Genomic DNA, 133,230 nt, shown 5'->3' with positions numbered 1-133,230 from the left:
AATGGTTGTTGAAGTCCTCCATATGCTGGTGGGTATTTTTAGACTTCTTTGGCATTGGCACCGTTCTACCAACTGCACGAGGAGATGCCTCACTATTGTCACTGGCTGTTAAACTCTGCTCTACCAGATCATCAATTGAGCGAAAGCCGCTACCTTCATGATGCATGCGGCTTGCTTTCTCTTCGTCCTCGGAATCCGTGTGACCATGAAGCTGTGATAAGCAACCTTTGATTGCGATTTGGTCCTCAATTGTTTTTGCATCAGTAATCAAACTAGTTGGGGTTGAGTTGCCTAATAGATTTTTTTGTTTGTATCATTGTTAGCAAGATTTCTTTCATTACACCTCGAATTATATGATAATTTACCTGTTGGTGCTTTTGTCGTTCTCAATGTACGATAAGCCGCCTTCAAAGAGTTGCCGCTACGCTCATAGGCAACTTTCGTTCCCTTGGTTCCTGTTTCTAACCTGATGGCCTCGTTTTCTTGTTCGACAATTTTTTTTTGTCCAGCCATATATATTTGGCTTACATGGGACCATTCGTCCGCTCCACTTGGCAAAACTTTCTTTACTATTTTCAGTAAATAGGTTTTTTCATCTTTAGTCATTCTGACAGATCCTGTTACGTTGCCCATTGTTATTTTTATTAAGTTATATGAAAAGAAAGAAAAAAGGCTTTTTTAAAAAGCGAAAATTATGGTTTTTATAACACGTTGTTTAATAAAGCACGCTATTATGTCAGACTTGTTTAAATCAATCATCTTGTTGGGATAATATGGCGTGACTTATGAGATTCAATGTTGTGGAACCCAATTATTGTCACTTTTGTATCGTTAACGAAATATAAGTTAATCTCTCTTTTATCATCCATTTCCTTTTTCTTTATCCCCTTTATATTTTTGATACAAAATGCCCCCTATAACAAAGCGTAAATTAGCATTATTATCGCATATTACTTTGCTTTCTGATGCTGCCTATCAGTACATGAATTTTATTGAATCTCAACGCCGTATTTCTAAACGATTCTACACAACGTCAAAAAGTCTGCATTCACCTAATAAATCGGCTGCGAAAAGGTTGCTTGATGGTCGTCAGGATGATGCCTTTATGTGTCATTTTGGTTTGACGACTGGAGCATTCGACCAATTACACGAAGAATTCCAGAAAGAATATCCAACCGAATGCACGGCTGGACGTAAAAGAGTACTTGACACGGTGATGACACTTGCTTTGCTTCTGATGTGGTTGCATAACACCATGAAGCAGGAAACACTCTGTATAATATTTGTTGTCCCTGCTGCAACACTCAGTAGATTTAAAACTATGGGTATTCAAACCCTCTTAAACGTTTTTGAAAAAAACAAAAAAGACCCTCGTTGGAAAATTGTTTGGCCCACTACAGATGAAATGACAACGTTTAACGATATGGTGCTTACGAACACCACAAATGACTTTGAGAAACAGGTGTTAGAAGGAGTGTTTGGCTTTGTTGACGGTCTTAACCTTAGAATACAACATCCTGAAGACCCATTCGAGCAAAAAGCGTACTATAACGGATGGAAAGATGATTGCTATGCCTCACAAGTTTTAGTATATACCCCGGATGGCTGTATCGCCTATGTGAGGTAGGATTGACATACTTGTTTGATTCTCTAAACAAACAAAACTAAATTGACTCTTTTTCTTATAGATATAACTGTCCTGGTTCTTGGCATGATGCCGAAATAGCAATTCCACTTTACGAAAGGTTTCTTGCTTACAAATGTCCAAGCCCTTTCAAGCTTCTTGCGGATTCTGCTTTCCCTTGTAAGCGAGAGTTTGAAAACAAAGTGCTAAGTGTACCAAGAGAAAACGCAATTGGCATTGAAAGAGCCAACGTGCAGACGCAAAAGAAACATGCTATCATTACCAAGCATAGACAGGCAGTGGAATGGGGTATGAGAGCCATACAAGGGTCTTTTGGAAGACTTCATACCAAGCTTCCTTCGGATAAAATCAAGCGTTATGAAATCCTGACCCTTGTATGGAGACTACACAACTTCCGTGTAAGAACGGTTGGCGTCAACCAAATCAATACTGTTTACTATGCTAATTGGATGGCGAGAGAGCAAGAAATTTTGAATTATAAAAATTAATAAAATTAATAAAATTTATTGAAAGTTAATTCTATTTTATGGTTTTGGAACAAAAAAAAAATTAACTCGGAAAATCAAATTCCCGGAGTTAATTCTATTCTATTTAATTCTATTTTGCATTTTGGAAGTCATCCAATATGTCAGATCAATCCTTCAATAAAACGATAACTTTTTACTTGTCAGAAGGATTTTAATAGATGTGCTTATGTAAAGTTTTGTATAGTGAATCAAAGATGATCTTTATTGATTTATAGTTTTGTGAAATGGTTATATCTAAATTGAAGTTGTACAGAGCTTAGTCTAAAATTATATCTGATATACTACTCTACTTAAATATCTATAACTAAGCTTAGCACTTATATCAGACCCGACATTGGACGTTTGTCGTTGATACAATCCGTATAGTGATTGTGATATTTTATTGGCAGAGGCTATCACCACGGGAAAAAATAAGTGATGAAATTAATAAATAAGTGACTTTGAGTGACTTTGAGTGTTTATTCGGGTGTTTTTCGCCATCACTTTAAATAAAGGTGACAAATAAGTGTTAAAATAAGTGTTAATTTCTACCACTTAGAATGAAGGTGTTAAAAAATGTTAAAATAAGTGTTAAATTTTCGTCACTTTTGGTACAGGTGACTAATAAGTGTTAAAATAAGTGTTAATTGTTATCATTTGAGAGAAAGGTGTTAAAAGGTAATTAAATAGGTGGTGAATTTGGTCACTTTTGTATAAGGTGACAAATAAGTGTTAAAATAAGAGCTTGTTTTCATCACTTGCGTTTGAGGTGTTCAAGGGTGTTCCAACAAGTGTTAACATTTGCAATATCTTTTTATTATTATTTAGTAAGTCTGATATATGAGTCTTACGTTTTGGTTTTAAAACCAAAACGGCGTATTGCTTATACACACATCTTTTTTAAATGACATAGATGGCCAAACAAGGTAGTGCTTATTTTCTTCTATTGGTGAAGGTATTGTTGTTATGGGACTGATGATATTATTGGTGTTAATCAGAACTCTCATATAATCCCTTTCTGCAGCAAGTGGCATGCTGTTGGAACTAGTAGTATAAAATAAAACAGTATTCCCGTCAACAGTTGACTCAATATTGGAACATATTCTAGCCCAAGCAAAAATATCTTTGTTCAACATGTTCGCAGCTGGTAATCGCTTTGCTACAAACATGAACTCCAGCTGAACGACATAGTACTTCTTCTCAGTTCCACCGAAATTACTAATGGGTAAGCGTGCGAGGAACATGCTGGAATTTTTTTTACTTTTGATGCACAAAACTGCTTGGACCCTCGTCCCGTTATTGTGATACTTTGAACAACTCGAATTTTTTCGCATTGAACTTGTAGTTCAACTTGTTCAAGGACGTTGGCACCAAAGCGCCTGAATTTAGCAATACGCCGATGCTCCGAGTTAGCTTTGCCTATAATGATTCCAGTAAGCGATGTTTTGGAGCAAGCTGGTGTTTTTCTGGACAAAAAAGATTGCTCTGCCAAAGTACGAATGATTTGGTATGCATTCTCCGCTGGTTTGGAGAATGACCCTATCTTCTGCTTAACTATACCAATCATGCGTTCCAAAGGTCGACAACTGAACGAGCGCATAGGACCAAGCTCCTCAATCACCTATGGTATATGTGATACGTTTTGCCGTCAAAAAAGTCTTCCATTACAATATCGTCGCTTGTTTGGACCTTCTCTGATCTGTGCAACAATGATCTCATGCTTTTATCAGAGACAAAGTGTGAAGCAATGAAATCGGAATTGTCCAGAAGCTTTTGTTTTTGACGAGCTTCTAACACGCCGTTGTCGTTTAGTTGAAACCTGGGTTCCTCACAGTGAGAATACATTTCTTGATCCTCGGCGATGAACATTTGGCACCCATTCACACACATGTCGTGAACTTCTTCTTTCAGCTGTACCGTTTTACTGATTAGTCTTTTATTTAAATAAGTGGACTTTAATTTTTCTGCCACGTCTAATTTACAGAAGAATTAGTTATCATGTAATGATGTAGTGTATACGCATAAAAAGGCTTACTCTGGTTATGATGAGTATCACTGTAGTTTTTATTGATCCATCTGATGATCTCTTCTTTCTGAAATCTTTTATTCAACTTTTCCATCAATGCATGAAATTGAAAACTTTTTTATCATCCAATGTTTCCAAATTGCAATCACGAATTGCAGATAGCTCCTCAGGATCACCTTTGACTGCCATTTCAGAGTACTTTATTAACTGATTCTTGGCATAATTTGAGTCTTGAATATCAGCATCACTTTCAATATCACTTTCACTATCGGTCATGTATCTACTGTATTCTGTATCTAAAACAGTACTACGTTCGAGAATGATGTCGGAGTCGCTTCCACTATCACTTTCATATACATTTTCTAATTCAGTTGCATCGTCGATATCCATATAAGCAATACCAGAAGCGGGAACCGGATCAAAATTGTCATTGTCAGTCATACCATATTCAAGATCAGGAATATTGGCAGGTTCTTCTACGGGCAAACCATTGACGCATGACTCAGCAGTGCTGTCATTTGTTATATTTAGTCGTCGTCTAATGATATTAACCTTCATTTCGATTTCCAAATCCATATTTTTGTGCTTTCTTTTATGAGATTCTATATCGCGAGTACGAACGTATGGTCTGTTTGGGCAAGTATCGCAACGCATATTTTTCGTTAATAGATAATTAAATGTGAAAGAAGAGGGATTCCAAATATTGCGGCACTCGCGGTTTAAAATAGGGTTTCCCATCATAAATCATGATTTCACGTAACATATTTTTTTAAATAGAGCAAACATAAGCCATCCAAAAGAATAACAATAACAATAACAATGAAATTCCAAAATAGACGTGAGTGTTTTTTTTCTTTCTTCTACTTTAAATAAAATACCAACTAAAAATTTCCATCAATATGTCTAGACAACCTACATGGGTAAATATTCTGCTTGAAAAAATGGAGAAGTTGGAAGGAACTATCATCGCAGAGCAAAATTCAGCTATAAAAAGTTTTAATGAAAGATTGGATCGATTAGAAACCATTTTGGGTAAAATAGCTACTACAAGTCCCCAAAACGTTTTTCCCAATAGCGGTCAAGATCAAATGCAAGTCAATTATGAAGAGATTGACTTGATCAAAAAGCCAGAAACTGTTCATGTTACTGATATCATTAACATACTAAACAATAGCGATAGCGGAATGTTTCTGTTGAATTCTTTTGGCCAGCCCGAAACAGCAGAAGGTATGTATCGTCTGCTAAGCAAGGATATTAACTCCATTTGCAATTCTGTCCTGAGGTCAAGCATGGATGAATATGTACCTTAGAAAACGTTATCTGGTGTTATCAAGAAGGAGTTAATATCAAGAGCCTCCAGGGAAGCTCATCTTTTAAACATTACAGACATTGTCAATTGTTGTAAAGATAATTGGGCCATTTACTTCATGTTACAGAGCTGCTGGTCAAACAAGGCTCCCTCAAAAATGAACAAAAACCGTAAGAGACGGCACTCGGCTTCTAACCAATAATGTAATGTAAGGCTTACTATATAACCATTTTGATAGTATTATTAACATGTCATATTTTCCAATGATAGTGAACGATTGTTGCTGTTGCATAGCTGTATCGACAACAGCACTTTCCCACAAGTTCCAAATAATGTTTTTTTCTTCCAATAAAGTTTTTTATAACTGTAAAAGTGTTCATTGTAAAGTGATCTTTAGGTAGTTTTAAAGTGAAATCTAAAGTGATATAAAGGTGGATCTAAGGTGATATAAAGATGGATCTAAAGTGATATTAAGATGGATCTAAAGTGATATTAAAGTGGATCTAAAGTGATATTAAGGTGGATCTAAGGTGATATTAAGGTGGATCTAAGGTGATATTAAGGTGTGCGCTGTATAGGTGACAATGAGTTGTATTAAAGTGATATTAGGGTGTGTAAAATAGGTGGCTTTAAGTTATATTAAAGTGATATTAAAGTGATTATAACCATTCTTTAAGCGGGGGAAATCACTCAAAAAATTGGCGCAAAACACTTTCTTTAGCTGTTTAAATAAGTGTTAAAATGATCACTCGAATCACACCTATAAACACTTGGATTTTCCCGTGGTGTATGAGTTAGATAGAGCAAGAATATAAATAATGATTTATATTTCATTTTTTAAGTGAGCACCACGTTGTTTTATATAAATATTTGAAAGATATATATGGTAACGAACCAGTAAAGATAAATAGAATAAAAAGATTTGAAATAAAGACACAGAGAAAAGAGACTAGGCTTCGATTTTCTAGGGAGACAGACAGATAATAAGCCAAATTATACATATGTTAGATATAAGTATTGACAGGCAAGATATGGTAAGAGTTTATAAAATAAATATAGATAAAAAGCTGAATGGTTTATTTAAGTATAATATTTTTATGGGTTTATATAGTTGTATGTTGTCGCAAGGATCGGTAACGATACCCTTGAACAAACGGATAATAGTGTCATGAACCGCTTAGGTTTCAGTTGCATACTATCATGCAAAATGACTCAGACCATTATTGAAGCCCAACTAGCCCATTGTCCCTGTTCCACCTGTTCCCTGTTCTCTGTCTTCTATCACACATGTCACTGTCAAACATCACTATTGTATCCTGTCTAAGGTCTCTGTTCCAAATAATGTATCTCCGTTATCCCTTGTCCTTGTAAAACCCATTTAACATCCGTTTCCTTTGTACCTCTGCCTTTGAACTCCCTGGTAAAACATTAATAATATCAGCCCATGTTATCCTCTGCATCTATCCCCGAAATTATCTGTATCTATGCCCGCTACCCCAAAAATGTCCCAAACTCAATATGACTAATAATTTGTCTTTGTAAATCTGATCCCTGAACCCTTGTTTACCCGATCTGTCATTTAATACAAATAGCCGCATGTTTATTTATTCTTATTTCTGTATTCAAGATCTTATCTATTTTTCCAGTTTCTCTGAATAAACCCTTTTTCTACCAACATTCCTTTTTATATATATATTAATACTAATACATATATAATCTCTCTTTGTCTTGTCCTCATCTCAATAATCATTCTGTTCTGCTCTTGTCCCGCCCCGCTCCTGACAAATAGATAACTAATGATATAATGGAAGACTTCCAAAACTTTTTTCCCTTGATTTTAATTTTAATTTAAACTTCGCTTAAAGCATTTTCAGATTAAAATCGTTAAGGCTTCCAAAACGTTTAGACAAAAATTAATTTTAGTTAAACTGCACAAATTGCGAAGGTAACAACGATAGAAGCACTCATTTTTTGTATGGCAAAGTTCCTAATTGTTTTATGCTTAGATAAATCCCGCCGACGAAAGCCATTCTTCTGAGGGTAATGAACAGAATAAGAGCCAAAGAAAAAAATAAAAAATTGAAAAAGTTAAAATTTGACCTTAGTAGAGGGGGGGGCCTCAATAAACTTTTGCTGTAAATCTTTAAATTAAAATCAACTTAAAAAATGGTTACACGAATCCAAAAAAGGATAAAATATTTAAATCCCGGTTAAAAATTAAATTTTGTAGTTTTGGAAGTCTTCGGGTGTTCTCAAGCAAATTATTTAAAATTTTAAAATAAATCCTTTAATTAAACACTGTGAAACTTTTTATCGGTCCAATTTTTGAAAAGATTTTGAAAAAGTTAGACCGGCGGTCGCGGTCCAAAAATTGGACCGATTATTTAAAAAATCGGTCGAATTTTTGGACGGATTTTTTAAATAATCTGTCGAATTTTTTGACCGATACTGACGAGTACAAGCTATAGTTTCAGCATATAGTAACGTAGTAACCTTTTTATTTAAAAGAATGGTATTGGCTAAAAATACGACTAGCGTACACATTTCATGTGTTGCTACCCTTGCACATATTGAAATTTAGGTTTGTATATATTGAAAAAAAAAAGACTTTTATCTAAATAAAAACACGAAGAGTAGTTATAGATATTGCAGAAAAAAAAGGTGTAAGCCCCACGCAGATCTATCCAGACTAACTAACAGAGCAGACTACTATTGTTCAAAACAAAAGGACACGGCCAGGAGTATTTACCTACGAATAATAATGTTAATAACAAGCACACATGTTGTTATGATTATAATACATACCTTAAAAATAAACCAATGGACTTGGCGATGCACTTACCACACCATACGTGTATAACTATGGTTAGAATGTAGTTAATAAAATGGATAACAAACAGATAATAATATTATAATAGTAGCGTTTACCTTAAAGGATGTTGCCTATTTAACAAGTGCTTGAATAGACATGATAAAAATATACCTTTTACAAAAAACTATATATCGTGTTAGTTTTATAGCTGGCTCAAATACAGTATGACTGAACATAATAACGTTTATAGACTTACTATTATTTTTTTATTTAAAGAAAGAAGAAAGAAGAGAGAAAAAAAGAAAAAAAAAGGAAAAAAAAAAGTTTTAAATAGGGCAGGTTAAAACTCAGAGAGAAAATAATTCCCCACCTAAACTACGAGACGATCTTGGAGGGCGCTTATCTGGCTTTTGATTTGTTTCATTGGCTTTCTTTTGTTATTCTTGCTATTTTTGTCACCAACATCCAAAGAGACAGGCACAGAAGTAGAGACAGCAGACGAGCCAGAAGGAGTAGATGAAGCCATGGGGCCAGAGGGGGGTAATAAGAGTGAAGGAGATGGTAAAGAAGGTGAAGGGGGAGGTATGACTGGAAGCGAGGAAGATGTCGGGGGAGAGGTAGATGCAAAAAATTCAGAAGTGAGAGAGGGTACTGATGTGATTGCTGGCATAGATGGAGTAGGTGGCATAGATGGCGTAGATGGAGTAGGTGGCATAGATGGCGTAGATGGAGTAGGTGGCATAGATGGCGTAGATGGAGTAGGTGGCATAGATGGCGTAGATGGAGTAGGTGGCATAGATGGCGTAGATGGAGTAGGTGGCATAGATGGCGTAGATGGAGTAGGTGGAGTAGGTGGCATAGAGGAGGTAGATGTGGTAGATGTGGTAGGTGGCTTAGAGGAAACAGAGAAAGTTGGAACAATTTCATCGTTTGTGATCGAGTAAGCTTCCATCGGGATATCCTCGAAAGCATTGTCATCCGTGGACATGGTACGCGTAAAAGATGAAAGAGAGGGACCAGAGGCATTAATTGAATTAACACGGAGGTTAGCCATACCACCCAACATCGATCCGGAAAGGGGCTCACGAACATCGTCAAAAAGATTGTACTTAATTTTGCGCTAAAAAGCCATAAGGTTAATTTATAGATAATTCTTATAGCTGTTAAATGTTACGTACATCTTTTTTTTTTGTTCGACAATAAAGACTTCATCATCTCACAAGCGATCCAGTTTGCGTCTGCAAGATGCAATGGAACCATTGGCGTATCAACATCAAGATCAAAGATACGACTGGCAGCATCATCCTCGGGTGGAATCCCTGAATCAACAGAGCGTTTGTTCCAATAGTAGACAATGCTTTCAATCATATACATTATCTCTTTTCGTTCATGCTTATTAAGTTTCGACCAATTTACGCCATTAACACCGAATCTGTCTCCGAGGTATGCAGCCAAAAATTCTCAACAAAGATGGTGAGTATTGTGATACGCCTTTTGTGCTTTCCTGTTCTATCAAACAAGATAGACAGTTTATAAGATAAAGAAAAAGGTAATTGTGAGACTGGGTAAATTGAATATCGTTTTACTATTGAATTAGAGGATGGTTTATATAGGAATTGACAAAGTCCTTTCGGTACTTGTCAATTAATAGAGCAGGCTGAGAGAATGATTTATAATGTGAACATATTGCAGTAAGCATGTGTGGACCATGCGTGCATTGTAAGCTGTGATATTATTTATAAGTTGTTTTTATCATTTGTTAATGCAGATGTTGCTTGTAAACCGCGTGTACGTGAGGTGACACAAAATAACTATTTCGAGTTTCTTCGCTAAAGTAACTCACAGAATAGTGCTTGTATACACTACGAGATATTTGTGTATACAACATTTCCCCTCTAAAGCCAACAAAGCTTCATTGTTGTTTTCATAAATGACAGAACCATCGAGACCTTTGAGATATTTCTTTGTTGAATCGACAACGATCTGGACCGTGTAAGAGGTGTCTGGCTTTAAGATGGTTCTCCTGCCCAAATGATTCATGTTGTCATCAAAGCCATATTCAGAACACTTTGCTTTGTAATAATCCATGGATTTTGTGATGGTTTTGCGAAGTTTCATTGCCACGGCTTCCCTTGCTATAAATTTATAAAATGTAAGTCTTGTATTTAATAAATGCGTAACTTTTTTTTAAATCTGAAAACGTTACCATCTTTTTCTTGGGTAGATTTTGGGCCAATATCGGACCTGTTACTTGATCTTGATGCATTCTTGATACGGCTGCAACAATCATAATGTTTACCTTCAGGCAAATGAGTATGTTCTTTCAACAGCTTGGGAACAATAGAACTAACAACCTCTTCAACCATTGGTCTCATTAAATCAACGATTTCTTGAGCGTTAAACCACTGAGAAGGCAAGGAGTTATTTGTGCTCATTTTTAAAAAAATAGATAGGTATCTGTAGAAAAAAAAATCAAAGTAACAAGGCGATTTATATTCTGTCACTCATTTTTAATTCATGTAGTCCTGTCAATCTGCACCAATCACAATCCATGCTTCGCCTGCCAAAATGGATATGATGTCATGTAACACAATGATGTAATTAAAATAACCGTGACCTAATCATTTTGACAGGACTTGTCACTGGATAAGGAAATAGCTTAGCATGTCGTTTTTTAGAAACCAACAATAAACAGGATTGGTTTTGACAAGGACTTGTAACCAAAAAGGAAAAGTTGCGTGTTTCCTGCTGATAATATATGATGTAAGCGATTTTAAAATATACATAAATAGCTCCCCAAAAAAGTGTTACATACTTCCTTTCATCAATTATTTTAATCCAAATTTCTTAAATATCTACATGTCGTTCCCAATTAACAAAGTCCAAAAAGCTAAGGCGAATCGTGTCCCCAGACGTGGCATAGCCGAACTTCTCGTTGGAAGTATGGCTTCTGTTGAGGATATCATAGATATTATAATAAAGTTAATTATCACATCACATTATGGATGGATAATAAATATAAAAGTTAATCATGAATAACGCATTACCCCGCTTGTTCTCATCCTACCGTTGGAGTCTGTACACAGGGCACATCCCTGTGGCGAGTAAATATTTATTCTGCAAAAGCAATACAATCGAATGGGCCTGGACTATAGAATATTAATAGATCCTGAGCACAAATATTACTCTTGTCATTTGATGTTATAACTGTTGATCCCTCTGACTAATATTTATATACTCAGTATGGAAGGGCTAAAATTAAAGACATGTTGATTATTTACTATCACCAGATTATTACATCATGATCCTATAAGGCGCTTACTGTTCTCCCTAGAACTATCGCAGTTCTTTATATAAATATCCATAGTTTTTTCTCATAGACCTTGAATACGTATTTGAATACGTTTTTTAATTATATTTTTTCGTCCATAATAAAGTGGTATCTAAGTTCTAACAGTATCACTTTTGGTTTATTTTTTATTTTGTTCTCCATGCAAAACAGCTTCTTCCCGTAATCCCCCTATTACTCCTGCCATCACTACCGACACTTCTGATACTGCTTCTTCTTCTTTTTCTTTGTCCCTATTCCCAACCCGTGACACCTCTGGTGCTGCTGCTTCTACGGATCCAGCTGATGATACGGATGTTGATGTCGATTTTCACGAAGATGTTAGCATGGTTGATATTGATTCTGACGTTTTGATCTTGCCACGCGAACAAGTGATTCGCCTAGACGAACTAGATCACGAAAAGTTTTTGAACGGTGGATATTCTGATCCGGATTCTGACGACGAAGGTGTGCTTGAAGAACTCCCAGAATTTAACGATTTCGCGACAGATAACTCCACTGATATCGAAGAGAATTTAGAAGGTATGTCATTAGATGGTGAAAATTTATTAGCTTTGGGTACATTATCTAACATTACCTGAAAATAGTTGTATCTGTCCATTACACCAATCAAGAAGGACCCATTATCAAAAATGTTGTTATTACTGACTACCCTTTTACTCAAAATGATCTTGATAGCATACAGTTCAACTACATTTGCATCAACAACAAGATGACGGTGCAGGCCGTATCCAACATCAAGTCATTCGTCGAAATGCTAATAAACAGAAATAAGTAGCGTAAGTAAACCATTTTCCGTGGCCTCAAGTAAGCTTATTTGTTAATCCAATCTACCTCACATTAGAATTATCTCCTAAAAAAAGAGTACCTGCATTGAAGGAGTGTATGGCCATGATTAGAAGGAAAATACCACTGGATTTTGTTCGTACCCATGAAGTTTGCCCCGCTAAAGGCTGTTATCTTTTCGATTCTGTTAAAGATGTCACATTAACGGCTTGTCCTGAATGCGGTGCTGCTAGAAGTGCGAAATCTGTTGTCAAAATGGTAGATATCGGGGATCATTTGAGTAAGATGCTTGCTTGTGATGGATTTCGTTCCGAGGTAGAGCAGTATAGAGATGTAATCGATGCCATGACAGAAGATGATCCATATACCGACTTTTTTTCAGGCGCTGCTTACAAGGAACTCCGTGAAAAAGGTTTATTTGAAAATAAGCAAGACCTTGCCATTGTTCTCTGTGTGGATGGGTTTACTTCTAAAGTTTCAAGACAAAGCATGGTGATGGTTCACGTAATAATTCCAAGCATCGATCCTTCCATTAGGTATTATTTCAAATATATATAGTCCAGGTCCTAAAATTAATACTGATATTGTAATGATTTTCCCTATAGGTATACAGATGAATATACGTTTCAAGTAGCTATCTTCTATGGAGACACCAAAACCAATTTTAGTTCGTACTTACGGCCTATAATCAGCAGTCTCGATACTGAGTACAAACCCGATTGTAGTTAAAAAAATGGTGTTCATGTTGCTACATCCAAAGTTTTTAATCTTGGTGTGATTGCTGATGGCGTTGAGAAAAAGTGACCATGCTCTGAAAAATTCCATTTTGTTTTCACTTGATAATATGATCATTTGACGTGAACAAGCTACTTGTATTCTTTATTGTAAAGAGTTTACTGAAGAAAATGTAGCGATTTGCTCCAAAAAAATAGAGGACATTGGTGATGTAGACATTTGCTATTCAGTTGATCCTACTGATCCAGTTCTGGTGTTGGACATAAGAGTCAACACTTTACCGTTCAAATTTCATCGTGATATATTGAATCAAGAAGAATCAAATTCAAAAATTTCTTCTCAAGAAACACAAGAAAAAGAACGCGTAAAATTGAGTGAGTTTGGGTTGTAACTACATATTAGAAAATCGATTTGTCTAACTTTTGTTTTAACACTTATATGTAGACTCTTTGGCTCAGGTTGTGTAGTTTATAAACGAGGTGTTCGTTCCTTTCAATCCACATAATCATGCTGTCTATACTCCCAAACAAATATCAACAAAAGATGTATTTCGTATTGTATCTGGTTATACAGATTATTTTAATGACAAGAATATCAGAAGCTTGACAACTTGGTGTAGTAAAAAAACAAACTACATTTTTTCAAAGCAGAGGAAATGAGAAGAAAACAGAAAACAGAAAATGACGTTGCAACAAAGCGAGTTCGAATGCTGTACGTTATGAAGGAAGGGTATTTTGGTAATGTTAAGCTACCAGCTTTACAGAAGTAACATTTAAATTAATTTATTTTCTTTTTATAGATAATGCTGTTCTAGCAATAACAAATCAACCTCTATACTACAAAGCATTTATGAAGAGTCTTGAATAAGAAGGCTATGAATTAATAGGTTGCATAAGAAAATTAAAAGGAAAAGAAAACGACGATGTCAAAGTCCGATTGTTAGAAACTATGGCTATTAGGCTTACAGAAAGATATTCAGTCAAGACCTTTTATGCTTCCCCCTTCTCTAACAGCATGGATGAAATCACCTCAAGAGATTTATGCGAGAAGAGTAAGTCCCTTGTAAAACGATTGAATAATGTTTCTGGAAGTGTTCAAGGTATATTTGTATACATTTATCGCCAAAAGAATTATAATTGATATCATTTCCCTTTTTAGATACGATGAATCATATCAAAGCAGCCAATACTAATATTTGTTTGATTGTGATAGACTTTGCGGGTCTATCAAGAGATAGCGAAGATATACGATCCTTTGTCAGGCAATGAAGAAATAGACACTATCTATTGATTTACTCAGAATTACTCTTTTAGATCTCACCCGAAGTTAAAAAAAATATCAGTGGATCGTTTACCAATAAAAAACATGGTCACAACATATAACAAAGAAGATATACTACTTGATCACAAATTCATGAAGAATTTTGATTGCAGAAAGGCTCCAATACAAAGATGTCTATAGATAAATTCATTCTAAAGTTTATTTCTAACGAACATTAAAATCTTATAGAATGCAAATGACTATCACAAAATTGTCTAGTATCTTTTTAAAATTAATAAAAAATAAATCTTCAAGTATTGAAGGCTGTCAATTAGCCTAAGTAATCTTTTTCTTTGCTACATACGAATCTTCGTATTTTTTGTATTTTGAATGCTCTGCGTTTATTCTAACACGAGTCACCAAAAGTGGGTATTTAGGATCATCATCATAACATAATTCTAATTCTTCAAGTTTGTTAATTTTCTTTAAAAGACTACGCACGTTTTCTTCGTTGAATTCTTTACAATAAAATATACAAATTGCTTGTTCACGAGAAATGCTGCACATACTTGATGAACGTTCGTGAAAAACCTAAGCAAGATGAAATAATCAGAGAAAATTCTCAAATAACTTTTTTTTTGAACCGTTTTTTTTTCACTTTTTTTTTCTGAGCATGGTCACTTTTTTTCTGAGCATGGTTACTTTTTTCTGAGCACGGTCACTTTTTACAGAGGATGGTCACTTTTTTCTGAACATGGTTACTAGCATGATCATCTATTTTTAGCTTATCAAAATTTGACAATTACAGGAATACAGGATATTAATGAATCGGCAACGCACTTTTTTTTTCTTTCTTTGGAACGATTAGTTTTTTAAGTAGAGCACCTCAGTCAAATTACAAAAACTGCCCTTAGGAAAAATCAAACCGCCCATTGCATAAATCAAAACTGCCATTTAGAAAAATTAAAACCACTATTTGCGAAAAGTTATCAACCGGACTTTTTTTTAAAAACCCGCCCTTTGGCGTTGGAACGACTGTATTTTATATTCATCGAAAAACAAGGACAAACTAGCGATGGCAACACCGAGTTGACTTTGATAATCGCTGGCAGTATAACTCCCGACCTGATAAAGTCCAATGCCAGAATGAAGAAGCTCGGCAGCTTTTTCGTCGAGACGACACAACTCCTCACAAAGCACTAAAATATGAAGGTTGTCGTGATCGAGGCTATATGCTTAATATATGACTCTATCTACACTTCTTAAATCTTCCATTTGATAATCCTAAATATAATTCTTATTGGTACTTTATATTAAATACTGATCATTTACTTTATGTACAGGCTTGATCTCGTATCATCCTTCATACAAGTATAAGGCATACATTTAAATAATAACATGAATATGAAAACATATGAAGGTTACATCAGCCACGTTGAGGTGTCACAGCTATCTTTAATAAGAACAACATTTTCCCCTGAATGTTGTGCTAGAAGACATACACAGTTTAAGAATGAATGTTATTGTTATTGTTATTGACATCTCATGATGGCCTTTCTATATGGGATCATTACATCCGAGTATTATCTGGATGAATCTACCCACGACCGTCATCAGCCCATCTGTAATCAATGTCTGAAATAATGTGTATATAAAGACCCCCTTTTATTTGTTTAATAAAGCCTTAGTTAATTTTTGCAAGTTTGATAATTTCTTGTTTTTATTTTTATAAATCCACACCGATTTCCACAACCGGTCAACACAAGAAGCACTTACCTGTAGAACAGATCGATTGGACATTAGGTGAAAATTTCGAAGTGGAAAAAAGGACCATCTTAGACGAACAACTATGTAGCGATAGTGACATGGATGACTTCGACTATAACCCTAATAACAAAATTAAGGATACACAATCGAGTATCGAGTGTGGTGATCTGCTATATTGTTGCTACATTAAATAAACCTATATCTATGACATCAATACATTAAGAATGATTAAGGAATCAATTACCCAATATAGATAGTTAGTACTATCATATCACAAGGTTACAAGAACACAGTGACAAAGGCTTACTAAAGATATGGAAGTACAATGTGTCTAAGATGACAGTAATTCCAAGTGTAACATATTTACAAAATAAGCAGTTAAAGGTAAAAGGATACACACTGGGAAAATGATAACAATTTCAAAGATACACTAAAGATAGTGGTACAGCAGATAGTCTTTTTTATATAAATACTTGTTCATTTTATTTCATAATAAAGACAATCTTATAAATAGTCTCAAATTATTCATAAACTGCCTTATAATTTTTACTTACCTCTAAACACAACATCGATGAGTATGGGACGGACACCAGTATGCATAAGATCCACTCAGACATAAGTAGCAAGTCTCAGAACGCTACCCAGGGAACTTTTAAAACGTTTAAGACATTTGTGGGTTCTGTCTCCAATATCCAAGTAGAGTCAGAGCCTTCTCCTAAAGATAATAATAATCTTTAATGGGGAAAAAAATTAATTTTAATTATGCAACACTAAACTGTAACAGTTTAGTGAAAACACAATCTTCAACAGTACAGTCGTCTTATATCCGTTATCTTCGTCTTCAACAACTTGATATTTTATCTTTACAAGAAACCCATGCTTCTCCTTCTACTATTCCTTCCCTTGATATCCAGTTCCAAGCCCAACAAACCTTTTGGACTCACCACTGTGGTATTATATCATTCTCTCCTGATTTTATTTTGACTCAGATTTCCACTGATCATATATTCTCGTCGGATCGTTTTATTTTGTGCAAAGTGCATCACCCCCACAACTTCTACGATCCTTTTTACATTCTCAACATTTACGCACCAGCGGATTCAAACCCGGCTCGTCGAAGTTTTTTTGAATCAGTCTGTGACATGCTATATATTCTAACGGACACTATTAATATCAATCAGCTGATTATTTCAGGTGATTTTAATTATGATGTTTCACGCGATATAACCAGTCGAAAGGTGTCGTATTTGGGTATGATTTATTTGAGAATAAACAAATAAATCGAATAAAATAAAAACATGGAATAAAAACATCCTTTAATATTGAGTAACAGCATACACCTGTATACTGCTACACAACGACTCCTACTATGAGTACATATTTCTATATAAATAGATTGCATGATTGGCTTAAAATCGATATACGAATGACAGTTGGATATAGAACTCTATACCACTGAGTTACTATATCACCGATCGGGAAGAGAAGCTTCTCCGATCAAATCAAGAAATATAAGAAAGAGAAACTTAATATTAATAGTTCTCTCAATGGATTAGCTACCCATAGAGAGAATAGAACAGCTATTTATATAAATGGTTCATTTACTTATATATTGATAAACAAAACTTATACGACTGTAAGTGTATAAGAGAAGTAGTGCATGGAATATTTGGATGCCTATTTTCTACAACTAAATATACAAACATCGATAAGATGTTCTATATTTAGGATCACATATTTACCCATGTCTTAGATAAAAATAATCAACAGAATGGATAAATGATCAGACATATCTACATGTTCTACCACAGCCAATTAAACACAAAAACCTTATGCATCTTTTAACTAGCCACCGTTACACAATATCTTACTGGAATTCTGTATTTTAAACAGAACAATAAGAGTGTCCCAGATCGGTTGATTCAGGGCGACGTTATTTGAAATCAATTCTAACGAGTAGAATTCATTTAATGTAAGGCGGGAAACTGAGTATAGATTTATTACAAGACCAGAAAGGTTGACTCAACACAACTACCAGGGGAAGTTGTTCAATATAAAAAGGATCAATTATTTCATCGCAGCAGAGTTCTTTTAGTCTATTTTTACCTCGAATAAAGATATACTTTTTTCTCATTACTTTTTCTTTGTAATATTTTTGTCAAATACCACAAAAGGGATTGTTTAAAACCTCCGCCCAATGACTTACATACTTTGATTCTCTGTTCTACAACAGTATGATTCATAACAGTATGCATACCCTACCTACTTTCCAACGCCAAATCGGTACAACGTCGACTATTGACTATATATACTTAGGCCTAACACTGAAGAATAACATCAAAGATGCGTTCATTCGGTATATTCAAAGTAAATGGTCAGATCATGCGCTTCTACATCTTCTGTCGTATTTGACGCCTAACTAAATCGAATACAATTACTATTTAATCTGTCTTGAGTTATAATATACTTCATATATTATAACAGACACAGTACCAGTTCTCATAATCTTCTAACTGGAAATCATACCCTACATTGGACCCCGGTTGGCTGATTTACTGCGGTTCCTTCTAGCATCTACGATGAGTAATCAAGTAATCCAATCATCGCACATATTGCTAACACCAAGGCTATAATGTTTCGCCTGATTCGTCCATTTGGACGAATTTTTAGTAAGTGTTTACCCATTTACTCAAAAAAAAACGAATTGGGTAAATTTACCCATTTACTCGTTTGGACGAATTTTTTAGTAAGTGTTTACCCATTTACCCAAAAAAAACGAATTGGGTAAATTTACCCATTTACACGTTTAGACGAATTTATAGTAAGCGTTTACCCATTTACCCAAAAAAAAAAAAAAAAAAACCGGATCAAATGCATAACTAAGGGGGTGTATATTTTAAAATCAGCTCTCCCTTTCAGCCTTCAGCCAAATAAAAAACTTTTGTTTATACATATTGAATCATTTAATACATTCATTCGTTTGAAAAAATTGGTTTGCAGTTTTAAAAGTTGATTATATATTATATTTAAAAAAATGAAAGTAAGATTTATTTATATTTTGATACTTGAGGGAAAATTGCTATGTAGAAGGATTACTACTTAAATGAGCTAAAAAGTAAACGGTACATGGCATAACATGAAGGCATTGATTATTCTGTATAGGAAGCAACGTATAATCTAAAAACAAGGGGGATAACCAAAGTTTTCTAAATGAATATTAGGTTAGTTTATGATAAGAAGACTCAAAATTGATACGTACTAATTCCTTTTCTAAACAGAGTAGCCGCCACAACGGTGAAAGCAGGAAGCGTAAGTCTGAAGAGATAATTAGAGAAAGGAAAAGCCATAAACAAAAAACACTAACTTATAGCACTGGCGTAGTACACTGCAAGCACGGACTTTATACACCTGTCTATGCTGATTTAAAAGAGAGATAAGTAAGGGGAGGGACTTCAGAGATGGAATGGTGAGTTTACCAGAGTGTAATTGCAAAAGAAGTAAGCCCAGACGTTTATTCAGTTACATGGTTACGAGAAACAAGAACGAATAAAAGTAATTTTTTTTTTAAAAAAAAACTGATATATTGAGGTAAAAAGATAAAAAATAGATATTAAAAAAGAAAAAAGAAAAAAGAAAAAAGGAAAAAGGAAAATGAAAAAGAAAAGGAAAAAAAAAAGACTCCGTTTATATGTACTTTTTAGAGGTTGGTGTTACGACGGAGGGATGACTGGAGGCAGATAATTTTTTTTGTATACGCGGCTTCTTGACAACAGGACACTATGACAGATACTCGTCTGCTTCAGGTAAATGGAATGAATGAGTAATTTTAAGTGGATCTCAATTTTTATTCACCCAATCTGGGTAAGTATCCGCCCATAGACGAATGCTCGTCTGCTGCAGGTAAATGGAACGAATAAAGTAATTTTATTTACCCAACGTGAGTAAGTACTCGCTCATAGACGAATACTTGTCTGCTGCAGGTAAATGGAACGAATAAAGTAATTTTTATTTACCCAGTGTGAGTAAGTACTCGCTCGTAGACGAATACTCGTCTGCTGCAGGTAAATGGAACGAATAAAGTAATTTTATTTACCCAACGTGAGTAAGTACTCGCTCATAGACGAATACTTGTCTGCTGCAGGTAAATGAAACGAATAAAGTAATTTTTATTTACCCAATGTGAGTAAGTACTCGCCCATAGACGAATACTCGTCTGCTGCAGGTAAATGGAACGAATAAAGTAATTTTTATTTACCCAATGTGAGTAAGTACTCGCCCATAGACGAATACTCGTCTGCTGCAGGTGAATGGAACGAATAAAAAAGCTTAAATTTTTGTGCAACGTTTATATTTTACTCAAAATGAACGAACAGTTACCCCTGGACGAATATTTACCCTTTTTGAGTAAATGAAGTAATTTTATTTTTTGTGTACCATTGTTTATTTACCCAAAATGAACGGATACTCGCTCACGGACGACTATCCGCTCAGATTTGAACGAATGCTTACCCCCAGACGACTATTCGCCCATTCGTCCGCATTTACTCTGTTTAAGTAAGTTTTTTTAGCCTAGGTGTAAATGGATAAATGATTTCTCTGCTGGAAATTCCGGACATACAACCATAGGCTTACATAACTATAATTTAAAAGCTATGTTTCATGTCGTTACTGATTTTTATTTCAAATCCAACAATTCCCAGTCTCTGGAAATGTTTATTCGATCTACGCAAAAATTATTTGAAGTAATAATTTAATATAAAAGGACCTCTATTTTTATTATGACAAACTCTCCAACTTATAATAAAGGATTAAAGAGTCTCATTTCTTTACTTGTTTATTTTTATCTTTTATTTTCTACCCTTTTATACTCAAATTATCACAGCTTCAACTAAATGTAGGTACCTCAAAAATGGGCCCTGGCTTATGGCGTGGTAACCCAGCCTATGCAACCAACCCGAAGTTCCAAGCTCTACTTGTAGCAAAAGTAGGCTTAAAGAGGATAGTTTTGCAGAAAAAAAGGTAGAAAAAAAACAATAGGATCAATTAGAATTCTTGTCAGAGTTTATTGATGTTAAAGTTAACTAAAGATTTAAGAAGAGGAAAAATAAAGAGTATTTATAATAAATGGAATAGACGAGGCGGAGGATACTACTCTTAACAATACGAGTATGCTATCAATAACAATATCTATATTGGATAATTAGTGCTACGCATAGTCAATAGAGAAATAATAACAATAACATGTCTTAAGTTTGGACATTGGTGTTACGATACCGTGATACTTTAAAATAGTGACCGGCTTTAGCGAATTCCTTTTTTATGCCTGATCATGATTTTAGCTATCATTTATCAGTGATGATGAGATATGAATTTATTATATGTACAATCTATATGTGTGATTTAGCACACTACTTTCAACCAAAATCGAGCAAACATTAACTGACACTAATACGAATAATGCACAACTTTTGTGGGAAAAAATCAAAGATGTCACGAAACAATGTATTAAATCTTTTGGTATTAAACATTTCTCCTGGCGAGCATCATCATTGAAACTTCTCGAGCGTAAACGAAATAGGCTACTGAGATCTAAACCACCGCTAGCCACGCTCCTGTTACTACTACCAAAAATTGATCAGATGATTGAAACTCTACAACAAGAGTTAGTCGACATCTCTGCATTAAAAGCTGGTGTGGTTTGGCGGGAGAAAGGTGAAGAATGTGCCAAATATTTGAAAGCTACACATAAAACTCAAACCGCCCAACAATATATGTCTGGGATAGAAGTTCTTTCGTCTAGTTCAGATAGCCCCCCAACAGTGTCAAACAATACGGACCACATGAAAACGTCAGCCCGACAGTTCTATCAACATCTCTACGATGCGGAACCAGTCAGTGACGACGCCATACAAGATTATTTGGACGATATTCAGTTTTCAACGACGCTTGACCCCAATGATGCTGTAAAACGTATGAAACCGTTTACTATTGATGATTTAATAGAACAAGCTTCACGTTTGACAAAGCAAAGTAGTCCTGGTGCAGATGGACTTAGCTATCCTTATCTTGCGGTACTATTCCAAATTCCCATATTAGAAAGACTAATCACAGATTTATATAATCAAGCTTTGGAGGGTGTATTCCCAACATCTTGGCAAGATATTCGAGTGCGACTGTAACCAAAAAAAGGGGATCTGTGTCTACTAAAGAACTGGCGACCAATCTCATTAATCAATTGTGACGCCAAAATTTTAACACGACTACTCGCTCAAAGGTTAGGTTGTATGATGAACAAGTTTATCAATACCTATCAAACGGGTTTTATACCCGGACAATTTATTGGTGATAATGGTTTAGCACTGTCCATAATCCTAGATCAAGCATGTGGATTCGACTGCCCTGGTGTTGGGATCTTACTTGATCAGGAAAAAGCCTATGATCGGGTTCACCCTCTATACCTGTGTCGAGTTCTTAAACGCTTTGGATTCCCCAGGTCATTCATTACATGCATTCGCCGACTTTTTTTTTAAAATACTGTATATGTCAACATCAATGGATATTTCACTGACGCAGTTTCACAAAAGCGTGGTTTACGTCAAGGCGACCCGTTATCACCTTTACTATTTAATTTAGCTCTTGAACCGTTTGTCCTGTCTATATTACAAGATGATAGTATTACAGGCTTTCAACTGCCTTCAACTATTAATACTGTCAGTACTACTATCAAATGTTTAGCATATGCAGATGACGTTTGTGTGATTGTAAAAGACGCTCTCGAACTAGATGGCCTTGAGTACCGTATGGATAAGTACGCTAGGGTGTCTAATACCAAATTCAACGAAGACAAATCCGAAGCCTTCTCACTCAATGGTAAACATGATAGCAATTGGGAAACGTTCCTAACTTCTAGAGCCATTTGACCTACTGTCAGGAACGTGGCTAGGAATATATTATAGCAATAATATCAGAAGATACCTACTAGTTATACAAAGACAAAGGAAGAGTGGTTTACAAAGTATTTAATAATAGTAAATGATTATACAGGGAAGGGGAAGGATACAAGATAATCGACATGGAACGGGGAAGGCGATGTAAAGGGGGAGTATTTATATCTTTTCAGATAACATGGGTTTGCATTTAAGAATGTCTTGGCTTACTTAATTAGTCTTAGTGTTGGTTTCAGCTTACGTGGCCGAAACCCATGAGTCATGATTACTAATTGCTTGGCGTCGGAGATACTTGCAAACGAGTCATGATTACTAATCTCATGGAAGCGGGGGTTCATTGCGTGGATAGTCTTGGAAGGTCCTGGAAGGTTCTGGACACTGGGGTAGTTGAATCTCAACATGAGATTCCAGAACATTCTAATAGTCGGGGATTCGTGGTCAGGGGTAAAGTGCAAAGTACGTGGTTCATGACACCTACTATCACGAATCTTCACTTTCGATACTGAGATATCTTGGTTTTTATCTGCCATACTCAGCTCAACAACGAAAATCGCTGGAGAGTAAACTACTGACTAGTATTCGACACCAAAGCTACGTTTTTTCTCAACGACAGCTGTCTATACAGGGTCGAGTTACTATCGCAAATATCCTACTACTATCTAAATTATGGTACTGTCTATGTCTTTTCAATCCGACTAAACAATTCTTTAAAGATATTCGATCCACAATCTACCAATTTATATGGCAAAAGAAAAAACCCAGTCTCCATTTGGAAATGCTGTTTTTACCACATGAGGTTGGTGGTCTCAAAGTGCTATATCCAGTCATCCAACACAAAGTCCTACAAAAACGATGGTTGAACTATTTGTTAGCGCCTAACGTGTACCCATCTTTTGTGTCTCCTATCATGCTTGATCACCTCAGCCACTTCCAAAATGCATCGATGTATCCACTGCTCCCATTATATGACTTTAAATTCCGAAAGAGCCCTGTCTTGAACAAGTTTTCCATATGGCATGTCATTTTTGATACGTTTGATTATTTTCAATCTTCAACCAAATTCCAAATGATAAATGTCCCTGTTTCTATTATTTTGGCTCTTCCACTTCGTAAGGTCATTCAGGTCCCAGATAGTTCTCATTGGTCACTCAGACATCGAAATTTTGCAGCGGGCACTTTCTTGGTATTTGATGAGCACCAACAACGACTGCGCATACGAGTCCCAAGTGAATTCTCTCGCTTTCCAAGGCTGTGTCAAACTCTAGCCAATGATATTATATGTACTCGTACTATTAAACTTGAAGCGTTTGTATGGCCACATATTCTTACAGCACCTGCTCCCACATTACCCGAAGAATGGTCCTCTCACGAATTAGTGTCTCAAATGCGACCTCAACCACTCTGGGGACAATTTAACCCTACTGTCTTACGCAGGTACTATCAGCAACATTATAAAACCGTTCACAATTTCCCAATACGGAATATAAAACAATTTTGGAGCTGCCGTATGTACCCACAAGCACGTACCGTTTACTATCGGGCTTTTTCTAAATGCATCCCTACAAAACAACTGATGTATAAACATTTTGCTAACGTCACTTCCCCTCAATGCTCTTTCTGTGGTACTGACGAAGACTCAATTCTACATTTCTTGGTGGAGTGCCCCATAAAGCGACAGCTTTGGCATAGGGTACTGTCCCACTACTACCCATATCTTGAATTTACAGCTTCGATGTTATATGACTCAATCTGAAATCTAAAACATCCATTGTCTGTTCAACACGAAGAATGGTATCTTTCCATACTTTCTACCACCCTCTGGCAAATATGGAACCTTTACTGGCTTCATGGCACCGACAATCCGCGATTTTTTGCTGCTGCCAACCTACCCAAATCAGTGTCCAGAATTATTCTCCAAATCAACAAGATTATCAATCCTCCTTCCAACATAGACTAACTCTATAGCTTATATGCCATCCACGATCATTCGTTTCAACAAGTTCCACCACTCCGCGATGTGTGACTTAAAAATTTGTATTAAATCATGGCTAATTATACGCGCACCATACTTTTTGCTTGAAAAAAAAAATCTCGCGCACCATTTTTTTCTGTCCGGTCTGGTGTATCACAAGACTATCTCACCATAATAACAACTACTCTAATGTAAATACGGAACATACACAGCCGCGGACTCGGTAGCGGAAACCCGCAACATGTTGTGTAATTCCACGACATGTTGCGGAAAGACGCAACATGGTGGATAAAACACGCAACCATCGGCATATAATTTTTTATTAATATTTATTTTTATTTTTCCTTCCTTTCCTCTTTTTAAATTTTTTTCTTTTACAAGCACTGTCATTAGATCAATTGTTGAAAAGAATATAATTATAATAAAACTTGTCTACGCATTACAGAGAAAGATAAGACCAACTTACAAATCAGCTAAAGAACCAGCAGGACAATGATTAACCTTATGAGTATAGTTAATTTAAGGCAAACAAGCTTTATAAGAAGAATATAACTCTTCTTTGACCAATAAGGAGCAAATCCGTAGAAAAATGGATGATGTGCTTCTACAAAAAAGTGTTACAATCAGCTACTGTAGAAGATGTTTTAGCGTGATTCGCACTTTAAATAATTTGCTATAGATTAATAAATTTGTTCATTTAGTTTTCTCCCTTTCTTTCTCTTATAACTTTTTTTAAGGCAGCCCGGAATTCTGCTTCGTGTTGTAAGTGCTGTTATTTAAATAATAGATACCGTAGATTATACAAACTAGGTAAATATGACATATGAAATACAAATTATTATTATGTCATTACACTTTAAAGTACCAAGAATTTGTGTGTATACATTGTCATATGCTGAAGGTAATTATCATTTGAATTTCCAATACGGTTTTTTTAAAGAGTTGTATAGATTTCGAGCCGTCTTTGGACTTGAAAAGCAGGTTTAGGCTGTGAAAATTTTTCAATTAGGCTATATTTTTTTCTTTAGGCTGTAAATTTTTCTTTTAGGCTGCAATTTTTTCTTTTAGGCTGCATTTTTTTTTAGGCTGATAAAATGATTTGGTCTATATACTGCTACATCTCACGGGACTCTCTAATGTTACCTGTATCTATAGGCGGCTGTTTGGCTAGTATGGTGTTAATTGGGCCCGTTAATAGTAAGTGCAGGAAGTATTATGGAGGTAAGTGCACCTTATCAATTTGGAGATGATATGTACAAAAATTATAATAAATAAAGTAAAATACAAAATAAAAATTGAATAAAATAAAACGTTTTCATTTAAACCCTGCTTTTTTATTATATAATGTATTTCTTGATTGCACAACAGTATAAAGGTTCATCAGCATCAATAATAATATAGTTAAAGTGATGTAATAACGTACGTACTACGTTTTGAGTGAAAGGACGCTATATTATGGTAAAAGACGCATCAAGTGGAATTTAGTAGCTACTAGAAGTGGTATAAATACGCAACATGCGGAAGAAACCCGCAACACTAGGTGGTAAAAACACGCAACATGTAGCAAAAACCCGCAACATTAGGTGGTATAATTTTGGAGTTTTACCACATCCGGTGGAAAATGAACCACAATTCCGCAACATTCGGTGGTGTTGCAGCCAATAATAATGTGGCTTGTTGTTACACAGGATAGGATCTTTCCTATAAATACGCTCCCTTTTTTTCATTTCTCAATAAATATTCTTTAGTTTTGTCTTCACCTAAATTTGGGATTTATCTTGTAATTGATACTAGTAGTATTTCCTCCGCTTTTTGTTGCTGTTTGTTGTCTATTGTAAATTATACAATCACATCATCTTCTTACATAAACCCGTCGTAAACTCTTTTATCTTTGACATCTAAGAACTATATTCTCTTCTCATCTCTCACTGTATTATTATCGATTTGCATTTTATTGTCTTATCCATATATTTTATCGTCTAAGATCACTACAGAAATACTCTTAATAAATAATAAAACTAAGTTGACAACTAAAAGTCTGGTGCTCACTATCACAATTGTTATATAATAATAATTGTCCCTTTTTAAATCTAAATCCGTACTAGCGCTATATCAGTGGTATAAAATGGACGTTTTTACCACCAAATGTTGCGGGTTTTTACCACCCAGTCCGCCACTGTGATATAAGAATCACCGATACAACAAATACGAATCACCGACTTAACAAACATGAACATATAATATATATACAAGAGCAAATTAAGCATTTAATAAAGGATTATCTTATATTTGATTGAAATTATTGTCTCTTAGACATCGGATATTAGACGGTCAAATAATAAAATTCCGAGTCGGACCAAAAATGATTTTTGCACATTGAACTTTTTTCTTGCGCACCATGCTTTTTTCGCTGGCGCACCATACATTTTTTCGCTGGCGCACCATAGTTTTTTTCGCTGGCGCACCATACTTTTTTTCCCTGGCGGACTATACTTTTTCGCTGGCGCACCATACTTTTTCGCGCACCATACTTTTTCTCGCGCACCATTCTTGTTTACGGCTCTTCATTCTTTTTCTTTTAACTTTTATTTTTGAAATGAATTCAAACGATTCACAACAATCTTTGAATGAAAGCCAATTGCTCATCAATAGTCTTTTATCTGTTATCAATCCTGTAGACGAAATCAAGGACAGTTTCGAGGATGCCTTTGATAGACAAGTTTATGAACAGTCAAACACTGATGAAAAAGTGACAGTAGAGGAATACGACTGGGAATGTCTCAGTGAACCTGAGATGGAGGACATTAGCGTCAAGGCAACACGACACGTTCCATCTTTTGCTGAGACTGTGTCGGTCAATGAACGTGTTGCCAATGTAAAGGCTATTTTTGAAGCCGAGTTTCCTGTTGGAAAAGCCTTTGCTGGCAAGGAAACTGCAAGACTCGAAATACAGTCTTTCAGTAAGGCTAACAATATTCCTTTTGAGACTTTTAAAAGCGATAAGTCTTACATCAAAATGATCTGTAAGCATTTTGGTAAATATCGTGCTGCCAAAAAGGGAGAAGGTAAGATTGACACAATTGCGATATTTATTGATATAATTATTTAACGTTGTTTTTGAAACCAGATGAAAAGGATGCCGTTGATGATGATGACTTGGAAAACAGCATTCAAAGACCCAACAGGACCACCGGGAGAACAGGCTGTTCAGCCTTCATCTACATTCGTAAGGATGTAAAATTAGCTGGAGAGCCTTGGACTGTTCGATCCAGCTGTTTCGAACACAACCATCCTTTGAGCGAGGATAAGAGGGCTTATCACAGCAACCGAAAGCTCAATGCGGATGATCAAGAGTTCGCCATTTCGCTTATGCGTGGAGGTACAACTCCCAGTGAAACGTTAAAGGTAATGTTTAAAAATGAGATAAAGAGATCCTTTGAGAAATCAATAGTTAGGAAAGCTGTAATCATAATAAAAGTTATTTTGCCAATATTATTCTTTATAAGTTTAAATATGTCCCCAATTTATATCTTAAAATAACATCAATTTCCTGGTAATTAGATGCTTGAAACAAGAGGCGTAAGCAACCTGATTGTAACCGATTTAACAAACATCCAACAACAATTCTGTCGGGACAGCCACATTGACATGTGGAATTTTGTCAAGAATCTTGAATCAAGTGGCCACCAAGTTCGATTTTTGACAGATGCTGATGAGAGAATTTGCAGCGTCTTTTTCATTCACCAACATGGAATCGACGAAGCTAGAAAGCTTTCAGAATGTATAATTGTGGATGCCACCTACAAGACCAACTCACATAAGATGGTCTTGTTGAATTTCGTCGTTGCTGGTACTTTAAGATCAAAAGAAAAGCCAAAGCAGTTGACAACAGTTCCAATTGCAGGATGTTGGATGGATCGGGAGACAAGCGAGCGCTACTGCTGGGCTTTAAACTGTTTCCGTGATATTGTTTGGCCTACTGGAACAAGCACGGATAAATTGCCCAAGTGCTTTGTTACTGACAACGATGAAGCCTTGTTGGGAGCAATCAAGTCCGAGTTTCCCGAGAGTAAACAAATTCTTTGCTGGATTCATATCCAAAGAAATTTTATTCTGAGATTCAAGAAGAATCTTGCCAAGGAAAAGAGACTGGATAGTATGTTAAAACAAGTTACGTTCATTAGTCCTCATAAACTTACCAAATAAACACCTTATAGAGAACAAAATGGAGATGGAGGTCAAATCGTTTATGGCTATCATCAAGCAAATGGCTTTAAAATGCACAACAAAGGATGAATTTTTGCTTGCCAAAAATGAATACGAAACGTTCGTGTCTGCCAAGGGCAAATGTGTACAAGGTGGTGCCCAAACGATGATTAAGTATCTGCATCAGTAGGTTTTTTTGTTTTGTTTTTTTCTCTTAAAAATGCCTCTTTTTATTAACTAGATACAAATATAGTATGATGAAAAAGAAGCAATACTGGGTAGGTTATTATGTTAACAATTTAATGCATATGGGAAACAGAACTTCGAACAGAGTTGAGTCTACCCATGCAAATATCAAAAGAAGCAACAGCACCTCATCTGGTAGCATGGCAGTTGTCACTGAAAAAATAGATCTTTGGATTAAAAAGAGAGTACGTAATGTTTAAACATATTTTTATTTTGTTAACTCTAAAAAAAATTAGGAGGATTATCGAAATGTACAATCAATCAAGGAATCCATGACACAAAGAACAATTTTTTTGGAAGATGATGTAATGGATAAACTTGCTCTGATCAAATTAAATGTTTCAAGCTTTGCTTTTGAAAATATCAAGAATGAATTGATGGAAATGAAGGCTGCTGAAGAAAAGCCTGACCATGTAAGCCATGTGCGCCCTGGAGAAAGCTGTCTCTGCAAGCTCAGAAAAAACTTTCGACTTCCTTGCAGACATGTTCTTGCCGTCTCGTTTGTTGAGAATAAAGTTCCTCTGGACATTGTTCACGAACGATGGAGGATCACATATGTGAAGGGAACTGGTAAGAAATTAATATACAAACTGAATTAGACTGAAATCAAAATTAATACTTTTCATAGTCGCCACAATTACTGAAATTTCCGCTGAGATGAGCAAAAAGTCTAATGAAACATTGCCTATTGATACCAGTGCTATCCAACTTAGGTTGGAAAAGCTTCTATCATTAAGCAATGTCTTAGGTAGTCAGCAAGAATCAGCCGATCTTATCAAAGATATGGATGCTTTGATCCAAAAATATTCGGTAGACCGTCTGGAAACTGTTCTTGCCCCTTCAATTGTTGAAATACAAAAGGGCCGACCTAAAGGGACAAAAAGAAACAAGCTTGGTGTGGAACATGAAGATGAAAAAATCTCGATAGAGCAAAAAAATGCCAAAAAAATGAAGCAGGAAACAATAAAAGTAGAAAAGCAAAAAAAAACCAAAACGACCTTAAGTCTTCGCAAGCCATCAACAGCCGTGATCAAGCAGATCAAGTCAAAGTATTGGTCTATGTTATATTTTTAATTATTTTACAACAATAACTCCTATTTGTTTTTCTAGATACGAGCCTTCCACTGTCATAACTCGTGAAGCAGATTACAGTGGTCTGTTTGGATTGCTAGATAATGCATATGTCAATGATGTACTTGGGTTCGTCAACCCCCATCCTGATGGTAATTGTGGATACCGTGCTGTAAGCCTCGCTGTTTTTGACAATGAAATCGCTTGGATCCAAGTGAAAAAAATGATGTTAGCTACCTTTACAAAGTATGCTAACACTCTTTACAACACATATGGGCTAAACGAAGCGTATACCTCAAAAAAATTGCAATCAACAAGAGCTCCCTGTCTTGATGACTTAAGTCTTTGGTTTGACTGTTACGGATGCCCACAAATTGTTGCTGACACTTTCAAAAGACCAGTAATTTTACATGCTACAACACCAAAAGTCGATAAGTATGAAATCACGTGGAGAGATAATGATGGAAACATCATTTACACCAAAGATTCTATCACTTTTGTACCACTTCTTGGTCTGGATTTGGAAACAATGAATGATCCTATTCAACTTTTGTTTGCCAACAGTCACTTTTACATGATTTTACCTCAAATCGATAACAAAACGAAGAAAGCTTGCAAAGTCAAAAAATGGCCAACATTAAACTTTTCACACCAAAAAGTATTCGACGCGCACCGAGACATTTGTGTCAACGACGTGTCTCACTACTTTCAAAACAACTAGACAGGATAATTTTATAATTTGCTTCCCCAATCCTTAACATTCTTCCAAACTTTATATTTTATCTCATAATAATCAAAACCCAAAAACAAAATAAAATTTAGACTAAAAGCATGAGCTCACACTCAAAACCACATTGATTCTCTTCATCACAAAGTATGGTGCGCCAGCGAAAAAAAATATATTCCGCCAGCGAAAAAAAAAGTATGGTGCGCCAGCGAAAAATTATGGTGCGCCAGCGAAAAACTATGGTGCGCCAGCGAAAAAAACTATGGTGCGCCAGCGAAAAAATGTATGGTGCGCCAGCGAAAAAAGCATGGTGCGCAAGAAAAAGTCCAATGTGCAAAAATCATTTTTGGTCCGACCCGGACTTTTATTATTTGACCGGACAGAAAAAAATGGTGCGCGAGATTTTTTTTTCAAGCAAAAAGTATGGTGCGCGTATAATTAGCCAAATTTATTTACAGAAAAAAAAAAAAAAAAAAAAAATGACACAATCAATTCTTACGGTCCCCGCAAGGCATTTTAGACATTTTACAATCATCATCGTATAACAAGAGACCACGGCCTTTATTTTTTTTTGGAAGCGAGTCGACTGGGATAATTACAAGCGAATGACTGGGAAACAGAGCCATGTCTACTCCATCCACGAAGTACAAATAACGGTGTCTTGAAACATCGAGTTGACGATGCAGAGAAATGTTTTTTATTTTCCAAGATCACCAAGAAACTAATCATTCATAAACATATGTTTACCAGTCCCTCATTCTTTGGTTAGAAAGTTCCAGGACACGAATATCTATTTACACACAAGCATCAAAATGCCCGCGAATTTTCTTATAAAGACTTGTATCGTACGGACAAAATATAAGCAAATCTGCATACGAGGGGACTAAAGCTTTGACAAAAAAAAAAGGGGGAGGGGGAGATCCAGATACACGCGAGTAGCTAACAAATATGGAAATTTAAAAAATGTAGCGGCAACAACTGGAACCGACGACGTGTATTTGAGGGCACAATTAAACGAAAGTGTAGGGTTTGCTCAAAACCAATTTAGAGAAAGTAAAGTTGAAGAACAGGATATATGCCGATCTAAATGATAATCAAGAGGATAGCATAGCCGACTGTGATATTCCAGAATAAAATTGGGAGGGTGTTGTGGGACGCACATGTTACTACTTCCCTCCAATATTTCACTCTGAATAACAATTTCTACACTGAGGTCGATTTTACACCGGGAATGATGATTTAGGTGAACAGTGTAGTACCAACAATAGCAATATAGAATTACAACAGATGGCGAGATTTAGTATATACGTACGTCCGTATTAAGTGTGTACTGGAAGTAAATATATGGAAGGGTAATGGGGTAACATCTTGACGGATCCTTAACTGTAGGAGCAAATACATCTGCATCTCCATGGAATGATATAAGATTCCAGTACCTCTGTGGAAGAACAAGTAACAGAAAAAAATAGTAGCCATGCTACCATCTCATCCTTATTACGGACTACAAATGTTGATGAAATTAAGAAAATGACGAGGATGCGGAAGATAGGATGAAATACGTGACATACCAATGATTTGGAATCCCCCCCTCGCGTTTACAAGATGTATTATCCTATGTCATACACAGTATGACGACTATGCTATAAAAACTAACAAAAATATCGACGAGGTTAAAGCAAATGTAAATAACTGTGACACATTGGGGGGTAGCATATCAGGTAATTTCCCCTTGTAGTCTTAAATTATTTTACAACATCTCCCATCAAAACACAGGTTATCCTTCACAACCATAGTCTTAAATTTTAGCTTTCTTCATCTATATAACTTTTTCGAATGAATTTACTCTTTTTGATTGATTGGTATCAAATTCAAGCATACAAACGCACCTTTTTACCTATTGTATACATGATAATTTTATAATTGAAACTACAAGTTTAAATCGTTGCAATTGGTTAAAGAACATTTTTTTTTTTTGAGATAATCAATCGAATTTTTTTGCCATGCAATTTTTTACATATCAACACGGGATTGAGGAGTCCGAAGAGCTTTCCGACTGTATTGATTTTACTTGCAAGACTAACCAATACAAAATCCTCTTATAGCTGGCATGTTGAGATCCAAAGAAAATCCCATACAATCGACATCATATTTTTTTCTTGTAAGATGCTAAATGAATCGTAAAACAGGTGAAAGAAATTGTAAGGTTTTGTTAATTGATACCAGATGCTGCAAATAGCTAGTTTTTATTTAATTAATCAGAAAAGCGTTGTATTTCCGGAAGAAAAGCACGACAGAAAATATTACTATATTCTTATCCCCCTGACATAAAAATGAATGATCATCGCTACTTTGGAAAAGTATGCGTGAGCACGGAAAATAGTAACATCTGATAAAATATGAAAGAAACAAAATGTGTGGAAAATGAACAATACGAATTATAAATGATGAACGGCCCATATTTGTTACATATAAAATAATTCACATACATGTGTCTTTTGTTTTACAGAATATGCCCTAAATACGATATGTCAATGACTCTTGATCTTCTCAACAACACCGATTCGTATTCCACCCTCCTTTTTTAGTATGTATAGCTTATTATAGAGTGTTGCTTTTGACGATGTAAAAATAAAAAGATATTGAATTAACTCAATTCATTAGCACACAACATAGTTGTAAGCTGTGATTTGTAAGATCGCTCGCTTATAAATTGACCATGTATATTGCCAACAGCGTAATTTTTAAATACGGATAAAAGTTCATCTGTCTGTATAAGAGATAACAATAATTTAGATACAACAAAACATGTTTGAGCATTGACATTTCTTTTTAAAAAAAACTTTGAAAGGGGATGAACACATTTAAACAATCAAGAAGAGACACTATATATATGTTGAGGGGTGGTGTTACGAATAGCAGAAAAAACAAATCCAGTTGCTAATCAACAAAAGCTCATGGACACAGAGTAGAGCGGCATTGGCTTTCGTAAAGCACGATATAATTGACCAGTCAAAGAATCAGGATAGTCCGAAGGTGCCAAAAATTAGGGGAACGAATCGAAGATTAAGGTTTGATCTTGGTTAACGGTTATGCAGCCGTTGAAATCGTGTTGCTGAATTTGGAAAAGATGGTCCGTAACGCTGTTACACCACTTTTTGTAAGTTTTGTAAGTACCTGATTTTTTAAAATTACAGAAATTTTAGAATTATTCTCATTCCATGGATTATATGGGACAAGAATATAGCAAAGATTTTGGGATATACGTTCATTATGTCATTTAAGTAAATGTCAGTGGACACTTTGACAAGCGCCTCATTATGTTTTGTTTGTTTTAATATTCGGGTATCTCCCGAAAATGCTAAGCCAGAAAAAGCTATTTTCGCATCGCTCGCTTACAAAACAAAATACTTTTTCTTTTTTTCTTTTTTCTTCCGGACTCTTTAATATAGCTTCGGATATGAATTATTATGATTACTCTCAGCATAAATACTGCCTTGTTTTTGGTAAATATTAGCATCCGACACTAGTCAATCTACATACTTAGATAAAGTAGGTTTCGATAGGACGCGGTTATTCTACAAATCGTTTGTTAACGACGTGAAAAGAACAGACGATTCTCAATCGAGTTGGTATGTGCAAATTTGATTCTAGATTCGCTTTAAAGTTGTTGATAAAAAAGACGTCCTCAACCAAATAGCGGAATGCGTAGAGCCTCAATAGTTTACAATATCAAGCAAGAATACATAACATGCAAAGGGGATCAAGCTGAGACATTTTGGGAGTCAAATAGAAATCACGATGGACATTGTTATGTTCACAACGTTTTTATGGAACTTCACGATACTTCTCTAAAATACAATGAGAACCCTCAAAGCTATGATTTACATGTCAAAATGGTGAAAATGGCGGCGAAAAGCTATCTAGAAGAAATAGCGCGAGAATGCCAATTTCAATCCAAAAAAAATCTCGAAATCCGAAAATTCGATTATCACTATGCAATGATTCTCCCGACAAGCTGGGATTTTCCCTTGAATTCAAACTACTGTGTAAAAGAGGATATGTTTCGACCCCTTTTTGTAGAAGCCAACATGATTACTACAAGTGATGACCATAATAGGCTACTGTTTTTCACAATGCTTGATTCTAATTTTCGATATCTCCAGTTTTTGATTAGTGGTAATAAATCTCATTCTCTACCTTTGATATCGGATGGTAAACAATACATTATGTGCACGCTGGATTTTTTAAATCATAAGCAGCATATTGATTTGGACCTATTTTCAGCACATAAACCTTTTCCTGCAACTGTCAACAATAACTTCAGCTTGGGATTGTTAATGTCAAGGTCCTTAAGTATCCCTCTCAGTACTCAATCTCCAGATTTAGACATAGACACTTGTCTGCGAGACCGAGGTTTAGTTGTAAGTGATATATGTATAATTAAATTGACAGGGATGTATAGAGGCATGTTAAAGGTATAGAATGATTATTTTATATCAAACAGACTTTTTGACTATATTCTTTTTAGAAAATGCTGAATCCTGGCTATTCATTTTGCAAAAAAGAATTATTTCCGTATAATCCGTTCAAAACTACTGAGAAAGATTTACGTAAATACAATTTGAATGAAGAGGAAATAAGAATTATACAATCAATCACCATAGAAGATGTCCTCAAGTACAAACTCAAATTTTTTGAAGACGCTTTTAAGCCGCATATGGAACAAATGATTGACAAAGCAAATAAGATTCCAAAACCAACAATGATAATTGCACATGTTTCTGGAGATGATACTATTGAATGTCGCTTAGTTCATTGTCTATTTTCGGAATATTTAAGAACAAAGGCAAATGAATTAGGACTTTACGATATTATGCCCTATGACAAGGTGATAGAATCTGATTTATATTTGGAAACTCCGTTAACTGTCTTTGGAGGTGTACTCCAAATTAAAGAGCAAATACAAACATCAAATAAACATAACCCTCCAACAATAATACCTGGAAATCAAAAGTTGGAACGCTTTAAAAATATTGAAGATGCTGGCTGTATGATAAACATAGGTAAAATATAAGCACATTCATAAGTGATAATCACAATTGTTTAAACTGACATGAACTGACGTTTTTTTTTTATTTTTTTTTTTTTTTTTTATTATTAAACGCAGACTTTACTCTTAAGACTGTGGAGTTCTCAATTGAATATGTTGGAAGTGATTGCCGTTTAAGGAGTAAAGCCGAAAACTTTAAATGGCAAGTATACTGATAACACAATAGTTCGATTACAAAATGTCTTAATACGTGACATAGCGACCTGAAACCTATCGAGAGTTTCTTTGTAAATTCAGAGATTTATCGACGACCGTTGCTCTTAGTGCATTCAAAGTAATAATATATATTGATAAGACATTATCATTGAATGAATTCACAATGTTTTCCTCTTTTAATTGAATAGGATATTAGCATTTATCAAATCACGGCAGCAACTTATCAAAAAGATTATAAACAATCAAGGAGATAATCTGTATCAACTATTTTCGTCCGAAACTATATTAGACGAATGCTTTTCAAGACCTAACACTTCCAAGCCCCCAAAAGCTACTCAAGACCATCTTGAATCTACTGCAGATCCATTCTACATCCACTCCTTTTTGATACTGTACCTTATATATCTCAACAAACTGATAACTTTGGAAGTGAACAGAAGATTCGGTGGCAAGTGTAGAAACAAAAATATGGGATATGTTCTGACCGTTCAAAAGAAGTTACTGGGCACCTTATACGGATCAAAAAAGAATCTGAAAGGCCTTTTATTTACAAGTGGTTTCCTTTCCCAGGAGAATGAATGTAGAAAAGTGCGTATATTTGTCCGAGGTGAAGGGTGTCAGCCTGGCATTGAAAATTATCTACAGGATTTGAATTTCAACATCAAGTCTTACTTTGTCACTGCTCAGGTTCACGAAAGCCACATTCAGGTATCTCTACATCAGGTTGTTGGAACATCATCAATTGGAGAACATGCAGCTACTATTATTCTTAAAGATAAATTGATAAATATGGATGATGTAAATGACGTTCTAGATAAGAAAATCTGGCTCCATACCTTACCTATATGTCCAATTAACTACTGCTGTGTGCATGTGGATGAAGAAACTCGGGATTTTCATGATTATTGTTCGCTTCAAAATTATACTTATAACCGTCCGAATATAAGGCAACTAGTGCTGCGTATGGTAAGAGCACAATATCGTTTTCATTTTAATATATGTAACTTAATTACTTTTATTGACAGTTAAAGGCAAACGAAGCAAGTATAGATTTTGACACTTATGAAACGCTGAATATCGGTTACAAATGCTGTTGTAGTATCGATATTTGCCTTAGAGACATAATTGAGTTCGGCTTAAAACCAGTTATCGAAGGCATTGCAACAGTCGTAACAGCCTCGTTATCTAATACGAAATTGTTTGGAAATTTCACAGTTAATTTTTTGTTTGTAATGGGAAATGTATTTAACTTGCGACATGATTCAGCCATATACAAAACTTACGCTCTGCTTCTACATGATGCGATTAATCAAGGTATTGAATCAAAAGGCAGGGACACAACAGGAATTGTCTTGGAAGAATCATTTTTTCGAACATCGCAGACAAAAAGCTGGGAAAACCCGTTCATGAGTGACAGTTTCTATGAAGGCAATGTAAAGCAAGTGTCGAAATATACGTATGGAATACAGATTAAGCAACTGCAGGTGGCGGGGGTCGCTCTCCCCTTTTTAGAGTGGGAGCGTTCTGATGACAGTGATAAGACCATCAAGGCCTTCAAAGATGATATGTTTGTTATTATCCAAAAGGGACAACCCATACCGAAAGATGGTTTTGTAATAAACCTTACTTTGTGTTCTGGCTATAAACCAATTCATTCGCTGGTTGAAGACTCGGTGGCAAACAGATCGAACACTATAGACTTGGGTATTTAATTTTGTATAAGAGATAAAAAATATACCTGATAATAACGCTCTTTTTAGATTTTTTAAAAATAGCAGATACAAAGAACGCTCCATCGGAAGGAAGTTTTTGCATTGGACCATGTTTTTACGACAAAATGTTTACGCTGAGTCTCTTACCGGAAAAATATGTTGCTAGCCGTCACATCATCATTCAAATCAAGAATATCAATCATGATTTTTCTATCCGTTTCTCAGCTAAAATGACGGGTGATAACTTTGATCATAAAATGGAGCATCAATGTACGTTTTTAGAACAACCCTTGACACTCGCGTATATCTAGTGTTCGCAGGGCAGCTCTTTAAGCATGTTTATTTAAATCAAAAGTTCTTTTTGGGCTTAATAAATAAATGAAAATCAAAGATCTTAATAAACGACAAGGGCTGTGTTTTGTTGTTTGTACATAATTTTGTGTTTATTAAATTTACAAGATCAAAATGGGGTAAAAGAAAATAACGCATGTGTGGATATTTTTTTTTAAGCCTTCTTGATACCATATTGAGCCTTATACTCCTTCATCAACTTGAGTTCATTTTCATAAGTACCCTTTTCCTCCATAAATTCCATGATATGATCCATTGAAATGATGGCACGAATCTCAATCTTGTGCTTTTCTTCAATAGCTTGAATGGCACTCTTGCCAGAACCATCGGGAGCAATCTCTGCACGATCAACGGCAACGAGGACACCTGAAAGTTGAGCATGATTGTCCTTGATAATCTCGATAGATTCATTGATGGCAGTACCAGCTGTAATCACATCATCGATAATCACAATTTTTCCATTCAAGGGAGTACCGACAATACTACCACCTTCACCGTGATCCTTCTTTTCCTTACGGTTAAAGGCAAAAGGTGCATCCTTGTCGTAATCGTTGGCGAGAGACAAAGCCGTGGCACAGACAAGAGGGACACCCTTATAGGCGGGACCAAAGAGAACATCGTACTCAAAGCCAGCATCTTGAAGAGCAGCAGCATAAAAAGTACCGATAGCACCCAAAGTCTTACCACTGTTGAACAAACCAGCATTGATGAAATAAGGTGAAGTACGACCAGATTTGAGGTGGAAAGATCCAAACTTTAATACTTCATTCTTGAGTGCAAATTCGATAAATTCACGTTGATAGGCCTTCATTTTTTATTTGTAGTTGAAAAAAGTGAAAAAGAAAAAAGAGCATGAACGGTATTCTTTAGTCGCTTTATAGTTAGTTGGGGCGGGGAAGTTTTTTAAAAAAAAGTAGATTTCATTATCAAATCTCCGCGAAATACGTGTGACTCTTTGAGACTGTTTAAAACTTGATCTTTAATTCATCATGAAGCGACGAGAAAAGTTAAGCTTTTAAGTTAAGGGATCTAGAGCAGTGACATTAGTTTAGCGTTTTTATGTTCACATTTAATCACCCAAACGTATTTTATCATGCCTTATCCAATATCAACCTAGTTGGCTTTGTGGACTTTTTATTCATCTTGGATCAATAGGCAATATACCTGCGAACACAAGCTGAATCTACATACCAGTTGCTGAAAATCAGTAAAGGACCTTGATGTTGATGTTGATCTTTTTTTTTTTTTTGTACTTCAACGCTGAACGTTGTACACAGTTTCATGATATTTTTTGTGCGACAAAAAAAAAAACGATTGGTGCGCCTGCCAAATGAATCCTGTGCCAAAATAATGAAGCGAAAAACGGATCAGAAAGACTCTTCTTATTGGTCATTTAATCATAAATACTAGGATATTTTCTTTAAAAGCTCACTACAATGTTATTCGTCTTGTACTTTAAGTCACTGGTTGATTCTTGTTAGAAGGAGATCAGATCTACCCTTACATTCTGGTATGACCGTTGGAGTTATCATGGAAACACAAAGTATTCTGGCCTTTTTAAAACGGCCAATACATTTGACTTTTTGTGCCTCGATGATAACAGATAAAAAAGAGACAAATTGTAAGCCGAGCCCATCCACCGAGAAAAAATATAGAAATAATTGTGTGGCAATGGTCAAATTAATAATTCACGGAGTCACAACAGTTTAACTATAAAGCCGGTAAGTTTCTATGATATGATGGGAACTTTATATAACTCTCTCTCTCTCTCTCTTTGTGACGATGAAAATAAAAAAATAAAAGACCTCACTATTATCATCATGTTATGAACCTGCTACCCAAAGAAGAAAAAAAGTAAATGATGAAAAAAAAAAAGATTTGTAGTTTAACTGTATAATTAAAAAGATCATCAATTTATTTCATAAAAAGAATGAGAGTTATTGTCTCACTGGATAAAAAGGAAGATATCTCTTTTTTTTTTTGTGTGCTTTGATCTTGATATTTTGCAAACAGACGGCATAATTCGCAAGGTTGCAAAGAACCTTCTTTCTAGAACATCATGGAATGCTTTAGCCTCTGCCTCTCTCCCTACCATAAACATGTTTGCCATAAAATAAATGTAGGCATGTCGAATGAGGACATTACGTATGGTTCCAAAAGCAACCCCATCCACATACGTATCGGCACCGTCAACAATACGTAATGTGGGAACCGGGAACACGAAACGAAAGTAATTACGACATGTGTCCACGGTCGAACGGCGGAGGGTCACTCTTGGTTGATTTGCACTGTTTATGGTAGCCTTGTTGAAGATGCTGGACGTGTTTTCAAAATCATGCAAAACTACACGATCAACCTCCATATAGTTTTTGGACGTTTTGAGTACTGCCCAAATGTCACTGACATAATACTCCACCACTCGTGTTGCCAAATTCTCGTCCAGAGCTTCGGCATTGAGGAACATGTCAACACGTTCCAGAAGCTCGTTTGTCATGTTTTGGTAGTATTCAGTTTCATATCGCAGACCAGCAACCACATCAGCGTAAATTTCGTCGTAGCACAGGCCATCTACATCGCTATGGTTTCGTTTAATCAACGCAAGGTTGGCCCGAACCACCTGTTCATCTGTGGATTGGCGACAATCCCGGAGATTATCTATTCAATGATAATTGTTTAGGTTTTTTTTTTTTAAAAAAAAAAACGTCTTTTTTAATCCTAAACTTACTTGTAATGTTTTTGACTACATCTCTGGGAATGATAATTTCAGGAAATTCAGTTTTAAGGAAAACTTTTCCAAGTATTTGATGTTAGTCTTTTTTTTTTTATTTTTTTTTATGCATGAATGTATAACATTATCTTACCGTTAGAAGAAGACATGATGATTGATTGTTAATAGAAAAAAAAGATTTTGTAAAGAGGAAAAATAAAAATGATGGGGATGTGTGGGTATTTATATCATTGTGGACAAGTTTAATAGCTATTTTTATTCAACAATGAATACGGATATCAAGCAGTCCAGGTGTTGAACAAGGAGTCCAAATATTAACTGGATATACAATGAAATCAGATGAATTCGTGTAACGGGTCTAGACATAGTGTATTTTATACCGATTGATTTTTTTATTTAATTTTTTTTTTGTACTCCATACGATTATTAAAGGTGCTTTAAAGAAAAAGAAAAACTACAAGTAAAGAGGAATAACGACAAGGTTACATTTATTCCTATATACATTTGGATGTTAAGGCAAGGTAAAGGTCGATTGAATTGTCTTTTGCCTGTTTTTGGTTGTTTGACAGGTCTTCCAAGGCAGCAACCCTTTTGAATTACCAGAACAGTTATCGACCTCACTCACACACACCGTATTCTTTTTCTTTTTTTCCAGTAATAATTATTGAGCGGCTTTGACGTGGAAGAGGCAATGAAAGAGAAGTAGGTTTTTGTCGGTAACGATGTACTGGTCAGTTGAAGGTAAATTGAGGAAATGGTGGGCTGTTTGTACTAACCCAAAAAATGTTACTCTATTGGACGTGTTGGCTGATGTAAAGCATATTGAGGTGACACAGCTATCTTTATTGAGAAATATAATTGACTTTAAATATTTGCGCTACAAGGCATACACAGTTTAAAAATGAATGTTACTGTTATTGACATCTCATCATGGCCTCTCTGTACGGGATCATTACATCCAAGTATTATCTGGATGATACTACCCACGATCGTCATAAGCATGTCTGTTATTTCTGTCTGAAGTTATGTGTATATAAAGACCCCTTTTTCTTGTTTAATAAAGCCTTAGTTAATTTTTACAAGTTTGGTTTTTATTTTATACGCAAAAAGATTGAAGTTCGGTTTTTCGGAGTCGAAGAGCTGAAATATCAACGTATCTTCTTGGCCGTGAGTTGACAGGAGATTTGCAAACAGAGAAGTTTCTTCTTTTGTATGAACCGCTGTAATAGCATACAAGGTGCCTTGACAGATAGAAAGGAACTTGTAACGGAATTGCTTTGTTGAGTATCCAGCCTCAAACAGTTTAGCTACGGGTAAAGAAGAAAGTTCCATGATACGATTTAATGTAGTTCGAAGTCTGGGTTGCTGGGTTGTAGCTGGTGTGATCCCAATTTCGTTGGCCAGATTACGTGGAATTTCAACAACACCATATGTTTTCCTTGTTTGGTCGAAGTTTAGGTAGCATCCATATCGTTCGCACATGTAATCTTGGACCGTTGCATGACCAACATCATTTCTTAAAACATTAATAGCTAGAACAGGCCAAGGACTGTAATGTCCTTGATGTTTTTTGCCATACCTGTTCAAGGATCCCACCTAAAAAATTGTTTGGATATCTAATTAGACCACAAGATACTTTTTTGTTTTAAATGATATATCAACATGCAACTTACATTTATGTTGTGATACAATCTATAGTCTGCCAAAATGGAATCTGTTAATCTTACAGAGGCATTGTAGGAAGCAAACCTGCGAACAATATTCATGTGACAAGCCCCTTCCACCGAGCTAGTTCCCCGCGAACACTTATATCTCATCAAGTTGTTCTTGTCAGGTCCCTTTTCTGTATACAGCGGGGGACCATCTACAACATCTGATACATGTCCTTGTTGTACGGTGCTAAGAACATGCAAAGACATTTCGACAGCTGCTTCATTAAAAAGTTTATGGCCGGAATTTTCACACCTCAGAGGACCGTAACTATCAAAAAGAAATTTGAGGGCCGAGTGTAATATATTAGGCGGGGGCACAAATCTCCTAACGCGTTCAAAAATCCACGCTGAATTAATCATCATCCTTATATTCCAATCCGTTCCAATGCTGGACAAATATGTTTCTACTAACGCTTTATCATCTTGATTACAGACATATAGTATGTCCCGAAAGCGTCTCATAAATTCTTTATGCATGCCACGCGATTTGTTGAGTTTAATCATATCCATTAGGTGAAAACCATCCTTTAAGACCCGATGTTTGGTTGATGAGATAATTAGATTCTTGAATGTTGAACTTGGCTCTATTGGCAGATGCTAACTCTACATAGTTTTTTATGGAGAGCAAAGGGGTAACATGGCATGTGATAAGATCGAATAGTTCGTTCTTCATTATAACATCATTGTTGGTGTTAGCAACGTATTTTGCATATTCAGTGTTTTTGAAGGCTTGAACTTTTCTTTCCGTTCCTTCGGTGGTTTTCACTCTTTGTTGGTTGCTAGATCTAAAACCTACTGCAAAGCACTGGTTTCTTGCGTCTTCAACAACAATTGTGAAGCCAATGTATGCTTTTGCTAGAACAAAGAACACGCAATTCCTTTTCATAGACAAGAATTTTTGAACAAGTTTGGCTCTGAAATTTTTCCTTTCCTCCAAAGTAATATGCTGTAAGTTGCTTGCATATGTCAGGACATGTGTAATATGATCCGACTTATGAATTCCTTTCCCAACCACAAATTGTGTCAGTCTGTGGATGTTTAAGGAGCTAATTACGCCCTTGAGTCTAAATGGCTTTACGCGAGGAAACGCTGCGTGTTCCATAATTCTCCTACTGCTTGTAACAATTGATTGCTGATTTTATCGATGTAAAGAAGAAGCTCTTTTGAAAGGTAAAGCTTATTCCTGGCCCCTATGGCCCCCAAAGAAACTCCGCGGAATGTACAGGAAATAACGAAGCGCCACATCATGCTGATCATGGATCAATAACCAAAAATCTTAGTATTATGCGTAACTAGCAACACTTGGGTGTACTAGTAATTATAGATGCATTTCTGAAAAGACATGTTTTTTTCACTATTGTCAAAATACACTTCTTCTTTAATTTACTACAATGTTTGCTATTAGTCTCTGCTGCTTAAAGAGATCATTTTATGGCCATCCATGGTGGAAGTCTAGTTTCCAAAATAGTTAAGACTTGTTAATCGATTGATTGCCGCATCCTGACATAAACCAGTTTTTTTTTATAATAAAAGTAAAGCCACATCACACTATAACAACTTGTTTTAATTATACTAACAAGGATCAAACTTGAAAAACATCAAATACAAAAAGGGTAGCTGTAATTACGCACAAGCCAAGGGGGTATAAGCATACAGAGTCGTTCTAGAATAGAATTGATTTGAATTTTTGTTCAAGCTATGTGGCTAAGATACGCCTTTATTAAAAAAAGGGGAAGGGGACTTATCCCCTTGGCTTTGTTGTTAACACTGTCATTTTTTTTCTTGCAATTATGACACTAACTGATCGGATTTTTTTGACTCCTCTGTTAATATACATGACACTTTGCTACGAAAATGAAAATAATTCGTGAAAACACATGAATACAAGAATAAAAGAAACTTTTTGTCTGATTGGGTAGAATATTTGATATACAATTGTTATGCAATAGTATTTATTTATAGACAGTCATTATAAAAAGGCACATAATGAAAGAGGGGTTATCAGTAATCAAAATTTCTGTTTGCCCTCATATGATTGTGCTATTTTCAAGTGAAAGTATCCCTCACTGTTTTATATTTACAAAAATGGAGAATGAGGCCTTGATAAGACAAATTTATATCACAATAACTGCGAAAGTTAAATTTTGGGGTGCATAAATGTGAAAGGTATTCATAGTAGGGATGAATGGAATATAGAGTACTTTAATGAAAAATTATGAAAATAATAATTAATTATAATGAAAAACTGTGAATATGATGGACAATAATATTAAAAAGATTCGGATGCGATGGGTGGTCCAACATTTGATGTCATAGTAGAAAAGAAACTGTGCAATAAAAAAAAAAAAAAAAATTATGTGTCTATTTATTGCTCTGTAAGATTGTACGGCTGCTACGAAATTTCATGTAAACGGCTCCTTAATATTTACTAAATGATGATAAGACCCCATTTAATACAGTTAGAAGGTTTTGGTTGTGAGAAAAAGATAAAGATCGGTTTTATATTTGTCATTAGATGAAAGACAAGAAGTCTGAGTGAGGATGGGATGAGAAGGGAGAGGAGAAAGGGTATGCACATTCGTTTTCTCTTCACAATTGTGTCTATAATTAAAATAAAATATTATTAGGATTGTTGATCTTTGGGTGGACGAGGTAAATAGAGTCCATAAGCATGGATGTAATCGATCACTGGATTTGGAAGCAGGTATTTGATCGACATGCCTCTTTTCACAAAAAGTCTAAATTATCATCAGTTTGTACTCTCTTTCTCTTTTATAATTGTTCTCTTATACCTGATTTTTGTTGAACTAATATCATTGTGAATCAATTGTTTAATGACAGTAACGTTCATCTATACGAAAAAAGTTCATTAATATCTTTGGATCTGAACATATACACTGGTAACTTACTCTGTGCTGGTACAGAATATCGTGTGATAACAAGAATCCATACACATCTGTCCCTGTTCTTTCTATGATAACACATCCATAATGACCTACGATATGATGTAACTTTTATCTGTTTAGTGCACGCGCAATATATATATACATAATTTTGGATGAAGTTTCACTTACATCGTTGGGAGCCCATACACCGGGATGACCAAAAGATGCAATCAAGTCACCACCTGCCAACAGCATAATTCTAATTTTACGCTTTTGACCGTCTTTTGTCAAGATGCCACCACCAACATTGTTGAGTTCGTGGTCAAAGTGGTCGAGGACGATGGCAGTACGTTGATAGGTTGTTTGACGTGGTTCCCAAGAATCGACCATTAGCCAGTCTGAAGTTGTCTCTACGGCTAACTGACACATTTTGACACGGTCCTCTGCTTTTGCTAACCCTTCCTTCATGTAATGGTCCGAGACGGGAGAATAGTAGCCTGTAAGTAGTTCGAATTCGTTGCGTTCTTTAAAGTGATCTTGGGCCATTTCTAAAAAGAGAATGAAAGAGTGAGTGGTTATCCTTTAACCATAAATAATGTTTCCATACCAAACATCCTTAAATGAAGATAGGTGACTGGAGAAAATGAGCCACATGCTACCAATACGAGAGGAATCTTGCTATCGTCTAATATATAAAGATGAGACAGAGTCTCCAGTAAAGTAAATAATAAACAAGTATACCTTTCATGACAGTAGGTAAAAAATGCCTAGGAAACTCATAGGGTGTGTCAAAAGAGAGTGGTGATAAGTCATAAGGTGTAGTTATCCTTGTAATACTTGACATCTTTGTTTTTTTTTTTCTGTTGGAGTAAAAAAAAAAAAAAGAATTTTTGTTTGTTTACGCTTTCATCTTGATTGTGGTGATCAGCTGAGATAAGTTATTTTTTATTTTCCCGCACAAAAAAAAAAAAAAGATTGGGTACACACACAGATACACACAGATGAGTAAGATAATAAGCAAATAACAGGTATGTAAAGAGAGACAGTGATTTGAAATTAAGGTACAGAAACTCTATTTTTTTTTTTTTTTTTTTCTTTACGCGCACACTCAAAATTGTCAAAAAGAAGGAGAGATTAAAGATGACGTGGGGGGGATTCAAAAAATTTACAACGAAATAAAATTTCTTGGTTCTAGTCTTTTTTTTTTATTCTTTGTTTAATTAATACAACAATGGCACAAGGTAAAAACAAAGAAAGATAAAAGGAGAGATGGCAGTCAGTGTTAAACTAAATGCACGCGTATGACGTTTTATAGTTCCTCGTAACTTTCGTTTATTAGAAGAGTTGGAAAAAGGAGAAAAGGGTTTAGGTGATGGTTCTTGTAGTTATGGTTTAGCTGATGACGATCGTTTAATGCATAAGTGGCATGCCACTATTCTCGGTGCTCCTCACGTATGCTTTTTGTTGTTCAAGGTTATTTTTTTTTCCTAGGCTAACCCTAAACCCTTTATAAAATATAGTCTGTTCATGAAAACCGTATCTATAGTCTCACCATCTTTTGCAGTGACCAATATCCTACTCAACCTCCTGTCCTTCAGTTTGTTTCAAGGATTAACTTGCCCAGTGTCAACCCTCAGAACGGAAAGGTATATATATATAATTTACTTAGTTACCATGCGTGTATATGTTGTTGACCAACCTTACTTAGGTTGATCCCAATCGTTTACCCTGTCTCTCTCACTGGAGAAGCAATTACACACTGGAAACTGTCTTGACCGAATTAAGAAGGTATGTTTGATAAAGAGTAAAAAGGGAGGAATATGACATGTTACTGATACACTGATAATAGAGAGATGGCCACCACAGGTAGAAAGTTACCTCAACCTGCTGAAGGCTCAACTTTTTAAAGAAACAAAAACAAATAAATAAAAATATCGGAGTTGTTTGCGCATTACAGTTTTCCTTTCAAAGTTTGCGTTCTGACTTTCGTGGGACATGAGTGATATCATGGTTACCGCCTAGTTACCGCCTAGTTACCGCCTAGTTACCCGCTCTATGCTAGAAACCTTACCGTCTTGTTTAATGTGCGTCTTTAGGAAAAAAAGGGGATGAGTGACCTGAAGGGAAGGCTTCTTTTTCTTTCACTGATACATCAAGTTCAGTATTATGTAAGCCTCTTATACTGACATAAATCAGCTCTTGTTTGTGTTTTTTATGTACAACACTATTCTCATAAAAGGAAATAGTTGTGTTTTTTTTAAAGAAGATGTATTCCAATTTATGTCTCACTACAGGAAGAAGACAAGGGTTTTACCAAGAATTTGGGACAAAGCCAGGGCTATTAGTCCACATGGTATAGACTCATGAAAATCTGGTTTATTGATATATAATTGATACAAATGGGATAGTAATTGATGAAATAGGGTTGACGATGCTTATAGAGTTTCCTGGTAGATCAATGAACATGAATAAACATATACTGAGGAACATCAACTATCGATGTTCTATTTCACCAAACGGCTAGCTATGGAACAACTGTTACCCGATGTTTTCTCATGGCGGAAATACCGTGATCAGTTCAGTTACCCTCCATGCCATAAATATTTGCGCTGAGTATTTATTTTTATCGCTAATCTATCACAAAAAAGACTATGTGAAGAACGCCAAAAAAAAAAAAAAAAAAAGTCATGGTTTGTTTGGAAAATGACACAAGACTGACGTCCATTTTTGAGTTTTTATGATCTAACAACCTAAAAAGAAACCCCTTTGGCGTTAAAGCAACAGGTGAAGGGCAACTCCGTATGATTGGGCAATGAAATTTGATTGTGATTGGCTATGTCATTGATTGTTAAGAAGCACTTTTTGTACGTGGCTGCCAAATAAGGGAATGCGCTTGGTGTCCCACAAAATAGTTCGGATGACATTCACCGATGAGGAGGTTTTTATGGGTAAATTCGAAATAAGTGTGTTTAAGGAAGTATTTATTTATATATGTAATAATGTATTTAGATAAATATGAACAAAAAAAAAAGAACCGTGCATTCTCTTTTTTTTTTTTTATGTATGTACAGAAAGAGAGAGTTGTTGTTGGTGAAAGGAGACTTAATATTTAACAGTGTCAAGCTTTCTTCCTCCACGGTAATTAATACGCACTTCATGCACAAGAGGACTGGCTGCTAAATCGGCGTCAAATAATGGCATGGCCTGAGTAGAAAAGAATCCAAAAGTAGCAAGCATCAAGATAGTAATTGGGTTCATTTTTAGATAAAAAGAGAGAAAGAGAGAGATAAAAGAATAAAAAAGAAAGAAAAAAAAATTTAATTTTTTTAGAGCTCTTTTTATATAGTACCAAGTGTTTCCTAAAAAGGGAGACAACATGCCCTTATACAGATGACGCTAGGGTTTCATCACTATGCTTTATACACATTAAAGCACATTATACCAGTCGTGACCTCATTCCCGCCTGTTCACCTGTCCCGCACCCCCCGCCCCTAGCTGTGTTCAAGGCCCGGACCACACACACACACGCACACGCACACGCACACTAAATTCACGCCTGCCTGTCCCACACGCGCTCCCACACATAATCACGCACACACACACACACACACACAATCACGAATCTGACACGCCCCTCTCGTTTTTTTATAAATTCTTTTTTTTTTAAAAACTTTATTTTTTCTTCATGAAATGGCAACTTTAGGAGAATCAGCTTATAAATTAGCTAAAGAAGCCAAACGTACATCCGATTTACTCGTTTCACCATACAATGATGATCTTGTGCAAGGAATTTGTCGAGAAATCCGACTTTTACACAACAAGGCCAAAGAGACCGTAAACACAATGCGATCCCGTGGCGGTGGAGATCCCAGCAGCATGTCACAAGCCATGTTATACCATTTAGCAGTCAAACGAAACAAACGAGTATTATTTGCATACCATCGACAACGAGTGAATCAACTTAAGGAGATATACTGGAATGTGGGTCTTCAATCGGAATACCAACGAGAGATCAAAGCTAGTTTGGGCCCGACCGAACAAAAGTTTCTAGAAGAGTATGCTGATATAGTCAATACATATAAGCAGAGCTTTATCGAGATAGATTTAGGTGGAAATGGTGGTGCAGGCTTAGACCCGCCCACGGATCTCTTTATTGAGGTACGCGTAGTCCGTGATGCGGGAGAAATCAGCACAGAATACGGCGTACTTAATCTATCCAAAGGCAACCAACTCTATGTACGAAGAACAGATGCAGAACCTCTTATTAAAGCGGGCTATTTAGTTCACATTGAATAAATAAATATAATATAAGAAAAAAATTGTAATTTATTCGGTCTTTTGTCTGAAAAATTCCTTTTCGTGTTGCTTCTTCTCTTCTCTTGTCTTGTCAGCAAATCCTCCCTTCAATTGACCTGTGGCTTCATATGCGTACATAGTAGCACCAACTGCTGCACAACCAATGGACATCTTTGCAAAAGAATGACCTACAAATGGACATATACGTTTACAATCTGTCCCAAACTAACCCCCTCTATTCCAAAAAATACTTACTCTTAATACCAGCCAACATACCAGCGGCACAACCACCAATACCAGCGTTAATAGCATCATCCTCTCCACGCATATCCTTTGCTGCACATTCACCCAAAGTGAAAATACCACCCATGGCAGCTAAAAAAAAAAAACGTTAAGGGAAAAAAGCTTCAATTAAGAGAAAATGTCAAAAAAAAAGGGGCCTTGTTACTACTTACCAAAGAAAGCAATGGTGCCACCTGTTCTAGTAATAACACCCTTTGCACCGATAGTGTGCTTTTGTGCGGTGTTTTGCATGGCAGAGACAAAAAGACCCATACCACCAGCAATACCGGCAGTTTTACCGGCTTCAGCAATACAATCTTTGGTTGCAGTCATGTTTGATGATAATGTAGGTACGATTAAACAAAAAAAAAAATATTTATTGCAATCAAAAAAAAAAACTATTAGGCGGGGTATCATTCTTCTCTTTCTTAGAGGCCGAGTAAGAAACCCCTAGGCTGGGCAAAACACGCTTGAGCATTGACGTCACCCCGAGGCCGTTTTGTCGGTGTTTAAAAACACTACGCCTTTACAATTCAAGTTCCGCCGTGCGCTTTCAAAGTGTTATTTTTTTTTTTTTTATTGGTTTTTCGAGAAAAAAAAAAAAATATTTTGGTTTCTGACAATAAAGTTACATAAAACTAATAATAATTAGAAGGGGAGAAAGAAAGCATAATTTACCTTGAAAAACAAAGAAAGATAATGACCAACAAGACGTCTTCGAGTAATAGTAGTCAGTTTACGCATGATTTCATTATCGACGATCAAGATGAAGTATATTCACCCGAACCAGTGTATACGAGTGAAGGGTTTGGGGGCATTGCACAAGATTTTCGACAAGACACCAAGTTTGTTTTGGACATTGAGGCGTCGAGTGAACAACCGGGTACGTTTACAGGTGAAGAATGTCCCTTATCCGACCTGGTCAACAACAGTTATGATTACCTAGCGACACAATACCCTCATTGGCGTCGTCTTTTATCCGATGACTATATGCGTAATACAACACTAGATACCACACCTTCCAATAATACAACAAAAAAGTCACCAAAAAAGACTTCGGCTCAACTAGTCATGCTGCATATCGACGACCATGCATGGGCTTCCATCGTCCATTATCTGACAGCTTGTAAATACATGTCCCAGCCAGACATTTACAATGCCTTATATTTAGACTCGGGTAACCCACAAGCCGAATTACCCGCTGCAGACATTAAACTCTTGGACAGATCAAAAGCCCATTGTCTGTCAAAGGAACAAGAAAAGGATTGGTATGACAACAGAAAAGTAGAGGCCTGGAGACGGGCCCTTTTGGCAAAATTCGCACAGAACGACGACTTACAAAGAGCCTTAATTTTAACCGGTTGGGCTAATTTGGTCGATAAACACGGTAGGGTTCAACACTTGTTAATGTGGGTAAGAACCGTTCTCAGAGGTGATCCCAAAGAAAACAATGATGTGATACCAAAAAGCGTTGTCAAGGATGAAAACACAGTTCAAAACAGCAAAAACGTGGATGAGGTAATACCTTTTTTTTTCTTTTATTTTCTTCTTCTTCTTATTCTTAATCTTACTTGTCATATCTGTAGGTTTTGCGCGTGATTGAAGGTTTGTTTGGTAAGGATAAACAACACGTCTTGTCATCTATCCTAGGAGCTCAACAACAGCAACAACAACAACAACAACAGCAACAGCAACAACAACAACAGCAACAACAACAACAAGAGCAACAAAAGAAGGTGATTGAACCTAAAGTAGTAGAGATGAAGGACGCTGTGGGCTATTTAGAACAAATCAAGACAGACGAACCACCACAGACGTATAATAAATTTCTCGAAATCATGACCGATTTCCGATCCGAAAAGTAAGTGATGATGCATGTCTTTGTGTTTATCTAACACGAAATTGTTTATCATTAGGATTAATACCCCTCAAGTGTTGGAACGCGTTACGCAACTGTTCAAAGGAAAACCTTGGTTGATTCGCAACTTTTTGATGTTTTTACCACCTGGACATATCCTGGATTTATCACCAGAAAACAAACTCAATTCAATTTACATTACCTCGCCAACCGGTAAAAAAATCATTATTCATACAGAGGAAGGAACAGTTACTTTTGAAAAATAAATTTTTTTATATTTATTATATGAGTGTGGTTGCATAACGGATCATCATAAAGACACTGTTGTATATATATATATAGAAAAGCTTGTATTAGTATCCCTATTCCTTTTTCTCTCGATCTCTTTTTTCCCCGTTACCTGAGTAAAGTAACAAGACCTGCAGGCATAAACTTGCGTCCTCGGTAAAATCGAGGTCCCATCACGGCTAAAAGAATCCAACTAGTCAAAAACGCCAAAATCTTATTATCGAGGTATGCTCCATATGCTGCTAAAAATCCAAAAATAGCACCGGCTAAAATTGACGCTGTGCTGCCAGCTACTCGTTTTTCCATTTCTTTTTTTAGTGTCGAGCTGCTTGTCATTACTGTATATTTATTACCTTTAAGATAACCAATAGCGCCTCCAGTAAAGACTACAAGACCGTAAAGATACCCAAGAATGTCAGACATGTTTTTTTCGTGTTGGGGCGATTATAAAGATGGGAGGGTGTTTTATTTTTTTGTTAATTTCAAATACCATTTATGCTCCGAGCCACGAGATTGGAGGGTGACGTGCTTCAAGGCGCGGACGGAGCGGTGGTAGTAAATCTTTGGGAATCATGTCTTGACTAAAGCGAAATTTGATATCTTTTGCTATTTTCATTTCACCATAAATTGTCAAATAAATAATTCGTCTATTTCATTATACAGGTTAAATATGATGTCGTCTTTATCATTCATTGTACATATTTCACCGTGCACATGTACAAGCACATTTTCTTACATTGCGCTCAAATTTAAGAATAAAGAAATATGTCGTTATCAGCCAATATATTTAACATACAATATGCATAAAGAAAAAAGAAACTATATATATTTTTTCATTGTTTGTTAAACTCACACCCCTCTGCAAATCATGCTAAATAATTTATTGGCGCATTTTGATTGGCGGAAATTTAATGACAGCAGTCGCACCAAAACTATAGTTTCATTGTTTGTTTTGACACGTTGTATAAAATAAATAGCGCTTTGTTGAATGTATCCCCTTTCGATTAGTTGGCACATGATTTTTATTTTAGATAGCTAACTCCCATTTTGTTTTCTTTGTGCGAAAGTATTTTTTTTTTTTTTTTTTTTTTTGGGAAAACCATGTATGTTGGATGTTGATTTTATACCAAGCTGCAACAGATGTCAAATTAAAGGAGCATTGTGCCTGTGGGTTAACCATTTTCATGAATAAAGTTGCCAAGAACAATCTATTCCACACACAAAATGCATTTTCCATAAAAAAAAGGGTTACTGGGAGGATCTAGAAATCTATAGATAAAATTTGCTAAGCAACGATAATAATTAAAAAAGATGATCCCATTACTGGAGTTCCCCTATATTTATAAAAAAAAAGTGTTCTATGGTTTTGGTTTTATTATGTCCCAATAAAAAAAAACTAAAAAAAAAAAAAAGAAAGAAAAAATCAAATTAACAGTCTAGCATAGTAATATCGTCATAAAAGTAGAAATGATCTTCGGCTTTTAGTGCTGTGATCCGAGTGACAGGATCATACGTCAAAAGTTCCTACAATAGAAGTTAGAAAAAACAGGATGGCAAGGAATGTATACTTTACACTTAGTAAATCATAAGCGGTATCTGGTAATTCTAGATAGGTTTTTGGATACTTTTTTTCGAACACTTTCTTTAGGTTTCTTCCTTTCCACGCTAACAAAGAAATGCAAATCAGTATATAAAGTCAATGTCAAAAGAATTAAATATATCTACGTGGAAACTGCATATTGTAGTCAGGTAGGTGTTCAACACCAGGCCACATTTCTTTTGTAGGTGTGCCCAAATGTTGAAAAATTCTAAAGAGTTGGTCGATTTGTGAATCGCCTACAAAAGAGAGAGAGAGAGTAAGAATTAACCATTGGTTATATAAAGAAAAAAAAAAACGGGAATTATCTGTACCTGGAAATATGGGAGAGAGTGTCATCATTTCGGCCATGATACAACCGACACTCCACATGTCTACAGCAGTGGAATAATGCTCACTACCTAACAAAATTTCCGGAGCTCTGTACCATAGTGTGATGACTTGATGAGTGTAAGGTCGCATAGGCACCCCAAAGGCTCTGGAAAGTCCTAGATCCGCAATGGTTAACACTCCGTGGCGATCAATTAACAAATTTTGTGGCTTCAAATCTCTGTGTAGAATTCGATGTGAATGACAATAGTGTAAGCCCCTTAATAATTGGTGCATGAAACTCTATTTTTTTTTCTTTGAAATAAGATGAAATTGTTTCGCATTGGAGAAGAACGTATGATTTATGATTTACTTTTATATGTCCAGCCGTCAATCCCGGTCTTCTCACATGATCCATATATCGACGTAAATCCATTTCAGAAAAATTAAACACCAAGTAAATTGTAGCATCTTTTTGAATCATATCAATTAACCTAATATAATACGTACATTTAGTAACAAACGTAATACGAAAGATCACCTCTTACTTGACAATGTTATCATGATCTACTTCCTTCAGAATGGCTACTTCTCTTATTGTTGTAGTAGGCACACCTTCCTGCAAATTCAGTCGAATCTTCTTTAATGCTACCAGTTTGTTTGTCTCTTTTTGTCGTGCCTTGAATACAACACCGTATGTGCCTTCGCCAATTTTACTAATTTTTTGATAACCTGCTAGATCATTAGGATCTGCCAATTCATCGTAATCTTCCTCTCTCTTAATTTCTTCCTTGATGTTTTCTTCGAACTCTGCTTCCTTTCTTTGTTGCTGATGTTGAGGGAGAATCTCACGATTCACCCCAATTTCCGGTGCCATTGTTGCCTCTGCCAAAGGTATGGGATGGTGGTGGTTTGCTTCTGTACGCAAATCTGCCGCAATATTGAAAGGTGGTGGTTGCATGGCAGCTACTTTGTACTGTGTCAATTTACTGTTATTGGGTGGAATATTTTCGGCCATGGCTTGTGTAAGTGTATTCCAACGATTGTTTTAATATGTATAAAAATGTTTAATATACACAAAAAAAAAAAAAAAGAGACGGCCTTCAGGTTGTCGTCATCCACACAATAACCGAAAATATTTTTCAGTTTTTTAGAGAGCAGCTAGTCCCCCTTATCGACAATGAAATATGCGTTGTATCAGCATAGTATGTACCCAACAGCATCTACGAAACTTTTGTTATTCGACGTCATGTAGCTCCTTGTGTGAGTAACACTAGCTAATCGTGGAAAGGATAACACCTCTTCATCATGTCATTGCTCTTAGTACAACACAATAGTTCGATCGTAACCATGATTTCACTTTCTTTATAATATACAGATCGCCTCCCGTTCAAGCAAAAGCTAACGTATTACGAATCCTTATAGATCTGTTTTTATAAATGGGCAATGATCGATCTATACTTGTCAATGACTGTTCCTAATTTGTAAAGCGAATGATTTTTTTTTCCCAACTCAAGTCAGCTTGTGTTGATTTCTAGAAAAAAAAAAATTGACAGGTGTTATATCAACTGTACGATCCGCATACAAAACAATAGATCATTAATTCGAGACGACAACCCCGAGAAAAGAGTAAGCATATCTTTTTGCTTTACAACACTTCCCATTGTGCACGTTAAATCTAACAAGGCAATATTCTCGAACTATACAGACTCATTTTCTTGATCTCACGAAACGACCCAGTACCAACTTTTTTAAATTTGTTCTCTGATAAATTTCATGCTTATTTATCGGTCTTTCACTGTAAAAGACAAAGGGGCACAATATTAACTTAATCATTTTTTTTTTTTTTTGGAAATAGATCAATGGGGTTCTATATACCGTTTAATGACGTTTGGGAGTTATTTGTCATGTGGGATCTTACTGCAAGACGATCCATAAGAAGTCCTTTTTGGATCTATCTTCCCGTTGTTGTGTGGATGCGCCCTTAAAAAGCTAGCATCATAAAAAAAGGGTCGGATCATAATTTTCTTGACGGGTCAATGGGGATTTTATTAAAATTGTAATGGGACGTAACCATCTTTCCCGGGTGCCATCATTCGTATTTTCATTTGCTTGTATTTAGACCGTTGGTTTAACTTAGATACATGTAACCCCGGTTCCATTGCCGAAACAAACGATTAGCAACGTATCTAGGTTTAACAACGTGTAACTATGTACCAAAACGTAGTTCATCAAGTAATGTGGTGTTCATCATTTGGACCAAACCTCGCCATCTTTTTATGTTCTACGGGTAGTTAATGAATTGCCGAGGTTATTGATTCTTCATCATGTCTTCATACCTATTCGTCTTATCGGCCCAATTGAAGATTCCTGGCCAAAGATTAGAAAAAAAAAAAAAAAAAAAAAAAAAAAACGGCATAAATCCACGTTTTTTTATAAATTTGTCGACACCTGAAAAGTCATCGCTGTAAAACATTGTCTTGACACCTTAAAACTTATTTAGGATACATGTCTACAAAGGGACTTTACTATCCGAAAGTGTTTTTTTTTGTCTGAAGGTTTTTTGCCTTCCGCCTCTTCAATGGTGGCGTCAGGTTAACAATCCAAACAAACAGACTGAATTGTAACGAAAGTGATGGCTTGAGTTTGCTCCCAGTCTTTTTGAAATTTTATTGAAAATATAAGCGAGTCTTAGCACAACTGTCCTTTTAATCGGCTATGCGGATCTGCCGATCAGAATCTGCATGCTGAATAAGCATAATTGCTGTTTTATTTTTTGTCTTTTTTGCGAAGCAGGTGTACAAATAATTTATAGCCTGGTTGAAATGGGCCATCAGACTACGGAATATGAAGATTCATGCCACTCGTCTGTTTGTTTTGTAATATTTCTGTCATTAACATGATAATAGATAGGGAGGTAGGCTGGGAAGAGAGCAAAAAAGTAAGTGTGTACTTCCATCGAACACGGTTTAGACTTACGGTTTTGAATCTCTGTGCTCCCTTTGCACACGATGTCTGATGACAAACAATTTAGTTAAGGTTCAATAACCGATTGACATATTTAAACACAAACGCTGTCTCTTTTTTTTTTCTTTCTTCTCTTTTATCCTTAAACATATATTATGTCTACGTAAAGTAACAAGTCTCGTTATATTGCTTATAGAAAAGCTGACTTTTTTTTTCGCGCTTATTTAGTCCTCAAACCTATCGCAAACTTCAAGCCATTGCTATCGGTAGTGATTTCAGAAATGTTACCAAAGTGACCGAGCACAGCTTTGATGAGTTGATCAAGAGCCTTGGACCCAAGAACATTCTTGTCAAGAACATTCATCTCGGTATCAATGCTTCTGATGTCAACTACACCAATGCGAAGTACACTCCCGGTATTGTTCCGTAAGTTCTGTCTGGATGTTTACACAAGTACTCTGAATTAATTAACGCCCATTTTTTTATATAGTCCTTTCGATGTTGGATTTGAAGGTATTGGCTCTGTTGTTGCTGTTGGTTCAGAGGTTACCAACCAAAAGGTGGGCAACTTTGTTGTTTATACTCTCTTTGGTTCTTTCTCTGAATACGTTCAAGTCCCTGCTGAGACTGCTATTCCTGTTCCTGTAAGTAAATTGCATTGTTTTTTTGTTTTGCATGCCGTATACCAATTTTAAAAAATAAACCTATAGGCTCCTAACCCCGAGTTTGTCGCTCTTCAAACTGCCGGTATTACTTCTTCTTTGGCCTTGACCTTCTCTGGCCGTATGACCACTAACGAAACCGTCCTTGTTACAGCTGGTAAAATAGAATTGACACGCGGGGTTTATAATATAGGTGACACTAATTATTATTTATTTTTTTTGATTAGCTGCTGGAGGTGCAGGACAAATTGCTGTTCAATTGGCCAAACTTGCTGGTAACCATGTTATTGGTACTTGTTCCAGTGACGAAAAGGTTGCAATGTTGAAGGGTATGGGATGTGACCGTGTGATTAATTACAAGAAGGAAGATTTCGCCCAAGTTTTAAAGAAAGAGTATCCTCGTGGTATGGATATTGTGATTGAATGTGTAGGAGGTGAATTCTTCCAAACCTGTCTCAACAATCTTGCCGTTTGTGGTCGTTTGGTTGTACTCGGTTCTGTTTCTTCTTATACTGGAGAGGGAGGTTTAGCCGGTGATAATGTCAACACCTTGCAACTCTTGGCTGGTTCCAAGACCGTCTGTGGTTTCTATTTGCCTGCTTACTTTCCCCATGTACCTGCTCACATGATGAACATGTACAAGTTGATGGCTGAAGGTACACTCAAGGTGCACGTTGAAGACAAGGGTTATGTTGGTCTTGAACAAATTGCTGATGCTGTTGAGTACCTTCATTCCGGTAAAAGTATGGGTAAGATTGTTGTCACCTTACCCGAAGATAACAAGTCAAAGATCTAAGAACAAAAACTATACCAAATGTATAAATAGACGGAGTGAATTTTCTCATATCCGAAGTATTCAATAAAGCACAAAAAAACCTTAAAGTAATTGTAACTTGTGTGGAACATTTCTTTGACACTTCAAATTCAGACAATGTTTGTTCTGCCTTTTTTGGAAGTAAAAGAAAATCAGTTGTCAGACAATCGAAGGTTGGTAAGTATTTTCACCAGTAAAACCTTTAAGCCAGTGCTCCATCGGAATGACATGAGACAACAGATTTTGAGGTGGCAAGTCTTTTTTTTTGAAGATATCGAGTCAACCTTGATCGTTCGAAACAGAATAAGCAATGAGAAGCTTGTTTCCGGAAGTCATGCCAAAAGGCGTCGAAAATGTTACACGTCAATAATTGATGGGTGCATTTAGCGTTGTCATTTTTATCGCGTTTCAGATATTTAGGGTTCTATTTTAAGCAAGAGCTGCAGATATATAATGATGGTGCTTGTAACATATAGTGTACATATGGGAATCGGTGCGTTAACCTTGTAAGTTTTGTATTTATCAATAGAAGCAACCACTCTCAAAAACTTGCTCTACGCTTTAATTGTTTGTGTATTTTGTTTGAGGCACTATGCCAAAGACCTTTAAACTTGATTCTTTTTTGTTTCGATCTTTTGTATGTTGTGTAACATTCGAGTTATTCAATTATAAAAACGCGTACATGCTTTCAGAAGTATACTTTTGAAGCTGTATTTGGTTTACATTATTGAAGAAGTCTTTTAAGTAAACAGAGATGGACAGAAAGATCATCTACAAATGTTCAGAGATCTTTACAATAGCACCCAGGTACATTAAGAGTAGTTTTGCATGTCTCCCTAACTTGTTTAAAACCAGATAAGTTTGACAAAGAATGTCATATTGAGCTACTTTTAATAAGCCGAGCGACTGCAGTAAAATCGAATTTTTATATCGCACATCATACTCACAGTCTATCAAATTAAATAGATGTAAATAAATAACATCATCGTTCTTATTTAAACCTGGAAACAATCAGTTAAATTGCCGATTTATTGTAAAATGATGTGTTCAGTATTCTTATGAAGAATGATGTTAAAATTAGGCTTTTAGATAATGCAACGAGCTTATATCTATACATTACATCAAGTATTGATAAAATGAAAAGAAAAGAAAATCAAAGGTAGTTATTTAGGTCAAGATACATTATTCAGGGTTAAGGCACTGCGTCTGCTATTGTGTTTGAAAAAATCTCAATTATGAAAGAAGAGGTCATTCGATGATACTGATTATCAAGATGATTATACGTTGGTAAGAAATTCATGCGTCAGTTTTTTGTTCTAAAACAAATAGTAAAACTCATTCTCCTCTCAGATTGCTGGTGTAGAAGAAGAGCTTACTATTGATGATTACACTGCGGGACAAAATTGGTGAATTTGAGAGTTCCAACTCACTTTTGATAAAGAGATATGGCAAGTATCATTTTCTAACACTGAATATAAAGATATTAATATAGTTGCTAATTTTTGTCACTTATGGCAGACATGACAAGTAAGTGTTAAAATGACTGTGATCATCCATCACTAATTTTGAAGGTGGTTAAAGGTTTTGAAACAAGCGGCCTAAAAGGGATCATAATAAGTAAAGTTTTTCCATTTTCGCAAGTCTGACTGTAAACTACCATTATCGATATCTATAACTATATGTTTTTACTACGTGATCCTACATTACAATAACAAATGTACAGCTTGTTCGGAAATGTGGTTATTGAAACATATATTTCATACAGTAATAGATGATCAAAGATATACCTAACTGCTCCGTGGTTTTTATTAGGTCGCAAGAAGCAGGCTTGAATTTATTTTTAAACCAGCGCTGTGATCGATTTAACTTTACTCGAAATACGTCATGTGCTGAAGAAGTAACTTACCTCTCTCTCTCTCTCTCTCTCTCTCTCTCTCTTTTCTTACATAACAAAAAAACATGGTTTCCTTTACAGGATTCCTGCTGATTTACATATCTGGAGGACTAACTTTCCTACCACTGATGCTACTATTTGCTTTTATTTACAACAAAGGAGGCATTCAAACATTACTCCCTCGTCCCACGTCCAAACCTGTAGCTCATGTGTATAAAGATCCGGACACGGTAATCGTGAAAAAAGGATGGGTTCGCATCACTAATCAATACCAACCGAAAATGCCCGACCTTCCACCCAACAATCACGGCAACAATAATGGCATAATCTCTGGCCTTCAATCGTACGTTGGTAAAGAACAACAAAGAAAGGGGTTGGTGTATGCGATTTTAAAGCATGGAAGCTTGTTTTGTTATGAGTCTGAAAAGCAACAAGAGGTTATTATGGTTATTCCTATACAAGATTTTTCAGTGTCATTGTATCCTCCTCTTAAAGAGGATACGCCCGAAGGACTCATCTATAGTCGTACAGTGGTGGTACGCTTGGTCCCAAAGTCCATTTCGCCGCACGATACAGACTCAATCTCCGTATGTACATTGCCCGAAGAAGATATTACAGTCAACCCCAATCGCATCTTATATCTTACATGTGCCCGCAACATTGATAAGGAAGATTGGTATCTCGGTTTGGTGGAGGCACAACACGTCTTGACTGATCCCGAAGAAAAAGAAAACTATGTGATGATGGATAGTACGCATTTTGATCCTGATACGATGGAAGAGCTGATACGTCAAGTGCAATCCTCACCCAGTCATCGTGAAACAGCTTGGATAAATGCTGTCTTTGGTAGATTATTTTTAGGAATGTATAAAACTGATCGTTTGAAGAACTTTGTGGAGAACAAGATTCGTAAAAAAATTGACAAGACAAAACGCCCTACGTTTTTAGACGAGATTACGGTTCGAAAAGTGGATATTGGTGGGACAGTACCATTTATTACTGACCCTAAATTGCTCTCGCTCTCGCCTCAAGGTGAAGTAATTGTGGAAGCTAAAGTAGATTATCATGGTGGTCTTACCATCGAAATAGAAACCGATTTTAACTGGTCATATTCATCCTTAATGAAACCTATTCGTATGCATCTTGTTTTATCTGTCAAGCTCAAGAAATTAGCAGGTCGCATGATGTTTAAATTAAAAGCACCACCAACCAACCGTTACTGGCTTGCCTTTTTTGAAATGCCCGAAATGGAATGGGAAATCACGCCCATTGTAGCTGACAAACAAATCAAATTATCCATTGTCACTAACGCTATTGAATCTCGTATTCGTGAAGTTATGGCCGAGACCTTCGTGTTACCAAATATGGATGATACCCCGTTTTGTCCGTCGGGTGGAAAAGGCGGTATATTTGGTGAGTATATCAAGGTTAAACAAAAGAAAAAAGCAAATACCAAACCCTTTGTCCATGAGGAAAACAGTCATCGTCATTCAAGACAGGATTCAGGCTCTAGTGAGCATTCGAATGTAAGAGACACGCCAACTGTACCTGAAGTCGTCGAAAAGCCTGCTGCCGCTGACGTACTAAAGTTACCCTCCCGTCGAGCTGAATCTGCCACAGAGCTGGCTGTCGGTGTCGATCAAAAGAATGAATTACTGCCTGATCATTCCCCTGTATTAGAAACATCTTATTCGACACCTACTATGCAGGTTGTGCAACCCACACCCTTTCTCGCTGAGCAACATAACCAATCCGCCATATCTCTTGATCAGAAATCAACAGCGGAATCAACACATAGCACAGGTAGCAATAAGTGGCAGACAACGGGTAGTTATATAAGAAAACGTATGCATAAAGGTGTTGATGAAGACCATAGTGATTCAGAAAGTGTAAAATCGACCAACAAAACGAACCAATCTGGCTTTCTTAACAAGATCTCCAATTTTCTACCAGCAGACAGTGTCCCAGCTTCCGATAGTGCATCTGTAAAATCAGCGTCGTCTACCAACTCCAATAAGAGAAACTCGCTTATTCACATGGCAGAAAACTTTTTGACAAAAAAGGCGAATGGACATGATGATACTATCAGTGAAGAGAAGAAGGGTATGTATGCTGAAAGAATCGCGAATATGCGTAAACGAGCAGGAGAAAAGATTGCATCCATCTCAAATATCGGCCCTCCTTTACCACCACCTATTGTTAATAAGTATCCTCCAACCTCCAATAAGCATCTTTTGGATGAAGACATGACGGAATCCGAACAAAACACACTTCCTTCATTGAAACCTCGTCGTGAAAGATCCTCTTCTGTTGCGCATAGCGAGTCAGTATCTTCCACATTATCAAATCCACATTCATTACCACCTCTTCCTCCTCGTCGTAACTCGACACCCATTCCTGTATCTGAAGACTTGGTTGAAAGTAGTGTGCAAGGTATACCCAGAACACATGTGATGGAAGCAGCAATTACTGAAGAGCCTGATACGGGCTTGGATGATCACAAGTCAGTAGAAGAAAAACCTCCATTACCTACCACACCAAGACCTCCTTTTTCAGATTCTAAGCCTCATCCTATACCTGATTTACCACCCCGAAATATCCACTCTCCTCCTCCAGCTATTCCTCCCAGACATTAAAAATAAAATAACATAAGCCTTTTATTTTCATATTATATTTACATAGTGATTGTAGGGGTGAAATTGTGTTGGATTAATTAGCACCCGATAAAGCCAAGTAACCAGGAGGGGCATTTTCATATTCTGTTTGAAACAAGTGTTTCTGTTGCTTTTGCATAAAACGTAAAATATCAGACAAGTAATCATTCAATACATGAACAGCATCAGAATCCATATTTGTATGAGCAATTAAACTAGGCATTTGAACTATACATGTTACAATTAGTATATATTGAATGAATACCATGGATCAAAAACATTTTTACCAAACAATCTCAGGAAATGCTCGGCACCATAAATATCAACGAGATCTTTGTCTGGGTTTTGTCTTCTGATGTCAGCATATTGATGTCTTTCAAAGCGATAAAGAAGCATGGTTCCTAAAGCCTTGTTGAAATATATACGAAGGCCATCAAATACTTCCTCTAATAAATCCTCATTTCTAGTAAATATGAGTTAGTGTCTTTTTAATTGAAGTCTAAGAGGAGGAGACATACAATTCACGGTTGCCCTTTTTCTCCTTTTTAAATCTCTTGTAACGCGCTAATAACTCATTGATTGTGATCTGTCTTGGTAGAGTAACGAGTTGTTGATTTTTTGTGACGCTTTCCCAGTCATCCACCAATTGACCTTTTAATGTTTCGGGTATATCGAGTTTAATCTCTGGCTTGTTCAAATAATCCTCTTCTTTTTCGTTCTTGGCTTCTCGTCGTCTTTTACCCAATGAATTGCTCTCGTTGTCTGAAGAACAGGTAGATTTTGCGCTGGATTGTTTCGTGCGGTAAAGTGACTTGAGTCGAGACTGCATCTTGATATTATCCTCGCACCAACGAAGCACTCTTGTTTCGGGTACCCACTCATCCCAACTAACAACACAAGTCAGATGCTTGCATTCATTTTGACTTGATCTATTACCTTCTTTTCCAGCCTTTGTAATGAACATAGTAATGAGGTCCTGTGAGCTCAGGATCTTCGTCCATCCATTTACTTTCCAGAATCTATACCAAAAAAAAAAAGCATGCATTAGCAACCAAAGTAACCTACTGGCTTAACATTGCACTTACTTTAGCTTCATAGATTAAGGGTCCGTGATAACACAACACCTTTTCATTCTCTTCAAATATTAATTTTTTGACTTCTTCAGACATTTTTCTGCACAGATAAATAAAAAAGAGGGAGGGATTTTTATTTTTTGGAAACCAGCGCGCGACTCTCTTTTAAAAAAAAATTGTTTGTTGTTAAAACCAGCTGCATGGTTGGTTCTTCGCCACGCGTTAAGGCTTAGATTACATCTAGAAAAGTGTGCAAAAACTGTACTTTCGTTATCTGTATTCACTCCTACTAAATTACAAATAAATCGATAAGAAGTTATAACTGTATTCATTCAAGTATATAGTTACTCTTCCCATCTTTCATTGATATGCTCCTACCATCTTGTGTTATTCCACATACAAGCACTTTCACATTTATAAGGCTCTGCTTCTTCATCTTAGTCTATAGAAATATTTATTCCTGGTACTACATAAAAGTTATGCTATTATTTATGTTTTTTACTAAAATGCTATGTCAAGATGTATGCCGCCAATACATCTAGTCATAGGTGAACTTGAAGAAGGGATGTACAAGCCATTAGTTCAGACTCTTGTTGTCACACACTGTAGATTTGTCCTACATGGACCTGCCTCAAGTGTCCCGCAATACAGCTTTGATATTGATCATTTTATCCATCACTTGAAAAAAAGCAAGTTATGCATTTATCATATAACGTTAATAATGATCCGACTTATTTCTGTCTGAAAAAAAAAAACGAAATCCATAGATATATAGTCAGTAAAAGCATCTGCATGGGTCCTTCTAATATCATCTGCAACGAAACAAGGTGAGAGATACACTTTAGAATCTTCGATAAGGGAGACAGAGTACGAGATAGGTTTCAAATGGTTAGTAGTACTTTTGATTACAAAGGCACAATTGTAGACCAGCTTAAACACAGGTGGCAATAGTTTTGGAGCTTCAGTGAGGGATTCTGGCATAATGTATCGTTTATATGCTCCTATTAGGGCAACGGATCCTTTGTTACAAGTCATAACTTGGGCAAAGTTATATATTTCTGCCAAAGAAATATATCTATTAATATGAACAAAAAGCCTTTTTTTCTTTTATATTTTAAAACTTACTATCTGGTGTATGCACCATTTCTTAAAGCGCCATTTTTTGGGTAAGTAAATCTGGGCAACTGGCTAAAAAAATTTCTGGTACAGCGTATGGGTTATTTACCTAAGACAGGATTCTTGCGATGGGCATTCAGGCGCAGCACCACAGTCCGGACTAGGGTGATGGTCGGGAGGTCAACCGCGTACTGTTGCAAGTGAACAACATGCTAGAGAAATTACGGCTATCAAGGTATAAAGGCAATAGGACTGAAGTACAATTATTCTCTAATTTGTTTTCTTTTTTCTATATGTCGGATCTCACTGGGACATTTTGCTCTGATTTTGATTGTTATTTTAAGACTGTCCAGGTAGCATGTCTTTATAAATCTTTTCTCTTGCAGAGGTTGAATTTATATTAATGTTCCTTTTCTTATTGTAGCTGTAGTATAATTAACTAAGTCAAAAGAAGTGTATGGAAAATAATATGTTTTCTTACGACCTTGAACGTCTTTTGTACACCTCACAGCCCGACACTCAAACAAAAAATAAATCATTAAGACCGCTTTTGCTTGATTATTTTGGAGCCAAATGTAGTAAGTCTCTCCAGTTCTGGTGATTAAAATGATTTCAATAGGGCCTGAGCATTTAATCGTTTTTTTTTTAACATGTATCATTAGCCATCATAACTTGAGTTTAATTTTGGAAATATGACAACTACAATAAGTCCAATACCTACACTATAGTTGTATTCTTGGTACACTGACCACCACCCGCTTTTTTTAAAGAGCGACCATTGATATTTACTTCCCCCCGAACAAGAAGCCACCCCTTCACATTTACTTAATATTTTAAAAACAACTACAGCGGGAAAATTAAGAAAAATTACATACAAACTTAGGGAAGTAGCGAAACGACAGGCGCTTTTAGATCCCGATCTTGTACTCGATGAAGATGCTATCGCTTTATTGCAATCTTCTCATCCCACACGCGTTCGCCATAAATACAATTTTCCTTTAATACCTGACGATCGTTATATGACAACATATTTATCTGAAATTTTTGAAATCAAGCAGGGAGCCGGCCCCGGAAGAAAGCGTCAAAAAAAACAAAAGGACATGTTTGATTCTAACGATTGTAATGACTCTAATGAACCGACCCCTGAGGAAATCAAGGAGCAAAAGGCTTCTGTTGAAAGAAAGAGAAAGGTCGATTTGAAATTTCAATGGCACAATGTACTCAAAACATTGTGTACCAGCTATTTGATCTTTTTTGGCAAGCAAGGTGGCTTGCCATCCACCGAGATTGTTTCTCCAGTTGCAATCGATTGCCAATGTGGTAGTAAAAAAGTACTTCTGACAAAGACCGTCAGAATGTACTTTTTCCATGGTAAAGAGCAAAATATTCGACAAAATACTAGTATACTCTAACCCTGAATATAATTTTGACATAGCCATCAAGGATGTATCAGTCAGTTACTGCAGCTGTAAGCCCTTGGCAGAAGCATTAATTTTGATGGGTATGTTTCCTGCTTCGCCCACAGACCCCAAAAATGCCATTCATTTGGGTTTGTTGGGCTATTTTAATGAAGTTCGAAACACCTTGAAGTCTTCTTCTGAGGGTATTACAAAGTTGTATAACAACTTACACGGAAATCCACTGGTAATTAATGTCTTAAAATTAATATTCATATATCTAACCAATATTTTTGGGTAGACATCTTTGTCAGTGAACAATTTCCGTACTGTATTCAATATGTACAACAAGGTCATTTTGTTGACAGAAGAAATGGTCAACGAGCGATCTTTGTTAAAAGATCAGGCGATGTGCTGTCCTGCTTGTCCTAGTGTATGTTTCCGTATTAAAATATAGATAAAATGAAATCATAACCATCTTTTATTTTTAGAGGGACTCCATCCACCCTATGGATCGCATTTTCATTACTATGGATGGGTGCTTTAGTATGAAATGTAAGTCGAAAGCAAGTCCTCTTGATCAACTTAATTTGGTCAACACCCTGGAGAACGCATGGGTGAAGCCTGAATGTGTTGAGCTTTATAAGAAGGAAAAAGCTCCTAAAGACGTAAGGATTGTATATTAGGGCGAATTAATAACTAGAGTTACTGATGGTATTTTTATTAATAGGCTCTCATGAATGAGAACACATTCAGAGCTGCAGGTAATGGCGCCTCATACAAGTCAAAGTTGTATCCCGTAAAAGGAATTTTTACGGCTTCATGCGCGCGCCATGACCTCACCCTAAAGATGGTGGATATGGATAGTGGTGAAGGGTATGTGATAAACATGCCAAAAACATTATGTACTAATCCTAATTTTTTTTTTTTTTTTTTTTTTTTTTGAAGATTCAAATATCCACTATCTGTTCTCCACGAGCTGTTTCAGGAGGACAAGGACAGCATTAAGACGCCAGTAAACTTGATGTATGATATCATTTGTGTCTTGGAGAAGTCGTTGACGGTAACATCTTATTCCATATTGTTGATGCATAAATGCTAATGTATTCTTATGATAGACTCACTTCCCGTACTTGACTGCTAACGGCACTCTTGCACTCCCCGTTTTTCATGCTTATGCGCATGTTATTAGCTGTCAGTCCAGCTTTAATCCTAAAAACATTGAATCGTACGGCAGGACTGACGGCGAGGCATCGGAACGTTTATGGTCTTCACTCAGACCATTCGTCACCATTACACGTCCGATGTCTCAGGCCAACAGAAGGCTGACTCTTACGTTGGCCATCCGCCATCGTAACATGGAAAAAAAATGGGGAATTGGTAAGATGTTGTTTTTGTAAAGGAAATGGTGCATATCACTAACGACGTTATTTTGGTTTATAGCAAGTGTCTTGTACGGGAAGTACAAAAGTACGAAGAAGATCCTGGCGGCAGGATTAGTGAAGTTGAAGGATGTCAACCAGGAGGAGATTTCGTTGGCTTGGGAGAGGCATCTGGCGTTGACTCGAAGCGGTGTTGCAGCCAATCTAAATTGACTTGGTGTTACACAGGATAGGATCTTTCCTATAAATACGCTCCTCAGTTTTATCTTGACTAAAAATCTAGTTTCTTAATAATTTGTAATTGACTCCTTTGTGTTTCCCTCAACTTTCATACTTCTTGTTTATCTTAAGTCTATACTTTTCATATAACATTTAACTCAAAGTTCATATTTCACACTCGACTCGAATCTCTTTATTATTAAAACCGTATATAAGATATCGTTTATAATAACATAATTACTTTTCTTTTTAATCTTGGCAATCAGTTTATATTTATATTACTTACGCCCTCTTAAAATCATCGTTGATTATCTTCTTATCCTAAAAACTTTATATTATAAGATTTCTTAAGTTGACTACTTCCAGTCTGGTGCTCACTTTCATAACTACTTTATTATTAACATCAGCGTTAATAACCTATATCCACCTTATCCTTTAAGAACTATTACCAGTGTCTTAACAACGGCAAGTCGTGCAGCAAAATTTGGAGTGATTTTGCCACCATCATTGGGATCTGTAACAAGAAATAACAACGTCAGACCATGTCGTAACATTACAATGGCTGAATTGACTATGGAGCTTAGATATTCACTGCGAATGATTACATATACGCCAGTGTCAGATTAAATTGTATCTCTTTTCTTAGCATTTTGGGTGAACCTTTAGTTCCTTCTCCAGCTGTAAATACAGAATAAAAACTACACTCTATCTTCTTTTTTTTTACTTGGTTCCTTTCCACTTAATCTGTAAGACTTTTCGATTCTTAGTTAGAAATCCACTTAATCTGTAAGACTTTTCGATTCTTAGTTAGAAACTCATTTGATATTCAAGAGTTTTGGATTCTCAACCATTCAGACATCCTCCTAATTCGATTCCTAAAGCAAAAAATAAATTAAGCACTCTTCTACCACTTAACTTGCGATACCTAATGCTTTCTAGTGTACGTTATGTGGCTCGGATATAACGGCTTTGTAGCTATTAAGCCTATGTTGCACTGAGGCATGTTGTTTTTATGATTTCCACAATAAGAGGAGGTCTGCTATGATTTGATAGAATAGCAAGAAACAAGGCTATGATTGTCTTATGAGCTATACGACTTTAAAGTATCAGCAATGAACGTTAAAAATGGCCATAACTTTCGCAGTAGCAGCGAATGTAATGATAAAGGTACTACCCACTGGTGTAGGAAGTTGACATAAGAAAAATTCCAATAAGATCGTATACTTTCTGAAAATGGTCTTGATTCAATTTCAAGCCTTTTTTAAATGCAGTTCAGGTTAAAACGACTATATCACTTTTATTGTGTTATATTGTTCAAAAGAAGCCATGCTCGGATTGGGATGTTGAGAATTATCTGTAGACGCTTTATGAAGCCCTTCCCAACATAGCAAAGAACTTATTTCAGGGCAATAAATAGTCCTATGGTGATACTTAAGGCTATTATCCAGCTACGATTGACACGAATCTAAAACTGCAAATGTTACTGTCATAATTGGACTCGTCTAGTAGCACCGGCACTGGCTTTAAACGAAACATTATATTTTTATCTTTTTTTTTTTTTGTTTTGTTGTTTTAACATAAATTAAAGCAAAACCATGGGAGGAGCACAAAGTTCTGAACAAGGACAATATGGCTTTCATGTACTAAAGGCAAGTGGAAATCCTTGGTTCATTCACAAGCTTTCTTACGCGTTTTTTTGTAATGTACTATAGGTCAAGGAAAATTCGCCGGCTTATCATGCAGGAATCGAACAATTTTTTGATTACATTGTCAACATCAATGGCATTCCTTTGGTACATATTTTCACCTTTTCCATTGGTTTATAAACTGATGTAGCTCTCTTTAGAATAATGGAGATAGCCAGACATTGGTAACCACTTTGCAAGAGTATGAGGGTAAACCTTTGCCGATAGGCGTGTACTCTAGTAAAGAGCAATCCTTTCGCGGTAATATATAAACAATACACATTTCAAAAAACAAGTCTCCTAAACTTTGCTTAATAGAGGTCACCTTGACACCGAGTAGAGATTGGCATCCTGATGACCCCAATGAAAAGAGCTTAATTGGTAGGAGCTTTATAAAGAAAGTGTAGGCCCTTCTTTATTTTTAAGACTAACGTGCCTGTTTTCTTTACCTGATAGGATGCTCCATTCGATTCTGCTCATTTGAGCGTGCCGGAGAAAACGTGTGGCACGTGCTGGATGTGTCCCCTAACTCACCTGCTGAAATGGCAGGTATCATCCCCTATACTGACTACATTATCGGTAGCCCCCACATGACGCTCAGAAACGAAGATGATTTCTATACGCTTGTTGAAGAATATCTTGGTAAACCATTGAGAATTTATCTGTATAATTCAGAGTGGGATAGCTGCAGAGAGGTAAAATAATTCTTTTTTTTTAAAAAAAAATGGGCAAGATATTAGGAAGAAGAGTTCTAAGATGTTTATATCACATGTAGTGTATCATTGTTCCTAATCATGAATGGGGAGGAAATGGATCATTAGGCTGTGATGTGGGATATGGGTTACTACATAGGATTCCCAGAAGAAAGAAGGAAAATGAGACAGTAACGGATGAATCTGCTAATAACTATAGTGATACTATTTTCAATGCACCCGAGTATCCCGAAAATGAACTGGAAGAAGCAAAGCAAACTCTCCTCCCTCCTTCTCCTACCCTCACTCAGCAAGATGATCAGCCTAACACACATCAAGACTAAATATTTGTACTATAATAATAAAAAGAAAAAAAAATTCCATGTAGACCAATCGCATTGCTTGTTTACAACGAGGCGGTTTTAGAAATTAAATTTATCCACCGGGTCGTTAATTCTTCCTTCTCTCTCTCTCTCTCTTTTATATTAACAACAAAATGAATAGACTGGGAATAGAATACGAGGATGATGAAAAAGCTGCATACACAACACAATTTTGGATTGGCATTGGAGTGTCAGTGGTTACCAACTTGGTGCAGGCTTTTGCCATGGCTTTCCAACGTAAATCGCACCTTTTGAATGACAAGATCTTTCCCATTGAAGCAAGAAAGCATTCACTAAAGAGACCCATGTGGGTCATTAGCTTTGCTACGTTTCTAACGGCTAATATCATTGGGTCTATTTTTTCCATTGGATATCTTCCTATAGTCATCTTGGCACCTATCGGAGCTATGGGCCTTGTATTTAATGCAATTGCCGCTAAAATCGTTTTGGGTGACCCATTCTTAAAGAAGACAGTAATCGGTAACAAAGAACCCTTTTATGCAATCGGTACCCCCCTTTTTTTTCTGATACTAAACGCTTGAAAAATAGGCACATTTCTAATTGTTGTGGGTGCTTTACTGGTTGGATTATTTGGTGTCATTCCTGAACCGGACCATGACATTGATGACTTGATCAGGTTATACAAGAAGCCAGCTTTTATTGCCTATTTCAGTATTCTGGAGTTTGTGATTGTGAGCGGATTATTTATTACGCATTACTGTGAACGGTTATATTACATGATGGAATCGACAGCAATTCAACCTACGAATATGGGTAAATTGGTTGGTAGATGGGTGAGCATGGAGGACTTTAAGAAATACATCGGAATCAGTTTTGGCGTACTGTCCGGTAACATCAGTAGTCAATCGATTTTATTTGCAAAGAGTGGATTAGAATTAATCATTTTATCCGTCGTGTTCGATAAAAACCAATTGCAATATGCTCTGACTTGGATATTATTGGCCATGATGATTCTGACTGCCATTTTACAGGTTAGTTTTTTTATAATCTGCGCAGCTTACATGGACGGTAACACATGACATACTTTTTCTTCTTCTTTTTTAGTTGTATTACCTGAATAAGGGGTTACAATTGTGTGATACTGTAATCATGATACCGTTGTCGTCATGTACCTTTAATGTATCATGTTTGTTCAACGGTCTTGTTTATTATGACCAATGGGATAGATTAAGATGGTGGCAACTTTCTTTCGTCATGCTTGGTGTAGCCATCACTATCTGTGGCGTTTTGATGATTTCTTGGCGTTCCTCCTCCGTCAACAAATTAGTAGAGGACGAAGTAAATATTGTAAATAACGTTATTGCTGATTCAGAAACTACTCGATTGCTAGGTGATCGTAAAAAGCCATCATTTTATACTTGATTTCTCTCTGTAAACATCTGTCACATATATTAATAATTCATTGTAAATAATCCTCACACTTTTTTTTTAATTCACACAAATATAAACATTTGCCCTAATCTGGCTTTTCCTAAATTTTAAAGTTTCATTTATGACGTTTATTATTCTACAATAAGGTGCTTGGTACATACATGTTTGTTTATTTGACTGCCACTTATCTTTGATTAAAAATCTGTTGCTATTTATATTATTGCCAATTACCATGTCTCTATATGCCATCAACATGTTATATGCCCAAGCTGTTTATCAATTAAATACGCCATTTGAATGCAAGACAATTATCCACATCATCTTCCTCATTGATAATGATACGCAACAGAGTCATCATACATAGTCGATGGTTTCCCACGACAGCAGTGGTTTTTTATCTATACGTGCAACTCAAGTAAAGTCTAGTCGTGGTTATTTTAGCATGATCCACAGTTAAACTTACCAGAACATGTATGCACTTTCTAGAAATAGAGTTATTGAAACTCAATTGACTTTCTACTTGGAAACCGGTTAGCCACCTTAAAAGAGGGGTAGGTTAAACACCTTTCGTTGAAATCTGTTTTATCTTTCGGACCAATTTAATGTATTTGAATCTAAAACTATAAAAACTCTTCGAGGGAACGCGGTAACATTTTGTTTCTACAAGCAGTAAAAGAAGGCCATTCCGTTGATAAAGTTCTTGCTGGATTCTTGACGCAATTTAATTAGAAGCAGTCTGTCAAATAACGCGAGTAAAAAACTGAGACAGATAATAACTAATTTAAACTTTATCAAACCTGACTATATACTTCAGCTACTTTTTTTTTCCTGGTGAATGCTATATATAATAAGTAGTTACTGTTATATCCAACTTCCCAAAGCTCCATATGAATGTCAGGCTATCACTTTATATTCTTATAATTTACCTGGGACTATTCTCGAAGAAAAGTAGAAACGCAACAGACCGTTACATGTCGAATACGATGCCGGAAACAAAATATGTGTGGCTTCTTGGCTTAAGATGAGAAAAGAAATATGATTCTTGATTCCAGCAAAATTATTTGAATTTAAAGAATGTATACAAATATAATAAAATAGATCCCTTTCGAAAAATACTACACATCTCCACTGTTATGACAATGTCAACTATTAGATTAAGTGCGTCAACCAGTTAAGTTTGTTGACGATTAAGTATTACATTTTATAAAGAAAAAGAAAGGGCGTTGGATTAACATTCAACACACAAATATTTACAACAGATATTCATAAGTAAATCTGGCCCCATTAAATCTTTTCCTTATTTAATTCAGTTACGTTTGGTAGATCAGATTGTAAGAGCAAACTCAAATCGTTTTGAAGAGGCTTTGTCAATGCCAGGGTCAGAGTATGATTCGAAGTGACACGGTTACGTTTGAATTGCTATCCTATGTAGAAAATCGCATTAAGGTATAGGACGGACAAAGATGGGTTAGTAAAAACATCCTTGTCTCATATGTTATCTACCCAAGAGCAAAGAAAATAAATATATAAAAAAGTCTGACAAATTGAAAGTAAACAATTGTTGTATACTCATCGTTGTTTGACTTTAAAACGATGTGGCGAAATAAGCCGTTATTACAGTAAGGAGAAATTGGACGCTGGTACATGATTGTTTGTATTCAAAGTGTAAATATAGAGGATATGGGGAATGTGCATGTTTGAATTTCCAACATGCGATAAGTAAGTGAGAGTGATAACACCCACAAATTACAAAACCAGTTTTTAAACTGATGATATGCACGGTCAACAACTCGAAAGGAGCTATAGTAAAAACTGCATGTCGTACTTATATAAGTTTGACCTGTTTTACTACGAATGTTAAATTATGCACCTTAAGCCATAGAAGTAAAGTAGGAAGGCGTGAGTATTACCCGGAAACCATGCCGAGGTTTCCGCCATGCAAAATTAATTTAATGTGTGTGTCACCCCACATTACAAAAAAGTGCCCTGAGAAATACAGTTGGTTGAATGATTATCTTTAAATTATATAGGCGAGACAATTGACAAAGAAGATTAAAGTATTGATTCTTTCTTGACACACAATAGATTTTCATGCACTCATTTTTTTTGGAAAGATAATCAAATAATAATAATCACATTTTTAGTGAGCCAATGAAAAACGCCATTTTCTTTCTTTTTTTTTTTTTTTTTTCTCCTTTAAGATAGAATCAGCTGCAAGAAGAATATATTTTCCCTTCCTTCTTTTTAGTTTTTTTCTCATCTCTGTACATGACAAAAGCCAAATTACGAGATTCACCAGAAGCGAAACGCTGGCTTATTGTCGGAGCCTATCAAGCTGGGGCAACTGAAAAACATGTTGCTCGCATATCAGGACTTTCGAAAACCGCTGTACGTAACATCATTTTAAATTATCAGCGTACTGGAACACCTTGTATGCCAAAAAAGATACCCAACAAGAGTAAGTTATATATACATATATTTATATATTATGCCTACAGATTTCCATAATGTTTGATAAATGTGTGTCTAGTCAAGCAGAAACTGATTGTTGAATATGACGATAATGGAGAGATAATCGATTCAGATGATGATAACGAAGAAGAAACAGTGCCACCAATACAGCAGAAAAACGAGAGATGTTTAATGAACAGAAGAACGATTATGAAGAAGAATACGATTGCATCCACAAGAAACTTAATAAAGCGATCAAATAACACTAGTATTGTCACGACAAAGGATATAATAAATTATGCAATGGACCAAATGCGAATAACGGATAATAATCATTTGAATATTAGCACACAAAAGCTTGCTGAAAAAAACGGAGAGGTTTGTTTTTTTTTTTTTAAAAAAAAGGCTCGTTTTTTCTTTTTAAGTAAGGCTAAAATAAGCAACACAAATAGTCCCCAAGTACACCAGTACCTTCATGGCATAGTTTAAGTAGTCCACCTCAACAACATTATCAATCATCTTCATCTTCTTGTTCTTCTTTATCGCCACCATCAAGTAGTAGTAAAAAACGTTTAGCACCTCTTTCAAAATTTGATCAGACGATACGTGGATATGAATTATGGACTCATGATGATGACATGCTTTTATTGAATCACGTCCTTCATCACTTACACGGTGGTGGTTGGAATGAACTTGAAGTGAGATTTGATGGAAGACACTCTGCTCGTCTTTGTTATGATAGGTGGAGACATCTAAAGTCCCTGTTATTGAAAGGAATTACTGACAAACCAAACACACCATGGTAACTCTTTATTGTTTTATTTAATAAAAATACAAATAGTCCTTTTTTATTATCATCATTATTTTATTGCATGATTTGTCGAACATGTTTAACAAAAGTAGGTGCAATCTTGGGAATCAGTACAAGGGTAGGAGGTACAATAGTAGACTCATGAGCAACGAGACTGCTACTACTTCCGCCACTAGTAGATTCTTCCTCCTCGCTTTCATAATCTACTTCAGCAATATCATTAAATACACCCATCACCTCCTTGTTATCAGGCAAAAAGTTAAAGATCTCTTCCGAATCAGCCACATCGTTTGTAGACATCAGCTTTTGTCGCTTACGTTCCAAATGTCTTTGTTTTCGGCTATAGTGATATGCACACAAAGCATCAATTTCTTGTTTCAATGCAGGAATTTCTGCACTGGTGATACCCGCTTCTGATGTAATCTGTTCAACATCAATGCGAGTAGGTATACCATGGGAGACAAAACCAAACAAGTTATCAACATAACCCAACAAATTATCAAACAACTTGCTTTGATCTTGAGCATGCACATTATGAACAAATTGATAGAACTCGGATTCATGGCGTTGGACAAGGTCAATGAAAGGTTGTGCAGTATTAGTAGCATCCTCTACATCTAATTTATCAATAATGGCAATCAAGTCATTGATGAAACCAGCAACATGACCAATACTATCACCAATATTAGCAGCCTTATAAACTTGAGCTAAAGGTTCATAAAAGATGGCAAACAAATCCTTGATGATTTCACCTGTGACGCCTTGGAAGACCAAGGACATTAATGACTCTTGCTCCTGTTTACGAGCATACAAGATCCATAACTTGTGCAGGTTTTCAACAAGCGTACGTGCTTCTACTTTACCAGGTTGGTTGGCAAATGCGACGCGCATAATTTGTTGAGGGGTCAAGACAGGTTGAATTGTAGGATTTTTTAACAGTTCCAAGGTCTCTTGAATAGGTGTAGTCTTACCCATGCTAACACCAGCAGGAATATCAGATTGAACAGCATTGGCAACCTTTTCACAAAGTGGCGGGTCATTAATCTTGAGTTGAAGTTCTTCAATATCTTTTTGCATGTCTTTGCTTTGTTCACTCATATTGGACAACATAATTCTAATGATGAGAGGTTAATAAGGGAGCATAAGTAGAAAAAAAAATATTTTTACACACCTTTGGAAAAGACTTTTTCCGCCAAAAGGTTGGGCCAAAAATAAATCCAAAACACCCTTGACCATAGAAAATGGGTTGGATAATTTGAGAATCTGAGCAATGGTACGGTAAGGCATAAGAGAATGAGTACGTTTCAAATTAGCAACATTTTCAACAGATCTATCCGAAGTGACGAACTGTGTATGAAGCACAAATGCGAAACTGTGTTTATATTTTTTTTTTAGTAAACTACATCTAATTATCTATTTATAGACTTACTTAATTCTACCCCATTCAAACGCCTTTCTTAACTCGACGGGTAACTTATCAATTGTTTCAGTGGTCTTGATAACCTCGAAAATTTCAACCAATCCATTAGGCTTCATAATTTGGGTCTTTAACATGTCCAATAAACCATCCAATTCAACAATCTTTTGATCAACTTGTTCACGGAATCTCTTTTCTTCGTCAATACGGTTTTGATCCATTTTCTGGCGCAAGTCCGCATCCTTTTGTTCAAGCAATGACAATTGCATTGGTTCATTCAACAAAAAGTCTCTAAAGATGTCACTGTTTGCAACCACAGGCTCCGCACATAATCTACGAAGGAAAGATCTCAACATGATACGGTCCTTTTCACGATGTAAATGTTGACTTTCTTTGGCTGCATAGGAAGAATCACGCGCCTTTCCGGGAACAGCGGGGATTTCTAAGGTAGGAAATGCCACTTTGAGATCATCTCGGAGTTGACGAAATTGTCCATGACGTCTTGCAACATACACAGTAGGAGCAGGCTCCTCTCCCTCGGCTACAACCAGGTTTGTCTCGACAATAAACTCAGAATGGACATGTTGACGAATGGTACGTACTTCACTGACATCACGTACAGTCACGACATTCAGACGCAAACCATTGAGTCCGATCCATTCCAAATAAGTTTCTTCGCTCTCGAGATGAGTCAAATTTAACTTGGTAACCAAACTTTCCTCGGCTGGGTCTTGCTTGGCCAAATCCAGAACATCAATAGATTCTTCTTTACCTTGAACAGTCTTGATACTGGCAGAAAGAGAAATAATCAATAGCTTTTCTATCTTGTAGAGCAAAACACGTCTTTGAGAATCTCTGGTGGATTTAGGTGTATAATTATCCAGCTTTAATTTACTATACTCGTCCAGAAAAGCTTGTAACTTTGTCCAAAAGTTGTTTTCATTGCCGTTCTTTAAAAGAGGAAACTCCAAGATAAAGTGTTGGGTAAGATACTGCAAAAATGGGTATTCACTACTGGTCTCGGGTGTGGGATGGATAAGACTGGACAATTGAGTGGATTTTTTAATTTGATCGACTTCTTTATCAAGTTGTTGAGAAATAAGCTCTCGCTTGAAATAATGAAGTTGGTGAGGGGTTAACTCCATTTTGTATAGATATGTAAGTTTAATTTTAGAAACAAGAAAAAGAAAGGGATAATAACAAATTTGTTTATGAATATGTATAACGGAGTTTCTACTGAGCTTGGCAAAATGAACACAGCAATGACGCGCGTAATAATTTTTTTTTTGTGTAGCCGTTTATGCGTCTTTTAACCAAGTGGATTTCAACATGTGACTAGCAGATGCTCGTTTTGTCATGTCCATTTCAAGCATCGGTAACAGAAAGTGACTTGCGGCATCAGCGTCTTCTGGTGGCACAAGGAAGGTGTCGTGCAGTACATCCCTTAATCGACGATAACGTAATTTTTTGATGTGTTTGAGTTTACCTGAGCGATCAAAGAAATCGCGCGAATATTCACCACCTGAAATTAAGAGTTTTGGCACTGTGCGCATTAATTCTAATATTTGTGCGAGGTGATCTATTAATAACGAGAAAGGGTATTAATATAGTTGAATATGAACCGTATATCTCTAATAATTACCATCATCCTTATTATATTTTGATCCAGCCCTAGGATCAAATAGGAATTCTCCTGTCAATAATTCAAAGATCTACAATAAAATTAAGATCTTTTTTTTCCCTTCTATAATCAATCATGTACAGTCTATTGTTACCATGCATGCAACACTCCACATATCTGCCTCATTCGTCCATTTAGCTCCCACAATCACTTCTGGACTACGATATTGTCTTGTTTGAATAACATGTGTATATTCTCCATCCATCCAACAGGCGTTACCCAAATCAGCAATCTTAATTACAATAGTATCAAGGTCTTCCTCAGATCCAATAGAGGTGATATCCAAAATAGAAGAAGGTATCACCTTGGCTTCTTTTGGTGTAGACCAATTTGTTGAAATCTTTAGGTTTCCCAGTTTATCCTCTACTTCCTCTACATCGTCTAATGTCTTCTTCTTCATCTTTTTCTTGAGTCGTTTCTTTTTGGATTTCGACATACTCTCAACATCCATTCCTTCATGCCAAGAAGTTGTTGAAGATCTTCTTCTTTCTATATTAGGAGTGGTCGGTGTCATTGAATTAGGAGAAGGTAATTGATGCTCTCTTTCCTTGATTTCCTTTAAAATATCTGCTGTATCCGTTTTCAAATATGCTTCGATATTTGGAATCCAAACGAGAACATTTTCTGGTTTCAAATCCGTATGAACAATGCCACATTCTCGATGCAAATAATCCAATCCTTCCAGCACCTGTTTTGCGATACGTTTCACAATATTTTGTGGAATCCCTTTGTAATTATACCGCTTCATCAAGGTTAATAGACTTTCACCCAGCACTTCAAACGTCATGCATGCATGCTTTCCGTTGGGCCCTTGATGCCAAAAATGGTTTAGTAACTGTGCTACATGCTGCCATCCTTTGGATTCCGCATTCGTCTTTTTCACACATTCAAGTAGCTTGATTTCTTCCAAGGCACTGTCCGTGTATCGATTTGCTGCTTTGACAATCTTTAATGCAACATGAGAATCGTTTCTATTTAGGAATTAGGACATGTCCAGGAGTTGTCAAGGCATCGAGCATGTACTTACAAGGTATCCAATGCAAGCCAGACTGTAGAGAAGTGTCCCCATCCCAACTTTCGCAAGACAATGTATCTACCATTGTCAAAGCGATCGCCAATGTTCACGGGATGATATCCTCCCTTTTTGTAATCTTCTAAATCCTCTTCTACATCTGAGTGAATAGACTCTAAGTCGGAATAATCGCTCGCTGAATCGTCTTCTTTCGGCATCAGTGATAAAAAAGAAGAAGAGAAAGAGACAAAGACGGGTTTAAAAAAAATTAAAAAGCTTGGTCAGAAAAACAATGGGAGATTTTTATCAAGTCACGCTTCCAATGTAAAACAGCACACGATAACAATGTGAGAGTTGCACCATAGTTGTATGATTTTCTGTCAAAAAAAAAAAAAAGGAGTCATTGACCACACAAGGATATGAATTATGGTCCAACTCCAAGCATATATTCCATAATAAGCACATGATTTGCTAACCTTATAAATAATGCACTGTTTTCTTTTTGTCATTTCTTTTCTTTTATCATCAAACACTTTTTTCTTTCTAAATTAAATAACTAAATATGGGCGCCTCTCATTCAACTGATAAAGACGACAAAAAATATTGCCTTGTAGATTACGGCACTTGGACACCACTTGGCTTGTACGAAGAGAATGACGAATGTGATTTAAAGCTCGTACGAGAATTAATTTCAGCAAAAAGATTAGCTCCTTTCTACAAAGGTAATCACTTTTATTAAAGTTAGCTTAATATTTTTGGTTGATAAACTCTTTTATGAAAAACAGGATTATCCAGTCCTACACAGCAATGCTTTCACAATGAGATCATCACAAAGGATACCCGAAAACTTGTAAAGCCAAAAGATTACACTGCATTTATAAAGAAACATGAAAAAACGGTTTTTGATAACATTTACTTTAATTCTGTTGAATGTCCACTATGTTTTCTGGTAACTTGAACAGGTCCAACTTTATTTTTTTGAGTTGGGAAAATTAATCGCCTTATGTTTTTCCCGCATAGTTTTATCCCGGTAATATCAATTACGCTCGCTGCTGCGATCAACCTATCTGCACCGAATGTTTTGTGCAGCTTAAAAAAGCGCCTGCTGATTCTACCAAGCAGATGGCTTGTCCTTACTGCATGACACTGGACTTTGGGATTATCTATCAGAAACCTGAAGCCGTAACTGAAAAGGTATTTTGTACACACAAAAAGTTTAAGCGGAGAAATCAATATTTCATTTACCCGCCTACTCACCTACTTTAGAATATCCAAATCATTTCAACAACATCGGGCCATTGTCAAAAGAAACTGACAAAAAGAAAGACAATTGAATCGGATAATCCTGATGTAGTACTTATTGGTATGGCAACCCCTCTTTTTTTTTTCTTCTTTATGCGCTCAACTATATATTAAAACCGGCTTGTTTTTTTTTCTTGTGCACAATATCATTTAGATCATGTGAGAAAGCAAGATATGAATGAAAAAGATTTATTGATTAGAGCTAATTCATTACATACTTGGTTTCAATCAAGGTCTGTCTCGCCGTCACTTGACAGGCACCTGAGCTCACTTCGAGTAGAAACCATGAGTTTACAAGATATCATGGTCATTGATTCTATCCGTCAATCTCTCATTGATAAGGAACAATCTCGCTTAAATATATAATAAAAAGGGTAATTGTATTATCCCACAACTATACATTTATATCAGTAAACAATTGCAGGAAATTAAATTACACAGAATTATTTTAGATTTCCCAGGATCTTTTTAAGATTACACTTTTAGCTAATGAAAGCGTATACAATATATTTCTTATAATAATGTGATAATAATGTGATAATGAGCGTAATTTATCTTAGGAAAATCAAAAAATCTGATGGCTGTAATGTGTAATTCGATACGAATTAAATTTTTAATATTCACTGCCATCAATGCCATTTTCTCGCTATGAAAAATGAGGCAAACCTGAGGAGTTCAACAAATATAATACATAAAGACAAAAGTTGGCTCATACCGAGAGTTCGATAGTACTGTCTGGAAAGCACTACCTTATTAAAAGAGAAACCGTGCTTACAGGATGAGGGTTGATAGGCGTACAACTTACAACATCGAATGCAATGCTTTTCAGTAGGCTTTTATGTGTATTTATGTATTTATTCTTTTATTCTATGTTAGATCACTCCAACCAAACCACTTTGTCTCAATCAAGTTGATAAATTAGCCACCGTTTTGAGTGTATCAGTGGTAAATAAAATTCGAAAATTTACGATCAACGAGACTGGGTTGCTGTTGTACACAATAGTGTTGCTTATGAAGAAGAATAGTTTTACCGTTGTGATATATTCAATAAAGAAAAAAGAGTATGCACACATACAATTTTATGGTAGCTCCTACGTGCGATCAGAGGCTCATGACCACCAGAATAATTGGGCATGAAACATCCGTAAATAAAGTAACCATACAAAGATAACCCGAGAAATATCAATGACGATCAATAAATGACCAATTATTGTAATGTTTTGTTTTCAGAAAAACAAAAGGATCATTGGCATAGATGCTGTACCACACGATTTTATTTACATTTTGCAATGCACGTCTTTTGTGATCAGATCCTTGACAGCAGGTATAATTACAAGATGGCCCAATACAAGCACACTTAGAATGGCAATGACGATCTTGTACACTTGATAAAACAAGAATCCTGCATATAAATTCTCTAACACTGGAGGAAGAAAAAATAGGTTACTAAAAAAAAATCGAATAACAATGAAGCAATACATACCAAGATCGTATATAACTGGCGAAGACTCTCGTCCTTTGATGTGAGACACACCAGTGTATACTGCAGAGACATCGAGAATATACGATAAAGTATTATCCTTTGTTTTACATGCTTTAATAATGTCCAATTTAAAATCAGCAGGCGTCTAAAATAAAAGTTTAGGCAACAGAGGGAGATAAAGATAAATGGAATCTTACAATAGCTGGATAAGATATTCTAATTTCATAGTTAGATCCATCCTTTAAGTCATCAAGCTGGAATTGTTGTGATGAACCTCGATTCATAGCTGATTGAGGTATTAGACTTTGTCGAGTTTGGGTATAAGGTGGCGTCAACGAAACCCGGTGGATTTCGCCATCGCAAAGGCCTTGCGTATTGTCTAATCTCGCTTCCAATATTAACTTTTCTGTATTAGCAAGACTCGTTCCAACACATGCTGCGATCAAGATTAAACAAAAAAAAAACTTCATTTAGAACTGAAGTAAATTTAAAACAAACAACTATTAAAGTAGCATAATCCCAACATTACGACTACGCGCACCCTGGCTGTCCCTAAGATCTGACTTTTAAATAAAAAAAATCCATACGTCATAACTTTTTTTTTTATTGGAAGGTTGGGTTGGACTGAGAAAATGAGGTACCAAAATAGACAGACTGGTTTAGAGCTTCAGTTTGAACCTTACGCAACTTTGTTTTATGGGGACGTTGAACTGGCATAGAGGGTGGGTTGATGCTGTACATTGAGGAGCCTTCACCAACATCTGTCGCGACCTTTAAAAAATATAAAAAGAAAATCAGTAAACTCAGTTAATGAATTGAAAATAAAAGAGTGTCAGTGGTAAAGTATAAATACCTGATTAACAATTTTATAAGTAGCACGTCGTTTGTTATTCTAAAAAATGTAGTTAATATCAATACACCTAGTTTTTGTTTTGTTTCGTTTTTTATTGTACTTACAGGTGGATTTAGAGTGACATTGTTGACACCAGCAATATTAACTTCTTCGTCCCGACTTATGTTGTTGACAGTTATTGCTGCGGGTCCCTCATCCTGTATCTCTTGAGTTCCTCTACCGACTCCTAAACACCTTAGCTGCAATAATTTCTAAAAGTAAAACAAAGGTTAATTGTCTTTTTGAGAAAGAATCGTATTTAGTTTTTACTGACGTCCACTTGTACTAAAGCTTTCAGAACGTATCTGTTTAAGCTTGTCTGTGTCTTTCCTGTTATTTGTAGATCATTTTTGATCCGCAGTAAAAGTTCATATAAGCTCGTTTCAACTGCACTCTCCTCTTGATTATAACAAATTATAGCCTCAGCGATGTCCCAGTCCTTGGCAGCAGTTCGGGAAAAGTAATTAATAGACATCTTTTTGGAATAGAGAAAAGCAAATAATTTGAAATTTTTTGAGAGATGGCGCACATAAATAAGCCGAGATGACATCACTCCCAGTTGACGCGCAATTTTGACAAGACTGCGACAGTTTTGGGGGCACTAGTGGTAGTTGTTGATCGTTCTTCACTGATGGTTGGTGAATTGTTCGTAGTAAATGGGAGCTCTTCTGCGTCCGTTAATCGATCGTTATCGTCCTCTGAAACGTCCATCATGGATCCATTATCCGATAATACCGTAATAGAGTTGGATGGGCGAAGAACCCGAGCCTCCTCGGTAATTGAGTTGACAGCGGTATTACTGGGTTCGTTACCAGTTGCTGTAACGTTGTCGTCAGTATTAATGGTTGGCACGAGATTTGTTAAAATTTTATCAATGCTGGGTACAAAAGGTTGTTCCTCGTTACGAACTCGTTTCTTTGAGGATGCAATTGAGTTACCATGAGAGCGGGGACAGTGGCGAGCAAGGTGTCCGCGTCTATCGCATAGATAACATGTCTTGCTAATGGTTGGGATTTCTTGACAGTCCTTACGGGTATGACCCATTTGTTTACAATATACGCAATGTGACTCCATTTTAGCCCATTTTCCAAGACAAAAGGACTGATTGCCCAAATCAATTTTATACGTCAGTTTATCCCAGGCTCTAGGGTTAGTCGGGTCGATTGATCTATCCAAAAAGATAGCACCATTGCCACAGAAAGCTGTGTTGGATTCGTCGTCTAGGTAAATGGTAACGTCTCTCACATTACCATATCGAGAGAAATTATCGACCAAAGTGGCGTGAAGGTCGGCTACTGGCAGAAAAGGTAATTTGGAAAGGTGGACCTTCAAAATGATGTTATCCTGAGGGACAGCAGGAGTGGCATAAAATTTTCTATCTTGCCCTACAAGAATAGGAGTGGTAACGGCATCGTCTACAGCTGATTGGTCATTCAAAATGACTTCGATAATTTTGCACTGACTGTCATCTGTGGCATGGGTACCGAGACAGGTACCAAAGGGGAAACGCACATTACGTGCTTTTTGAAATGCAGGTAAGAGATTCAAAAATTCTTTGTCAATAAAGTAAAACACGGCATGTTTATAACTACTGTTACGATGAATAGCTGGTTTTTGATCTTTAAGGTCAGTAATGGGTTTGAAGATGGTGTCTCCAAGAGAGTCGGTAATTCGATATTTCGAATTGGGATTGTTTCGGTATGCTCGAGGTGGTAAGGCTTGTGCAGCCACATCTCGAAAAGAGCGTGTTAGTGTCTTTAGAGGGCCATGATTATGGTTCTCAAGAGATGTTGAGGGTACCGTCATGTTTTTAAAGCGAAAGAAAGACGAGTTGACGCGCGATTTACTTATGTACCCGAATTTTTGAGCGGTTTTTAAAAGTAGTGGGCTGCTTTGCTTTTGATTTTTAGGCAGAGGGAAGGGGCGCGTTTAATATTAACTTTTTTTTTGTTATCTTTGTATAGTAAAATTAGAATTGGAAGGAATGTTCTATACGAGAGAGAAACCAGTGATTGAAGCTGTTTAATTCTTCCAGCTCAGTTTTGGTCAAAGTATATTGCTGGCGTTTAAGTTTATGAATGTTAGAAAGCAGAGTGTCAAAATCTGTTGAAGAATTGCTTGGAGCGGTGAGAGGAGCTTGTTCAGTTGGAGTAAGAAGAGCTGAGCTATCAGGCGAGTTCTGGGGAATGGTTGAGAAAGTGGGGTCGAAAGAAACTATTCGATTTAAGGTTAGTAAAAAAAAAATGAAGCCGTAAAGAATTAAATAGTATTTATGTTTACCTTCAAATACAGACAACCAAGACATATTACACTTCAACAAATACATGTGTTTGCATGCGATATTGCTAAAGCGGAAGTCAGGGCAGCTGCAAATAATTATTTGTAGATTGTCCAACACAACATCTTATTTACATCAGAAGTCGAGAAAGAAGAAACAACATAACCACTTCTACCAGCAGAATCAATTCTCGCAGTTTCGATGCCATACAGTGTTCTTTACTGCATTCCAATAGTATTTAATTTGGCTTAAGATATCAGATTCTTTTTTTTTTATTATAGAATATCTCTTTATATATCCATAAAAATATGACACTTCAAAAAAAAAACAAGAGGGAAACAGGCTATAGATTTTTGATGGGTAAAGCAACCATGGAGCTTCTAAACCGGTTTTTGAAGCTGATGACTACATTTATTCCCGCGTTAGATCAAACGCCATCTAATTTTTAGGTCTTTTGGATGAGCCTTTGGTCCCCAAATAAACTTAAATGTCCAATAAAAACTTTACATATGCCACTTACTCTCGGTCAACCTCTCACTTAATTTGTAAGAGTTTTCGATTCTCTTTATTTCAAGCCGAAAATCACCCACTTAATCTGTAAGATATTTCGATTTTCAGTCAAATTTACAGTCTCATGTTTACTTTAACCTACAATTATATGATACCATTGGTAAGAACCTGGAAGCTTAAGACAGAGAGTTTTTTTCTTCTTCTACAAACAAAAATTAAATATAAATTAAAACCTAAAACCTGAAATTGATCCCGATAGTAATACATCCACAAACAACTCTTTTAGAGCCATGTAAAACATACACATCAAATTAAATTCATAACCCTGGTTCCCATCATCATAAGGTAAAGAAATTATTATTATCAACTTGTCGTCGAAACCCCATATTATACAAAAATGACGTCTCTAACAACATTTGATTTGATATATTATTATTTTTTAACTTATAAAAGGGCTTTTTCGACTTTTTCTTTCTTTATTTCTTTGTTCACCAAAAGAAAGGAATAAAGAGGACGGAAGTATCGTAAAAATAAGCAAGTATAAATGATACTTAATCTATTTTATTTAATTTTGTAGACAAAATACATGTCAAAATGTGGTTGTTTACTTTTGAGCTGATCGTGCTGACCTTTGCACCCTAAAATAAATCAGTGATCAAAAATTGAAAAATATCGCAAACAAATTAGAGCGGAAATAACGATCTTTTTTTTAAAAATATCGCGATTGGCGATATCGATCAAATTTTCTAAAATATCGCGATTGGCAATATCGACCAAATTTTCTAAAATATCGCGATTGACAATATCGATCCTTAAATCAAAAACAAAATATCGTTGAATGGGGTAAAAAAAATGGGGTAACACCGCAAAATTTTTTTCCGGTAGAAGTATAATTTGGACCGCGAAAAAATTAGACCAGAGGTCGAGGTACATAATTTTGTACCTGAACCAGCGGTCGCGGTAATTATTTTGTACCTGGACCAGAGGTCGCGGTCCATTTTTGCATAAAAACCGACCGCTACTTCCAGTTTCTGGCGAATGAAAACATCATAACCTTATTATTTAATGAGTTCACCCTCTGTCACAGTTGAACACCCCCATAAACCCAAGTTGCGTAGGGTTTGAACTGAAGCTTTAATCCAGTTTTTCCACTTCGGCAAGAACAGAAAAAAAAACTTACCGGACATTCTAACCTTACGATGATTTGTTCCTTAAAGAAGTGTGGACTTTTAAGCTTGACAAGACACATGATGGTCACAAGGAGGCTTTCTTTAATATAGTTCAGTATACCCTCACAGCCTTCCATCTTGTTTACAAGTTACCTTCGAAGGCTGCAGAGGGGATGGACGAGTCCCGTTCTTCTCTGCGAAACATCTCCTGGATTTTCTGAAGAATCAGCAAATTGAGCCCTTTCATCAAAGACGTCAATATATCACATCACGAAAGGGCACACTTCGTTGAGAACATCATACCTTCATTGTTAGCACTTGGAAAAGCACTAGATTTTATTGAGTTTAAATGGTAAAAAAAAAAAAAAAAAAAAAAAAAAAAAAGCATACAAAGAGAAAAATGTACTAAACTATGCTTCTTTTTAGGCGTGAGTCAGAGTTCTTATCATCAAAAGTGCTCAACCTCAAAGATAGTGACTATGATCTTCGCTCAATACCAGGGAAATATATTGATGCCCCGGGAACCTTGACCACTCATAACAACATGGAATTAATCATTGTAGAGGCATCAAGGTAATACATTTATTGCATTATCTAAAATAAACAAGTTCTTACCCATTTATTTAGTGGACAATTCAAGGAAAATGTCGCACATTCAATTGAAGACACACTCAAGATACTAGAATGTGGAATTGCATCGTTACGAAAAGAGGCCGCTCATTACAACGACGCCTCGTTGTCAACATTCAAGAGTCTTAAGGTTTATGGGGTACAAGTCATCAAATCCCAAGTCACTCTATCAGCAATTTCCTTGGATGATGAGTCACATTGGAAATGCATTGAATTAAGGAGTGCCAAATTGCCAACAGGTTGGAGTGATAGAATCGGTCTGATTCAATATCTAGAACTTCTAGCGACCCTATACGTATGTTTATAAGAAATGTGTGTTAAAATGTTTTTTGTGGGACTCACCTATTTTATTGTTTTTTTCAGGATTCCTGTTTCGAAAATCAAATGATACAAAAGCAACTCATCAAGGAAAACATCAGTTTGATTTCTTTTGGCGGCCCCTCTGCTGGATCAGTCATTAGAGACAATTAACACCCCTCCTTCTCGTATTTGTTTTCTCTTCTTCCTTGTACATATCACTAAGTGGCACTGAATAAATACCCTGCATCTAGCATTTATATAAAAAATTAAGATTAAACAAATTTAACTTTACGGACACACGTCCACTGTATCATGTTAAAAAAGTGTTTTGATTGAGGTTCACAGTGTGTTCCAAATTAAGTTCCAATTTTGTTGTAGTTACTTAGAGGGGAAAAAAAGGGAAATTATTATTTATTACAAAAAAGGAGATAAAGCACAGCTCTGAGAGCATTTATCAAATTCTCTAACTATGTCTCACCAACATCAGAAATTTACCTCTCCATAGTGGTGGGGTCTTGAGAACACCCTTTTAAACAGGTATCTCTAAAAGATTTAATTTGAGTGTGACACAAAAAATCCATACAAAAGTAGCACATATTAAATAAATCCACCGATGGCATTGTCAAAATATTTAAAGCCAGAGGCACTCTATCTGCCTTAAGTTACCACATGTGTTGACAGATACAAGGGATAAAATGCTAAAATGATTAGTCCCTCAATTCTTCAAAAAATTAAATAAGAAGGGATTCTTAGACAATCCAAAAGCTAGAAAAATTGTAGATTTTCATGAGTAAGCTATCGTGTTCATGTAAACATCATTATTTAATCTACTATGATAAACATGCAAAATTTCAGAAACTTTTATATCATGACATATCGTTATGAGTGTCCGAAACAGAAACATGGTACCGTGTTAGCTATGACAGAAAAGTGATTGAACAGCTACCATATAGACTTCAACTTGATTTTCCCGCACACCTGACCCATACATTTGGAATTTCTAAAGATTTTGGTAAGCTGTTGAGAGCTAGTGCTCAAACTCTTTTCGACCTAGCAAGAACAGTCGTGTATCTACTTTAAAAACATTTTTTAAAGAAATGAAAGATGCAGGGTATTTATTTAGTGTCACTTGGTGACATGTAAAATGAAGAAAATATATATAAAAAAAAATACGAGAAGGAGGGGTGTTAATTGTCTTTAATGACTGATCCTACAGAAGGGCCGCCAAAAGAAATCAAACCGATGTTTTCCTTCATTAATTGCTTTTGTATTATTTGATTTTCAAAACAAGCATCCTGAAAAAAAAACAATAAAATAAGTGAGTCCCACAAAAAAACTTTTAACACACATTTCTTATAAACATACGTAAAGGGTCGCTAGAAGTTCTAGATATTGAATTAGACCGATTCGATCACTCCAACCTGTTGGCAATTGGGCACTCCTTATTTCAATGCATTTCCAATGTGACTCATCATCCAAGGAAATTGCTGATAGAGTGAATTGGGATTTGATGACTTGTACCCCATAAACCTTAAGACTCTTGAATGTTGACAACGAGGCGTCGTTGTAATGAGCGGCCTCTTTTCGTAACGATGCAATTCCACATTCTAGTATCTTGAGTGTGTCTTCAATTGAATGTGCGACATTTTCCTTGAATTGTCCACTAAATAAATGGGTAAGAACTTGTATATTTTAGATAATGCAATAAATGTGTTACCTTGACGCTTCTACAATGATCAATTCCATGTTGTTGTGAGTGGTTAAGGTTCCTAGGGCATCAATATATTTCCCTGGTATCGAGCGAAGATCATAATCACTATCTTTGAGGTTGAGCACTTTTCATGATAAGAACTCTGACTCACACTTAAAAAGAAGCATAGTTTAGTACATTTTACTCTTTGTATGCTTTTTTTTTTTTTTTTTTTTTTTTTTTGCAAACCTCAGGACAACCAGGACATGATGTGGAAACTTCCCCTATAACCTGCTGTTCAGACAACTCAATCATCTTGTTGTACATAAGGATGCTGTTGGAGCATCCTCCAGCCGAGAGACTACTCTATATGAGGGTTTAGAAAATGTAGCACACAACTGTTTATAATCGTACCTTCTCGGTTCCTACAGCCCAGTCCTTATAGAACTCTGCAATCTTCCCAGCAGAGCCAGCAAAGATGTTTCTAAGCTTAATGAAAAGATCACAGAGACTGAAATGCACTGCTCCTGATGGTTTGATAGGCGACAAAGGAAACATTCCTACCTCTACCAAAGCAATAGGCAATGTCTTGCACAAGGAGCAGTACGCAAATACTTCGTTTTCTTTGATTCCTTTAACCAACTTTGCATAAGTATGACGAATATTGAATGAAGACTTCACTTACCCGAAACAAAAAAGAAATTGATCTTCACCATTTTGATAAAGTCATGAGAACACTCACAAGAATTACTAAAGCCGGGACCAGCACCCATCTTGTTGGGCATGCCGCCATTACTACTCAAAAAAGCCAGGTAATTTTTTGGCAAGTACTTCATCAAGTCTTTCCAAGCAGCAAAAAGCTTTCCTTTTTTCAACCGATACTCGTTCTGCTTAGCGGCAGCTTCTTCTTTGTCTGCAGCGTCCACCAGCTCTTGTCGCATACTATTCAGCATTGCGACGTGTTCATGGGTCAAACCCACTTCTGATCTATTTTTCTTTCCTGTGGGTATTTTAACTATAGAGGGTTTACGTTTGGTACGTGTAGGTGCTTTACGTTTAATAAGTGCCATTTTAAGTGTACTGTAAAAAAAATGAGAGAAAGAGCTCAAACCTCAAAGTGTGCCCGGGAAGCAACAGAAATATGTTTGTGACGACTTAATTTTTCGTGTGAAAAAACGGTTTGTTTGACACGGAAAAATAAAAGATAAAAAAACAGGAAGAGTAAGATTGATATTGCTTGTAGGCTTTTTTATTCTTATTAAAAGTGCATCCCTTTTCCATCTCTGAAAGAAAGGGGGGTATTAATAGTTACTTAAAGCGTGGGTAAAATTATGGGCTAGTTTGTGTTCACTTGGTATTATTGGCTGTATTCACTATCAGTGTAGCCGATCTATTATTCGAAACGGGTCTCTTAGGGACAGCCATTTTTCTTAGGACAGCCAGGGTGCGCGTAGTCGTAATGTTGAGATTATGATACTTTTATAGACATCAAGAGGTCAATATAACTGAACAACTTGGAATATATACACATTGTTACTGGCAAGTTTCAGTAAAAGTAATAGAAGAAAATAAAAATAGAGGTTTAAGATAAAAGTTCTTAAAAAGTGAGCACCAGACTATATAGTTGTCAACTGAAAAAAAAAAGATAAAATATATTTATATAATAGGGTAATTTATACGACGAAATCAGATGAAAGTGGTATTCGAAGGAGTATAGTTAAATACGTAATGGAATAGCTACAATGCTGATTTTACAGAAGGAAATTACAAGCAATTATAATAAATACAAAATCACAAAGACTTAAAGTATTAAGACTTATTCAGATTAAGGTAAAGAACAAACTAATGATTTTATTAAATAATTTTATGGTCCTTTTATAAGAAAAGGACCAAAAAGCAGTCAAAAAAATAAAAAAAAACTTAGGTCAGAACGACAAAAAGTGCCGTGTAACAACATTTATTACAACCAACATAGTTTAAACCAGTATATGTGTTTTACAGCCTACTTTCAGCTTCTGGTTTGGTCTTTACCTTAATATTTCTGCGTAAGATCATGATCAAAGGAGCTCAAAGGCGAAAGAGTGATGATAGAATAGTCAAAATAAGTATAAATCGTTTAATATACATTTATTCGTAATTGTTACATTGTTTTTGATTGCATATCCTTGTTCCCAGGTCTACAGAACATCCAAATCACAGATCTTACGTTGTGACTACGTGCACTTTGGCTGTCCCTAAGGAAAATTTGGCTGTCCCTAAGAAAAGCGTGTTCGAAATGGGATCTTCTATTGGAATATCTAGTAACCCTAATGAGTTGGAACTTCGATATCTGGATGCGTTAAAACACCATGAAAGTAGCATCACCATGGCAATGCGATATAAGAACACTGTCAATCAAGAATTCTCTCGCTTCAGCGACATAAGGAAAGGTATGCTGACTATATCTATCACAGCCTGTTTAATAATTAACGACCTTCGATCTTTTATGGATCAGATGATTTCATCTTTGGGGGAGGGGGTTCTCAAAGCAGACCACTCATTCAAAATTATTGATCGTATGTATGGGGAAAAATGAATGGCATTACTGTGTCTGGTGTACTGTAGACTATGTGCAACGAGTACAAAGAATTTAGGGCTCAGGTGCTGGTACCTACAAACGCTGACAGTCATCTCAAGCCGGTATATGATAGTTCGATTCAAAGCTACAGTGTTGTTGTCCTTATTTTTTTTTTGTTTTTTTTTTATAGTGACGCTGATATTATCCAATAAGTTCAGCACAATAAAATATTATATCATTTGTGGCGTTATTCAGGTATCCAGTTATGTTGTCGGCCTCGTTTTTTTTTTTTTTTTTTTTTTTTTTTTTTTTTTGATAAAAGACAGTTTCAGGGATTGAAGTTGGTAGTGTCATATTATCTTGAACCAGCTCAACAATTTAACGAACAATAAAGTTGCAAAACCCCCATAAATGATTGATACTTGTACTCTTTGCTTGTACTTGAATTACTCTTTCCGTTGAATTCATCAACTTGTCAAATTTAACAACTGTTCTCGTTCTTGATATGTTTGTAATACGGTCTAAATGACCATTTGCAATGATCATTTCCACAAATTCATTAACAAACAAAAAAATCTACAAAAAATCCCATCTTTTTATATAAACGGGTTCAGTCGCCTCAATGAATAAAAAAAAAACTAACATTGTTAAACTGGTGATACGTCTGTCGCTTAAAACTAAATTATTGGCAAATGCAAACCGTGAATTGCTTATTTGGTTTAAAAAGTAGCAGCTATTGTAGTTTGATGACGACAAATTATTCACATGTAACATTTTTTTGGCCTGTAAAAGTGGGTTGTTATATCCTGTAATCACAAAACATTCAATGATGCCATTTGTTTTGCACGGAAAAACCCTTAACCTTTTTTTTAGACCCATATTTACGAATTTAGAAGGCTCACACTATCTTCAGTACTTGAATCGTTGCACATTTTGAACCTACAGCAATCAATCGCTCGTTGTAAACTTATGCATCTGACGTTACAAAAGCTAGGGATTTATCTTTATTTTTAATACCAAAGTGTTCTTCAATAACTTAGCATTGCTTTGACATCTCGTAAATTGTAAAATATAGCTTCCCTTATAAACAAGCGAGCATTCAGGGTCTGAACATATATGAGTCTACATGGTGGTAATTAAAATGTGTATTTACCTTTTCTTTTCTTTTAAGGTGTTCGCCAGGGAGACGAAATAAATCCTGGATTAGCCCCGAGTAAAACCTCGGCGAGAAAGTACAAGTATTAGTCCCAGATCAAGTAAAAATGGTATTTCTATTAAGATGTCATTTTATCCACAAAAGGAAGCATTACTATTCCCGGTAAATTTTCCACAGCCCAGGCCTATAGGCAAAATTTCGAATTTCTTATTGACACTAAATGATTGATTTTTAAGTTAATCTAAGATTGATTCTAAATATGCGCAATAAGAAAATCAAAACGCAGCATTGATTTGAGATAAAAATCCCCAAAGCTCTTTATAATCAGCAGCATTTGAATCAATCGTTCAAGTTATTTTTTCTTTGTCCGATATCCAATTAAAATTTGCATAAACATATGTACGTCTTTATCGTGTCCAGCCTTGATACTCCAGCCATTTTCTTAAAACAAATTCATGGAATACCAAGCTTATGAGTTTATGTAAACAAATTAAACTTAGGCAAATATTTTTTATTCATTCAAATGGAGCACTCAGTGACAAAAATTTGTGACCTTTATTTAACTACACCGCACTAAGGGAAGGGTCGAGGTTTCAATTTATAGCAGCAGGCGAAGGAGAACTGCGTCTCTTTTTTTTAAAACACGTAAAAAAAAAATGTCATCAAGAGCTCTGAGAAGACTTCGAAAGGATCAAGTTCCTGATATTGTCAACAAGGCTGAAAGCGAACAGGAGGAAGAGGAAGAAGAAGAAGAAGAAGAGTATGTTCAAAAGAAGCCCTTTAACCCTTTTGATTTGGTAAATTCCCTTGTCTTTTTTTTAAAAGCACTGTCCTCATATTTCCTTTTTAGTTGATTGGTGACGATGATCAAGAGGAAGAAGAGGATGAGGATGAGGAAGAAGAAATTATTCCTGAACCTGTTGTTGTAAAACCTGTTGTGGAAAAGGTGGGTGTGCAAAACTAAAAAAAAATACAGTGGCTGCATGCTCATGGTTACCTGTTTAGACATCTTCCAAGAAGAATAAGAAAATAAGAAGAAGAATAACAACAATAAGACTAGTTCTCCCTCCAAAAAGAAGGATACCGAGGATATCAGCATGAGGGAATTAGACAAAGTCCTGAAAGAGATAAACAAAAAGTAGGGCTTCATTTCACAGACACACACAAAAAAAAAGAGGCAACTAAAGAGTAGATACTTTTTATAGGACGCCTAAAGCCAATAAGGATAACAAGGATGCCAACACCGAAGAGCGTCGACAATTATTATCTGTCAACTACCGATTTTTGGACGCAGAGGCAGAAATGAAACGATTATTTGGATCTCACGTTGTAAATAGTGAAAACCGTGCCACACAAGGTCGTGTATTGAAAAAATCAAAGTTTGCCTCTCCTAAGAGTGATTGGGCGCCTTACAAACGAGATGGATTATCTATGGAAAGTGTAGAGACAAAAGATGGCATTACGTATTATGCATTTCGTCATTCCGAACAGTATCAGGATACACAACTAGAGTTTTTGAATGCAATTGCTACACACAACCCCGAAGCCTTGTTGTTTTTGACAAGAAAACATCCTTACCATGTTGACAGTTTGCTTCAGCTTTCTGAAATCGCAAAGCAAAGTGGAGATTGGACAGCTGCAGGTGATTTTATCGAAAGAGCATTGTATGCCTGTGAAAGAGCTCTTCATCCTCAATTCTCTCTCAGTACCGGTACTGCCAGATTATCTTATAAAAGATCCGAAAACAGATCATTCTTTTTAGCAATCTTCCGTCAAATTCAATTCTTGACACGTCGTGGATGTTGGAAAACTGCATCTGAATTCAACAAATTACTGTTTAGTCTGGATCCTGTTTCTGACCCATTGGGTGCTCTTTTATCATTAGATTATCATGCCCTTTCTGCCAAGGATTATGATTATGTTGTTAAGATGCATAAGGAATGGAAGACAGACGGTAAACTGTATCCTGTGGATCTAGCCAATATGCCCAATTTTGCTTATTCTGCTGCTTACGCTAAATTCAAAATTGCGGAAAAGGCCAAATCTACACAAGAAGAGAGTGGAAAGATGATTCAAGAAGCCATCAAAAAATATCCTCTTGTTTACTGTCGCTTACTCGAAAAATTAGGTGAACCTGAAGTACCACAAAGTCATACCTTGACTCAATTTATTCCCAATGCATATATGGATATCATGCAATTATCTTATATTGAGCGCACCCACGAAATGTGGAAGGAACCTGAAGTGCTCGAATGGCTCAAGATAAACGGTGATCTTTGCTTGGATTATACGGTATCACATCCTAACGTAATTCAACAAAAGTTATTGTGTGAACAAAAGAACGAGATTCCTCTCAGTGTGTGTCGTTACATTGTCTTGATTGATATTCAAAAGCTGATGTCTTACTTGCCATCCAGTGTGACAAGTCAGAGTTATCAAATGTATGATCCTTTACCTCCCGTTGATTCTGAGACAATGTATGATATCAATGAACGTATGCGTACCCGTGGTCCAGGAGGGGCTGGTATTCCTGATGGGTTAAGAAATATGTTACAAGGTATCTTGGGACGTAATGTACCATTGCCTGATATGACACGGGAAGATATACAACGCATGATTAGCGAGCTGGAAAGAGCTCGTGAAGAGAGACGGGATCAAGTTCCTGGTGCTTTCCCCGGTGCTGAAGATGATTATGCGGGGGATTATGATGATGTGCAAGGTGATTACCCTGATCTCTTACAACATGAAGAGGAAGAGGAAGAGGAAGAAGAGGACAACCACGAACTCAATCATATTGAAAATGAAATGTAAGCATGGAATTTTATTTTTTCGAAGTATGTTATTCACTTTTGAAAATAGGTTACAAAACTCCGGAATGACTGCAGAAGAAATGATGGAGATTATGCACGCTGTTGGTGACGAAGATTTAGAAGTCCAACGAGCATTAGCTGAAGCTTTCGAAAGAAACCACCATAATTAATAAACCCTTAATGTATTTTTATAAAAATTGAATGGAACGGTAACCAGATACATGTGTACATACATCTTTTTTTGGCTCGCGCAGATAAAGTCGTAGATTATACTTCTTTAAAGTAAAACCTTCGAATGCTACAGTATGAACATTCCAAGGGTTGGTCAGTTGTTGTGTTAAACTCACTGAAACGGAACTGTTTATCTTTTTGTATTGAGTGCGTTTTATTATAATATATAAGAAATTACACATTAAACTACATTGTGGTATTGCAAACTTCGATTCCTCTGTGTGTAAGCATTTTTAGGTATGAAAACTTAAATTACCCTTCGTTCGATTCGGTTCCATTGTTTCTTCCTCTAGAGGAAGTACTAGAGGCAGATGATGGAGGGGGATTTCTAATGTATCCGATACCCAGAAAAGATGATGGCATGGTCGAATTACCAGCAGCACTACCCGCTTGAGGTTGCATGACATGTTCTTGATCCGAGTTGGACGATAAACCAAGAGCATTGGCAGACCCCTCTAATGATGCTACAACGGCCGAACTTGACGGTGCACTAGAAGAAGAGGCGATGGCAGTGGGTTCTCTTTGTTCATGTCCATTTTGTGATGTTTCGTCTGTATTTTCTGTTTTTAAAACGGTTGTATTAAAACTACCACAATGGCCACATTTATGATAGAAGAAATGATATTTGGCTGGTGTCTTTTTCTCGCAATCGTTGCAGAAAATATGAGAAATATATTTTTCATATTCTGCAGGCATGGGTTGACGCTCCAAATCCTTATCGAGACGGTTGAAATATTCAGACATGTCGCCTAATGACTTGAGACAAGTGGGACACTGATAAGACGTTTGGATATAATCGGTATAGCAATGTTTATGGATACAATGACCACATGGCTAACACACGAGTTAAAAAAACTTAATCTTTTATAGCGCGTATAAACAAATAATAGACTTACCATAAAAATAACAGTGGCCGTACTGGTAAACATATACTCTCCACAAATAGGACAATCACTCTCCAAATTTCTCTCGATACATTTATGTTCCTTCATCGAAATATGCAAACAGATATTACATTTTTTACAGTGGAAGAAATCTCCACCGAGTCCTTTACCTTGTCTACAAATCCCACAATCATCACAATGATAGATCGATTTCTTTGGGTCGTCGTCCCAGAATTTACACTTGTCACAGTAATAACGAGCAAGTTCTTCACCGCATTCTTGACATGATTTTCCAGCAGGTTGTAAAGTTAAACAAAGCATACACAGCATGTTTTTCGTTTCATTTCTTGCAGAGAAAAATAGATTAAAAATACGAACGGAGTATGTTGTTAGTTGCAGCTTACCTGACAACGGTATGATCTTCAGCGTCATCATGACAGAAACGACAAGTAATGATCTTTTGACAACAGTTGGCTTGCAATTTACATTTACGTTGATAATGTTTACAGCCAAGAATATTTTCTTTCTCATTCTACAATGTCTGGGAATTTAGCATAGCAAAGAAAAAAGTTTTTTTTTTTTTTATTTGACCCTTACGTTAAAAGATTTAGTATGGCCATTGTCTACAGGATCTTTACTGGTAATGTTAGCTGGTTGAGGCAGTGTAGTACCATGAGACATAAGATACTATTCTTGAGTTTAGTCATCGCTCTTCTTGATACTTTTTTCCGCACAAACCTGTATTTGTTTTGCTTTTTCTCTTGGAGTCAAGTCAACGTTTTGTTGAATGAATTTAATCTTTCTTCGAAGTTCAGTCTCATCAATTGTCTTTTGTTCAGTTACTCTTGACTGAGCAGGCGCAGTTGACACCGCAGCAGCTGTAGGCTGTTCCTCGGCGTCTTGCCATTCGTCCTCGTCGTCGTCACGAACACGAACCTCAGTCTCGTAATCAACCTCACTGTCTGAAGGCTGATTATTCAATTGGGGTAAACTCATTTTTTATAAAAGAAGTAAAGAGATGTTTTTTTAGACAAAACAGCATATATTTTTATTTTAATTATTTGAATGCTGAGATGTGATACATCGACTCCCTATTTTATTATAGTGTGTACTTTTTAAGACTTTTTTTTTTTTTTTTCGTTTTCATTAATATTAAAAAATAGAAGGAAGGCTAGCAATCAAGACCTTTCTTCCAACCAACAACCACGGGCTTCAACGAAACAATACAACTACATAGTCTGCTCAGAACTCCCCCTTATCCTTTTCGTGAGGATAATAGGCTTACCCATCCAAACTTTCAGAGAAAAGCAAACAACAAGCAAGACATACAAAGTAGGCACATCTTAACTTATCATCCACCCCTCACCTACCGGAATAAACAAGCAAACTTTCTTATACGTACACTAGAGAGCAAGAAAGCGAACCTCACAAGTCACATAGCCATACCATTTCACCTATGATTCCGGCCAAGGAAAATCAGTCAAGGCCATGCCTTTAGGTTTCCAAAAATTGAGTATAAAATGATTTTGCAAAAGGTTTTACCCAACTGCCTATATTATCCTTACTCATTAATTTGAGGCAAAGTTTCAAAGGGACTGCGAATCTTGCTCTTTTTTATAAATTTATTATTACAACTAGTACAACTTGTGGTTAATTTTTTTTTAGGAATATTTTTTGACAACTTTTTTATATTCTCATGTTAGTGTAAATATTACCCATTTGCGCTTTTAAAATATATCAGCATTGTTTTATACTTGATTAGAGATCAAACTTGCGTCCTTCGTCTCATTTAGTAGTAACAATTGGCTAGTATCACATACTGGATTTCCCAGTGTTTTTGGGACCGATTTTTTTTTTTTTTTTTTTTTTTTGGTACTGATATATGATTTTGAAAGTTATTGGGACAAAAGTAGAGCTATTTTTGGGACCAGTAGTTTAAAATCCTTCTTTCTCTCTTTCCCTTTTTTTTTTTTATATTGCGTTCATATGGATAGTTCTACGTCTGTAAGTTTTTTTTTTAACAAGTTTAAATGTATCGTTTTATTTATTTATTTTCACAGGTGAATGCGCCAACAAGCGATAATAATTATAAAAAGTGTCGTGTCCGTTCCCAGTGCTAACTGCTTTGAAAACGGTAGAATTTGAAAAAAAGTGAAAAGTGTCGTGTCCGTTCCCAGTGATAATTGCTTTGAAAAATTATGACTATAAAGTCTTCCGTCAATGGAGTTGGATGGAGACCTTTTTATGTTTCTATTTTAAAGAAACTTGTACAAAATGTTCATATTATTGTCACCCATACATATTCTTTTACAAGATATATATTTATTCAAGAGCTTAATCTTAATTTAGAAGAGTATGCCGTTCAAGGTTTTTACAAGGAAGTGTTCATATCGCTTTTAGACGCCAAAGTTCGAAATAATGATAAATTGTCAATTAAAGTATCTAAAGAATACAGAGATATGATCAACAAGTACAAGACATCCTATTTCAGAGACGCGTCATTTACACCAATCCAATTAGCCAATGCGCAGCAAATAGCATCGTACGAAGCTACAAAAATACAAACTGCTTATAATAATGCAATAGCTCTACAATTTGTAAATAAGCTGAGGATGGTTATCAATAGACTGATTGGACTAAAACACCGTATCTCACAACTGACTAGCGATTTGAAGAAGCAAGGCTATTCCGAAGAAGAAATTAAAGCAAAGGTTAAAAGTAACATTGTGGAGCCTGCCACTCAGCTGAAACTTGCTATATCATCAAGAAATATCAACACCGTCCCAAAAGAATTTCTAGATCAAAAGACTATGCAACATGTTATGGATATTTTTTCTGCTTACCCGGAAACATACAAGTTTAAAAAGGATTCGATTTATTATGATGCAGTAGTAAATCCCGAAAAACACTTGGTTGCTTATTGTAAGCTAGCAGAAATATGCGAGTCCAACGAATTCAAATCATTCCAAAGCTTTCCTTTAAGAAATACATTTATTCCATCGTATATGACTATTGATACTATGATATTGAATAATCACATATTGCAGGATTCTAAAAGGAGTTAATTGGACAAAACTTACATCTGCGGAAAGGTCTTAAATTTATCTTCAAAACCTCTTAAAGGTCAAGACCCGAACAACTTCATACAGTTCAGAGGAACTATAATGACGGATGGCATAGGCGTTTCCATAGTAAAGAAAAATTTCGACACATCTAAAGTTTGCACGGGTAACATCAAGACTCGTTTAGTAGATGAAGAGTTTAAATACATCGCACAAATACCAAAAGATGAATTACTTGCAACAACGCAGAAATGTGTATTTATTGATCCTGGTCGTCGTGATCTTTTATATTGTATGCATGCCTGGAGGTGGTGATTTTTGGTGGTGAATCAATGCTCAGAGGTGGTGATTCGTGGTGGTTACACAGCCGCGGACTCGGTAGCGGAAACCCGCAACATGTTGCGTAATTCCACGACATGTTGCGGAAAGACGCAACATGGTGGATAAAACACGCAACCATCGGCATATAATTTTTTATTTATATTTATTTTTATTTTTCCTTCCTTTCCTCTTTTTAAATTTTTTTCTTTTACAAGCACTGTCATTAGATCAATTGTTGAAAAGAATTTAATTACAATAAAACTTGTCTACGCATTACAGAGAAAGATACGACCAACTTACAAATTAGCTAAAGAACCAGCAGGATAATGATTAACCTTATGAGTATAGTTAATTTAAGGCAAACAAGCTTTATAAGAAGAATATAACTCTTCTTTAACCAATAAGGAGCAAATCCGTAGAAAAATGGATGATGTGCTTCTACAAAAAAGTGTTACAATCAGCTACTGTAGAAGATGTTTTAGCGTGATTCGCACTTTAAATAATTTGCTATAGATTAATAAATTTGTTCATTTAGTTTTCTCCCTTTCTTTCTCTTATAACTTTTTTTAAGGCAGCCCGGAATTCTGCTTCGTGTTGTAAGTGCTGTTATTTAAGTAATAGATACCGTAGAATATACAAACTAGGTAAATATGACATATGAAATACAAATTATTATTATGTCATTACACTTTAAAGTACCAAGAATTTGTGTGTATACATTGTCATATGCTGAAGGTAATTATCATTTGAATTTCCAATACGGTTTTTCTAAAGAGTTGTATAGATTTCGAGCCGTCTTTGGACTTGAAAAGCAGGTTTAGGCTGTGAAAATTTTTCAATTAGGCTATATTTTTTTCTTTAGGCTGTAAATTTTTCTTTTAGGCTGCTTTTTTTTTTAGGCTGATAAAATGATTTGGTCTATATACTGCTACATCTCGCGGGACTCTCGAATGTTACCTGTATCTATAGGCGGCTGTTTGGCTAGTATGGTGTTAATTGGGCCCGTTAATAGTAAGTGCAAGAAGTATTATGGAGGTAAGTGTACCTTATCAATTTGGAGATGATATGTACAAAAATTATAATAAATAAAGTAAAATACAAAATAAAAATTGAATAAAATAAAACGTTTTCATTTAAACCCTGCTTTTTTATTATATAATGTATTTCTTGATTGCAAAACAGTATAAAGGTTCATCAGCATCAATGATAATATAGTTAAAGTGATGTAATAACGTACGTACTACGTTTTGAGTGAAAGGACGCTATATTATGGTAAAAAGACGCATCAAGTGGAATTTAGTAGCTACTAGAAGTGGTATAAATACGCAACATGCGGAAGAAACCCGCAACACTAGGTGGTAAAAACACGCAACATGTAGCAAAAACCCGCAACATTAGGTGGTATAATTTTGGAGTTTTACCACATCCGGTGGTAAATGAACCACAATTCCGCAACATTCGGTGGTATAAAATGGACGTTTTTACCACCAAATGTTGCGGGTTTTTACCACATGTTGCGGGTTTTTACCACCCAGTCCGCCACTGTGTTAGCCAATGCTCAGAGGTGGTGATTCTTGGTGGGGACCAATGCTTGGTAGCGGTGTTGCGTGGATGTGATAAGAATCAGTAATTGGAACTGGTGGTGACCAGGTAAGACTGTTTGTTGAAACAAGTTTTGTTCTAGGCTCGGTGACGGCTTCCACAATTTTAATAAAAAGACCTTTACGCATTCGGAATCGACGACGAAACTCCTTTTCACCGTAAACTGGTCTCTCGGCAAAGTAATCGTTCATAAGAAGCTGATAGCCTGCTTCACTATCTCTATCAATGACTCTACGTCCCTTGACAGAGCCACCTGTCTTTGACTTCCTCTTCATTTCTGCTTCATCCACAAATACACAATTGCTCATATAATCCATGTCAGTGTCCTGCCATTAATCAATAACAAACAAATCTACCGTTTTACAAGAAATCAAAAGGCTAAAGAGACTAAATCAACAAAGTTTAAAAAACTGCGCCAACAGCTCAAATCTAATGATATTCAAAAATGCGAAAACAGACTTATCGAATGTTCTCCATTGACAGTAAAAAAGGAAGGTTTTATTGAATACTTAAAAATAAGAGCCCAAGTTACTTCTAAAATGTAAGCATATTATTCCAATGAAGATGTTGAGAAGGACCAGAGGCTGCCAATATGATTCCGTTTAGAAAGTTAAAATTATCATCATATATCAACCAAGTTCAGTCAAATAAACGATTATCAAAGAACCTTAGGAAAAAGTTTGGAGACGACTGCATACTCATTTTAGGATATTGGTCTGCTGCTCATGTAACATTTCAAGAACCAATTCGCGGAAAAGTACTGAGGCAAATGTTAAGAACTGAAGGGTTCAATGTGTATCTTTTGGATTAATTCAAGACTTCCAGTGTGTGTCCTTCTTGTGATCGTAAACTAGAGAACTTTAAAGAATGTATAAATCCTAGACCATATCGACGTTCCAAGAATCCTACCGTAAAATGTCATGAACTATTAAGGTAACTTTTAGATATTATCATATCAATGAAAAGTTTAAATAACTTGTCTTTTAGATGCTCAAACAAACAATGTCTAAATCAATTGGCACTTACTGAGGAGACAAAATATCGATTATGGAATAGGGATCTAGTTGCTGTACTAAATTTTAGAAATATTGTATTTAGCTTAAGGGCAACGTCACAAAAGCCAGCATGTTTCTCTAGAACCAAAAAAGTCTCTTTGAAAAGAAAAAACCCCGATCCCATCGGTCTGGAAAAAAAACTCCTCGTCTTGAATAATAACTTTCCTCCAAAGTTATCGCTTTTCAAAACCTAGATACAGGTAAAACCTTAAACTGTCTGTGTATGAATCATATCCCTAACTAACTTTTCCATTAATCTTCATACTTCGTTCCATCAACTTTCAAACTTTGTTCCATCAACTATCAAACTTCGTTCCATTAATTTTCACATTTATTCCCAAAAATAAAGGGAAACCCTGTAAGTCTTGATAAGGCAATACAAAAGAAGAAGAATTGAATTAGCGATAATTCATCCGTGCGTCTGACAAAAAATACTTTATCCACAACTTTATTCTGTATCCACAAACAAATGTAACCGTTTTGTTGACTAGAACAATAGAAAAACAAGTATACACAAAGAGATATTTTTTTCTTTGTAATGATTGATCAAATACAGTGATGTAGAAACAATGAATTTGCTTTTTTTTTTTTTTTTTAGTTTGGATGTGCGTCTTGTGCATATTCCCAATGCATGAGAACTTAATACTTAACAACGCTTTTTTGTGAATAAGGTCACATCAGAGCACAATTATTTAATCAATTGTGTTAAACTCTCATCTATAGTATATATAAAATGTAGTACTGTAATTGTGCCTACTTTGGTGTATTCCGTGAAATGATTAACATTGTCCTGTGTAACAACGTTTGGTCGGAAGTGCAATGATGATTGTCTATGGACATCGAGAATGCATTGGATACTTACATGAATTTACGTTTGAAGAAGAATAAGTATATATTACAGAGCCTTTTGTAACATTCATCCCTAATGAGCAACCAATTAACAAAAAAAAATCTGACTGTTTCACAGTCGTTACCCTTTGTGTGTGCATGATTCCCCAAAACAGCACAAACGTTCATTTTATCTCAGAGAAGGGAACTAACCAGTTTTATAAAAAAAAAGAAAAATTGTCTCAAAACTAAAAAAAATAAAATAAAAAGGCTCCGGGACTTTCCTTTTCTTCTTGGTTAAAATTTTTTTTTACAAGAGATGGCACAACCTATTAGTTCTCATTCGCAAACAACGTCTCAAAGCCCACCACCGCCTATTCCGACCATAGCCGTAGACGGTATCCAGCCGAGCACAAGACAACGAGCATTTTCATTTTCGAACCTAGTAAAACGAACAAGAAGAGCTTATTCAGTTTCATCCGCTTATCCGGTCAAAGTTCACCCTTCTTTAGCTCTACCTACACCCAAATCATCAGCAGACTTATGCTTATCCGCCGATGGACTCGAAATCCAAAAGATGAAGGTGCCTTCCTTGACACCTGCACAGCGAAGAAATTCAATTGCGGCAGCTCAAAGAAAGTACGAGGATTTCGAACAGAAAATTGAAGCTGCACCTTTGTTTGTACTAGTGTCAACCTATCTCAATTATTTCATCTTGATTTTATTTGGTCATGTGCGTGATATTATGGGAAAATTGTTTAAAAGAAAAGAATACGCTCATTTGCGTATGAGTGAAGGCTATGCTCCCCTTGTATCCGATTTCGATTCCTTTTATACCAGACGAATGTACTTGCGTATTAGGTAAGCCTCCCCCCTTTATTACCAAAAATCTACAACGGCAAAAGTATATAACCGCTATTATAGAGATTGTTGGAACAGACCTACAACAGGTGTACCGGGCAGAAAAATTACTATTCTGGAAAGAGAGTCCAAAGATTTCAACTTGTCATTCAGGTAAATTATTTTGAATCCGAAAGAAGTACAGAACTTGACATAGATGGGGTATTTAGATTGACTGGAAAGAAAATGGAAGCCACTAATTTTTCATCGTATAATTACTTGGGATTTGCTCAAAATGAAGGTTTTTGTGCCGATCAAGTTGAGGACTGTGTGAAAGAATATGGCATGAGTAGCGGTAGTACTCGTTTAGAAGCAGGTACACTTGATATCCATCAACATCTCGAGAAAAAGGTGGCGAATTTTGTAGGTAAAGAGGATGCAATCATTGTCTCCATGGGTTTCGCAACAAATTCAACCACCATTCCATCACTGGTTGGCAAGGTAACTTGAAAAACGAATTGAAAAATCCGGGTAAAAATTGATTTAACTTAATTTTTAGGGCTGTTTGGTAATTAGTGATGAATTAAATCACAGCTCTATTATTTTCGGTGTGCGTTTATCAGGAGCATCTGTTCGAGTATTCAAGCACAACAATATGATTGATCTTCGAAATCTATTACGTGAAGTTATTTCTCAAGGTCAGCCTAGAACACATCGTCCTTGGAAAAAAATCGTGATTATTGTGGAAGGATTATATTCTATGGAAGGCTCCATTGTGAATTTACCAGAGTTGATTAAATTGAAGCAGGAATTCAAGGTAAGAAAAGAAAAGAAAAGAAAAAGGTTTTGTTATCCATTATCTATGGTTTAACTCCATTTCGCAGTTTTATCTCTACGTGGATGAGGCACATTCCATTGGTGCCCTCGGTGAAAATGGCGGTGGTGTGTGTGATTTCTATGGTATCAGTCCAAAGCATGTGGATATCATGATGGGTACCTTTACAAAGTCATTTGGTGCCGCTGGTGGTTATATTGCTGGCGATAAAGCCGTCATTGATCATTTACGAGTCAAGAATCATGCATTCTCTTATGCAGAAACCATGTCTCCACCCGTCATTCAACAAGTCAGTTCCAGTATGGGCATCATCATGTAAGTATTTCCCTCTGGGTTTCGGTCTGTGAATTCTAAGTCAAATTTTATTGTTTTAAAAAGGGGTGAGGATGGCACCAATGATGGCGTGAATCGTATTCATAATTTAGCAGAGAATGCTCGTTACTTTTCTAATGAACTGAGAAAGTTGGGATTTATCGTATACGGTGATGAAGGAAGTCCTGTGATTCCCTTGTTATTATTTAACCCTGCCAAAGTTTCGTAAGTATAAGAAAAAAAAGAACAAATGATGATTTTAATTGACAAGATGTTATTTGTAGCGCATTTTCAAGAGAAATGTTAAAACGAGGTATTGCAGTTGTTGTGGTGGGATACCCAGCTACGCCCATTATCAGTTCAAGAGCCCGATTCTGTCTATCATCAGCACATACGCGTGAGGATCTTGATAAGGCTATTCGAGATATTAGTGAGGTAGGCGATCTTCTCTTGATCAAATTCAAATCAACTTGATTTTGTACATATTCATATAAACTTGCGGCATATCAATTGGGGGTCGAAAAATAAATAAAAAATATATTTTTGCCTCTCTCTCTTTCTCTTCCATCTTTTTGTTACATGTCACCATGTTGCTGGTCGTAATTACTCTTTTATTGCTATTTCTTACACGCTTTTATTATGTCATACCCAAGCGCAATATATCTTTACCGAAAAATAAGAGAACAAAAGCCTGTAAGACTTGTATTGTTTTAGGCTCAGGTATTATAAACAGGAACACGAAAAAAAAAAAAATCGTTGTTGATCGAATTTATCTTAGGTGGACACACTGCAGAAATGTTACAGCTCGTAAAATCATTGGATTCAGTGAAATACACACCTCGAAGTTACATTGTTGCAGATACAGATATTTTAAGCAAAGAAAAAGCAACTTCATACGAACAGGAATTAAACAAGGTAATACAAGAAAAAAAAAAGACTACTTTTTTTTTATTTCCATCTAAGAATTGAAAAAACAGGGTAAATTTGAAATCTATAATATACCAAGAGCCAGAGAAGTCGGTCAATCTTGGTCAAGCGTGCCATTGACATTGCTGTCGGCACTTTTGACATCCAGCCGGATCTTGTTAAATATTTGGCCAGATTTGGTAAAAATACAAAAACAAGCCAATACACAAAGATGAAACAATGTTGTTCAATATGCACTTTATTAGATTATATGTAACGGTCCTGGTAGTTGCATTCCTATTTGCATGCTGGCCTATATTCCAAGGGTAAGAACAATAAAAAAGCAGTAATCATCCTTATGTTGACCTTTATTTAAATAGATACTGGGAATCAAAAAGATCGAAATAGTTTATGTCGAATCATTTGCTCGCGTGGAGACTCTGTCATTAACTGGAAAATTGTTGTATCCTTTTGCAGACAGATTTCTTGTCCAATGGTCAGAATTGAGTAACATATTGGACAAGGCTGAATACAAAGGTATACTGGTTTGATGCACGTGGGGAGAATCAGTCTTTCGTCATTGGATACTTCATTACAACTACGACTCTCTTTTTTAATTAGCGTCATATCTACTTTTTTTTTTTTGTGGTTCTCGAGAAACCAAGAAAAAATGAAACTAATGTCTTGATATACAGTTTTATTAAGAAGGAGGGAGAATTGGAATAATTAAGATAAAGCAAACACAAGCAAATAAAAAAAAAAGGTGGGCGGGAAAGCAAGATGAAACTTTACAGTGTTGTATAAATGGAATTGATGTGTTTCGGTATGAAAGTTTGAATAATCTGTGATAGATTCTTTTTTTTTCTTCTAATGCTTACTACCCATTCGTACTAATAAGAAAGACAGCTTCCGTTAGAACAAACCCCCCATCAAATAAATAAAAAATACTTACAATAAAAGTTGACACACACAGCAGCTAATAAAAAGATACACAGGACGGTAGGGCCAACGCGATCATCATACGCAGCGGCTTCTCTGTTTCTGATCTTTGTGGCTCTCCAGTGGAATGTATATAAAGCATAAAGCATAACACCCATAGCAATAACTGTGAATAAAACGGCAGACATACGACCAATACGATCACCAAAGTTTAAAAGACCCATTGCTAATCCACCGAGAACAACCGTGAAATTTAACCAAGATAAAAAGGTACGTTCGTTGGCGAAGAACACTTTAGGTTCAACACGAACAGGGAGTGCGATACGTTTACCTACACTAGGCTCTAAAGTATTGGCGGACATGATTATAAGGATATGCTTTTTTTTGTAGAAAGGAAAAGAGAAAAGAAAGAAAGTACATCTTTTTTTTTTTTTTTCGTTATAAACAAATAAATTCTTTCTCAGCTGTTTAGTCTCACACAAATTCGAGGTCCCATTTTACAAATCTGCCCGTCCTTTTTGTACTAAGATAGATTTTTCTCGCTACACATTACTATCATTAATCAAAATCCAACTATCAATCGCGTCACGAACCATATTAAAAGTTAAATTTGACTCTACTTTCTGCCTAAATTAAAGTTTAGGTATTTTCTTTATCTGCACTGACGAGCGACAACATCTATTTATAGACGTAGCTGCCTCCAACAACCACTCGACATTCTACCCCCATAGACTTTGGCGCGAATAAAGCAGAGCAATGGATGACATAATACAAATCAACCATAGTTTTTCTGTTTGAAGATGGAACATTGAGTGTTAAAGAGGGTGATACATCTTGTGTATCATTGTTTTTTGATCTGTCAAATCATACCCCTTATGAAAGTGAGTAAAGATGCATATCGGGAACAGAATACAACGCTTGTTTCATCAGTAAATATTATGGAACAAAAGCGATAATCATGTCACCTTCTGAGAATGCGTACATACAATGACTCCGTTCACTTGGGTTTAATTTTTATAGAGATTGAAGAGCATCAATTTTAAACAACTGTGTAACTTCGGGTCTGATCATTTAAGTAGAATGCAAACTCTTTCTCCGAGAGGCCATAATAATTATATATTTTAGTCAGCGATCTTCATGGTTTGTGCATTATGAGTTCCTGTTATTCCTTTTTTGTTATTTATGTCCGATCAAAATATTTACAGGCTTTGTATGTAGAAAGCCGCAAACAAAATATTTCAAACCATTCCAAATATCATAAGTGGTCCCATTCAAATGCGTATTTTCATTATTATTATTTTTTTATTCAATTACAATATAAAAATAAGTAGTAGTCATCATGTATTGAGTTGGTTGGTTGATTGTGTTTTTTTTGCTTGAAAGAATTTACTTTCTAGACTTCATCTTACGAAGGTAGAATTCAAGTTCCTTACCCTCGAGAATGTAACCATCACAACGACCGGATTGACCAGGACGAGAAGCAATAACGGCATAAAGACGACCAGCGTTGAATTGAGAATCTAAGAGAGGATCGATAGCAGCAGTGGCAGCACGAGCATCAATCTTCTTTTGAACAGCACTTGACTTCTTTTCAGCAGTCTTTTCGGCATCCTCAGCCTTCTTCTTACCAAGAGCAATAGCATAGTGGGATTCATACCATTGACGGAAAGGAGTAGCATCGATTTGGATAACAGCACCCTTAACAAGAGTGTTGGTACGGACCAACTCATTGTTAGAAGCGTTGTAGATGACGGTCAAAAGACGGGTCTTGCGGGAAATACCCTCAGAACCCCAAGAGAAGTTACCACCTTCCAAACGGAGGGCACGACGCTTGAAGTTACCACCACGAACACGGACTAAATGAATACGCTTACCACCGAGCTTGGTATTGGCAGATTGACGACCTAACTCGAACCTATATTGTTTTAAAAATTTCGTTTTGAGTTCTCTTATTCGACCAAAAGATTATTTTTTTCTCAAATAATGTCAAGAATGTAAAATTTGGGAGAGAATGTCAATTCCGTGCAATGAATCCTCCAAGCGTAAAAAGAGGTGTTTGTGATGTCCATCGTCGGTGTCCATGTCGATTTATCCCCAAATTTATACAAAGTTGAACATTAAAAGAGTTTATCGCGGCTTACTTTCTCTTCTTTCTGTATTGATCACGTCTGGCACCGGTAGCGCTATATAAAAAATAACATTGAGTCCATGTCCAAATTTCGCCCCAGAGTAAAATGTCAAAATAAACTTACGAACGCTTATGCCTGGAATCACGACTAATACCTAATTACCCATACGGATTAGCTCTTTCGTTGGATGGATGGATGCAATTTCTGTATTTGGCTTACCCATTGTGTATGATGATTTAAAAGGAACGCTAGATGGGATGCGAGGATGATGGGAGATCTTTACTTTGTGGAAAGTTCGGGCTCAGATTTACACTCAACATGTCCCATTGTCAACATCTTACTCTATATTCTCAAATGTTGGGCCTTTATACATGATATAATATACATATATGAATCATAATTGACACAATCATAAACTCTGATCTGTTTATTGATTTAAATTACATACTTCAACCCTAGTATACACTATTCAATGACGATTGTGTTTATTATCAAGGCTCTAAATAGTGCAGGAACCGTGTAACAGTGACTTTCTTGGAACACAGCTTCCCCGCACTAAAAAACAACCTCCCAAATCACTTGATTTTTGAATAAAGCTCGTGCAGGGCATCTCTGATACCTTAAAGGCGAAGGTTGATCTTTATTATAAACAGTACAAGCGGATACTATAGTCGTCGATATTTGCTGTTTTCTTTATGGTACTGACCGTACCTTTTGCTAAAGGGAACTCGCAGAGAATCGTAGTTGGCCCTAGATGAGCTATCTCTAGGACCTAAAAGAAAATGTATTGCTTATCAAGATCTTATTTAAATGTGTGGTATGGTTTCTTAGATACATCTTGAACTATATAATATTAATAAATCGTCCGTTTCTTTCTAAATGGATAAAACACCTTACATTCACTTGATAGTATGGATTGATAATTTTAATGCCAGTAACCGAGACATGTCAATTACATCATGTCTCCTGGAAACACTAACTAACGTCTGCATCTTTCAAATTACACGGGAAGTAAGGGCTGATACATCATGCATGGAGCCTCCCTCCTTTGACTTTTAATCCAAGAAATTAAATGTGTGACAATAGCAATAAAAAATAAGGGGCATTGATTAATTATTGTTCATAGCATCTGTATGCAGTGCACTGTAAACGTTATCTCTTTCATGACTTTTTCTTTAAAATCATGAAGTTTTTATTTATTATATAAGTTGAGGGGGGCGATAAGAAGTGAAGTTGGAAGGAAATTACATTAGTTTAATTTGGTGGTGATCTCGCCTTCCTTTACTTTGTCTGTGAATTTATCCAACATGGCTTTGACTTTTTCGTAAACCATGAAAGTTACTGCTTGTCCAGGTGCAACACGCAGCAAACGAGGTGTTAAACCCTTGTAGAAGGCCAAAAATCCTTCTTTTCTCATAATATCAGTAGTAACTGTCTTGAAACGTTCGAAACCACTACCAGGAGCAGAAGATTTTTGGATACGGGTCTTAATGGTATCAATAGGGGCATTGGAAAGAGGTCCTAAAAATAATAATTTAATGTTAACTTTTATCAATGATAATAACATGATGCTTACCCATGGCGCCAGAGACACCACCTAAAATGAGATGTTGATACGAAGGCAACTCGGACACATTTTGGACTTTTTGAGCGTATTTCTTGAACTCTTGATAAGCCGTAAAATTGGCAGCTTGGTTTGTGGCTATGAGGTATATAATTAGTATTGCAACAAAATCAGATGATCTGTGATCTACCTTGTCTCAAAGCTGTTAAACTAACGCCTTTATATAAGGCTCTAACGCCTTCTTCTTTTACAATGGTATAAGCAGCATGAGGTGCATTACGATACTTGGGGATATCCAAAGGATCGGCCATAGAATGTCTTTGTGCCTACATGACCTTCTATTTAGAACAAACACGCACAAAAAAAACAAAAAACATACCTGCAAACGAATTTTTATCAAGTCCATGGGACTTACAACCAAAACGGCTTCTGTGGTACCTGCAGCAAGACCAGCAAGAAATACTGAACCAGTACTTACATGCCCAGTTTCATCAGCCATCCAAGACTTGTAAAGCTCAAATGAGGAGAACCGGATAGCCATTTTGGGCACAATACCAGAAACAACGGCTCCCAAACCTTTGTATAAAGCCCAAAATGACTCGTTCTTTACAATCTTTGCACCCACACCAATAAAACCGAGGCGTTGGCCCTATCTTAAAATTAGGAGGATATCTTTTGGTGATGCAACAAAAGTAATATACTCACATTGGCGTTTCTAGAACCAGTCTTGGACAGTTGCATTCTGACTTTAATTGTGTCTAAAGGATGACAAGTACATGCTTCCATAAAACCAGCAGCACCACCGGCTACCAAGTGAGTGAGCAAAGGAGTCTTTTTGTTATTGTTATTACGAGACATGGATATATAGAAGAAAAGGAATGGGTGAAAAGGAAAATATGATTTACGAAAAAGTTTTATACGAAAAACATAAGGAAAGGGGGTGCATGATCTCCTTATTTATCGGATCGCCAAGAATCAATGCAGGGTTGTTTGGGAAGAGTCTTCATACATTTCTTTTTTTTTTCTAACAAGCTGCACCAGCAGATATTTTGTCCGGCAAATCAATAAATTCCCGGACTCCAAAAACTTAGGCCATGTCTTTTTATTCTTTTGAACCTTCACAGTAGGCCCTCTTTCACCACTTTAAATGATTTCTTAAGAAAACTTTGGGCCACCAGATTTCAGAGTGATGTAATACGGATAACTTTAGCTAAGCATGTCTCACAAAATATGCCCTTCCACTAAAGATGCTATACCTCTTGTAGCGTATCTAGAAACCGCACGTCATCTACGTTACAAGGATTGAAATATACCATGTCTGCAATGACTCGTTGTTAAAACTTGGATCTTATGAGTAATGCGACAGTGACACTGTATCAAAATAGAGGTTGAAGTAATTAATAAACCCGATGATACAAAAATAACAATCACTTAAAGTTGGATTGTACACGAATCAGTTATAATAACTACGTATTATTTAAATAATGAGTGATGGTAAAGTTTGCGCCTTTTATAATAAGGGTTTATTATTCTTAGTTGATCCTTTAAACAAAATTAGAAATATTTAAAAGCAAATAAATGAATGAAACGATTCAGAATAGAGATCCTGTGAATTTTTCAACTCGAGAGCTTGATGTGAATATTTAAAGATATATATACTGCTTCCGTGCTTAACTAAGCACTTCTTCTGTGCTTGTCACGTTGTATTTCCAGATATTGTGCAGAAGGATTTTGACTAAAAGCGGAATGTGTTTCAGCCGCTAGACGAGAGCTCCAGGGAGTAGCCAGTGACATAAAGTTAGCGCCGATGATACCTGTTGCAACCTTTGTAGACCATACCACTTTGCCCGTTTTAGCGATCAAACAATAAACCCATTTTGCAGCACCGATATACGCAAGCTGGTGAGGCCTTCCTTCCTCCATACTAGGTGGCTCTACAACCACTACAGGTATTTTATATCTTCCCCCCGGACAGTTGAATGTCCATAACGTTTCGCCCGATGAAATATCAATACCCATAGCTTTTCCCTGTGAGCATGCTAAAACGACTGGTTTTTCTGGCGCACTACTTTCGCCATATTGTGGTGGCGATCCATGTTCACTTGTGGCAGAAAGTTCTGGATTTCGTCTGGGTTTTAATACCCGGCTAGGTGTTGAGACAACAGACACCTCTTCGTACCCAAATCCCTAGAATGAATGTTATTTACATTGCTAACAGACTCATAGAATACTTACAGGCATATTGTTGGACCAGATCATGGAACCGTTCATCAGGTCAAAACAAGCTGTTTTACCAAAGGCACCCGCAATGATTTTGTCACTATCTGTGACGAATAGAGATATGACCCCACCACCTGCTTTGAAGGGTGACTTCCAAAGTCCACTCCCATCTGTTTTATGGATCGCATAAATATTGCCATAAGATGCGCAGATCAGAATATCATTTTTGGTAAACGCTCGTTCAGTAGAAAAACTTAAACTACAGTCTGATTGATCTTCCGTATCTTTTTCGTTGCCTGTAAAAAATCCCATTATTATTTTGGTAATTAAAGAACAAAGAGAATGTTGAAGAAAGGTTTTAAAATAAAATTGGATTAAATGATCCTGCTGAGCAGTTTTTGTGTCGCATTCCTTTTAGAGCAAATTGGCTTAGGTTTTTCCATCAACATATATGCTTGTGTTACGTCATTCCGGTTGAACCTTGTTGAGACAGATATGGAACAACGTGCAAGCTTAAATAAACAAGAGTTAGATACGGAAGCAAATATATGTGATGAAAAGCATACTTTGTTTAAAATAAAAAAAAAAAAAACTTCTTTTGGATTTAGCAATCCAAAGCACACAGAAGGTTGGTATTTTAACAATCACAAAAGACACAAGAAATAAATTTTTGACCGCTAAATAATTCAATGTGTGCCTGTGCAATTACGTAATCGTCTTCAATTCAAAATCACCATGTTCAAGAATGATTACGGAGAAAGAGTGCCCAGCTAGACTTATGGATTGATGCAGTTACGATTTCTTCCAGTTGGATGGTATTTCCGGTAGCAAAAACAAATCATGATATCGTCATTGAATTAGGCTGGTGGGTCAGAAAATAAAAAGGTATCCCCGCACTTTTTTTCTTTTTCTTTTTTGCGTTTCCTTCATTTAAACCTTTTCTCGTCATGTTGTTATCGAGACTTGGAGCAAACACTTGCGTAAAAAGAGAGTTCCTGAAACGAACATCAGTAACCTTGCTACCCCGACAATCGACACGAGTCTTCAACATCAGAACTTTTAAATCAACAGTAAAACTTTACGAAGAAGAATTAAGCAATGCTGTAAAAGTATGTAAGGAAGGGAAAATCGAAGAATACTTTTTTTTACCGAGAATAACACATGCCTATAGCCCGCCATTGTAGAAAAACCTGTAGCTCCAGCTGCAAGTGAGCAAACAGCTCAGTTATACCTTAACAACGTCTTTCCATTAAAAATGGGATCCTTCGATATCCGTCAATACTTTTTCAGAAACTCCAAACAGTTCTTGGAAAGAAAGGCACATCAGGCAATACCTTCTGACGATTTGCCTTATAACTTTGCAATCAAGGAGATTCTCGCTCGGTAAGCTATGACCTGTACCAATTGATCTTCCTCTGTTGCTGATCCTTTTATTATTTTCGTGTAGTACAAAGGATGGTGGTGCAATTGTCACATTTTCATTTAAAAGTACAGATGCTTCTAAATACAAAGTAGCAAGAGATCTTGTCGAAAGAGTAAACGATTACATCGCCAAACAAAATATCGTTGCCAAATTCAATTTTAGAACAGTGCGAGCATTTTTGGTAAGAGGTGCGCCATTTATGGAGGATATGATTGCACGATACCCTACACAGAGATTACGTATCGAATTTCAAGGCGAGCCTGTCAATATCGAGAGATTGTATAAACAACTTAGACCATATGGGCGAGTATTTGATATTTCGATTTATCCTAATCCTCATATCGCCAAGGATCCAGCAAGATATGCCATTGTTCAATTTACACGTATCCGTTATGCCACGAGTGCACGCAATTGTTTACACGGACATTATATTGATGGTACAAGGTTAAATGTTTTGTATGAAAGGCAGTTACGTACAAATGTTGTAAAAGAATGGTTGGTAAGCCATCCTCGTATTACCGTACCCCTCTTTGCTGCTATATTTGCAGGTATAACCTACATCGTATTTGATCCCATCCGTGTCTTTTTTATCACCTCCAAGGTCACAAAACGTTTCAATCTTGAAGAATATGCATTGTATCGCTGGTTGCGTAGTGAGACTTGGGCTCGTTTGATTCCTGGTGGTTCTGGTTCACATATTGAAGGCTCGTCTATTTGGGCTCATGATGTTGAAAAGACCGATAAATTGAAATCTTGGCTCGCTGAGACTCCAGAAACTTTTGTTCTGGTGACTGGTCACAAAGGTAGTGGTAAATCAGCTTTAGTAAAATCTGCCATCGAGGATAGAAAGTAAGGAAATGAAGGAGTAAGAAAAGAAGTGAACCCTAAAGTTTAAAAATAGGAACAAAATCTTTATTGATTGTGAGGACCTGGCCAATTCAAGAAATAAATCGGAAATGACCAAGAATTTAGCTAAAGAAGTGGGTTATTTCCCTGTATTCACGTGGGCTGCTTCGATGAGTGGATTGATTGATACAGTCGTGGCTGCCACAACTGGCCAAAAGACTGGACTTTCCTCTTCCCCTGATTCACAAATGAAAAACATTTTAGAAACTGTCGCTATTGCTTTAAGAGATGTCGAACCTGCCGAAAAAGAACGTAAACGTGCTGAAGAAGAAGCTGATCACGAAAGTTTCTGGGAACGCGTACAGAGTTTATTCGTTGGTCACAAGGAGCATTTGGTAGAGAAGACGGATGAAAAGGATGAAATTAAGTTGGACGAAAAAAGTATTCCTATTGTTGTGATTGATAATTACATGTGCAGAGAAACATCCAAAAATGCATTATTATGGGAAGAGTTGGCCGAATGGGCTGCCTTGTTGATTGAGAATGGTATTGCTCATGTGGTAATCGTTACATCAAATGCTAGTGTGATGAAGACGCTTGGAAAGGCTCTTCCCGGTAAGAGTTTCTCAAATATTGCTCTCTCAGATGCGCCTCCAGAAATGGCTATGACTTTTATCAACAAACAACTCGGCAATGAAGTACAAGATCCTTATCTCCCAGATGTCGTTGCTGCTTTGGGTGGACGTTTGACTGAATTAGAACTCTTGGTTCAAAAGATGAAGATGAAAATGGATGCGCAAAGTAAGAGAAACAGGGTCATGTATCATTTATTTATTTTCTTAACTCTATTCTGTTAGCTGCATTTGAGGATATTGTTACACGAAATTTGATCGATATCCGTAAATATGGATTCGGAGAATCATGGGACGAAGATAAAAAGTTGGAGTGGACACCAATTCAATTCTGGACGATTGTTAAACTTTTAACAAACAAAATAAGCGTATGTATTTATTTCTTTATTTGTTTATTGGAGACCCAAAATAGTGATACCTTTTTCCATAGATCAATTATGATGAATTAAGATGGAGTCCGGTATTTTTGGGTGCAGAAGCACCATTGAGGGCTATGGAGAGAGCAGAATTGATTACCATTGTTCAAAAAGAAGGTAAGGCAATCAAAATTAATGAATTGCTGCAGTGGTTAAACATGATATTATAGGTCGTGCTGATTCTATCAGACCCGGTAAACCTGTTTTTTATACTGTTTTCAACCGACTCGTCTCAGATACGGTTTTTGCTGCATCAATGGAAGTAGAATCCAACATGACACTTAAGAAACAATCCGAAACAGAAATGGCAAAATTAGAAAATACTATCGAGAAATTAACAAATATCAATGCCACCAATCGACCTCCTAAAGAGATCGAGACTCGAATTCGTTATTTATTAACCAAAGTAGCCAAGATCCAAAAATTAATTGAAGATTACGACCAAAAGATCACCGTGGCGAAGGAAGTTATTTCCACATCTTGGGTACCAGAAGAGGACGAATAAAAAATAACCTCTCTGAATAAAAATACACTTTATTTTATTTGTAGCATTACATCATATATTTACTGCCTGGTCTTTTTTAATTTTTTGTTGAGATTTTATTTTATTTTCCTTGTTGCTATTCTTTTCCTCTATTTTTTTTTTTTTTTATTATTATTATTACTAAAAAAATTACCTTATTTCGATGCAATCATTATCAAGTCGATGGAAACAATTTCATCCGTTTAATCGTAGCCAAGATAATCCACCCATAGCAGCAGTCAAGAACGCCAATGACATTGATTCGTCTCCATTGAAGTCGGTAATTAAAACCAACTCACGAACCTCTACCAAAATTGATATGATGACAGATCAACAAAGTGAGGAATCTGTCAAAATAGACTTGCCTCATACCGCAGACTTAAAAAATATTGATACTGTACCCATGGATATATTTCTGCAGGAAGAGGCACGAGGTAGTAGCAGTAGCTCTCTCCTTAATATGGTACAAGAATTTATACAGTCAACCGATTCCCTTAACGAAATGGAAGAAAAAGCGGCACCATCTCTCGAAAAATTACCTACTAATCTTTTGTTACCTTCAATATTGGCATTACATCGCTCTTTCATTGGGGGTGGCCCATCCATTGCTGGATCCACAGTCACTTGTGGAAGTGAGTTTCATGATAAATGGAGTATTCCGGACTCCATTGAACAAGTCAAAACTTTGTGTGAGACGGAGCGTTTAGAAGGTACTCCTCAATCTCAATTGGCTCTTTGCTTACACCTTATGGAAAGTGCATGGCAAGCTGACCCCGAAAACAACACAATAATATCTCCTGAACCTGCCAAGAATCAAAATTTATTTTCTACTTTATTACCCCATCACACTCAACAACCAGGTACCTTAGGCGAAGCCATGGTTATGGAAGCAAGACAAATGTTGAAACAATTGGCAAATTCTAGTCAAAATCTTGGTCAAGGCGGAGAAGCAGAAGCACAATTTCTTTTGGCATGCTGCTATGGTATGGGTGCATTAGGATGGCCCGTCAATCACTACCGTGCATTCCAGTGGTATAACCAAGCATCTAAACAAAACCATCCAGAAGCCACTTATAGAACAGCTGTTTGTTACGAACTAGGTATTGGAACAGAAAAAGATGGTGGTCGTGCTATTGCTTATTATAGAAAAGCTACTCATTTATCCCATGTGCCCAGTATGTACAAGTTGGGCGTGATTTTGATGCGCGGATATTGCGGAAATCCGGTATCAAAACGTGAAGCTGTGGTTTGGCTACAAAGAGCTGCATCTACTGCGATGGCTCCCTTTGTACCCGGTGATGATGTTACAACAATTGGAGGTACAGATGGAGTTGCATTACCTCACGCTTTGCATGCTTTAGCTATGGTTCAACTTACAAAAGAGTGTGACGAGACAAGCATGATTCCTGATCCCATGTATGCAATTAAGCTATTGCACAATGCTTCAAGGCTAGGTTATGCTCCCAGTCAATCTAAGCTAGGTGAATGCTATGAATGTGGGCATTTTTGTGCTGAAGATGAACCTCAGTCTATTTATTGGTATACTCTAGCTGCCGAGCAGGACTATCCAGAGGCATGCTTAGCTCTTTCAGGTTGGTATCTCACAGGATCACTCAAGACAAATACATTGAAACAATCGGATAACCAGGCGTATCTTTGGGCAAGAAAGGCCGCTTCATTAGCCAAACAAGTCTATAGGTTCAAGTCTTTGAGTGCAAAGGCATACTATACTTTGGGATTGTACCATGAAAATGGAATTGGTGTGCCCAAATCAATCGACACTGCAGTCAAATGGTACAAAAAAGCCGCACATTATGGCCATGTCGAGGCTATAAAATTGATACGATCGCAACACAGTGCCGTGATTTAGTGATACTTTAATTTTTCTTTAATTTTATAATAAAATGTAATATATATTCTTTAAAGCCTTATAAATATTCAAATCATATCTTTGACATGCATATGATAGATCGATAATAATGAGATTCAAGTCGAATGTGAAAATATGAAGAACTTTAAGTAGTTGTTGTATAAGAAATTATAAACTTAAGATAAACAAGAAGTATAAAAGCTGAGGAAACACAGAGGCGTTAATTACAAATTGTTTAAGTACTAGATGTTAAGATAAAAATAAGAGAGCTATTTGTGTGCCAGAAAGCGAACTCATGTTAACTGACGGCTAAAAAAAACGCTCCCATAAAACAAATCAAACTGTGGTCATTGATGTAAAAATAATTTTATGTAGTTCAAGTGAGGTAAACATTGGAAATAAATCAACCAGACACAGTGCGTACCATATTTTTTATACACCTTCAATTATTTTATCTGAATGTGTGAATTAATTAAAGTTTTGACTTAATAATTAGCTATTACTTGTTTATAAATTTTGCTTTAAAAGAATGCGTCCATGTATATACTAAAAACTGGTGTATGCATTGTTTATTTGCATCTTTTAAACTGCTAAATTAATGATAAATAAAGTACCATATTCAAGTATAGTTAAATAGTTTGTCAAAGTGATAAGTTTTCTTTCTCATAACATTTAGTCAATTAATGAGTTATTTATCATTGATGAATGACAAAAAGAAGAAAAAAGTTAGTCAAATATAAGGCAAAAGACTTGTAAAAGCGTGGAATGATAAAACTGAAGTACATGTCAAAATTGAATTGAAGAAAAGACAAGGGATTTGTAGGGTTTATAACACCTAAATTATATGGTGATATTTAGACATAAAGATATGAAACATTGAAAACAAAAACACACGTATTTATTACAAGTCTTATAACTGATTCCCACAATCATTCTTACTTTTATTATGCATAACGTCTGACTATTGCTTTTTTTGCAGGAACTTCAATGGTTTTGTGATTTGTATGAGTGCAGCTTTCGCTTGCTGTATGCGGCAAAAAGCACTTTGTTTGTTTTTCGACTGTATCAAAGTATTTAATGACTTGAAAAGAATTGGGGGCCTTTTCAGTTGTGCTTTTTTCAGAGGAAGGGTTGAATTTCCCCATGTACTCTTCCAGTAGCTTATCGGAATCCATAAACATATATTGATCCTTTCTCTCTGATAAATACTTAACCCTTGCATCTACTTGATTCACCAAGTCACTTAACCCATAATAGTTGGCTTCAATCTTTATTTTTTTTAAGGTGTTCTCCTCTTTAACGAAGATTTTACCAAGTCTAAGGTATTGCAAAACATGTCGAAATATGTCTCCGTTACGATCGATAAAGATTTCATCGCTGTTTTTTCCAACATATGTTCTTTTATGCATAGTATCAGCTAATAACGCCTCAAAGTATCTTGACTGCACCAACGTTTTCTGTTTAGTGTAGAATGGTTTTCCCCCTACATTTATCTTGACGATTGGATTTTCCGTTGGAGTTCCACCCATTACGGCTTAAGCGAAGTTTTGAATAACAAGGAGAAGACCAAAATAAAAAATAAAATAAAAAAACCTTGTATTGACTCTTTTATCCGCTAATTATACTCAATTGGTTACATAATTAGCTGATATATTTTTGGTTAGCTGATATAATTCTGGCTACATGTTGTTATTGCGGGGCCTAGAAAGGTCCATTTTTGCCAGAATAAGCTAGACATACTATACCTATAGTAAATAAAACCCATCAACTCCTAGCATTTATGATCAAAGAGTATTCATAATAAATGTAACGGTATACTACATAAGCTTTCCTTTATACTTTCTTTTTAACTTAGTTATTAAGCCTTAAAATACTACTGGTTGAAAGCATGTAACGGTAACACCAGCGTGGCTGATACAGTATTGATTTCTTAATAGCTTGATGAATAAACAACATCCCCTTCAGTCCGTTAGCCATAATTTTATAAGAGGTCTGCTAGAACAAATTAAATTTGGAGGATTAGAAGGATAAAAGAGAATTTAGGCAACTTATTTGACAGATGTGTAACATATCCTTAGTCTGTGTACCTTGCTGGATTTAAAAGCAAAAAGACTTAAAATGGAGGCTTTATGCAATACTTTTTTATTTATTTACTCTTCTTCCGAATGGGAAAAACAAACGAACAGATAAATAAGACTTTAAACACCAATGAACGAATCATCCGACTAAACGTTGGCGGAATGTCTTTCTGCACAACTTATGGAACCTTAAAATTATCTCCTTATTTTAAAGAACTACTTGATGATGGCACTAAAAAAATCGATGTGATGGAGAACGGCGAACTTTTTATTGACAGAGACGGGGATTTGTTTAATGATATCTTGGAATATTTAAGAAGCTATGACATTTGTTCGGATAATTTGGAGGAGCTGCAGAATGAAGCCGAGTTTTATAAACTGAAAATTATGATCGAAAACATTAAGCAAATTTTACATGAGAAGAAGCACTCCAAACAGAAACAATATGAACTGATCACGGTTGAAGAGTTACAAAAATTATCTTCTTTGCCACCAGATGATTTAGAGGTTACCGTTCATTCATTTAGTGACAGCTATGAACTGATTTCGACGTTGAAGTGCAAAGATCTGCAATGGATATGTGGTCAACACGGAACTCCTTACTCAACATGTCAAAGCAGTAGATCTTATCATAACAGAGGCTGTGGCCTCAATCAGGTTGATGGGAGTAAAGAAGTTACTATGTTGTTGATATCAAAAAAACCACATCCCGGCCCGTGAGTTGCATTATCATGCTTATCTGTTAGCATCATATATAGCCACATATAAAAACCAATGTTGATGTTAAATAGCTAAAAGATAAATAAACATTATTGCAGCGTTTAAAAATTCAGTGTATTGATAGAATTTAGATACGAGAAAATTGAAGCAGAAAGCCATTAACCAACTCGAATGAGTGGACTACATAATTGAATGTTTTCACTTTCACCTCTTTCGTTTTCTCTATCTGTAAGGTTACTTTCGTATGATATCTGGTGTCTTGGGTCTGCATAATACTTGTGCATTATCCATCATTATTTTTATGTGATCGGTTATGAGCCGTGTACGATAAATTACGAACCAATGCACAAGTTGATTTTTTAAAAAGGTTGTTATTTATTTTAAAGCATAGGACGATATCAATGAATGGAAATACTAATTATTGAGCTCTCTCTGGGTTTGTATCCAATTTTTTGGCAACGAGTAGTTTGCTGACTTGATATGTGCCATCTAACTGTACATGCTGGTGACAGTCTCGGCGGTCCTTCTTCTGGCATTCGCTTATAAACTCATTATGTCGGGTACACTTTAATTTTAGCTCTGCATAATCTACAACAGAGATAAGCTCGTAATCTTTATAAAGCGGGTCTATACCAACGTTCTCGTTTTTAGATGACAAGGAGGAAAGCTGTTTCAACTCCTCTAACGTTATAAGCATGTATTCTTTTTTGACAGAGTATGACCGTTGGACCAGCATGTTATCGATACATTCGATCATTTCTTTTAACATATAGAATTCTGCTTCATTTCTAAGCTCCTCCAAGTCATTATCAGATACTTCAAAGCAACGTAAGTACTCCAGAATATGATTAAACAAATATCCATCTCTGTCGATTAGAATTTCGCCATTTTCCAATTTATCGAGGCCAGCAGTACCGTTATCTAACAGCTGTCTAAAATAAGGCGACATTTTTAAAGTTCCATAAGTAGTGTGATACGTTATACCACCAACGTTTAGCTTGATTAAAGTACTATCTTCTGGTAAAATATCGCGACTCATATCTTTTTCAATTAAATATACATAAATCGCGGAAGGGTAAAAGAAGTAGTGAACGTAAATTTGCTCATAAAAGCTATTTTGTGATGATAGTTAATTTACATAAAAGAATAAACAGTATCAAGTCATCATTACAAATCTGAGATGAATTAATATGATTAACTACTGTTTCAAGTAAATATCTTGTTTATATAAACAGGTATATTTTCGGTGTTTATCTAATACATATTTAATATGAGTTGATAAATGAAGTTCTTTATTTTTTCAAAGAAGAAAGAAGTTACATTGAACATTTTATCACTAAATATATCTCCGTACAATTACTCTTTTCATATGCAAATCATTTGTCTTTTTGTTTTCATGTAGACAAGTACTATCGTTTCCTCCACCATCTCCGGAATGATCCAAGTAGCATCTTGTTCGTCTTTCGACTGTATCGAACGACCGGACAACCTGTAATTTTGTTGAATTTTGATCATGTTTGGCTCCTGATAGTTTGGCGTTTCCCAAATGCTGTTCTATCAACCTTTCCGAATCGGTAAATATATACGTATCTTTATTCTGTGACAAATCATGCAAGCGTGTATTAACATCATTTACCAAATTTTTTAGTCCATAGTATTTGGCTTCCAATTTAATCTTTTTCAATACATTTTCTTTTTTGCTAAAAAGGATCCCAGTTCTTAAGTATTGTAGCACATGTCTAAACATGTCACCATCACGGTCGACAAAAATTTCGTCACCATTTTTTCCGGATAAGACATATTTTTGCATCTGCCCATTAAGTAAAGTTTCAAAAAATATTGATGATGCTAAAGTCTTATGTTTCGTGGAATACTTTTTTCCTCCAATATTTAACTTGATTATAGAATTGCTATTTTCTTCTTCTCCCATTCTGTTAAGAAATATGTGTCAAAGATAAAAGACTGGGAAAAGGAAAAGGAAAAGGAAAAGGAAAAGGAAAAGGATGGGTTAAAATGTGTTGTAAATCATCACCAAAAATATAACAGGATATAAAAGATCTTGTTTGATTAATAGAACCAGAAAAATACCTGTTTTATCACTCAAAAAGTTAATATGAAACTGCAGTTACGCACCCTATCATTTAAACAGTGTCTTTTGATATACTAGATGGATGTGAGAAAAAAATTAAGTCCTGCTATATGTTTTTGTCTTCAAAACGTTTTTTTATTCTGGTCAAGAATGGAGCTTACTAAAGCAGATAATAATTTGACGTTTGAAATAAAGTCAAGAGTGACATTTAGCAGGCTTATACAAGTATTTTTAGACTTGTTCGTGATCTATCAGTGTTTCAGTAGTGGCATGTACCGATAGTGAAGCATCTTTTATGAAAAACAAAAATCGATTATCCTATAAATTTTAGAAAACGTTGAGATGATATGGCACGTCAATGGACGTAAACGTTTTTTTTTAACCCACGTGTAGATTACACAAAAAAAAAGAAAAAAAAAAAAAAAGCACGTAAAAAATGATTACAGTATTTCACCCACCAAAAAAAAAAGAAAGAAAGACGTAGATGTAGACATTGCTTAGGTGCCGAATGACATGGCGGTGCTATATTAGCCTAAACCCTGAACTACTACGTGCACTATGATCTAAAGCTAAGTTAAGTTGAGTGAAGCTGTTCTCTCATCCGCTTTATTTTGTATATATCTGATGACAACCGTAACGTCAAAACTCAATATTCAATAAGTAATATGTCTGGGTATATATATAATTGGAACTTAGCAAGAGTTGGCGTGCCACTATAGTTTGTGTTTGTTTATTAGGTAAGATTTTAGAACAGCGTTATTGTTGCATCAAGACACAATTTCAGAGTACAACTTCAACCGCTTTCATTTTACTAAAGCGCTTCTTACTTTTATTTCAACTTGGCGGTTACTGCCAAATTTTATTTTTAATATTATGCGGTTAAAAATACATCTTACAGCCGCACCACATATTTATCAAGTATGCATTTAGAATATGCCCTTCTATATCATCTGTAAAAGTATACATCTATATAATGTGTTCGTATTATAGCCAAATATCAACACAAAGATTCGGAATATGAAAGCTTACTCAAATGTGGTAATTTAGTATATGTGGTCTTAATGCAGTATATCCACTCTTGTTATATATGTTGGTGCGTCATTAACAGAGTGATTGATAAACAGTAAGACAAGCTTTAATATTTTATTGGATGATTTTAACATTTTAATACGATCAAATTTATATCTAACAATCGCAGTTTATTGTTCAGTCCCTGGTTTCTTTTCTTGATACAAGCATTTTTTTCACTTGTCTGATTTCAGCAGGCTGGGTTCGAAGATCACAGTCGTGATGATTTTCTCGCTGGCATTCAGATAAAAGCTTATTGTGGAGAACGCAACCCCATTGTAATTCTCTGTAACTCACAGCTGCGATGAGGTCGTAATTTTGATATAAAGGCCGAATTGCTACATCTTCTTGATATTCTGACAAGTTTGATAAAGCACTAATTTCATCAAAGTCCATAAGCATATATTCCTTCTTGTTGGCATCTTCCTTTTCAGCCAGCATAATTTCAATAACATCTACCAATTCTTTTGACTGATAAAATAATGCTTCATTGCAAAGCTCCTCCAAATCGTCAGTAAATACTTCATTGTACCGCAAAAAGTACAAAATATCATTGAAAAGACCTCCATCTCTATCAATAAAAACTACATCCTGTTGCAGAGCATCATTCCAAGAACCCATACCAAGACATTTTTTAAAATAAGGTAAACGCATTAATGTTTGAAATGTAGTCCGATGTTTAGTACCACCGACGTTTAATTTGATTATTACATCAACATTGTCTTTTTCCATTCTATTTTATTTTGTGAAAATGAAAGAAAGGGCAATAAGAAACATAGAATTCCAGTTTAACTTTTTGAATGCGATAATTTAAGATATATAAACAATTATATATATCATGAATATATTAATCAGCCGGTTTTTTACAACTAAATACCAACTTCTGTAGAAAAAAAACCCGTTGTTTCCTTGACTGTAAAAAACCTGATAGATTGTCGTACGAAAGATGCATTTTAGTCAGCGCAAATAAAAAAGTCTAAAAAGGAGTGGTGTTATATTGTGAAGAAAGTTGTAATTGTATACAACCAGTTTTTACATGCAGCAATTAGTGTTCGAACTTTTCGAGCTTGCACCGATCTTGCGCCAGTTCGAACGAAGCTCGAACCGAGTTTTTGTACTCGAGCTTGCGCCACTTTTTTTCGGGTTCGAGCGAGCTTCGAAGTTAAGGTCCTTGAAAGACTAGTGATGGCATTTCCCCTTGATTTTAATCTTTTCTTCCCTTAAACATTTTTTTTTTATTTATGCTCTAATAACTCCAACTAAAATACTTTAGAATTTTATTTAATTGTACAACCAACAAACACATTTAGCATAAAAAATGATATAGTGTTGCACGCTAAACCCAACTAAGCCAAATTTTTACAGCAACCATAGTAACATGATGTAGAGTGCATCTGCTTTTCAGTAGTTCCTAACGTGTTTTGTGACATTTTTGAGCATTCATCTCCGACTGGTACAAGTAATATAAAAGGAAATTTATTCATAGCCAGATTTTTTTTATGTGGGGGGGGATTTTTTTTTTTTTTTTGAAGAAAATTTTTCAGTGGAAGTAATATTGGGCCTCCGGCTGCGATTTCATAGGCCGGCTCTAAACAGCTTCAGATCAATATTTCAAGCCTTTCAATACATAAATTATTTTTAAAAAGGGTCACGCATCTTAAGAGTATACTTTAATATATATATTCTAAATTACAAGTAATTCCACTTATTACATAAAAAAGGTTTAAACTTTTTTACCCTTTTTCAAGGTTGATGATATTGAGCCTCCGGCTGCGATTTCATAGGCTGTCTCTAAACAACTTCAAATCAATATTTCAAGCCTTTCAATAGATATACTAATTTTAAAAAGGGTCACGCATCTTAAGAATATACTTCATAATATATATTCTAAATTACAAGTGGTTCTACTTAGTACATAAAAAATGTTTAAACTTTTTTACCCTTTTTCAGGGTTGATGACATTGAGCCTCCGGCTATGATTTCATAGGCCGTCTCTTAGCAACTTCAGATCAATATTTCGAACCTTTCACTAGATATATTAATTTTAAAAAGGGTCACGCATCTTAAGAATAAAGTTCATAATATATATTCTAAATTACAAATAATTCTACTTAGTACATAAAAAAGGTTTAAACTTTTTATCTTCTTTTCAGTGTAAGTAATATTGAGCCTCCGGCTGCGATTTCATAGGCCGGCTTTGAGCAACTTCAGATCAATATTTCAAGCCTTTCAATACATATATTAATTTTAAAAAGGGTCACGTATCTTAAGAATAAAGTTCATAATATGTATTCTAAATTACAAGTGGTTCTACTTAGTACATAAAAAATGTTTAAACTTTTTTACCCTTTTTCAGGGTTGGTGATATTGAGCCTCCGGCTGTGATTTCATAGGCCGTCTCTAAAACAACTTCAGATCAATATTTCAAGCCTTTCAATTGATAAATTAATTTTAAAAAGGGTCACGCATCTTAAGAATATACTTTATAATATATATTCAAAATTACAAGTGGTTCTACTTAGTACATAAAAAAGGTTTAAACTTTTTTATCCTTTTTCAGGGTTTGTGATATTAAACCTCCGGCTGCGACTTCATAGGCTGTCTCTAAACAACTTCAAATCAATATTTCCAACCTTTCAATAGATAAATTATTTTTAAAAAGGGTCACGCATCTTAAGAATATTTGTTTTAATGTATATTTTAAAATTCAAGTAGTTCTACTAAGTACACAAAAAAGGTTGAAGTTATTTCAAGCCATTGCTAACAATTATATAGTCTGTGCGCGGTTTTTTAAATCGTGAGCACAAACAGTGGGTTATTTCAAAATCCGACCACGGCTAATGATATTAGCGGCAGGTTATTATTGGCTCTAAAACCTTTTTGTACAGGTTGTGACATTTTTTCCCCGCCCCCACCTAAAAAAAAAATGTTGAATCCAGAATCTGTTATGTTTTTTAATTTAATATATGTAGATTCTCATTCTAATCAACATAAAAAACAATCCTAACCTTTCAGATGGGATATTAATTATAAAGAAAATGTGTTTTACCCATCTAAAAATTTGTCTCTGCTTAAATTTTTTTTAGGTACCACCTAAAAGCAGATGCACTCTAGCAAAATTAATTTAAACTTTCATGTTCACAAATCCAACTGTATTATATTTATAGATGCAGTAATAGTTTGATTTAAGTATCCGAATTTGGTGTTAACGCTGTTGAAAACAAAAGGTTTTTTTTTCTTTTTCCAACTTCGATTTCAATAAATAACAATTTTATTATCATAACGTTTTGTAATTAACATCACTTTGACGTGCACTTTGTGTAATAAAAAGGGCGAGCGAGCTCGAGCTATCGTATTTGCAACCGAGCCGAGATTAAGAAACCTCGAGCGAGCTCGAGCTGCAAAAAAACGCATTCGAGCGAGCTTCGACTGGAACACGATCGAAGCCCACTCGAGAGTTTCGATCTTCATTCCGAACACTAGACATAATGTAATTCTAACGAAAAATTCAGGATAGTGCTTACAAGGACCTTGGATGATGGTGGAGACACGCAGATATTATACTGGGTAAGATTATACAGGGATTTCGTTGGAAAGCAGGATAGTCTGAGTATATGTTTTGGGGAGGTTTCACAAGAATTAAAATCAAGGCATAACCTGAGACATACTAAAATGGGTTCATGACATTGTCGCTTGATCTTATGCTATCGTCTTCCTTCACGTCTACTGAATGTCAAACGAGCACGACTACCACAGCCAGTCTCAGCAGGTCATGGATTTATAGTCAGTTGCAGTACGCTCACCACTGATTATCTCTTCACGTAAAATTCGACATTGTCAGTCAAACGGAAAATGTGACGGATGGAAGATGCACATGCGTTGGTACATGATGATTACATTTACTTGTACCTAACTCCCCAGAAATCGATAAGTTATAGCTTGCATGATCTTGGTAATATCATTGGCTCGTATTATGAAATGTCAGCTTTTGAAGTATTGAACCCAGTGCTGAAGTTGCGTTCTTCATGCGTTTCATCATCATCATCACCATCTTTATCATTCTAAATAATCTCTGGAACTAGGATTTCATATTCTCTTTTATAGTGAGCATCATTTGCAGCGTGTCTGGCTTGTTCAAGTACTGCAGTGGTTTTAATAGGGACGTCAAATGAAATTAATGAAATTGTAAATAAATGCCATATTATTCAAACTATAAAATAATATGATTACTCTCTTTCTTTTCTAATAACAGGTATAAAAACCAATCAGTATACGTTTGAGAGCATCTGTGTCATGTCTTCCCTTGTATGAAATCAGATTCAATGATGGTATTAAATCACATTCTCCAAAGAAATTAGAATCATTCAGTTGAGTAATTTGATCCCATTCAGACCCGATCTATAACCTTGGATGGGTCAAAGGACCAAGGTTTATCATTATCATACTCATTTCGTATAAGAATAGGAGAAAATACACGGGAAAACTGTATTACTTCCACCGTCGGAATTTTTGGACTGATCAAAATCTTTTTCTTTTGTTAGCCCATTCGAAGATTTGGGCCTTCACAGTATTTTATTTTTGGTATATATTACCACCTCAGGTATGCAAACGTGCCATGGATTTTTACATTCGTACATTAGCATAAAGGCTCATGCAAATTGTAACATTTTTAAAATTGTAACCCGAACAATGGCCGTAGCACAGTCATTTTTAAATATAAACGAAATACTCTTTTTATCCCATAAAGCAGTCGCTTTTTGTATGGATGAAGAACTCAATCTTCACTAGAACTGGACATCTTTTTTGAATTTTTTCTTTCATTTTCAGCCGCCACAATAACAGTTATCTTTGCCCAGGCAGCTCAACCTAATAGATGTATGAGTTTTTTATATATCGGAATCTCCTTAATATAGTTCTTCATAAATGCGTTAGCCATTTTTCCCGTTTTTTTTTACAGCGTAATATGAATTTTTGAATCGATAGGCTTGGCAAAACCTGACTTACATCGACAATGTACGATAGGATAATGTATGCACGTAATATATTTGTGATTAAATTACGTCGATTCGTACCTAGGCATAAATGAGAAAGTAAACGGATGGATGCTAAATTCCAATCGATGCGTGCTTAAAATCATGGGATGCATGAACGTTATAGTGGCACAGATATTTACTTGCAAATCCTAATGGCGGATATTCTTGGTTACAACTATGGAGTATTTATTACTTTTTATCGCCAGAATTTTTCGGGTCATGATTCAAAATTATGTCAACTTAAATAGGACAATATCATGATCTTACTCGCCTTGTTTAATATCTGCATAAACTAACCATGACATTAAAACTCTTGCAAAACAAAGTCCTAGAAAAAAGTAGCAGTATAATACCTGGTTTGCTACCAACGTACGTCTTAGACCATGTACAAATAATCGTATCAGTAAATTTTGCCGGCCACCGAACTCATCGTAAAAGATATCCTTAACCTTTCTCTCAATGTTACACCAGCTTCCTTTCTAACTTCGGATCTTTTAAACTTTTTGCCAATCATCCATTACTTTTACTAGTAATCAAGTTTTCCCGCCCGTGTCAAACCATATATACTCTCCAAGCCACCATATTATTCAATGTCAACTAAATCCTGCCTGTTACTGCCAGTCAAATCTCAATTACTCATACCTGGCAAGAATCTGCTCATGATACCTCTTTCGTAAAATCCTTTGATAATTTATTACTTAACCCCATCGTAGTTCTCCCACGTATAAGAAATAGTAGAAATAGATGCAACTGATTTATTAGAAAAAGGTTATTATGGATCTTAGTCCTAACCCTTTAACCATCTTTTTAATAAACGACCTTTATTTAAACCAATTTTGTCCTCCCTGTTGCCAAGGGGTTTCTGTGTCTTTTTTACGGTCCCTCCGTAACTGTTGTAGGTCCACGTTCATCGATCATTTGCCAATGTATTTAGCTGGTATTCTCTTTCCAACTGAAGGAGGATATGTTTATTTATTTTTGTTAACTGATGTTTGTACTATATATTTTTCGATTAGACCCTGAAAGAATAAGCAATCACATACAGTGACAAAGTCGGTGATGAATATGTTTGATGATTAAGGAATGACTTGCTGCATTCAGAGTGATTGTGGCCGTGAAATTAAAAATGCTCTTATGCATAGGATCTGTAATAACCTTTGAATTGATAGACGATACAATACCCAATGTCATCCACAAGGAAGCGCAAGTGCCGAAGCTAGTGAAAAATGGCTGTAGCAATGTTCGGCAAAATAGGTGAAGCCAATGGTAGAAATCGAGGTCATTATAAGCCTATCGTGGTGCCCTACATGAATAAATAAATAAAGAACAAAAAACTTAGTTCTCTAAATTCACTTATGTACGTTCGTAGAGTTGATCTACCTGGTCACTGTGCTTATACTGTAACATATCCACGTCCAAAAGACTTGATATCAGTCAAAACGTTAGAAAAACGTATTGTCTACATGGAACACATTGTTTTTCCCCCATTCCTTGTAAAAACTAAAAATATTAATGAGAAAAGTAGCAAACGATATAAAAATAAACACTTACTTTTCGATATCCCTGTTGGTACTTGCAAAATAGGTCGATAGAAGAGTAGGGCAAGTGGCCAAAAAACCACTATACAACAGCCCATACAGAGTGGCAAGAAAGAATCATGGACAATCGTAAGATTTG

At 35.9% G+C, this 133,230-nt stretch overlaps 42 protein-coding genes across 42 annotated transcripts; 21 read left to right on the top strand and 21 right to left on the bottom strand.

Moving 5' to 3' along the window:
* Positions 1–13,301: 13,301 nt before the first annotated feature.
* EV154DRAFT_522123 (uncharacterized protein) lies at positions 13,302–13,635 on the top strand (the record flags this gene model as incomplete). Its single annotated transcript, XM_051602962.1, has 2 exons — positions 13,302–13,464; positions 13,613–13,635. Coding segments are annotated over 2 exons (186 nt in total), but the record flags the coding sequence as incomplete, so codon positions are not given.
* Positions 13,636–14,041: 406 nt separating this feature from the next.
* EV154DRAFT_427886 (uncharacterized protein) lies at positions 14,042–14,629 on the top strand (the record flags this gene model as incomplete). The annotated part of the gene is made up of 3 exons (XM_051596382.1): positions 14,042–14,267; positions 14,327–14,424; positions 14,468–14,629. Coding segments are annotated over 3 exons (486 nt in total), but the record flags the coding sequence as incomplete, so codon positions are not given.
* An 11,966-nt stretch (positions 14,630–26,595) lies between these two features.
* Positions 26,596–27,351, bottom strand: EV154DRAFT_485368 (uncharacterized protein; the record flags this gene model as incomplete). The annotated part of the gene is made up of 2 exons (XM_051598749.1): positions 26,596–26,815; positions 27,254–27,351. The coding sequence occupies 2 exons, from the start codon at positions 27,349–27,351 to the stop codon at positions 26,596–26,598; spliced, it is 318 nt and encodes a 105-aa protein (XP_051453603.1).
* A 7,421-nt stretch (positions 27,352–34,772) lies between these two features.
* On the top strand, positions 34,773–38,828 carry EV154DRAFT_522106 (uncharacterized protein). The gene is made up of 9 exons (XM_051602961.1): positions 34,773–34,867; positions 34,918–34,993; positions 35,062–35,839; positions 35,893–36,427; positions 36,532–36,616; positions 36,674–36,748; positions 36,819–37,596; positions 37,656–38,334; positions 38,391–38,828. Exons 1-9 carry the CDS (start codon positions 34,822–34,824, stop codon positions 38,651–38,653), a joined length of 3,315 nt encoding a protein of 1,104 aa, XP_051453602.1. The 5' UTR covers positions 34,773–34,821; the 3' UTR covers positions 38,654–38,828.
* A 19-nt stretch (positions 38,829–38,847) lies between these two features.
* On the bottom strand, positions 38,848–41,574 carry EV154DRAFT_574587 (phosphoribosyltransferase-like protein; the record flags this gene model as incomplete). Its single annotated transcript, XM_051606431.1, has 4 exons — positions 41,555–41,574; positions 41,419–41,481; positions 40,786–41,348; positions 38,848–39,498 (listed from the first exon to the last, which is right to left on the bottom strand). Exons 1-4 carry the CDS (start codon positions 41,568–41,570, stop codon positions 38,848–38,850), a joined length of 1,293 nt encoding a protein of 430 aa, XP_051453601.1. The 5' UTR covers positions 41,571–41,574.
* Positions 41,575–43,902: 2,328 nt separating this feature from the next.
* EV154DRAFT_403484 (uncharacterized protein) lies at positions 43,903–44,196 on the bottom strand (the record flags this gene model as incomplete). The annotated part of the gene is made up of 1 exon (XM_051595323.1): positions 43,903–44,196. A coding segment is annotated over one exon (294 nt), but the record flags the coding sequence as incomplete, so codon positions are not given.
* Positions 44,197–45,413: 1,217 nt separating this feature from the next.
* Positions 45,414–46,862, bottom strand: EV154DRAFT_574581 (uncharacterized protein; the record flags this gene model as incomplete). The annotated part of the gene is made up of 6 exons (XM_051606430.1): positions 45,414–45,871; positions 45,926–45,984; positions 46,043–46,144; positions 46,208–46,566; positions 46,626–46,703; positions 46,760–46,862. 6 exons carry the CDS (start codon positions 46,860–46,862, stop codon positions 45,757–45,759), a joined length of 816 nt encoding a protein of 271 aa, XP_051453599.1. The 3' UTR covers positions 45,414–45,756.
* A 162-nt stretch (positions 46,863–47,024) lies between these two features.
* On the top strand, positions 47,025–48,146 carry EV154DRAFT_26707 (ubiquitin-conjugating enzyme/RWD-like protein). Its single transcript, XM_051594682.1, has 6 exons — positions 47,025–47,079; positions 47,144–47,259; positions 47,334–47,470; positions 47,539–47,664; positions 47,727–47,806; positions 47,868–48,146. Exons 2-6 carry the CDS (start codon positions 47,250–47,252, stop codon positions 47,923–47,925), a joined length of 411 nt encoding a protein of 136 aa, XP_051453598.1. The 5' UTR covers positions 47,025–47,079; positions 47,144–47,249; the 3' UTR covers positions 47,926–48,146.
* A 1,464-nt stretch (positions 48,147–49,610) lies between these two features.
* Positions 49,611–50,306, top strand: EV154DRAFT_449825 (subunit of the GINS complex; the record flags this gene model as incomplete). Its single annotated transcript, XM_051597192.1, has 1 exon — positions 49,611–50,306. A coding segment is annotated over exon 1 (597 nt), but the record flags the coding sequence as incomplete, so codon positions are not given.
* EV154DRAFT_522094 (uncharacterized protein) lies at positions 50,307–51,019 on the bottom strand. The gene is made up of 3 exons (XM_051602960.1): positions 50,770–51,019; positions 50,570–50,689; positions 50,307–50,502 (listed from the first exon to the last, which is right to left on the bottom strand). Exons 1-3 carry the CDS (start codon positions 51,011–51,013, stop codon positions 50,345–50,347), a joined length of 522 nt encoding a protein of 173 aa, XP_051453596.1. The 5' UTR covers positions 51,014–51,019; the 3' UTR covers positions 50,307–50,344.
* A 1,301-nt stretch (positions 51,020–52,320) lies between these two features.
* EV154DRAFT_399946 (uncharacterized protein) lies at positions 52,321–52,693 on the top strand (the record flags this gene model as incomplete). The annotated part of the gene is made up of 2 exons (XM_051595261.1): positions 52,321–52,457; positions 52,513–52,693. Coding segments are annotated over 2 exons (318 nt in total), but the record flags the coding sequence as incomplete, so codon positions are not given.
* A 42-nt stretch (positions 52,694–52,735) lies between these two features.
* Positions 52,736–53,331, bottom strand: EV154DRAFT_554854 (transmembrane protein 14C-like protein; the record flags this gene model as incomplete). Its single annotated transcript, XM_051605236.1, has 3 exons — positions 53,096–53,331; positions 52,855–53,032; positions 52,736–52,775 (listed from the first exon to the last, which is right to left on the bottom strand). The coding sequence occupies exons 1-3, from the start codon at positions 53,163–53,165 to the stop codon at positions 52,736–52,738; spliced, it is 288 nt and encodes a 95-aa protein (XP_051453594.1). The 5' UTR covers positions 53,166–53,331.
* A 764-nt stretch (positions 53,332–54,095) lies between these two features.
* Positions 54,096–55,718, bottom strand: EV154DRAFT_522088 (kinase-like domain-containing protein). Its single transcript, XM_051602959.1, has 6 exons — positions 55,197–55,718; positions 55,022–55,142; positions 54,654–54,951; positions 54,468–54,578; positions 54,316–54,407; positions 54,096–54,266 (listed from the first exon to the last, which is right to left on the bottom strand). Exons 1-6 carry the CDS (start codon positions 55,664–55,666, stop codon positions 54,171–54,173), a joined length of 1,188 nt encoding a protein of 395 aa, XP_051453593.1. The 5' UTR covers positions 55,667–55,718; the 3' UTR covers positions 54,096–54,170.
* Positions 55,719–57,763: 2,045 nt separating this feature from the next.
* On the top strand, positions 57,764–59,181 carry EV154DRAFT_470843 (alcohol dehydrogenase zinc-binding domain-containing protein). Its single transcript, XM_051597861.1, has 5 exons — positions 57,764–57,778; positions 57,844–58,041; positions 58,106–58,259; positions 58,326–58,434; positions 58,505–59,181. Exons 1-5 carry the CDS (start codon positions 57,771–57,773, stop codon positions 59,071–59,073), a joined length of 1,038 nt encoding a protein of 345 aa, XP_051453592.1. The 5' UTR covers positions 57,764–57,770; the 3' UTR covers positions 59,074–59,181.
* A 1,759-nt stretch (positions 59,182–60,940) lies between these two features.
* Positions 60,941–63,645, top strand: EV154DRAFT_522084 (putative integral membrane protein conserved region-domain-containing protein). The gene has a single exon (XM_051602958.1). The coding sequence runs from the start codon at positions 61,051–61,053 to the stop codon at positions 63,619–63,621; it is 2,571 nt and encodes an 856-aa protein (XP_051453591.1). The 5' UTR covers positions 60,941–61,050; the 3' UTR covers positions 63,622–63,645.
* EV154DRAFT_522082 (MRG-domain-containing protein) lies at positions 63,625–64,861 on the bottom strand. Its single transcript, XM_051602957.1, has 5 exons — positions 64,725–64,861; positions 64,576–64,658; positions 64,158–64,526; positions 63,927–64,102; positions 63,625–63,867 (listed from the first exon to the last, which is right to left on the bottom strand). Exons 1-5 carry the CDS (start codon positions 64,806–64,808, stop codon positions 63,695–63,697), a joined length of 885 nt encoding a protein of 294 aa, XP_051453590.1. The 5' UTR covers positions 64,809–64,861; the 3' UTR covers positions 63,625–63,694.
* A 1,176-nt stretch (positions 64,862–66,037) lies between these two features.
* EV154DRAFT_605820 (uncharacterized protein) lies at positions 66,038–68,864 on the top strand (the record flags this gene model as incomplete). Its single annotated transcript, XM_051607495.1, has 9 exons — positions 66,038–66,063; positions 66,712–67,199; positions 67,264–67,472; positions 67,527–67,658; positions 67,717–67,893; positions 67,956–68,101; positions 68,174–68,288; positions 68,344–68,605; positions 68,669–68,864. 9 exons carry the CDS (start codon positions 66,038–66,040, stop codon positions 68,818–68,820), a joined length of 1,707 nt encoding a protein of 568 aa, XP_051453589.1. The 3' UTR covers positions 68,821–68,864.
* A 1,478-nt stretch (positions 68,865–70,342) lies between these two features.
* Positions 70,343–71,637, top strand: EV154DRAFT_522079 (GRASP55/65 PDZ-like domain-containing protein). Its single transcript, XM_051602956.1, has 6 exons — positions 70,343–70,475; positions 70,539–70,619; positions 70,673–70,772; positions 70,830–70,892; positions 70,968–71,206; positions 71,287–71,637. Exons 1-6 carry the CDS (start codon positions 70,422–70,424, stop codon positions 71,545–71,547), a joined length of 798 nt encoding a protein of 265 aa, XP_051453588.1. The 5' UTR covers positions 70,343–70,421; the 3' UTR covers positions 71,548–71,637.
* A 41-nt stretch (positions 71,638–71,678) lies between these two features.
* EV154DRAFT_522077 (uncharacterized protein) lies at positions 71,679–73,073 on the top strand. Its single transcript, XM_051602955.1, has 3 exons — positions 71,679–72,066; positions 72,136–72,578; positions 72,652–73,073. The coding sequence occupies exons 1-3, from the start codon at positions 71,700–71,702 to the stop codon at positions 72,967–72,969; spliced, it is 1,128 nt and encodes a 375-aa protein (XP_051453587.1). The 5' UTR covers positions 71,679–71,699; the 3' UTR covers positions 72,970–73,073.
* Positions 73,074–75,161: 2,088 nt separating this feature from the next.
* Positions 75,162–76,293, top strand: EV154DRAFT_522076 (uncharacterized protein). Its single transcript, XM_051602954.1, has 3 exons — positions 75,162–75,436; positions 75,509–75,807; positions 75,882–76,293. Exons 1-3 carry the CDS (start codon positions 75,247–75,249, stop codon positions 76,233–76,235), a joined length of 843 nt encoding a protein of 280 aa, XP_051453586.1. The 5' UTR covers positions 75,162–75,246; the 3' UTR covers positions 76,236–76,293.
* On the bottom strand, positions 76,294–78,815 carry EV154DRAFT_522072 (uncharacterized protein; the record flags this gene model as incomplete). The annotated part of the gene is made up of 3 exons (XM_051602953.1): positions 77,670–78,815; positions 77,412–77,612; positions 76,294–77,354 (listed from the first exon to the last, which is right to left on the bottom strand). Exons 1-3 carry the CDS (start codon positions 78,800–78,802, stop codon positions 76,295–76,297), a joined length of 2,394 nt encoding a protein of 797 aa, XP_051453585.1. The 5' UTR covers positions 78,803–78,815.
* EV154DRAFT_449796 (kinase-like domain-containing protein) lies at positions 78,816–80,881 on the bottom strand. The gene is made up of 4 exons (XM_051597191.1): positions 80,366–80,881; positions 79,433–80,309; positions 79,300–79,369; positions 78,816–79,236 (listed from the first exon to the last, which is right to left on the bottom strand). Exons 1-4 carry the CDS (start codon positions 80,566–80,568, stop codon positions 78,956–78,958), a joined length of 1,431 nt encoding a protein of 476 aa, XP_051453584.1. The 5' UTR covers positions 80,569–80,881; the 3' UTR covers positions 78,816–78,955.
* EV154DRAFT_26521 (uncharacterized protein) lies at positions 80,732–82,121 on the top strand. Its single transcript, XM_051594675.1, has 5 exons — positions 80,732–81,072; positions 81,136–81,299; positions 81,371–81,544; positions 81,617–82,026; positions 82,105–82,121. Exons 1-4 carry the CDS (start codon positions 80,913–80,915, stop codon positions 81,764–81,766), a joined length of 648 nt encoding a protein of 215 aa, XP_051453583.1. The 5' UTR covers positions 80,732–80,912; the 3' UTR covers positions 81,767–82,026; positions 82,105–82,121.
* Positions 82,122–82,504: 383 nt separating this feature from the next.
* EV154DRAFT_470822 (uncharacterized protein) lies at positions 82,505–83,708 on the bottom strand. Its single transcript, XM_051597860.1, has 3 exons — positions 83,333–83,708; positions 83,136–83,280; positions 82,505–83,075 (listed from the first exon to the last, which is right to left on the bottom strand). The coding sequence occupies exons 1-3, from the start codon at positions 83,603–83,605 to the stop codon at positions 82,930–82,932; spliced, it is 564 nt and encodes a 187-aa protein (XP_051453582.1). The 5' UTR covers positions 83,606–83,708; the 3' UTR covers positions 82,505–82,929.
* A 1,204-nt stretch (positions 83,709–84,912) lies between these two features.
* EV154DRAFT_397001 (uncharacterized protein) lies at positions 84,913–85,395 on the bottom strand (the record flags this gene model as incomplete). The annotated part of the gene is made up of 1 exon (XM_051595204.1): positions 84,913–85,395. A coding segment is annotated over one exon (483 nt), but the record flags the coding sequence as incomplete, so codon positions are not given.
* A 2,843-nt stretch (positions 85,396–88,238) lies between these two features.
* EV154DRAFT_427889 (uncharacterized protein) lies at positions 88,239–88,921 on the top strand (the record flags this gene model as incomplete). Its single annotated transcript, XM_051596383.1, has 3 exons — positions 88,239–88,336; positions 88,411–88,557; positions 88,612–88,921. Coding segments are annotated over 3 exons (555 nt in total), but the record flags the coding sequence as incomplete, so codon positions are not given.
* Positions 88,922–90,267: 1,346 nt separating this feature from the next.
* On the bottom strand, positions 90,268–90,753 carry EV154DRAFT_427863 (uncharacterized protein; the record flags this gene model as incomplete). The annotated part of the gene is made up of 2 exons (XM_051596379.1): positions 90,268–90,577; positions 90,632–90,753. Coding segments are annotated over 2 exons (432 nt in total), but the record flags the coding sequence as incomplete, so codon positions are not given.
* A 4,220-nt stretch (positions 90,754–94,973) lies between these two features.
* Positions 94,974–97,297, top strand: EV154DRAFT_567860 (transcriptional repressor TCF25-domain-containing protein; the record flags this gene model as incomplete). Its single annotated transcript, XM_051606045.1, has 5 exons — positions 94,974–95,114; positions 95,168–95,263; positions 95,352–95,455; positions 95,523–97,124; positions 97,177–97,297. The coding sequence occupies 5 exons, from the start codon at positions 94,974–94,976 to the stop codon at positions 97,295–97,297; spliced, it is 2,064 nt and encodes a 687-aa protein (XP_051453578.1).
* Positions 97,298–97,485: 188 nt separating this feature from the next.
* On the bottom strand, positions 97,486–99,398 carry EV154DRAFT_26437 (zinc-ribbon-domain-containing protein). Its single transcript, XM_051594672.1, has 4 exons — positions 98,840–99,398; positions 98,647–98,774; positions 98,255–98,588; positions 97,486–98,192 (listed from the first exon to the last, which is right to left on the bottom strand). The coding sequence occupies exons 1-4, from the start codon at positions 98,921–98,923 to the stop codon at positions 97,611–97,613; spliced, it is 1,128 nt and encodes a 375-aa protein (XP_051453577.1). The 5' UTR covers positions 98,924–99,398; the 3' UTR covers positions 97,486–97,610.
* A 1,303-nt stretch (positions 99,399–100,701) lies between these two features.
* On the top strand, positions 100,702–101,307 carry EV154DRAFT_427847 (uncharacterized protein; the record flags this gene model as incomplete). Its single annotated transcript, XM_051596378.1, has 1 exon — positions 100,702–101,307. The coding sequence occupies one exon, from the start codon at positions 100,702–100,704 to the stop codon at positions 101,305–101,307; it is 606 nt and encodes a 201-aa protein (XP_051453576.1).
* A 4,076-nt stretch (positions 101,308–105,383) lies between these two features.
* On the top strand, positions 105,384–107,654 carry EV154DRAFT_522046 (pyridoxal phosphate-dependent transferase). The gene is made up of 7 exons (XM_051602952.1): positions 105,384–105,971; positions 106,035–106,124; positions 106,181–106,451; positions 106,510–106,767; positions 106,835–107,100; positions 107,164–107,322; positions 107,382–107,654. The coding sequence occupies exons 1-7, from the start codon at positions 105,430–105,432 to the stop codon at positions 107,569–107,571; spliced, it is 1,776 nt and encodes a 591-aa protein (XP_051453575.1). The 5' UTR covers positions 105,384–105,429; the 3' UTR covers positions 107,572–107,654.
* A 238-nt stretch (positions 107,655–107,892) lies between these two features.
* Positions 107,893–108,554, top strand: EV154DRAFT_427879 (oligosaccharide biosynthesis protein Alg14 like-domain-containing protein; the record flags this gene model as incomplete). Its single annotated transcript, XM_051596381.1, has 3 exons — positions 107,893–108,012; positions 108,075–108,203; positions 108,384–108,554. 3 exons carry the CDS (start codon positions 107,893–107,895, stop codon positions 108,552–108,554), a joined length of 420 nt encoding a protein of 139 aa, XP_051453574.1.
* Positions 108,555–108,870: 316 nt separating this feature from the next.
* On the bottom strand, positions 108,871–109,304 carry EV154DRAFT_539835 (vacuolar transporter chaperone 1; the record flags this gene model as incomplete). The annotated part of the gene is made up of 2 exons (XM_051604377.1): positions 108,871–108,893; positions 108,956–109,304. 2 exons carry the CDS (start codon positions 109,302–109,304, stop codon positions 108,871–108,873), a joined length of 372 nt encoding a protein of 123 aa, XP_051453573.1.
* Positions 109,305–110,218: 914 nt separating this feature from the next.
* Positions 110,219–111,294, bottom strand: EV154DRAFT_522041 (40S ribosomal protein S8; the record flags this gene model as incomplete). The annotated part of the gene is made up of 4 exons (XM_051602951.1): positions 110,219–110,857; positions 111,084–111,125; positions 111,195–111,225; positions 111,291–111,294. The coding sequence occupies 4 exons, from the start codon at positions 111,292–111,294 to the stop codon at positions 110,329–110,331; spliced, it is 606 nt and encodes a 201-aa protein (XP_051453572.1). The 3' UTR covers positions 110,219–110,328.
* Positions 111,295–112,221: 927 nt separating this feature from the next.
* Positions 112,222–113,510, bottom strand: EV154DRAFT_449775 (mitochondrial carrier domain-containing protein). The gene is made up of 5 exons (XM_051597190.1): positions 113,341–113,510; positions 113,015–113,284; positions 112,826–112,961; positions 112,648–112,773; positions 112,222–112,592 (listed from the first exon to the last, which is right to left on the bottom strand). Exons 1-5 carry the CDS (start codon positions 113,491–113,493, stop codon positions 112,321–112,323), a joined length of 957 nt encoding a protein of 318 aa, XP_051453571.1. The 5' UTR covers positions 113,494–113,510; the 3' UTR covers positions 112,222–112,320.
* A 610-nt stretch (positions 113,511–114,120) lies between these two features.
* Positions 114,121–115,298, bottom strand: EV154DRAFT_522038 (uncharacterized protein). Its single transcript, XM_051602950.1, has 2 exons — positions 114,871–115,298; positions 114,121–114,822 (listed from the first exon to the last, which is right to left on the bottom strand). Exons 1-2 carry the CDS (start codon positions 115,165–115,167, stop codon positions 114,310–114,312), a joined length of 810 nt encoding a protein of 269 aa, XP_051453570.1. The 5' UTR covers positions 115,168–115,298; the 3' UTR covers positions 114,121–114,309.
* A 643-nt stretch (positions 115,299–115,941) lies between these two features.
* Positions 115,942–118,730, top strand: EV154DRAFT_522036 (RNA12 protein-domain-containing protein). Its single transcript, XM_051602949.1, has 6 exons — positions 115,942–116,238; positions 116,303–117,127; positions 117,180–117,925; positions 117,982–118,124; positions 118,187–118,289; positions 118,343–118,730. Exons 1-6 carry the CDS (start codon positions 116,111–116,113, stop codon positions 118,675–118,677), a joined length of 2,280 nt encoding a protein of 759 aa, XP_051453569.1. The 5' UTR covers positions 115,942–116,110; the 3' UTR covers positions 118,678–118,730.
* A 467-nt stretch (positions 118,731–119,197) lies between these two features.
* EV154DRAFT_427876 (uncharacterized protein) lies at positions 119,198–120,565 on the top strand (the record flags this gene model as incomplete). Its single annotated transcript, XM_051596380.1, has 1 exon — positions 119,198–120,565. One exon carries the CDS (start codon positions 119,198–119,200, stop codon positions 120,563–120,565), a length of 1,368 nt encoding a protein of 455 aa, XP_051453568.1.
* An 893-nt stretch (positions 120,566–121,458) lies between these two features.
* EV154DRAFT_522034 (BTB/POZ protein) lies at positions 121,459–122,203 on the bottom strand. Its single transcript, XM_051602948.1, has one exon. The coding sequence runs from the start codon at positions 122,092–122,094 to the stop codon at positions 121,510–121,512; it is 585 nt and encodes a 194-aa protein (XP_051453567.1). The 5' UTR covers positions 122,095–122,203; the 3' UTR covers positions 121,459–121,509.
* A 525-nt stretch (positions 122,204–122,728) lies between these two features.
* Positions 122,729–123,475, top strand: EV154DRAFT_522033 (uncharacterized protein; the record flags this gene model as incomplete). The annotated part of the gene is made up of 1 exon (XM_051602947.1): positions 122,729–123,475. A coding segment is annotated over one exon (635 nt), but the record flags the coding sequence as incomplete, so codon positions are not given.
* Positions 123,476–123,781: 306 nt separating this feature from the next.
* EV154DRAFT_574537 (BTB/POZ protein) lies at positions 123,782–125,293 on the bottom strand (the record flags this gene model as incomplete). The annotated part of the gene is made up of 2 exons (XM_051606429.1): positions 123,782–124,475; positions 124,701–125,293. 2 exons carry the CDS (start codon positions 125,291–125,293, stop codon positions 123,782–123,784), a joined length of 1,287 nt encoding a protein of 428 aa, XP_051453565.1.
* A 798-nt stretch (positions 125,294–126,091) lies between these two features.
* Positions 126,092–127,252, bottom strand: EV154DRAFT_554830 (uncharacterized protein; the record flags this gene model as incomplete). Its single annotated transcript, XM_051605235.1, has 3 exons — positions 126,092–126,165; positions 126,349–126,418; positions 126,701–127,252. 3 exons carry the CDS (start codon positions 127,250–127,252, stop codon positions 126,092–126,094), a joined length of 696 nt encoding a protein of 231 aa, XP_051453564.1.
* Positions 127,253–133,230: the final 5,978 nt, after the last annotated feature.

Source organism: Mucor mucedo (genome assembly GCF_025094135.1).
Source record: "Mucor mucedo strain NRRL 3635 chromosome Unknown EV154scaffold_113, whole genome shotgun sequence".
Classification (NCBI taxonomy): Eukaryota; Fungi; Mucoromycota; class Mucoromycetes; order Mucorales; family Mucoraceae; genus Mucor; species Mucor mucedo.
The sequence above is the reverse complement of the archived record's forward strand: the minus strand, read 5'-3'. Positions and strand labels throughout refer to the sequence as shown.

What these genes read in the sequence shown, in the direction of transcription:
- EV154DRAFT_522082 (XM_051602957.1), bottom strand. Translation starts at nt 64,808, where the DNA reads ATGTCTGAAGAAGTCAAAAAATTAATATTTGAAGAGAATGAAAAGGTG. An exon ending in CCTTAATCTATGAAGCTAAA is followed by an intron (nt 64,659 to 64,724) that starts GTAAGTGCAATG and finishes TTTTTGGTATAG; the next exon opens with ATTCTGGAAAGTAAATGGAT. An exon ending in GCATTTCCTGAGATTGTTTG is followed by an intron (nt 63,868 to 63,926) that starts GTAAAAATGTTT and finishes TAACATGTATAG; the next exon opens with TTCAAATGCCTAGTTTAATT.
- EV154DRAFT_522079 (XM_051602956.1), top strand. Translation starts at nt 70,422, where the DNA reads ATGGGAGGAGCACAAAGTTCTGAACAAGGACAATATGGCTTTCATGTA. An exon ending in ACATCAATGGCATTCCTTTG is followed by an intron (nt 70,620 to 70,672) that starts GTACATATTTTC and finishes AGCTCTCTTTAG; the next exon opens with AATAATGGAGATAGCCAGAC. An exon ending in TAAAGAGCAATCCTTTCGCG is followed by an intron (nt 70,773 to 70,829) that starts GTAATATATAAA and finishes TTTGCTTAATAG; the next exon opens with AGGTCACCTTGACACCGAGT.
- EV154DRAFT_26707 (XM_051594682.1), top strand. An exon ending in CTATTCTCGGTGCTCCTCAC is followed by an intron (nt 47,471 to 47,538) that starts GTATGCTTTTTG and finishes TATAAAATATAG; the next exon opens with TCTGTTCATGAAAACCGTAT. An exon ending in TCAACCCTCAGAACGGAAAG is followed by an intron (nt 47,665 to 47,726) that starts GTATATATATAT and finishes AACCTTACTTAG; the next exon opens with GTTGATCCCAATCGTTTACC.
- EV154DRAFT_522038 (XM_051602950.1), bottom strand. Translation starts at nt 115,167, where the DNA reads ATGGGATTTTTTACAGGCAACGAAAAAGATACGGAAGATCAATCAGAC. An exon ending in TCTGGTCCAACAATATGCCT is followed by an intron (nt 114,823 to 114,870) that starts GTAAGTATTCTA and finishes CATTCATTCTAG; the next exon opens with GGATTTGGGTACGAAGAGGT.
- EV154DRAFT_449796 (XM_051597191.1), bottom strand. Translation starts at nt 80,568, where the DNA reads ATGCCGAAAGAAGACGATTCAGCGAGCGATTATTCCGACTTAGAGTCT. An exon ending in TGGCTTGCATTGGATACCTT is followed by an intron (nt 80,310 to 80,365) that starts GTAAGTACATGC and finishes ATTCCTAAATAG; the next exon opens with AAACGATTCTCATGTTGCAT. An exon ending in AAAATATAATAAGGATGATG is followed by an intron (nt 79,237 to 79,299) that starts GTAATTATTAGA and finishes CGTTATTAATAG; the next exon opens with ATCACCTCGCACAAATATTA.
- EV154DRAFT_522036 (XM_051602949.1), top strand. Translation starts at nt 116,111, where the DNA reads ATGGGATCCTTCGATATCCGTCAATACTTTTTCAGAAACTCCAAACAG. An exon ending in TCTGCCATCGAGGATAGAAA is followed by an intron (nt 117,128 to 117,179) that starts GTAAGGAAATGA and finishes GTTTAAAAATAG; the next exon opens with GAACAAAATCTTTATTGATT. An exon ending in GATGAAAATGGATGCGCAAA is followed by an intron (nt 117,926 to 117,981) that starts GTAAGAGAAACA and finishes CTATTCTGTTAG; the next exon opens with CTGCATTTGAGGATATTGTT.
- EV154DRAFT_522076 (XM_051602954.1), top strand. Translation starts at nt 75,247, where the DNA reads ATGACAAAAGCCAAATTACGAGATTCACCAGAAGCGAAACGCTGGCTT. An exon ending in AAAAAAGATACCCAACAAGA is followed by an intron (nt 75,437 to 75,508) that starts GTAAGTTATATA and finishes ATGTGTGTCTAG; the next exon opens with TCAAGCAGAAACTGATTGTT. An exon ending in TTGCTGAAAAAAACGGAGAG is followed by an intron (nt 75,808 to 75,881) that starts GTTTGTTTTTTT and finishes CAACACAAATAG; the next exon opens with TCCCCAAGTACACCAGTACC.
- EV154DRAFT_522084 (XM_051602958.1), top strand. Translation starts at nt 61,051, where the DNA reads ATGGTTTCCTTTACAGGATTCCTGCTGATTTACATATCTGGAGGACTA.
- EV154DRAFT_522094 (XM_051602960.1), bottom strand. Translation starts at nt 51,013, where the DNA reads ATGATACCCCGCCTAATAGTTTTTTTTTTTGATTGCAATAAATATTTT. An exon ending in TGGCACCATTGCTTTCTTTG is followed by an intron (nt 50,690 to 50,769) that starts GTAAGTAGTAAC and finishes TTTTTTTTTTAG; the next exon opens with CTGCCATGGGTGGTATTTTC. An exon ending in TATGTTGGCTGGTATTAAGA is followed by an intron (nt 50,503 to 50,569) that starts GTAAGTATTTTT and finishes GTCCATTTGTAG; the next exon opens with GTCATTCTTTTGCAAAGATG.
- EV154DRAFT_26437 (XM_051594672.1), bottom strand. Translation starts at nt 98,923, where the DNA reads ATGTCTCATGGTACTACACTGCCTCAACCAGCTAACATTACCAGTAAA. An exon ending in GCCATACTAAATCTTTTAAC is followed by an intron (nt 98,775 to 98,839) that starts GTAAGGGTCAAA and finishes CAGACATTGTAG; the next exon opens with AATGAGAAAGAAAATATTCT. An exon ending in GAAGATCATACCGTTGTCAG is followed by an intron (nt 98,589 to 98,646) that starts GTAAGCTGCAAC and finishes TTTCTCTGCAAG; the next exon opens with AAATGAAACGAAAAACATGC.
- EV154DRAFT_26521 (XM_051594675.1), top strand. Translation starts at nt 80,913, where the DNA reads ATGGGCGCCTCTCATTCAACTGATAAAGACGACAAAAAATATTGCCTT. An exon ending in AATGTCCACTATGTTTTCTG is followed by an intron (nt 81,300 to 81,370) that starts GTAACTTGAACA and finishes TTTCCCGCATAG; the next exon opens with TTTTATCCCGGTAATATCAA. An exon ending in CTGAAGCCGTAACTGAAAAG is followed by an intron (nt 81,545 to 81,616) that starts GTATTTTGTACA and finishes CACCTACTTTAG; the next exon opens with AATATCCAAATCATTTCAAC.
- EV154DRAFT_522077 (XM_051602955.1), top strand. Translation starts at nt 71,700, where the DNA reads ATGAATAGACTGGGAATAGAATACGAGGATGATGAAAAAGCTGCATAC. An exon ending in CTTAAAGAAGACAGTAATCG is followed by an intron (nt 72,067 to 72,135) that starts GTAACAAAGAAC and finishes CTTGAAAAATAG; the next exon opens with GCACATTTCTAATTGTTGTG. An exon ending in TTCTGACTGCCATTTTACAG is followed by an intron (nt 72,579 to 72,651) that starts GTTAGTTTTTTT and finishes CTTCTTTTTTAG; the next exon opens with TTGTATTACCTGAATAAGGG.
- EV154DRAFT_522088 (XM_051602959.1), bottom strand. Translation starts at nt 55,666, where the DNA reads ATGGCCGAAAATATTCCACCCAATAACAGTAAATTGACACAGTACAAA. An exon ending in GATCATGATAACATTGTCAA is followed by an intron (nt 55,143 to 55,196) that starts GTAAGAGGTGAT and finishes GTATTATATTAG; the next exon opens with GTTAATTGATATGATTCAAA. An exon ending in CTACAATATGCAGTTTCCAC is followed by an intron (nt 54,408 to 54,467) that starts GTAGATATATTT and finishes TTTCTTTGTTAG; the next exon opens with CGTGGAAAGGAAGAAACCTA.
- EV154DRAFT_470822 (XM_051597860.1), bottom strand. Translation starts at nt 83,605, where the DNA reads ATGAAGTTTTTTTTTTGTTTAATCTTGATCGCAGCATGTGTTGGAACG. An exon ending in GAATATCTTATCCAGCTATT is followed by an intron (nt 83,281 to 83,332) that starts GTAAGATTCCAT and finishes CTTTTATTTTAG; the next exon opens with ACGCCTGCTGATTTTAAATT. An exon ending in GCCAGTTATATACGATCTTG is followed by an intron (nt 83,076 to 83,135) that starts GTATGTATTGCT and finishes TTCTTCCTCCAG; the next exon opens with TGTTAGAGAATTTATATGCA.
- EV154DRAFT_522034 (XM_051602948.1), bottom strand. Translation starts at nt 122,094, where the DNA reads ATGGGTGGAACTCCAACGGAAAATCCAATCGTCAAGATAAATGTAGGG.
- EV154DRAFT_470843 (XM_051597861.1), top strand. An exon ending in TACACTCCCGGTATTGTTCC is followed by an intron (nt 58,042 to 58,105) that starts GTAAGTTCTGTC and finishes TTTTTTATATAG; the next exon opens with TCCTTTCGATGTTGGATTTG. An exon ending in AACCGTCCTTGTTACAGCTG is followed by an intron (nt 58,435 to 58,504) that starts GTAAAATAGAAT and finishes TTTTTTGATTAG; the next exon opens with CTGCTGGAGGTGCAGGACAA.
- EV154DRAFT_449775 (XM_051597190.1), bottom strand. Translation starts at nt 113,493, where the DNA reads ATGTCTCGTAATAACAATAACAAAAAGACTCCTTTGCTCACTCACTTG. An exon ending in TGATAAAAATTCGTTTGCAG is followed by an intron (nt 112,962 to 113,014) that starts GTATGTTTTTTG and finishes AAGGTCATGTAG; the next exon opens with GCACAAAGACATTCTATGGC. An exon ending in TTTAACAGCTTTGAGACAAG is followed by an intron (nt 112,774 to 112,825) that starts GTAGATCACAGA and finishes TATACCTCATAG; the next exon opens with CCACAAACCAAGCTGCCAAT.
- EV154DRAFT_522046 (XM_051602952.1), top strand. Translation starts at nt 105,430, where the DNA reads ATGGCACAACCTATTAGTTCTCATTCGCAAACAACGTCTCAAAGCCCA. An exon ending in GATTTCAACTTGTCATTCAG is followed by an intron (nt 106,125 to 106,180) that starts GTAAATTATTTT and finishes TGGGGTATTTAG; the next exon opens with ATTGACTGGAAAGAAAATGG. An exon ending in AATTGAAGCAGGAATTCAAG is followed by an intron (nt 106,768 to 106,834) that starts GTAAGAAAAGAA and finishes TCCATTTCGCAG; the next exon opens with TTTTATCTCTACGTGGATGA.
- EV154DRAFT_522106 (XM_051602961.1), top strand. Translation starts at nt 34,822, where the DNA reads ATGAATTATTATGATTACTCTCAGCATAAATACTGCCTTGTTTTTG. An exon ending in AAAGCCGAAAACTTTAAATG is followed by an intron (nt 36,617 to 36,673) that starts GCAAGTATACTG and finishes TACGTGACATAG; the next exon opens with CGACCTGAAACCTATCGAGA. An exon ending in ATCGAACACTATAGACTTGG is followed by an intron (nt 38,335 to 38,390) that starts GTATTTAATTTT and finishes CGCTCTTTTTAG; the next exon opens with ATTTTTTAAAAATAGCAGAT.